The sequence below is a fragment of the Coturnix japonica genome, unplaced genomic scaffold, assembly GCF_054131305.1.
Source record: "Coturnix japonica strain WE unplaced genomic scaffold, WE-NBRP24 Scf041, whole genome shotgun sequence".
Classification (NCBI taxonomy): domain Eukaryota; kingdom Metazoa; phylum Chordata; class Aves; order Galliformes; family Phasianidae; genus Coturnix; species Coturnix japonica.
The window spans coordinates 4,014,757-4,141,364 of NW_028188944.1; the positions used below are offsets into that span (position 1 = coordinate 4,014,757).

The window sequence follows — 126,608 nt, forward strand, 5'->3', positions numbered from 1 at the left end:
TACCCCAGGAGTCACAGCAATATCAAACATGATGCACTTAGGGGTGTGGGCATCAGGGCCAAACATGAAGCCCTGAATAGAAGTTAAAAGCAAGAGATTGTCCAGTCAGGGTAAAGTGGTACCCTATAAGGATACATAACTGTAGAAGGATAGAAGACTTTCTGGAGTTTGGACTCCAATTTTGCAAAAATTTTTGATAGCAAGTGCTGTAGTTTGGTACAACACTTGAAGGCAAGTAATAGAATTGTTGAATGCATACACTCAGTGGTGGCAAATCCATGCACTTTATTAACCCAGTTAAGGAATGAATAGGTGGAGTTTACCTTCTGGATTTGAAGGATGTTTCTTCTGCCTGCTTTCTGTATCACGGCTTTACAAGTCGGTGTGCAGGTTTGGAGGAGCTATCCCCCTTGCACCCGGCGCTGCGCAACGCTGGAATAAACATACCTGCTTTACAACCCATCTCTGGATTATAGAGTTTGATTCCGCAAGTCAGCTAAACATTTGTGGTTGGTTTTTCTTTTCCCTAAACAAAGCAACCTTTTTTCTGCACTTGATGTGCCTTACGAAAATGCACAGAAATTAGGCAAGCCTGAGACTCACCAAACACCACATGTGACGTTTTGTAAAAGGTCAGTTTTGCAGCAGAGAACCACATATAATTATACCAAGTGTGCAACTACTTTTCCCATGCAGCAGCAGGCAGCAATGAGGCTGTTCTCATAATAAAAATACCATTTGAAAAGTAGTGTAATTAAGCGTATATCATGATGTACCCAGTAGCAACGAGAGCTCTATTAACAGCTTCTGGAACAAGTAGATCACTCCCATCCCCTGCAATGACTTTGCCTCCAATATCGCATGGCTGATAAATTGCAGTCTTCTGGATATGAAATATTTGCAAGTAATTTGCAAACTGCAGCTAATCAGAACCGTCTTCCATATTGTCACCAACCACTTCAGGCAGCATTGTTCCATTTTGACATCTGACTATGAGGCATTCATGCACGGCATTCACATACATAGGTCAATAAATAGGAGGGAGGGTGATTTCAAGTACTTATGCTTCCATCAGTTTATTCTGTGTACCTGTGCAGTAGCTGCCCATCTCACCTGGTAGGTACGAATGCTGTTTTCTACTCCAGGTCAATAAAAGCCTCCATGTTGACATCCACATGCAGATTTGTCCAGCTAACACCATGGAGAAAAGCTTCTAAAAGTCAGTTCAAGTTTTTAATGAGATTGCTGAGCATAAAACCACATGATTCCCATGATTTTTCACAGATTGTTTTCTGCAAACCTGGATCTCACAAGCCTACAAGCAAGGAGAAAGCTTATCGGCACAGCAGCAAATAGTACGATTGTGGGTTTTTTTAAATACAATCAGTATATTGTTCTATCACCAGCTGCTTTTAAGGCAATTCACTCCCATCAAACTCTCAAATATTCACCCAAGTCGGCTTTAATCCATGTTTTTACCTCCTGAGCAATTGAATCTATAGGAACTATTGGACTTGGAGACAACACAAGGACATACTGCCAGCTGAGAACCTTTCAGCTAATTCATCCAACAGCATCTAAAGGTTCGAAGCTCACTGAGGGGGAGAACAGTATTTGGGATATTAGAATTCCCCCAAAATGTATTGGGTTTATTTTTCTAAGTTTATTAATTTAAAGCTGAATTTGCACAAGTGAGGGAAAGCACCTTTCTTCCAAACTGAGGAATTGGCACCATCTTCTCTCCAAAGAAAATTATTTAAAAAGGCCCAAAAATTAAGTATACATAAATATTAATGTGTATTCATGCTCTTCTCTCTGCCAGAGTTCTGCTAAGTACACCAGTCATGTGAAAAAAGCAAGCCAGGCCATCCTGAACAAGTACAGTTATTACTGCACAATGGGTAAATAGCAATCAGTCCTAGAGATACTGTTCCTATACAGGGGAGGCAAGACAAAAATAAATAAACCCTTAACCACAATAAAATCCAAACCCAGTTTAAGAAAGCTTGTATTTATTTCAGCCTCAATGGAGTCAGTTTGAAACTGTCAGAGAGACACTGTACACCTATATACAAATTTAAGAACACAACGGAGTAACTGTTACTGTTTATTAACAACCAGTTTTAATAATACGATAAAAGTATGTCCTGAGAAAGGGGAACAAACATGCTTCTTCAAGGTTTTTTAGCTGTTCTGGATCTCAGCCGTCGCTTGATGATCAGATGATCACTTTCCTTCTTTTGTTCCTCAGATTCCTGAAGAAAACATTTCAAAAGTTACTCATCTTTTCACACAAGACTGACAAGCTCTTCTTGACCCACGCAAACATATTTCTTCCCCTAAATGGATTTCAGAATGGAATTTGCTTATTATATTTTACTCAGAAAACTATGGGATACCGAGATCATTTTAATGCAGCTTAATCACAAGGAACAAATATGGAGAATGTACAAAATCCTGTTTATCTTAAAAAAGCACACACATCTGAGGAAAGCCTGAAGGCAGCTTTCATTTTGAAATACTTGTTTTCAAAAGAGTATTATAATACTTGTTTTGTGAAACATGAAGCGTTCAGAAAACATTTTTAGCCTCAATCCCTGTAGCTATGACTTGCCCAGAATTTCAGTTCTCGGTTCAGTTCCATGTTCTCAGAACTACAGTGAGAGAAGAAATTGTCTCATCTTCTTCATCCTCTAACAAAAAAAAAATAACATTTTCGTTTCTGCCCCTATCATTTGTCAAATCATCAAAAAATTCAGAGGGATATTGCAGTATGGGCAAATGATCACTATGCTGAACACAAAAAGGACTCTAATATAATTAAAAGATGCAGTTCCAACAGAGCAAGAATGTTCTTAGCACAATAGCTGCCGACAGAGTCATGAAACTGGCACATCAGATCCTTTGCAAGTTGGCTTAGACAGGAGATCATAGTTTAAGCATACCTAAAAAGCTGTCTAAGTTGTGCTCTAGAAAAGCGTGTAGTAGAATAATCCCACTCCGACACATTGAAATTATCTATGATTCCAAATTAGAAGACATCTCCGTGATTGCTACATCACCTACTTAGTAAACTGTAAGCCAGCCAAACACAGAGATCTTTGAGGACAAAATAAAACAGAACAGCAGGAAGACCAACAAGAATGACTTGGTAGAATAAAGAAATACCTCAGTACTTTCAACCTCCCCCTGCAAATAGATGAAACCTCCAGTCTGTTTGGACTCCTTAGTAGTTTATTTTAAGCCAAGACTACAGTATAATCGCTTACCGAAGAAGCAGGTATATCTAGAGGGCCAGAAACGACAGTGGAATACAGCTTCCTTTTGCATCGTTTTGGCTTGGTCTCTCCTTCTTCGAGACTTTCAGGTTCGTTTGATTTAGGAGAACTTACTGCTGACATCAGCTTCTTGGCTAGAAGAAATTTGTTTTGATACATAAACCAATCAACTTACTGGTTTTGTGAGTCTTTAAATCACTGAATGCAAAAAAAGCTTCGTAACAAACTTGGTTTATAAATGACACGTAAAATTTAAGTGAAAATACTCAGAAATTGTATTTGTTCATCGAGGTTCTTTATTGCTTCTATAGCTGAAACTGTTTATAGGTTCAGGTACGGCAGCTTAAAGCATGCATTAAAATGGAGTATGAAAGACAATCATGGCTCAGAAGTCACTGGAAGTCAGAAACTTCAGCAGGAGTTAAACAACAGGCCTAACATTCATGCTGACAGAAGCACAAGACAGAACCAACTTTCTCTGTATACTTGTAGGTTTTCACAAATGTAATAATGAATCTCTGAAGAGACGAATAAATGCATTTACTTCATAAATCAAAGGACAAGACAACTTAACATGGCAGACAAGTTCTCTAAGAACACATACATTAATAGCCTACAGCAGAAACAAGCCATTCTACAATGTCTAGAAAACATGGAATAAAACTTATTCTACACCAACCTTTAGAGTGTATAATAGAAGGAGAGCTTTGAATAAAATCTCCAACTTTTTGCAGTGTTTCATCCTTCTTTTTAGTCAGTCTTGAAGCATGTACTCGCTTTCTCAGGAAGTAGTCTTTTCCAGATTTCTGTTCAACAGAGATGTGAACATGTGAAACAAGAGCATTGTTTAAACTTCATTTTAGTTCAACGTTATTTTAAGTTGACATTTTGAGCTTTACTACTGACACCTCTGTTCATTATGCTGATGATACCACAACGGCAAGTAATGTAGACAATTTTATACCCTTTAGGGAGTTGTCAAAATCTCAGCTATTTCAAGGCATACGTTTCTTACAGTTTCTTAATAAGGCAGTAGTTTCTTTAAAAGTAGCTCCCAAGCTGTGGAGTTGTTTCTTACATAAGCTGTTCTACTTACATAAAATAAACAAACATACAAAACAGAAGACAACAGATGGGAAAAATCTACTACTCATACTCTGACCATGCCAAGGATACTGCTATCACATGTGAACATCTGCTTTTAATAACTGCCATGCATATTAATGATATGAACCTTAGTTTAATACAAGGGCTTCACTTACAAAAGCACACGATAATACACTAAAGCTTCTCTTCCCAACTATTCAGTGTGCAATATCCTTCCCTCCAAATCATTACACAGTACAGCCATTACACGCTCTGGGGAAAGACTGACTTGCCCTTTGGTTAGCTTATGGAATTTAATAGGAAGAGCTCATAAGCATGTAAGATTCCCATTCAGGTATACACATAAGGATAAGACACTGCTTCTTTCGTGTGACCACACAATTACAGGAAGTCCCAAGCTAGCTTCAAAACTAGAACAAAAACCAACCATTTTCTCGTCACTTGCAGAGGGTGAATTAAAAGCCATGACAGATTTTGTATTTTTCGTGTTCTCACTTTTCACAAAATCCTGGGAAAATAAGACAAGTTTCAGCCATGATTCTTTTGGAAAGAACAATTGATGTCACAAAAGTGAACACTTTAAACACTTTTGCTAATAGTAGGGAAGTATTTGCTAGTGGTAACTATTCCACTGTAAATCAAATAATAAATAAGCATTCAATTATAAAAACAGGACATTAAGATATCAGTATTAGACATCTCATGATGTCTAAAAAGCTGATTTATGTCTACAGGTTTCAAAGAAAATACACAATGGAGTTAGGAGAAATTCCCTTCTCTTAAACCATTATCACTGAGCTTGGCTATTAGTTTTGTTCATTAAAGCAGTTCATTGATTAAATTCTTCAACTACTTTACTGAGGTAGAAATAGCATTTTTTAATGCTTGTTTTTAATGCTTTTTTTTAATTGTAGAAAGACAAAAAGTAGTCAGAGCCACTTTATCAGGCTCTGCTAAGAATCTGAATGGAGTATCACCACCCACTGTATTTCCAAGAATTAAGTTGGTTAATAAATACTTTGTTTTTAAAATATATGTAACTGCTGTTTTATGAAAGTTAGCAATTAAAAACTTATATAGGAATGATTAACATCATCTGCTAACAAAACAATATCCAGAAATCCTGCAGAGGAAGAAAATAAGTTCAATTTGCTGTGCCCGTTTCAGTGGCTCCATGAATTTTTTCCAAGTAACTTATCTAATCATGAGCCACTTCATAAGCATTAACATGAGGAGAGTTTTCAACAGCACCTGACAAAAATTCATCACACAATTGTTTCAACAGCTTTTATTCCTATCAAAGGCTATAAAAACAGGTGATCTGATCACCTTGAAAGGGATAAATAAATTAAAACTTGGGAATCGTTTAGAGAACATGAGATCTTTTTCTACTCATTCCTTATCAAAAGCAATACAATCACAACATTTTCAGATCTGAAGTTTCATACTAACCTCAGATTCATTTAATGAAGTGAGGCTCCTAGTACATGGACGTGACAAATAATTGTCTTCAGCTTTGCATCTTAATGGAATACTTTCTCCAGTTTTAGTTTTGCTTTGTTGTTTCCTAGGCTGTAAATATTTAAAAGGAGTAAAGATTAGGCTATGCATTAGCCCTCCAAAATATCTCGAGTTTTCTAAAGTTACAGTGTAAAACCTCAAGCTCAGACGCCACATGAACACGTAAGCTGAAACACAGCACAAGTGTGGGAAGGTAGTAACATCTATTCATTGTGTGATCTTCAGATACCCCCTACTGGGTCTCACTAACAGTCTCAGGCAGTATTCTGCCTCCAAAAGAGAGAAAGCGAGACATTATTTAGGGACAAAATCTGTAACGCTGGTCGTTTTGTCATCCATTCCCCCCATACTCTGCACGCTCACAGCTGCTATGTTAGAACACCAAAGGCTAAACCTCTGCCTAATCTTCAGCATCCACATACGAATACATGGAAAACTGCATGGAAAAGTTCCATAATGTACACAGAGAGATGGTGTTCTAGTAAATAAAATAGTTTTGAGAAGATGAGAACTCATGTTTGAGTGGAAGACAAAAAGAACCAACAAGTACTGATCACTGAATATGTAGTTAAAGGACTATATGCTAAGAAAAATGATTCCAGCTCCAGTATCTCCTAGGAAAACAGAAGAACAAAAAGGGGTTAACAAGATGTTAACTACTTACTTTCTATAAATATAATCATACCTTTTCGTTTACAGAGTCATTCCTTCTACTTTGTCTTTCTTCAAGTAAAGGTATTTCTGGCAAACACTGAGGGCTACTGTGGTTAATGCGTTGTTTTAATTCCTTTATAAAGTCATCTTTGTCAGCCAGTTCTTTTCTTAACTCTTCTATCACAGTTGCATTATCCTAATAAACAGTAAAAACTGCTGAGTTGTGGGATTGGCAAAAGGAATTAACACACACAAGCAGTATTGCAATTACTTAGTAGCATCAGTTTTAGAATTGCAGGCTAGAACACTTAACTATTCAAGCACATTTCACGGATTTGTACGGTCACTGTTACAAGTGCAGTAGTCACAGAATTGCCTGGGAAGTTGTAATACAATATATTTTGATTCTTCTATTTTACTTATGTGCTTCAGCCTTCATCTCTCTTAAGATATAATAACCCGAGCTTTTATTTGTTCCCAAATCCTCGGTACTGTGAGAAAGTCGGCAGTTGTAGGGGAAGTTTTGCTATGAGAACATCTTTCTTCTCAGAGAAAGTGAATCCAAACATTCTCAAAAGAGCACAACTCATTTAGTCTTCTGTTTAGCTTCTGAAATTCTATGCTACGGCTTAGATTGGCTATCCTGATTAAAAGCTGGATGTTGAAATAAGAAATGCAACTTCCAGAGATCATCCCCCCTCTGCTTTTTGATGCTTCCCTTAATCTCTCTCCACGTCCCCTTCTGTCTTTTCATGCCATTGTAGATACTACCTCAGAGAAAGCAAAGAAAGTAAGAAACCTGAGACACAACTACTGTCTGAGTATTGAACCTAGCTTGGGATCCGGAAATGCTGTGAATTATCGGAAAAAGCTACAGATGTCCAGTCTGACTGTAGGATCATAAGCATCAAACTGACATCTGCTTATCTGAACTACTGAAAAAATTGAAATTTTAGTAATTAACAGAAATTCTGTTTCTGAAGAACAAAAATAAAAGCTGGTGCTTTTTTTGGTTAGTTGCACATGATGTCAATACGACAGTGTTCAAGAACAGAAGCACACCCAGAATACAAAGAGCAGGTACAGGAGTTTTACAGAATTTATGGGTAGCTAATCAGGTAGGAGGAAAGGAGAGCTGACCTTGCTTGAATCCTTTAAGGCAGATTGTCTCAGTTCTGCTATTTCTGTCTCTTTTTGTATGGCATTAGAAGCCAAAGTTTTGAGCTGTTCTTCCAAAGCTTCTACTAACTGATCTCTCTCCTCAAGCCACTTTTGAAGATTATGGTCCTTTTCCTCCAGCTCCTATATGTCATGTTGAAAGAAAAGCATACACAGTAGAAACAAGCAGAATCTTTAAGACAGCTTAGAATTAATAAGTTTTTCATATAGCATAAATAAGGACTCAAGCTGATAAAAAGAGTTTATGGTAAGACATTTCAATTAACATATCGTGATGTCACTCAACAAGATCAGGTTACATGCATGTATTACATATGTATTTACTATGCAGATTATTGTATTTAAAGCAATCTGCCAGTGCTCTGTAGTGACTAATTATTTGAATATCTTTCATGGTCTACCACTAATTTCAGTTGGCCACTTTCATTTTGCTCCAATTTTTTTTTTTTTTTTGACCTTTTTCCTGTTGCTTGGAAAACCTGCATCATTCATTTATTAAAAATTAAGAGCAAGTAAAATACCTGTTTAAGTTGTTGGATAGTATAGTCTTTATAATCCAGCTCATCCTTAAACTGGTTATTAATCCTTTCAAGTTCATCCATCTTATTCCTGAGGGATTCCTCCACAGAACGCATCGTGGACACCTGTAATGTAAGCACAGCTCACGGTTCATTAAAAGACTTCTGTAATCCAACCTGGCCAAATATTTCTTTGTTAAATAAAGAGGAATTCACAAACAAGTGCTGAGTAGGAAAACGACAGCAAGTGCAAGGTTACCAAGGAAGACATGAATTCATTTTTAAGCTTCAATTTTCCACCCCAAGCACACCCAATAAACTTTCAGACTAAGATCCTGCAAAATGGGTTTTAAGATATCTTCTTGTTTAATAATTAAATTTTAACTATTAACATCACTGAAGCTGAAATTGAAGAAAAAAAATATACATGCTTATATTAAAGAGCCTCTGGAAATTAGTCTATTTCTCTTCAAGTAAATAGCATTCTTCTTCCCAGTTATCAGCGTTTTTTCACAAGACTTAGGTTTTAGGCTTTGGAGTTACCACGGATACCAATGGCAAGTCACCAGTAACGTAGAGATAATAACAAGTCCCCTCCAGAGGCAGATTAGCTATTCTCTTCACAAACCTTATTCCAGACTACCAACCAACTTTACTTTCCTCTGTTCACTATCTATGCGAAACCATGTTTTAACTTCTGGTCCCCTCTAGAGCTTCAATGGCAACTTTACCTAAGATTTGCTGCTAGCCACACTAGTGTGAAATTTCCAGCTTCATAGTTAAAGTTTGAGAAGTTTTAACAGCAGAAAGCCAAGCATAATCTTACAGAAAAAAATATCTCAGTTGACTACAAACCTCGCTTTGTACTTGCTGAATTTGTTTCTCGGCATCAGAATGTTTGTCTTTTAGATCTGCATACTCTTCTTCTTTCCTCTGCAAATCTTTTTTCAAATTCAGTACAAGGGCAGAACTCTCAGAAAGAATATTTTCTAGCCTTATGTTAAAAATAAAGACACAAAGAACATTACTGTTACACGTCTCATGGAAACAGCAATTACAGCTTAATCCATGCCCTGCCTGTTGGTTTCTATTTGTAAATAGACTCTTAAATCTATCTAGACCAGTGACAAGATTTAAACAATTACTTTTGAATTTCAGCTTGCTTCTCATAATCAGATGCTGAAGCAATAAATTATTCAGATGCTATTCTGAGGGATTTACAACAAAACCACCAGAAATCCCCATATTATTCTTTATTTCCTTGCACACTCCTGTTTTCCCTTGGAACTCAAGTAGCATACCAAAGCATCCTAAAGTAGTAGTTTGGCCATTGATAAGCATGCAGATGCATTAAGTCGAAGGAATGTTCCCATTAACTATTTTTAACTCTAGTTCATTCTCAAAGGGCTCTAAGTTAACTCAGTGGTTACTTACGATTCTATACGTTGCACTTTCTCCATTTCACTCTTTTCCTTTTCCCAAAGAGACTGTTTCATCTGCTCCAAGCTTTCATTTAAAGCCAAACTTTTGAGCTCTTCTTCCAAAGCTTCTACTAACTGATCTCTCTCCTCACGCCACTTGAAGATTACGGTCCTTTTCCTCCAGCTGGGCAACAAGTCTTTCCTAAAAGAAGAACAGATGAACAGTGAACATCACCTACTACACACTGAACTGTTCTAACACTTCGGTAGTTAGCACCGTTTTACAGTCTTAGTAAATGTATGATCTCTTCAAGATCCACAGGAGCTCTAGAACTAGTTGCACTACAAACTTACAGAAGCAAAACCATGCTTCTATTAGACAACCTACATTACTCTCCTTGTGAAAAAAATATTAGTATTATTTAACAACTTCAATTTGCTCATTTAATGATTACTAATGAGCTTTAGGAAAATAAAGTCACAAAGTGATAATAATACTAAGCTCCTCACATCCTTCTATGCTGCTTGCAGGTCCAGAAAGTCGGGACTAACTACTTCCAGATGTAAAAAAAGCTTTGCAGAATGTACAGATTCACGTGTTTAAGAAGTTACATGACAAGAGCCCAGCAAACAGCTCAAGTAACTCAAGTGACTTTGTTATCAGTCACTATTTGGAAAGTGATAAAGGAGCAAAACTGTGGCCGTTTGACCAAGTATTTTTATTCAGTATCTGGAGAGAAGTTTGTGGGGTTTCTTTAGAAACTCAATTGCCTTTTCTTCCTTATAAAGGCTTAAAGGCCTTCTGCTTTGCAGAAAAGAGAACAAACAAAAGCTATTGTACAAAATACTTTCTTAGCCTCATTAAATAGTGATCTATTTTTCAACTGTAATTTTCTTATTGATGTCCCACATACGTGACATTTCATTATGCACTTATGAAAGATCTTTCTTTTTGTGGCCCCCCCATTCCTTCCTTTTCCAAATCAAGCAGTTCTCATATGGGCTTTGGCGCATAAGAAAGCAAGGGGACTTGGACAAGCTGCTCTTATGCACCCTTACTGTTAATACTTGGTATGTAGTTGTCTCCAAACTACAGGCACCAGACAACTCTGCCAGGACCTCATCACTTACGATTTCTGCTTGTTGCTTTCCATAATGTTGTCGGTCCTCAGCAAATTGTTTCATTTCTTTGTTGCGAAGATTCTCAGCTTCTTTTATCTGATTTAGGAGATCTTCTTTCTCCTCCAGCCACTTTTTTCTATCAGTTTGATACTTAGTCTCACTTTCCTATTTCAAAGAAACCAAAAATGAAATAGTGAGTCATTAAGGAATAAAAGTCTTAAAAGCCAGGTCATCATTAAATAGACTTGTTTCTGCAAGATAACAGAAACATTAGCAGTTTTTACTACAGAATATTCCCAAAGGCAGGTATTGGATAATCATTAGTTCTTTTCCATTAAAAAATAATCATTTCCAGTATTTCTTATTCAGACTGGTGATCCTCCATAAAACATCTCTTTTTCTTTATAAATGTTCACACAAGCTTTACAGAACTTACACCAAAAGTCAGTATAAGAAAAACTCTTTTAACTTAAAAACTTCTAACAGTTTACGCTGCCTTGCAGCAGTTGTAGAAAAACTTGCAGCTCCTTCAGGGTTGAAAGACAAAGAAAAGCAACACAGTTTACACTGTAGGAGTAGTCTCCTTTCCTATCAAACCTACTGGCAGACATTCTCATATATAGGACAGAGCACCTAAAAAACTGCTTGGAAAAAATAAAAGTCTTTTAACCAAGGAAAATTAGTAGACCCGCAGCCCAACAAAAAAGGCTTCCTGGTGATAAAGTTAGATGATGATTTCGATAGCTTATATTAGTTGCCCAAGCAACTAACAGAAAACAGTTTTGACAAATACACCGTAAGTTACAATTTGCTTTGAGTTAGTATTCCTTTCTTGCAAACAACAATTGTATAAGTATACTCTGCTTATAGCACATTGACGTGGTATAGAATGAAGCAATGAATGTTCAACTTTCCCCTCTTCTTGAAAAAGGGAATTGGCTCTGTGCATTAAAAAAAAATATCATGAATAAGCTTACTCAAGGTGAAGGAGGAAAGAAGCTCAGAACCATTCCACTAACACAGTGGATGTAACCTATTGTATACTCACTTAGAAAACTCCCACTGCCAGCCCATTACTTTTATTTAAAAAAACAAACAAACAACAACAACAAAAAATAACATCAGATGGGATAAGACAACTAACTGTTCAGAGGCCAGCAAAAGAAGCACTGCTCATGGCAGCATAATGTAGGGAAGGCTACACTTCCTATACTATGGGGGCATCAGTGATGCCATTCTTAACGTACCACAAAAAAGCTGCACCTGGTCCCTATTGCATGTTGCACTGCAGCTTTTACAGGAAGTTTCTGTAATCAATATAACAGTTTACTTTATCAAGTTACAACTTTGAAGTTAAGTTACCTCCAGCTCTTTTTGCAGCTTTATTAATTCTGTATTGTTTTCATTCAAATTTGCCTCATCACTTTCGTTGTTCTTTTGCTGCCAGTCACCATTGCTCTGGTATTCCAGCTCACTGTATTTCTGTTTCCATGCAATCAGTTCTACTCAATACACAAAATGAGGTTAGATAGCATATCATTTCAAATATATATTTGAAATACCACACCAATGACTTTTTACTAAAGCAGCTTCGGTTTTATCTGCTACAGACATAAAGAAATAACAGAAGCCTTTAACTACAAGAGATTTGTTGTTTACTATGGAACGTCAATGCCTAAGTAATAGTCACATGAAAATGGAAGTGGCTATCACAGTACGTCTAAACCCCTTTTGCATCCCTGCTCCCTTTCCCTGGAAAGATTACCTGAAGCTAATTTTTGGTTCTCTTCTAACTGAGCTTGAAGCATTTCATCTTGTTCAAGCTGCACTTCCTCTTGTTCTTCTAATGCCATCCGCATAACTTCAATTGTTCTATCCCTTGCACACAGATCTGAAGGTTTGAAAATTTACAGATGAACTCCCTACTAGCTCCTATTATTCTCAAATCAAGATTCTCCCATGACCAAAAGCTCTTTTAAAAGAAATAGAGCATCTCCATTGAAATATTTACATACAAATACATGCAGATATGTTTTAAAATCGAAACACAGAAGACTCAAAGTCATTAGCAATGTGACAACATTTACACGGATATTCCACACACACACACACACACAAATAATGGCTGACCGACACATAGTTGGTCATAGTCTTTGGAGATATCTTCCATCCTCTCAGTTTCCACCAGCTCCTATATTTCATGTTGAAAGAAAAGCATACACAGTAAAAACAAGCAGAATCTTTAAGACAGCCTAGAATTAATAAGTTTTTCATATAGCATAAATAAGGACTCAAGCTGATAAAAAGAGTTTATGGTAAGACATTTCAATTAACATATCGTGATGTCACTCAACAAGATCAGGTTACATGCATGTATTACATATGTATTTACTATGCAGATTATTGTATTTAAAGCAATCTGCCAGTGCTCTGTAGTGACTAATTATTTGAATATCTTTCATGGTCTACCACTAGTTTCAGTTGGCCACTTTCATTTTGCTCCAATTTTTTTTTTTTTTTTTGACCTTTTTCCTGTTGCTTGGAAAACCTGCATCATTCATTTAATAAAAAATAAGAGCAAGTAAAATACCTGCTTAAGTTGTTGGATATAGAAGTCTTTATAATCCAGCTCATCCTTAAAATAGTTAATAAACCTTTCAAGTTCATACTTCTTGATCCTGAGGGATTCCTCCACAGAACGCATCGTGGACACCTGTAATGTAAGCACAGCTCACGGTTCATTAAAAGACTTCTGTAATCCAACCTGGCCAAATACTTCTTTGTTAAATAAAGAGGAATTCACAGACAAGTGCTGAGTAGGAAAATGACAGCAAGTGCAAGGTTACCAAGGAAGACATGAATTCATTTTTAAGCTTCAATTTTCCACCCCAAGCACACCCAATAAACTTTCAGACTAAGATCCTGCAAAATGGGTTTTAAGATATCTTCTTGTTTAATAATTAAATTTTAACTATTAACATCACTGAAGCTGAAATTGAAGAAAAAAAATATACATGCTTATATTAAAGAGCCTCTGGAAATTAGTCTACTTCTCTTCAAGTAAATAGCATTCTTCTTCCCAGTTATCAGCGTTTTTTCACAAGACTTAGGTTTTAGGCTTTGGAGTTACAAACCTCGCTTTGTACTTGCTGAATTTGTTTCTCGGCATCAGAATGTTTGTCTTTTAGATCTGCATACTCTTCTTCTTTCCTCTGCAAATCTTTTTTCAAATTCAGTACAAGGGCAGAACTCTCAGAAAGAATATTTTCTAGCCTTATGTTAAAAATAAAGAGACAAAGAACATTATTGTTACACATCTCATGGAAACAGCAATTACAGCTTAATCCATGCCCTGCCTGTTGGTTTCTATTTGTAAATAGACTCTTAAATCTATCTAGACCAGTGACAAGATTTAAACAATTACTTTTGAATTTCAGCTTGCTTCTCATAATCAGATGCTGAAGCAATAAATTATTCAGATGCTATTCTGAGGGATGGACAACAAAACCACCAGAAATCCCCATATTATTCTTTATTTCCTTGCACACTCCTGTTTTCCCTTGGAACTCAAGTAGCATACCAAAGCATCCTAAAGTAGTAGTTTGGCCACTGATAAGCATGCAAATGCATTAAGTCGAAGGGATGTTCCCATTAACTATTTTTAACTCTAGTTCATTCTCAAAGGGCTCTAAGTTAACTCAGTGGTTACTTACGATTCTATACGTTGCACTTTCTCCATTTCACTCTTTTCCTTTTCCCGAAGAGAGTGTTTCATCTGCTCCAAGCTGTTTTTCAGCTGCATAACTTCTTGAATCAGATTTGCTTCTTTGCTACTTAACTCTTCAAACTTTTTGTCTGCATTTGCAGACATCTCCTGCAGAGTTGCTGTAACTGTCTCCAGATTAACAATAATAGATTCTTTTTCTTTAAGTAATTCATTGAGTTTTGACACATTGTCTTCCATTGTCTTGTAAGACTCCAGGCGATATTCAAGCTCTCTTATTTTTACCTCACAGTTGGCAACTTCCTCCTGAAATTGTGCAATCACTCTCTGATCTTCTGCAGTCTTTTCTTCAAAGTCCTGAGTTTTCTTTTCTATTTGCTCATGTAACTGATTCACAAGATCATCTTCCTGACTAGTGTGAGTTGTAATCTGACATAGCTTCATTACAAGTTGACGATTATGATTTTCAGCATTATTCAGTCCCGCCTTTAGGTTTTCATTGTCTTGAAGCAGTGCTTTGATGTGCTGACATTTTTGTGAGGAAACATCAACATTACTTCTGCATACTTCCCAAATCCTTTCAAGACTATAGTTAAAGGAGAGGTCCTGCACGAGATCTGAGATGGAAGAAGTCTGTGACTGAATGCATCCAGAACTAATTTGAGATGTCCCTGTCTCATCTTTTTCAGAGTCTGAGGAATCCTTTACACTGACAAAGTCAGTACCGATGGCGTGAAACTCTAAGTGACATTTGTATAATTCATCTAATTTGGTCCACATTTCTTTTACTTGTGACACTTTATCAATTATATATTCTTTGGCAACTTCTATGTTGTTAGTTAGTTGGGCATTTTTGTTTTCAAGTGTCATATTTCTAGATTTCTGTTCATCCAGTTCAGAAGCAATTTCCCGATAGTCAGCTTGACCCTGCAGAATTTGTTCACGGAGGGCATCAGCTGTTTCTTCAGAAAAAGAAAGCTCAATACGCAGGCTTGTTACCTGCTTACTGAAATCTTCTTTTTTATTTTTTTCTCTTCTGCATTGTTCTTCAAGCACAGTTAAATGATGTTCCAAGATTTCAGTTCTTTCCCTCAGTGCTAGTACTTCCTTTCGGTACGTGGAGCACTTTTGTTTCATATGTTCAATTGTCTTTTGCTCTACAGTGTTCTTTTTCTTTCTCTCATTTACAACTACTGTAAAACAAACAAACAAACAAACAAACAAAAAAGGGAAAAGGAATGTAGCTCAGATTGATTAAAATCATTATTACATAGCAGTTCACAACACCAAGTAGCAACTTCTAAGTGAAAAACTGTCGTAATATGCAAGCCATACCCTCACATCACATAGTATTTGATACTAGTGAAGGAATTAAAGTTCTCTGGACACGTAATCAGGTGCCTCAGATTTCTATACAGAATTAACAGCAAAAGGTTTTCAGTCTGGAAGAACACTTTTACCATGGCACTACTCAAACCTTCCACTCCACACCAGTAGAAAATCTTATTAGATTTAAGAAACATGGGAACGAGATAGATAATTCACAGCTATATTCTTTCTATCTTCCGTGCTTCAGCAATCCCTATAAGGCAGCCAGGAATCACTCCATCTACATCTAAATGGTAGATAAACAGTTCTCTAAGAAATTTCATTCCAACTCACAGTCCTCTTACTTTCAAAAGAAAGATAAAACCCTGGACAAGTTGATCACTTAAGTGTTGATATCTGTCTCTCTTATTCAGTTGATCTCTAAACAAAATATGAGGATTCCTACTTCTGTCCACACTTACTCTTTTGCATATAAAGTTCACTCATAAAGTTGTAAAAATTTGCAGATTCAAGTTTCCATAAATATTCCATTAGCTTGGGGCTGTTTTTTTCTTTAACTGGTGAGCAATTAGCTAAAATCACATGCATTTTCTTTCTATCAAAAGCAACTTATGCTGTATTTCATCATTGCTTTAGAATCCAGTTATGCCCATTCCATAATATGCATACTTTAAGTATTAATAAAAATAAATATAAGTCAAGACTTACTAGGGATTAGGTCACCACAACAATATATTCAATGGTGATTCTAGTACAGTCCTTTTACTACTACAATGCAGAATTTTATAGTGCCCACGTGCAGCCTGCATTACATACAGATTCACATGTACTGCATGGAAACAGCCTCTTAACTCATCTAAGGAGTTTTATATACAGCCCTCAACTGATTTAAAAGTCATACTGAAGAAACAGCAGTGGCATATTCCACCCCAAACCAGGTTTTGGGTTTTGACTGCTCACCCAGCAACACTAGTGAGGGGAATATGATTTATAAGTAATCTAAACACTTTATGCTGAAAACAACAAGCAAGCACTAAAGCAAGATAAATAAGACTAGGGAGAAGATGTGTAATGTTCAGTCTAGAAGCTCCTTACACAGGAAGTAGGGAAAAAGAATTATTACAGAGCATAGGAAACAAGACCTAAAAGCTCAGAGAATGGTGTAAATACCCTGAACTTTAAGCTGAGATAACCTAGCATCTCCTAAAACACTTTTGCTCGTGCTACTTATATAACTAATTCTACAAAAGAACCAGCACAACATACCTGTGCTCATTGTTCTACTGTGTATATTTAACATAGCTAAAGAATATCTATTAAGAGTTTTTTGAAATTGGACGCTATTAATACTCACAAATAGAAGAAAATTTTAACATGATTGAATACTCAGTACTTCTTAACAGAAAACTTCATGCTGACATTGTGACTATCAGCTACCCATTTTAATTCCTATGTGGAGCATTGCTGTCATTAATTTTTAAATGAGAGCTTTGGTCATATGATTAGAACAAACCCACTACTATTTGGAGTATGGAGGAGTCCACATCCCTCCCTCAGTCTCTGGTAAGATGCTTATATGTGATGCCATTCAGTGGTCACATTAGGATTCAATATTTATGCCAAATAAAGGCAGCAGGGACAAATCATCCAAGAACAGCATCTCATCCAAAGAAGGCCTTGACTTTCTCCCTTGCACATATTTTGCAAGAGGAATACAAGGAAGGAAGGGACTACAGCTAAGTTTTAGATTTTCCCTTCTACATTGTATATGCCTTCCGTAATTCTAGGAACACTGATGCTCAGCTGTGCCCAGAAGTGAAGTTAAATGCATCAGAGCTTATCCAAACCATTTTGCTCAAATATTGCCCATAAGCGAGCAATTAGCAGGTCGTCAACAATTTTGATAGTTGCTTCAGGAAAAACAAAACAAACAAACAAAAAAAAGCACTTGAGCAGCTGATGCTACTCAGAAGATCAGCAACAGCAGTTGAAACAATCCTAAAGAAACTGCTTTAAAACTATTACCAAATCTGCAAGTGCATCAACAGATGAGGAAAAAGCAGCAAAAAGGAAAAAAATAGTGCAAAAAACTTTTATTCTTAAGCATTCAAAAATGAACAGCATAGGACCTTCTGAAAAAGGGATATTTACATAACAGTTACTTCTATTTACAGTTTAACACAGTGGCTTTTCTCCTTATACCTTAAGGTACGCGCTTCACAGCCCTTTGCTTCCTATCCAGAATAGGAAGCAATTTATTGTTTTGGAAGACACCCTGTTCAAGGATGGAAGAAACTGTACCTTTCTTTGGAGGTGGCTCTTCCACAGTAGGCTTATCTTCATCAGTACTGCGCTTTCTTCCCACTTCCAACTCAGTTTTCTCTTGTTTCAGTGCTTTAACTGAAAGCACTGAAAATTGGCTGCTTTCAGTTCAGTACAAGCATAGAATTAGTGTTTTCCTTTTTTTGTATAAGGATACGGAGATGTGTAAAACTCACATAATCTTTTACTTTTTCTTCTAAATGAGATTTTAAGTCTTGTAGCTCTGTAATAATGTCATCTTTCTGCACCACGATGTCCATTAGCTCTCGAATCCTTTCATTTTGTGCATTCATTTTCTTGGAAATAAAAAATAAAAAAAATTCAGTCATCAGTTTGTAATGTAGTGTTAAGTAGCTGAATTACACAATGCATTAAAGGCAAATTCAGTTAAGCTAAGCTCGGTAAGAAATCTATTAATGGAGCCTACTGGAATAGCATTTTAAGCTACCACAAGTTGGTATTAATTAATTAATTAATTAAAACAATTTTACACAACATCTTGATAAAGTTACCTCAGTTGCTTCTTTAAGTTGCTCAACAGACTCATCTAATTTAATCATCTGCATTTCAAAGTCTGTAACACACAGAAAAGGTTGTATTACATAAGTAGCCAATAGATAGTTTATTAAGTAATCAATTTTTCCAGATATTCTAATGTTTAGGTAGCTTTTGAACAGATTAATTAATTTGCATGTGGTCTTCACTTATTGGGAGTGATTCAAAAGTTTTCTATATTTCTTGGAACGAAAACATTGCATCAACAAGACATAAAGAAGAGTAGAGATTACAATATAAAAGTAAAAATCAAGATATAGACATTTAACCCCATACTTACGAAAGCGTAAAGCTGCTAGTTGCAGTTTAAAGGAGAGGGGAAAAAAAAAAAAAGAACTAACCAAAACCCGTGGAATTGCTGAACCTGAATATACACAAGGAACAAACTATCACTTATCTACAGGCTATGGTTCCAAAGGTAGAACATCTCCTCTAATTCCTACTCAAACTGGTTATTTCTCTTTTAGATTAATGAACTATTTCTGTCTTCTACCTTTCACATCGCATAACTCACCTTTGTTCTTCTGCATCAGCTCTTCTTCAGTTTTAAGTAGTTTGGTGTTTTTCTCTGTTAGCTCTTCTTTGGTCTCCATCAGTTCAAAGTTAGTTTTCTCCAGCTGCTTTTCAAACCAGCCAGTATCTTCCTTCGGGTCCTCCACGGATACAATGGAACTATGTGCTGCCTCAGCTTGCTCTTTAATATCCATGACATCATAATGCACAGAATCAAGAATGCCCTCAGGATCAACACAGGTGTCAGGCACTATGCTATGTTCTCCACCCTGAAACGTAATTTATAATCAGTTAAAACTGGTGAATAGCTGACTACATAATAGCTGTTATTTCTACACATAGTCTGGATAGCCACTATGAAGACAGCCATACAAGAAGTTTTTAATTTCAGCTTCAAAACCCACCTCACAAATTCACATACAACATGACAGTGACTCGTATGGGGGGAAGATAAGTGGCATTCTAGTAACAGCTAATATATTTTATAGTATTTGATGACCACACTCTCCCCCCCCTTTTTTTTTTTTAAATATTACCCCAGATTGATCTCCTTCAAACTTAACGTACAAGTTCGGACTCCCCTTTTCTTTGTATACAGCGTAAATTTTCATTTTGTGTTGCAGAAACAAGGAAAACGCCCAAATTCCCAAAGCTTTCTGAAACTGTTCTTAAGGCTCAGCAACTATTCCTGCTAGATGAAGAATAGATGTATCTTGCTCATCATACAGCAACACAGCATGCACTTCTTTGTAAACAGCCTTGTGTTTCTATAAGATGTGCCCATAACATTTAAAGAGTAAAAAGGAAAATATTTAAGAAAAAAAAAAGGAAAATATTTAAGAAAAAAAAAAGGAAAATATTTAGGAAAAAAAAAAGAAAAATACCAGGGTGTCATGGTTTAATAATTTTGTAATTTTGCTATCAGTATTCCACATCATAACATCATATAAAGCATGAATAATTTTACTGAATCTGCAACTTACAGAAGAAGACTACATCTCCCAGGGAACAACACGATGGGTCACGGGACCTGGACTCTATATTAACTCTGTCGCAGAACAGACTGACGTCTTTCGAGTTCTGGCGTTCAGGGGAGTGTGTGGGAGCCTTCAGCCGTTCGCCTAGATTTCACAGTAGGCCTCTCGGTTACGGGACTCATTCTCTCTCCTATTTTGCTTGATTCGTTAGCTCAATTTTCAATTATATTGTATTATATTGTGTTATCCGGTATTTCGATATAGTATTTAGTAAATAAGTGTGCCTCCTTAGATCGTTGCCGCTGTTTTCTTTTCCTAATTAACTTTTTCCTTTCGGCCTAGGGCCCCTACGGGGCCCACGGCCCCTGTCACGGATGCAGGTGGACTTTTCGTTCAAACCGTGACAGATTTTGGTGGAGAATGCGGGCAAACTGAGTTGCTGTTTTTCTGTGTTTTCTTCTGTTGCTCTTTTAGCTTTTAACAGAGCTACAAGTTTTTTTTCCTGTTAAGGAGCTATCTTAGGTTTGCGATTCTGCACCTGTGAGCTTGACCTTGAAAGTCCAGGCGGACTGCCAATACTCCAGTTTATTTTATAAACACTGCTGAGCTTTGGTTTGTTTTTTTTTTAGTTTTTTTCCCTCTATTGGAAAAAAAAAAAAAAAAAAGTTCCCTCTACTAAGTGTGCTTTATAAGGTACTGCATTTCATTAGTTCCTCTTTTACGATGCTCCAAACATATTGGACCATGTTTAAGCTAGCCTATTTTTCCTATGAAGTTATAGGAATGTATAATAGATTGAAAGCATGGTTAGCAACGCTTATTTGGTATTTGCATGCAGCTCCAGAGGGAGCAACTAATGCAAATAATGCAACCAATAGTACGGATATGGTGGTTTTTGAGCATGCTTTTCCTTTTTTCTTTGCATCTTTTAAGCAGTCTTCGACTGACCAGTTGTCCCAGTGGACCACACTGTCAATCGTATTAATCTCCCTCAATTTGCTGTTGGTTATTGTAGTGATCTCACTCGGTATCTGGATTTATAACCTCAGGAGGAAGTCTTCCCTAGAGTCAGAGAATACTGAGTGGCAGGGAGTGTGGAGAAACTTTGGAGAGACTTTTAGAGGACAGACATCTTTAGTGTCATGGAGCTTTACTCCTGAACACTTAAAGAATCCTGAGAGTTTGACTGCATATTTGAGACAGGAATGTTGTGACTCAGGCAGATCTAAGGAGGCACAAATGACTTGGGGCCTAGCTAATGCTTATCAGGCCTTATTCAATACCATTCCTGAGAGGGAAGATTTGGAGGTTGAGAGAGAGAGTCTCAGGGCCGAGAATGAGAGTATCCAATCCAAACTCGACACTCTCCAGTCCGAGCATAACGTCCTCCGGTTCGGGTACAACACTCTTCAGTCCAACTACGACAGCCTCCAGACTGAGTTGGGTGCTGTCCAGTTCGAGCGGAACGCTCTCCGAGACCAGCTATGTGCCCTCCGGGGTGAGCTGAATGTATTTAACCAACTACCAGGGTCACATGTAGTCCAATTTGACCAGCCATTGGGGGCACATGTAGCCAATTTGGCCAGCCACTGGGGGCGCATGTAGTCCAATTTGACTAGCCACCGGGGGCACATGTAGTTCAATCTGACCAGCCACCGGGGGCACATGTAGTCCAATTGGAACAACCATCGGGGACACCAGACGCAATGTTGGTTGCCCCTGTAAGAGGGCGAAAGACAAAACAAGTTTCAACTCAGTTAGAGAAAATGCAGAAGGAGTTAGAAGAGCGGAGGGAGTTAGGAGAGCAGGACTCAGGAGAGCAAGGGGACTCAGGAGAGCAGGGGGACTCAGGAGAGCAGGGGGAGTCAGAGGACCAGAAGAAGTTAGAGGAGCAGAGGATGTTAGAGCAGTATAAGAAGATGTTAGAGGAGCAGAAGAAGTTTCAGGAGCAGATGAAGTTGGAGGAGCAGAGGATGTCTGAGGGGAATAAGAAGATGTTAGAGGAGCAGAAGAAGTTAGAGGAGCAGAGGAAGTTAGGAGAGAGGAAAAAGAAGGAGGGTTACCTGGAGGAAATAACACAAGGGTCGGGGTCAGAGTCTGAAGAGGAGCCAAAAGCTAGATTTTCTTTACGAGAATTTCTCGAGTCCAAACTTAGAGATGGGGCAGCCTCACCGACACAGCTGCCACCATCAATACCCGGGACTCTTGATAGAGCAAAAGATGAGCAAAGTATTACAACCATTATTGATCGATCTTTTAAAATGAGTGAAATTCGAGATCTAAGAAAGGATTTCACATGTCAGCCAAAAGAAAATATGGTCACTTGGTTACTTCGCTGCTGGGACAATGGTGCCAACAGTGCATGGCTTGATGGCAGTGAAGCTCGCCAACTGGGTAGCATTTCCAGGGACCCACGTGTGGACAGAGGTATTGGCACATGCCAAAATCGGTCCTACACCCTCTGGAAGCGGATGTTGACAGCGGTAAGAGATAGATTCCCCTTTAAACGGGACTTGGAGCCTGAAAGAAAGAAATGGACTGATATAGAGAAAGGTATCCAATCTTTGAGTGAAAGTGCTCTGGTGGAAATGCTATACAGCCGCGAGTTCAATCGTAACGATCCAAACCAATTACATGATCCTGAAGCAGTCCGCGTTCCACGACAAATGTGGCGTGACTTTACAAAGGCAGCTCCAGAAAAGCATGCCAGTGCACTTGCATTAGTATATGGCAAAGGGGAAAGGAAACCCTTTGTGAATGAACTAATTGGCAGACTTCAGGAACTTGAATTATTTATAAGCGCTACAGAAGTTAATCTGTATACTTCAGCCATTGTCAAAATTGTGGAAAGATTAAACAAAATGGAGGGAACACAAAATGATATTATTGACAAATTGGCTAATGTGCCTGATGTAGATGAATCCACGGTGGTACAAGATGATGGAAACCAGGATTTCCACGATCGCCTATTGAGAAAGCTAAAAATGAGTTCCTCTCGACCTGTATCATCGAAAATCTCAACCATTAAAAAGAGACATCCTCGTATTCAAGCAAATGACAATGGTAAGTCACCTCGAATCAACAATGAGACTACACGTCTTGTCTTGTTGCCCTTCCTCTGTAGTCATGGGGAGGACATGAAGAAGTGGTGTAATTCATCCACTTCTGCACTTCAGGCACGAGTGGAAGAATTACAAGGTGAAACAACTACCAAGGTGAACTCTTCCAAGAAGGGGAGAGTTCCAGTTGCTGCAAGCCAACGACATAAACAATAGAGGGGCCCTGCCCCCAGCCAGGGGGGGAAAGGGACAATAGAGTATACTGGACTGTGTGGATTAAGTGGCCTGGCACATCTCAACCACAGAAATATAAAGCTTTGGTGGACACTGGTGCACAATGCACCCTAATGCCCTCAAGTCACCAAGGGACACAACCAATATATATCCATGGAGTGACTGGGGGTTCTCAAGAATTGACTATGTTGGAGGCCGAAATAAGCCTCACTGGTAAAAACTGGCAAAAACACCCTATTGTGACTGGTCCAGAGGCTCCATGTATACTGGGAATCGATTACCTTAGGATGGGATATTTTAAGGATCCCAAGGGGTATCGATGGGCCTTTGGGATAGCTGCTGTTAACACAAACGGCGTTAAGCAGTTGTCAGCTTTACCTGGACTGTCAGATGATCCTTCTGCTGTGGGGTTGCTCCAGGTAAAAGACCAAGAGGTACCAATTGCCACCAGAGTGGTTCACAGACGGCAGTACCGCACCAATAGGGACTCATTGCTTCCCACTCACAAGCTAATCTGCCAATTAGAGAAACAGGGAGCGATTAGCAAAACTCACTCGCCTTTTAACAGCCCCATATGGCCAGTGTGTAAAGCCAGTGAAGAATGGAGGTTGACGGTGGATTACCGTGGCCTAAATGAAATCACACCTCCATTGAGTTCTGCTGTACCAGACATGCTAGAACTCCAGTATGAACTGGAGTCAAAAGAAGCTAGGTGGTATGCCACCATTGATATTGCTAATGCCTTCTTTTCCATCCCATTGGCTGCAAAATGAAGGCCACAGTTTGCTTTTTCCTGGAGAGCTGTTCAGTATACCTGGAACCGTTTACCTCAAGGGTGGAAGCACAGCCCAACAATTTGCCATGGGTTGATCCAAGCTGTCTTGGAACAGGGTAATGCTCCTGAGCACTTGCAGTATATTGATGATATTGTCGTGTGGGGCCATTCAGCAGCAGAGATTTTCAAGAAAAGAAAACAGATAATCCAAATTCTTTTGCAAGCTGGTTTTGCCATTAAGAGCAGCAAGGTGAAGGGGTCTACCCAGGAAATCCTGTTCTTGGGTGTAAAATGGCAAGATGGGCATCGACACATCCCAGCAGATGTGACTGAAAAAATCACTGCTATGTCTCCTCCCACCAACAAGACAGAGACCCAATCTTTTCTGGGAATAGTGGGCTTTTGGAGAATGCATGTCCCAAACTACAGCCACATAGTGAGCCCCCTCTATCAGGTAACACGGAAGAAGAATTAATTTCTCATGGGGTCCTGAGCAGCAGCAGGCTTTTGAGCAGAGAAAACAAGAGATAGCCCGTGCCGTGGCCTTGGGTCCAGTACGGACGGGACAGGATGTAAAGAACATCCTCTACACTGCTGCTGGAGAGAAAGGCCCCACTTGGAGTTTGTGGCAAAGAGCCTCAGGAGAAACCCAAGGCCAACCCCCAGGACTTTGGAGTCAAGCATATAAAGGGTCTGAGGAGTGCTACACTCCAACTGAGAAGGAGATCTTAGCCATGTACGAGGGGGTTTGGGCTGCTTCTGAAGTAGTTGGGACAGAGGTTCAGCTCCTTCTAGCACCTCGCTTGCCTGTGGCCCCCCTGTCACGGATACGGGTAGATTTTTGTTTAAACCGTGACAACTACCCAGAATGCAGCATAAGGAAATTTTTGCCTAGAACTCTGAAGGACTATTTGTAACTCAGAAAGGTCAGAGATAGAAAGTTCACACTGATTTCTGGGTCACCAGCCTCACCGTACATCAGCATTTTTGGTTTTTAAATGATACATAAAGTTCTCAATGGCACTGCTCTAGTCGGTAGTTCTTTCCCTTTCTGTGCAGCTTGCTCTGTGCATGGCTTGTGAACCGCTATTCAGGCCAGACAGCTGCAGCCCCAAAGACCTGCCATAAATGTACAAATTCTACCAGGATAATGTCTTGGTAGTGGAGAAACAGGATGCGCAGTCATATGGCTCTCACACATACCTTGTACAACCAGCTTGGCTCTGGACTGGGCATCACCAGTGTCACAGGTGTACACGTCACTGTCACTTTTCTCCAGATTTTTTATGCTCAGCTGCAGGTCTCGTCCTTTCTGTGCCCTCTTGTATTTCCTGCCAGGCCTGAGCTCAGCAATGCCTTTCCTCCATATGACGAAGGATGCGGCTTTCTCGCTCTGACATGTAAAAATTGCATTTCCACTTTCTTCAATTTTCACATCTGAAAGTTCCTTGATAAAGTAATTAGGTTTTTCTGGAAGGAAAAAAAAAAGGACAAAGGGATTTGTTACCCTAACAAGTCCCAAGCATACAGAGGTGTCCTGAATCTCCTTTGCCCTCATTTCAGAATATCACATAGAGATGCAAAGAGTCTAAGAAGACCACAGAGTCCACCCATTTACATAGGTTTGATAATTCCAGTAGATATCTGGAAAGTTCAATACCATCATACATGCGCTGGTAGGATCTCATCTGATAAACTGCATATAGTTTTGATTACACATATTCAATATAGACTAATTCAGATTGCCATCTTTTCTTGGCTCACTAACACCCAAGATCATAGAATCATAGAATGATCACAGAATCATAGAGTGGCCTGAGTAGAAAAGGACCTCAAAGATCATCTAGTTTCAAACCCCCTCCAAGGGGTCACCAACCACCAGACCAGGCTGCCCAGATCCACATCACACTGGAGAATCATTCAGTTTCCAGATTATTTTAAGGAAAAGATTTTAATCCATCATATTTTCTGAAAACTAAGAATTGATCCTGCTCAAGGAAACAGAAGAGAAAAACATCACCTACAGGCTGCAGATATTTACCTCGACTTCTCTACATGCCATCCCCAGTGTGCTTTTCAACTCACCTTGCACAGTGACCCTGGCTTTTGTTATGGAGTCCTCTGTCTCACAGGGGTACTCCCCACTGTCCTTGGCAGTAGAGTCATGGATGATCAGAATGGCCCCAGTTCCCTCCTGCTGCAAGTCGTACTTCTGGCTTTTTCTGATTGCTTTGCCATCCTTGTACCACCTGATGTTCAAATCCGGTTTTGACAGCTCACAGCTCAGGCTGATGTCCTGCCCTGCTGCTGCTGTCTTATCCTCCAGCTGTTTTGAAACCTCAGTAGTTTTTCCTGGAAGAAAACATTGCTTTTTGAGTAACATACACTTAGGGTAGGATGCCTCTCTCAAAATACATGCATCTACATGCTGGATAATGAACATGCTTCACATAAGTTAGAGAGGCACTTGCAACAGACGCCATCCTACAGCCAGCAGTAATCTGCAAAGTACAGACAATAGAATTCCAGGCAGCATTTATTCTCTCTTAAATCTACCCAATTGAGGATGATGAACCATGTCTGAAAACTGCCTCCTTCTTCTCTCCACTCATCACACTGGGAGCCTCAGATGATGCTCTCAGATGCACATGTTCTAGATAGGAATTTGTTGTACAGCTAGATGATGTGAAGGCCATCCCTTCAGCTTATACTTAGAGGATATTTGCTCCCACAGTTCCCTCAACAGATCATTCCTGATTTACTGTTAATGGAACAAGCTGTAGTGAGATGCCCATTTCCAGCACTACCCCAGTGCTTTGGGTAGTTCTCACATTTGTGTAAAATGTTTCGTCCTTTTACCTATTTTTAAGAGAAATTCTCAGTGCTCTGAGTTTCAAGTAGAAGGTTGCTATTCACTTTAACCATATTATGAGTTAGCTCTCACGACAATCTTATCAGAAGACAGTTGAAGGAATCAGGCCCCAGAATCTCTCCCATCTCATTACCTTTCACAGACAGAGAGGCTTTGGAGGTTAGACCACGGGCAGTAAAAAACGACTTCCCCAGCGCCAGTAGGAGTCACACTTTTGATAATGAGAGTATATTTCCGACTCACGTTAGAAGCTTTAAATCGTCCACCACTTTCCACTCTGCTTCCAGTCAGTGTCCAGTTGAACTCATCAATGCTTTCATGGGACGGAATGCATTCAAAAGTACAATCTTCTCCCTCCTGGATTTCAGTGTTTTTCAGCCGTTTGGTAATGCCACTATTCAGCTCTGGAAGGTAAGAGATAGGTTAGTATGAGGTTTATATGGAGAAAAGGCATTTGTGACTGACATGAGTAGCAGTACTGGTGTTTTAACTCAGGATTTGCAGAACATGGCTGCATTCCTTACTGATGTATTCTCTAAGACCTTCTCTTTAGAGACTTCGCATTCCAATTTAATCACACCCCGCTCCTCACCAAAAACATCATCCAAGGACTTCATGAAGACAGCAGGCTTCTCTGCAATTAAACAGGCAAAACAGAACAACATGATACAGAAGATTAGACATTTCCAGTTGCTTTCAGATTTTTAAAGAGGGATAAATAAATCTTCACCACTACTGACGACACCAAGATAGAACCTAAAGCGGTTTCATGTCTGTTGACTGAATACACTTTATGGAATTCTGAACTAATCAGTAGGAGAATACAGGGAACAGGAGGGACAGCCTGCATTGCCTTGGGTGGGACTGATATCATATGAAGTAATTGGGATGCAGCTCCTCTAAAGCTGGAGAGCTGGCATTGCCCTCACATGGAGCAGAGCTCATACAGCAGGCCACAGGATTAAGAGGAACACTTTTGATTTTCCTGTATTATTGACTCCTCTTATCTGTCTTCTATTTCACACATCAGATGTTTATACTGGGGAAAAAACTTCCACCAAATGCAAAAGAAAGGAGAAAGAGGAAATCCTTCAAACTCTGAGCGCATAGAGTAAAAGAGCTTAATTGCTGGGGAGAGCAGATTAGAATCACAGTACCCTTAGAATTGGAAGAGACCCTTAAAGGCCATCTAGCCCAGCTCCCCTGCAATAAACAGGGACATTCACAGCTAGATCAGGTTGCTCACAGCCTGGTCATTAGTCATCCCAGAGGCAAAACACACACTGAATGATCTCTCCCTGCAGTCATAAATCCTTGGAGACAACAGCATTGACACTGCATGTTACTGAAGCAGTAAAAGAAATTGCTCTTGTAACTCTCCTTGTGCTAAATAAAATGATGATAAAAAGCAATGGAATGCTTTGGCAGGACACCAAAACCATCCTCCTTCGTTGATATCTGCTGCAATGGAACCTTCCACTGGAAGAAAGCCTCTGATGACTTGTCACCCCAGAGAGGTCAGCTTTAGAAGCAGGACTGCTGCACAATAGAATGAACTGGAGCTCCTTAGCATCTCTTACATCCAGGAGGGGTGTGATCAGACCCACCTATCACCTTCAGGTGCGGTTTCTGACACCTTGTCTGACTTCACTGTCACTGTGCCAGCATCCTCAGGCTTAACCTGCTTCATTGTCAGTGTGCAGCAATTGCCAACGTTCTTGATGTCATTGTAAGTGTTGGTGTAAAGGAGGTTGCCATTCAGGAACCATTCCACGTCCTCGTCATCATGGGACAGCTCGCAGGAGAAGACAGCAGAGCTCTCTTCTTCAATTTCTACATCCTGCAGGTGCTTCGTTACTTCTACATTGCGGGCTGTGGGGAAACAAGGTGAACTGTTACCACTGTTACTATAAATCATACTGGGATGTGGTAGAATGGTTGGACTAGATGATCTTTGTGTAATCTTCTCAGTGAAGATTATACATTTATAAAGTTAGCAGGAGAGAACGGCAGAAATCAACCCCAAGAAGAGAAATCTGAGGTGAAATAGGACATGTAAGAGACCACCCCCCCTGCTCTTACCTTCAGCTGTCAGCGTGGTTTCAGTCTCTGCAATTCCTGCCTTGCACTTGTACACACCAGCATCATCGGGCTTCAGCTTCAGAATCTTGAGCTCTGCTGAATGCTTATCCCTCTTGATCTTGTACTTCTCAGAGGGCTTGATGAGTGTGTGGCCCTTGAACCATTTCACAACCTTTGGAGAAGGCCTGAAGTCACAGGACAGGATGACAGAATGACGTTCCAAAACTGTCTTGTCCTCCAACTTCCTGGTGATTTGTATATGGTAATCTGCAAAGCAGGGGTGGAAGAGAAGAAAGAATGAGGACAATTGGAAGAAGAGGAAAGTCTCTTGCATGTATTCCATTCCAATTAATGTCAAGTTCACAATGGTTCTTTGAACGACTCTAAAGATAAAACAAATGATTGTCTATAGGGAATGCCATTGACTACATTTCTATAAAGTAATACTGTATATTATCTACCAAATGCAAGGTCCAGCTCTTGTTCTGTGCTTATTAAATTGCTCCCAATTGTTGAGGCTTTTATTCAAATAAGAGTGAGTTGAAAATATAACAAGTACTTTAGGATGTGAATGGAGACTCTTACGCTGGGCACAACAGCAGATAAAAAGCCTGCAAGTTTCTTTCAGATGAAATCAATGACAAACTGCATCAAATTTAGGTGCTACCAAACTTCAACTTGTCTAGTTCAGAAATACAATTAATTTCACCTGATTTGACTTCTTTGGTATAGCCAAGGACAAAACCTCAGCTCTGTAGATCTGAATAGTAAGCACATTACAAATATTCAAACAGATCTTTTACTGAGATGCAGCTGTCTCATTTAGTGTCCAACGACTTTGAACTGGAAATGGAGCAGACCCTCCAGACACACACACAATATTTCAAAGACCCCAGTGAAGGAAGACTGTACGTTAATTAATTCTTCATCTTCATGATGTAAACCAAGCCTGGATATGTTACCTCTGAAAAGCAGATTGGCTGTGGATTTTGATTTGCCAATTGAGAACTGAATGGTGCTTGTCATATCAGTGGTGGTTTTCGGTATGGTCAGCTGGTGGATGGTGCCTTCTTGCTGCATAATCAAGTTTCTGCCAGCCTGTAAGACTTCCCCACGTAGATACCACTCGGGAGGTTTCACAGAAGGAATGGATATCTCGCATTCAAATCTGGCTTCTTCAGGCTCAGTCACATAGTCATCACACAGCTCCTTTACTAGATTAATGGATTGCTCTTTAAGAAGGATGGAACAAGAGAAAGCAGAGATTTAGAAGGAATGTAAAATACCCTTACATTATCACCCTACTTACTCACGTCAGCATTACTGCACATGAACACTACACCTATCAGCTCAGAATGCCTTGAAACATCATTAAAAAATAATAGAAAGAAAAGAATGTTGTTAAGAAGTCAGACAATAAGATTGACAATCTGAAAAGAGCCCAGATCTTCTGATTCCCAGTCCAACAACTAAATCAAACCATGACCTTCCCATCCCAATATCAAACTCCTCGCATTACGAAATGGAAAAGAGGTTCAATGAAACACGGACATTGAGAATTACTTCGGTTAAATACAGCAACTTAGCTCTGAACAACAAGTTTTCACCTAGTAAAGGTCTCTGTAGCTCAAATGTAATGACTCTACTTAGGAGAAATTCATTTTCCAGGAAGTTCTTGCCCTTATAATTGTAACAGTGGCAAAGCTGGGGACTGAACTCTTGAGTAGTGTGCTAACTCAAATGTCTCCCTTTTCTTTATCACACTTAACATCATATATGTATACCCTAACATTGTATATATTAAAAAAAAAACACAAAAACCCTGTGTTCTTTTCAAACAGCAAGAGAAAATGAAGAAAAAGTCAAGCTATGTTTTTTATCCCTCAACGTTCAAACACAAATCTGAAGTCTAAAGGTAGAAAATCAACCTCCTAACAAAATAATCTGTCTTACTTAGCAAAAGTAAATTCCAAAAGAGAAGCTGGATATTTTGTGGGCAGAAAGGTAGGTAGGTAGGTAGGAGTTTTTATTTCTGTGAAAGGTCCTGGTGGTGTTTAACTTCCTTGACATTAAAGCAAAGGATGTTAGCTCGTTTATAATATAATTTAAGCAAAATCGTCATCAGAAGCATAATTACCTTTAACTGTAAGATGGGCACAAGATTCACGAGATTCTGCCTTTTCTGCTACAAGATTTTATTTCTGCTGCATCCTTGACTTGGACACGTGTGTAAGTCAGCGAGTAGCTCTTTCCTGAAGCAGAGAACCACAGAGTCACTAAGGCTGGAAAGGACCACTAAGGTCATCTAGTCCAACCGCCAGCTCATCCCTACCAAACTGTGCTCTTGAGAGCAAACCCACAACTACACTTGGCTTCCTTGAGCAAAGAGCTCTGAGGCACGTGGCCAGGCTGAGCATCATCCATCTGGTTTCACAGCATCACTGCCTGTTCTCTCATGTCAATGAAACCACCCATTCCTCCACGTCCACATCCCCACCAAAGTGTAATCTAAACATGGCTTCTACAAGGACTGACTGAATGCGGCCATCGTCACCTTCAAAGTACCTGATACAGAAGGATCACACTCACTGTCAGACAAAACCCCTTTGGAGAGGTGAACTGACTGCCCTGTTCACCCCCACTTTGGAAATAACTGCACTCATTTCCTACCTGCTCCCGGCAGTGTGGGATGGTGGGATAGCATCACACTTCCCACACTAAGCATCCCACCATGTCACTTGTTCCACCCTAACCTCAGTCCCAAAACAAAAGGGGAACTCCCTTCTGAACCCTCTTCACTTCATTTCAGATGTCTTATATGCTTGATCTCCAACCCACCCCCCACTCAGGAGAAAGATCCCCCTCTTACACCCTACCATCTTGCCGCATTCTGATGTTGTCATCAGCCTTCAGCTTGTTGTCATCTTTGTACCACTGGCTCTGAACCTCATCGTGTGAAATCTCACAGACAAAAGATGCACTCCCATATTCATTCACTTCCACATCTTCCAGTGCTTTAACAATCTTGATATCTCCAGCTGTGAAACAGTAGAGATATATTTGTCAGGATATTTCCAGAACTGAGTGCAGCATCTTTTCCTTACACATATTTGCATAGAAAATAAGTAGGATTATGTTTTATTCTAAACCATCATCCATTCCTGAGTCATTTCTCTCTTCAACACAGTCAATGCATTATTGCCCTTGAACTTAAAGATAGACTTACTAGCTACAATGGAGCTCCCTGCAAACAGTTTTCATGGAAACCAGAATCTCATTTATTCTAAAACCTTTCAAGCAAAATTAAGGGTAGAAAAAGAATAGAACTGACTGAATCTTTAAGGTCATTTAGTTCCAATGCCCCTGCTATAGGCAGGGACACCTCCCTCCACACCAACTCTTCTCCTCAGGGTCAAGGCTTCTCTCAAATCATTCTCCTCTAAGCCTGTGCCTGTGCTTGGGATTGCCCTGACCCAGGTGCAGGGCCTTGTACTTGGCCACACTCAAGTTCATGAGGCTGCCAAGGGCCCACCTCTCCAGCCTGTCCAGGTCCCTCTGGGTAGCATCCCTTCCCTCTAGCACATCAACAGCACCGCTCAGCTTGGTGTCATCTGCAAACTTGCTGAGGCTGCATTTGATTCCACTGTCCATGTTGCCTACAAAAATGTTAAATAACACCGGTCCCAACACCACCCTCCACCTGGACACTGAGCTATTGACTGCTGCTCTCTGAGTGTGACCATCCAGACAGTTCCCTATCCTGCAACTGGTCCATCCATCAAAACCATTTTTCTCCAGTTTGGTGACCAGGATGTCATGCAGGACGGGATCAAATGCTCTGCACAAGTCCAAGTAGATGATGTCAGTTGCTCTCCCATTATCCACTGATGCTGTTACTCCATCATGAAAGGCCACCAAGTTTGTCAGGCATGGCTTGACCTTGAGGAAGCCATATTGGTTACCACCAATCTCCTCATCTTTATTTTCCAAACTATGCCAAGGAGAACTAGACAGAACTCTACAATGTCGTGTCACTACAAACCTGTCTGAATCATTGGCTTCTCTGCATGCTCATCACTAGTCTCTCCTTAGCTTGTGTGCCCACAATGAACGGGGAATGTCAGCCACAAATCTTACCTAGGGGACATCTTTGCTTCAAAATCCCTTGAACATCACACAATCCTTTTTAACTGTCCAGGTCAGCACTTCTTTATGTCAGAATCAGACCATATTTCTGTGCTGCTATTTCCCTTTCCTTCTGAAGGGCCTGGATACAACTTGGATTAACCTCAGGATCAGAGTTCCTGCATAAAACAGCCTGTACTGAAACAGCAACTTAACCTGGTTGCAGACTGAGAGAGAAAATGAGAGTTCACCTCTTGTGAATAATGAGACTTCTCTTATTTCCCTGGGAAGTAATGCCCACTTTTTTACTTTGACGGAGCTCCTTCCCATCCTAGAAGGGAAAATATCAAGTCAAATCTCCATTAGTCCTTCCATCTCTGCACTGAGCAAAGGGAGCCTTCAGATCTATGCTTAATTCACCCAATTCCCTAGAATTAATGGAACTGTACTTACTGGAACATATGCTGAAGCTTAAGCACAGTGCAGTGTTTTCAACATGTAGGAATGGCTATAGAACATGCATAAATTCTGGCTGACATATGACAGCTTAAAGCACTGCAGAGGACTGTTAACAAGCCCGTTTGGACATCACCTTGAATAAATGACGTTATCCCCAAGAAAGGGAAGGAACAGCTGAGCACCGGGGAGGTACACAAAGGGCCAGAGCAAATTCCCACACTGTCAGGTGCAAAGAAAACTGAGATTTCACCCTAAAACCCAGTTCACAACAAGGCTACAAAATCCTGGCTGAGAATTTCTGAATGCTCACCAGTTGTTTCCAGCTCGAAGGTCATCTTCTGGCCAGCAGCCTCGCAGATGTATTCTCCAGCATCTTTCTTCTCCAGCTGCTCCACAACCAGATGCCGTGTTTTGCCCACAGATTCCAGTTTGAACTTTCTGGAGGAGGCAAGCAGTCTTCCATCCTTGTACCATTTTACTCCAGTTGGATCCTGTGCTACTTCACAGCTGAGGGAGGCACTTGCTGCCAGGGCAGCACTCACCTCTTTCTGCACCTGCTACTGGTTTATAAACACAGGTTTTGGCTCTGAGGGAAGAAAAGAAAAACAGAAGGACTGAAATGAGACCATCTTGCAGGTTTTTATGTACAGGTTGGAACAGGTTTAGGTTACCACTTGTGCCCAAAATAATAGCCTTCACTAGAGAATATCAGCTCTTCTGTTGAAACAAAGTGTCAAATCTAGGCAAGAAAGAACCTAGGAACTGAAGGAACCAAGAGGGTCCTTGAACACCAGTCCCATGGTTGCAAGTCACTATGCAAACATATTGAACCCAAAAGAACATCTGTCCTGCAGGCAACCAAAATTTGAGTTCCTTTTGCTTAAGACCCACTGTGAAACATCAAAACACATAAACATGTGATAGTCAAACCACTGGCTGCCTTTTCATGACCCAGAACAGTACTCCTGGCTTCCTGAACAGACTCCTCATGGCCTCTACCATTGCCACAACTGTGACTGTCAAAGGCACAAAGGAAATATGCTCACCAACGCAGTCCTTTGTTCTTTGTGTGTGATTTGCAGATATCTATCTTACTTTGAGCTCTGGGAATAGTCAGCTCTACCAGGTCTCTTACTGTGAGTAGCAGACTCACCTATCCAGATGCAGCCTCCAACATAAAGGCATAGTAAAAAGGCAGTGTACTACTAGGAGAAGTTCCTGCTTCTCCTGCCACGAAAGGCTGCACGTACAACATGCACTCCAGCCTCACTGCACATACTTATCTTAGTCAAATGTTTCGGTGAACAAGAATTACAGTTTGGGATCTCAGGCACTGGAGAGATTTGAATAATATCTTGAATATTGCTTCCACTGTACATATATCAGTAATTATTATTCTACAGACAGACTGAAACAGGTCTTTGTGCCATACTAAATCCAAATACTTGCTACAAACCCAGGCAATAAAGTATAGGGGAAAAACCTCAGCACAGACTACTGCAAATGGATCACTGTATAATGGAAAGTAGATTTTACTTTACTGTTCTCTGCTGTATTTCAGACAACACCTGTCTTACCTGTGACATCAATCTTGAAGGTGAGTTTCTGGCCAGCAGCCTCGCAGCTGTACTCCCCTGCATCTTTCTTCTCCACCTGGCTCACCACCAGCCGACGCTGTTTGCCCTCTGACTCCACCTTGAACTTCTTGCTCGAGGTGATCAGTTTCCCCTCCTTGTACCACTTCACCTCCGTCTTCTCCTGGGCCACCTCGCAGCTCAGCGTGGCATTTTCTGTTGGTGCAGCCTTCACCTCCTTCTGCACCTTCTGCTTGTTGATAAAGGCATCCTCTGCTTCTGGAACTGGAAAACACTGGGTAAAATATACATTAGATATGAGCAACTTGTGACTGGAAGACGTTAAAAGTTGCTTCTATGTTGTATTGGACCATTTCCTGGAGCAACACTGCTTCACAGTGTTTATCACACATTATAATGCATCCTCAGCACAGTCCCTATGGTCATCCCATCCCTCTGGGTAGTCTTTACTATCAGCTTGGACTCCTAATTTTCAGATTTCTTCTAATGAAGACAATGACAGATCTTCATCTGTCTGTCTTTTTGATATTGCTCCACTCTACACTGGAGATCAGCCAAGTACAGCTCAATTATGAAGTGAAGACCTCAAAATCAGGAAACCATAGAAATTTAAGAGCAGAAAACCATCTTTTGACTCTACCCTATGGTAATGATATAGCCCTTAATATGGTGAATATCTGGCCTACATTAGGTTTTGTAGCTCAGTTTTATGCATAAAGCATGGTTTTCTACTCTCAGCAACCCCTGATTCTTCAGAGAACTGGCTGAGGTCATCTCCTCTTAATACCTAACACATAAAGAAGAAAGTGTTTAAAGCCCACCTTACCCTTTGTGTCAACAAATGGAGTTAGCATCAGAGAGATAGCAAGTGTAATTAGTTAGGCATACACACTTCAGTTAAGGTGATTCAGTTAATCACTTTGCTAAGTGGGATCGATTGATACATTGAATCTTTTATTGATTACTTTAATGACTGTTTTATCTGGTTCTCCTTTTACCAACAACTGGTTGCTGAGAGCATTCATGCTAGTTCCTATTTGAGGCGTGGGAGAACAGATAAACCCTAAATAAATGGGCTTCCATTTCTATTCCATGGTTTGCCCTACAAAAGGCTGTAGAAGTGCAGAATATTTCTGACGCACTTACATCATGGACTTCTCTAGTGTTAGCCAGCTTCTAACAGCAGAGCAATTTTGAATAAGCTTCCTATGCTTGTTTGGGTCCCAGGAAAGATCCCAGGGTCCTGATGCTGATACCAAGACAGAGGCTCCAAGCATGAATGCAGGACTAGCAGGTGTGAGGGGGATTGACATTGCCTTTTATTTGCAGTGGAGACATGGAAGACCACTCATTCAGATCATTCATGCAAGCATATCCAGGCATACCCAGCTCAGGTGACCGGGAAGGCTCCTGCTCCCCAGCAGTCATGGCAAACCCTTCCAGGACCTGTCCCCTATCTCCTTCCTCCCCGCTGTCACTCTGTGAAGCCTTCTGCTGCCATCCCTTTCCCTTCCTTCATGACTTTCTCCTCTGCATGCTGTCTGAATTCTGAGTGGCAGCAGCTGCCCAGAAGGGTAAGTTCAGCTCAAGTTCCTGTGCTGCTGACCGTTGCAGTACGTGCAATCCCAGGATTCACACCACAGCTCTACCACCAGCACTGCAGTCCACTGAAGGCGAGGGAGCAGGGCAGCAAGCCAATGCAAGAATGCAGTTGACACACTCTACATTTGATCTCCCTGCTTGTATTGACTGTAGAAGCATCATTCTCTCCGCCCATCTTTAAACAGCCCCTGTTCTGACTGATGATTTTCAGGGGAGGTTCAAGTTGGATGTTAAGAAAAACTTCTTCTGAAGAGGAGTGGTGATGTGGTGGAACAGCTTTGCAGGGAGGTGGTGGGGTCACCATCCCTGGAAGTGTTCAATAACCATGGAGATGTGGCACTGAGGGACGTGGGCAGTGTGCATGGTGGGATGGGTTGAGGCTGGATGTGGGGATCTTTGTGGTCTTTTCCAAACGCAATGATTTGATGAAGATCAGAAGGCTTGCTTATTAGCAAGACAACAAACATGGCCTAGACCAACCAGGTGATGCAAAACTTCTCACAAATGCAATGGAGCTTTGGCCCACTTCAAATAAAGATTTCAGCGTGCACCACAAATACTGAGATAATGAGATGGCAGAATCAGCCCTTTTTAGTCTAGTTTTCTATAGGTTTCCAAGGTGTGCAGCACTTGTTTCTTTTAAGCAAGAAGGTCTAATCTGCATCCCATAATGCTCAACACTCAGCACCTAACATTCAACATGTCCTTAAAATGGGATTGTTCTGTGCTACCAGTGGAACCCTGGGGTAGAGGAACCCTGAAAAACTTTCTGAGTGCAATGGTAAGAGGAGAAATTAAGACTCAGAAAGCCATTGCACTTTGGGAGAAGCTAGTAAGATGAGGATTTCTGTAGTGAAAGAGCCAACCACTCCAAGAGTACTCATAATCCCTCCTGACTTTCACACCACATCATTTTGCAGTGAGGGCTGGACTTGCACATCATGTTACGGTGGTACACATGAGAAACGGTAGCTAGGCAAGCACTCTCCACGTATGGCAGTGGAGGAGGTATTACATTACCCTGTGCAGCCATGAGCTCATCCGGTCTGAAAGAGAACAGAAAACGTTTGGTTTCTGAGGCAAACAGCTAATAATAGCCCTCAGCTAGCAAAATTCAAGTGTAAAAGCACTACATTGCTGGGTTTTCTCCCTACACCTCTGCAATAAGACGTGGGCTGGCTTTGGCTGCTGAGGATTAACTTGGTTGATTCCAGCTGTTGCCATAGTCTTTCTGTCATCATTCATATTTCATTTTCTCTGACAGATACCTCCCAAATCTACCCTTTCTGTAATCCACTCTTTGCTGAAACTGCCAGTATCCTGAGCCAAAAGCATGAGCTACACAACTCACGGAACAGATCCAAAGGCCCCAGAATCACATCCATGTGGTGTGGGAACAGTAAAAGCTGATAGTTTAGAGTCTACACTGCAGGCAGCAGCAAAACTGTCTACTACAGGAGCAGAGATATATTGCACACCAGGGACTGAAGGAGCAGAATGCCCCAAGATGGAGAGAGCAAAGACTGCAACCTTTACAAGGGAACAGAATGCAAGCTATGCCCTGCAAGGACACCAGGTCTGTGTGAGCAGAAAGGCAGTAGACTCCCAGTACAGTTGCTCCTCCACATAGCTGATCAAAAGCCAAACCTTGACCAGGATTAAGCTCCAATGTGTTCACTGCCATAAGAAAGAAGAGGAGAAAACAGATTCCCTGTCCTGATCAGCTCAGAATACAAGACAAGAACTGTAAAGTTAACAGAGAACAAGTTGACTTATGAGCAAAAACCAGCAGAGTGCAGCTACAAATAAAACAGAAGACAAACCCTCGTCATCAGCCAGCTCACTAATGGTCACTCAGAATGCAGCTGATGTGCCCATGGCTATCTGGAGTCTAAGTTAAAATTTACCGGATTATGTGCAAAATATACAGACACCAGAGCAATCTCTACTGCAGCTGGAGTGAGAGATCTGCCTCTGTTCTGAACTCCCAGACTAATGAGAAACGTACAATTAGAAAGGTATCAATGGATTCATGACTGGTCATTACATTTACAGAACATGGAACGAATGGTCGTCAACGTGGGATTCAACAAGCCAAAGGCAAGTGCAATGCCTCTGACTAAAAGTTCTTAGGACACCGACAACCAAACCTTCTCGGTGCAGCCACAGTAGAGATCTGTAACTACTACTGTTGAAATATCAACTGGTAGAGCAGTGTTGCACATTGTATAAATCACAGTTGGACATCTATGGACAGCTCATTATAAAAGTAGTCGTAGGGGAAGAGCTGGATGAAACACTGTTAAAAACAAATATTCATTTTAGCTGCACGTTTCTAAGCATTTCTTTTCATCCTCCCCAAAACAGTTTCATGGCAGAATCAAGAGGACACGTTCACACAGACGTTTCCACAGCCAGACTATGGAATAATCAAAGAATATCAACCAAAATATGTTTCCTAGCAGTTACATGAATCTTGAAGGTGAGTTTCTGGCCAGCAGCCTCGCAGCTGTACTCCCCTGCATCTTTCTTCTCCACCTGGCTCACCACCAGCCGACGCTGTTTGCCCTCTGACTCCACCTTGAACTTCTTGCTCCAGGTGATCAGTTTCCCCTCTTTGCACCACTTCACCTCCGTTTCTCCTGGGCCACCTCACAGCTCAGCGTGGCATTTTGAGTCAGTACAGTGCAGCCTTCACCTCTTTTTGTACCTTGTCCTTGTTTGTAAACACGTCTTCTTTCTCTGCAGGGACATCACAACAGTCACACCGTTTTGCTGTAGTCTGCTGCAGAGCTAACTCCAGTTCCCCATTTTCACTATACTTGCCCTTCACAGGGAGCATCGTGATGCCTCATTAAGACAGGAAAATACTTTCCCCTCTATTTTGCCTTGGGAAATGATAAGCATATCATTTCATATCATATCATATCACATCATATCACAAAGCTAAACATTTCTCAGTCTGATAGCAGATTTGGACATGAGATTTAGAACACCTGCATGCACTGCTGAACCTCCTCCCTTCTCTTTTTTTCTTCTGATGTCTCTCTACATTTCCAGTAAATCAGAAGGGAACGGCCCTCTAGAACAGGTTGCCCAAGGAGACTGTGGATGCTCCATCCCTGCAGGCATTCAAGGCCAGGCTGGATGTGGTTCTGGGCAGCCTGGGCTGCTGCTTGGCAACCCTGCACATAGGAAGAAGGGGGTTGGAACTGGATGAGCGCTGTGGGCCTTTGCAACCCAGGCCATTTATGAGTCTGATTAGTGGCATTTTCCACCTAATTGTGTCACTCAAATTTTGTAACCAGATCTCTTCAAACACCTCCCCTTTTCTCACTCCTTGCATGCCTGGTGTGCTCTTGCACTGTAACCCTGCAGACACCAGATGACTACAAGAGCTGCACAAGTTACCCTCCTTGCCTATGGTTTGTTGCAGTAATTCATTCCTGGATGGAAAAGCACATGTAGAAAAGTGTAGCTATGACACTAGATGACAAAGAAAGTCCTATAGCCAAATGGTTTTGCACCAGAGAGGCTGTAAGTTGATCCTCCAAATGCAAGACACACAAAATGAAGTGTTCCTTTATCTCTGGGATTTCAAGCATTTTCTCACCTCTGACTTTCACTTGGAATGTTGCTTTGTCATCTTTTGTTTCACAGCTGTAGCTCCCTTGGTCTTTCAGGGTCACATTTTTGACCATGAGCTTGCGGTGCGTCCCCTGGGAGATGATGGTTGTCCTCTGGTCCTGCTTCACCTCTGTTTGATCTTTCTTCCATACGACAGCTCCACTTGCAGCTGACACCGCACACACCAGCTCCAGGTCTTCAGAAGGACTGACTGATATTTCTGGAGTCGTTTTGGGCTTCTTGACAAAATTAATGGCTCCATCTGAAGAAAAAAAGAGAAAGTGGTTTACATCCTGACACAGGCTTATTCAGCACAGCATGAAGATACAGTTAGAACTGATTGTAATGTCTCTGCTCATTACATTTGGGTGATCGAGTTTCACCTCTGGAGGTACTCACATACAAACGTGTGCTTGATTCTCCTGTGTAAGGAAAGAGTAAGTTCTATGCAGAGAGTTCTTATTTCTTCTAATCAATTCTGTATTCTGCACATGTTCTTCTGAAGCTAAAATGAAGGCAGCTAAGTAACGTGTTTGCAATACATGATCAAACCTATTCAACACCTTGTCTCTAAGCTAACAAGCAGCGTTTGATGAGCGCATCAGTATTTCATGCCCTTCATTCCATCCAGACAGAACCTGCCTGAGGAGCAAGCTGATGGCTGTCAGCTACAGGCAGACCTAGCTTAGTACTGCATTTCTTACAGCAACTACTGTTGCTTTCAGTCACTGAATATACCAAGGCCAATTGCTATGACAGGCATATTTATGGCATCAGTGAACAAATAATGCGTTAAAAATTGTAATAGACAGGAGCCATCTATTCTTTTAAAACTAGGTGACCAAAGAAGAACAGTCCCTCTAGAGTCAAGCTGTTAAGAACTAACAGCATCAATCAATATCACATAGATAGATTACTTCCCTGCCCTAAGACTATCTTGTGACCATTTGGTGCTTCTAATTAAGCCCTCTTGATGGCATTTTGTCTGAGCCATGTGACATTTTGTGATAGGAGTTACTGCTAGTGTTCCCTTAACCCAACACCAAAGTAGGAGGTATCCATTCTCAGGGAATCATGCAGGCTTCCTCTGTATTTGATGCTCAGAGACAGCCCCAGAACCTTTTAAATCTTAGCTTAGCTCTCATCCAATAATGTTCATCAAACAGTGCAACTTGTCCTTTGGGGATGCCTTTGTTCTGCATCAACCAGTTCCAACGGAGTCTTCTTGGCTTGTTTTAGATCAGTTTTTCAACAGATAAAGCCAGGGTCTTTGAATTACAAAGTGAAATTGCAGAATGCATGATTCTCAACCAAACAGAACGGGAGGTGGGATGCAGGGTGAATACCTGAGCCAACACCACCTGCAAGCAATCCTTCAATATCTTAGGAATGTCTAGCCATCCCAAGTCCAGTGTTGTGCTTGATCTATCATCTCTGCTGAGTTTTTAGCTAGCTGATGGTGAGCATCATGGTGGTGATGGGTGAGCAGTCGGACTAGAGGGTCTTAATCAACCTTAAGGATCCTGTGATCAGAGGAATGTGAATGTGCTGTTAGAGGTCACAAGCGCTGCGCTGCAGCATGAGCATACACAGTGAAAGGCTTTCAGTAGAGCTTCAGTTCATAAATGAGGACTGGGTTATGGAAAAGAGGCTCAAGATAGAAACCAGAAAACAGATCTTAACGCCAGGTTCTGTGAATGCAGCCAGCTGAATTTCACAGATATTGAATTTCAATGACAATTTCTTGTGTTATTTTACCCTCCAACTCCACCCTGAACATGAACATGTCAGTGACAAGCATTACTCCTCCAGGCTTGACCTGACAGTGCTTTACTTGTACTATGAGCTAATGCCAGGAAGAGCAGGAAAAGAGTTTCATCCACGTGCCTTCTCCTTCCTTAGTAAAACCAGTGTGAAACTGCAGCCACGTCAGGCTGAAGGAGACGTCTCAGATGTCCTGGCTGGATGCAGGAGGTCACGTGTCAGAGGATGTCTGGCACGTCAAGTCTCATGGCAGTGCAGTGCATGACAAACTGCAACAACACTTTCCTGTGGGCTCCTTTGGGCACGAGGCCCAGCGGGTGACACACCTCTGGCTGCAGCTCTTCAGAGCCTCCCAGCAGCCACGTGATGCCCATGGGAGAGACACAGCTGACCCGCACAGCAGATGATTTACCAGCTAGCTCTGGTTTACAGCAAGAGAAGATACAAGTGGCGATGCTGAATGGTGAAATACTGCGAGTGTGTGGCATGGGTATAAGATTGGTGAGCCTGAGGATGTTCAAAGTTAGGCTGGACAGGGCTCAGAGCACCTGATGGAGCTGCGGTGCCCCTGTTCATTGCAGGGGAGTCCAACTAGCTGACCCTTAAGGGTCTCTTCCCTATCTATGAGATACACGAAAGCTGATTCTGCAGTAACCAAGCTACCAACAGCAGTTGTTTGTCTTACAGTTTGCCAGCACAGATTTTAAAATAACAGCATTGATTACTCATTTGATAGTCACATTACAGTGCAAAGCACATGGAAAAGTCCATCAGCTAATTCAATTAATTCTGGGGGCAGACTTGCCATTATGAAATATTATGCTAACATGACTGAGAGAAGAAAAGCAAAATGAAGACTAACTGACAAGCCTTGGCAGGAAGTTCTGCTCTCCATCAATTTAGTCCCATTATTCAATTCTGTTGAGAGCTGTCTCCATGTCTCTCTGGAGTTTGTTCTTTGAGAAGAAGCAATTAAGTAAGCTCTCCAATGCCAAAGTGCATACACTACTCTAGGGCTTTGTTGTTTCTCCATGGATCAACAAGGGTGACAAGCCAGCAGAATATGAAGAAGAGCCTCATGCATACTCAGTGTAAAAAAAAAAAAGGCAATTTTTGCTGGGAAGAAGGTTCATTTGCATTTGTGTCATCTGCAGAGGGTACTGCAGAAATGGAAAGTCTTCCACTGGAGCAAACAAAGGGCTCTCATTTATTGCAATCAAGGCCCAGCGTGTGGATCTCAGAGATCAGACCTACACCCTGCAGCAAAACAGAGACCTGCGTGGGAAAGTTCAGTTTCTCTCTACATCTGTGTAAGAAAAAGCCCACCATGGAATGACAGCTAAATAAACATCCCTGTGACTCTTCACAGGTCTCTTCTACATTTGGGATCACTGCTACAAAAAGAGCTGTTTACATCATCTCTCGTGGCCACCCTGAGAGAAGAGCAGGAAGGTTGGGATGCTCTGTTTCCTATCTTTCCCTTCATTTCCTCTATATCTTAGGGACGAATCACAGGACAGAACACAGAAATCAAATGGCTCTACAAAGCAGATTGGCCAGTTCAAGTCAAAACAGCCACTGAAAACACCCCAGATGCTGTCTGACAACAGCTGAACTGTTGGGGAGTCAGGTGAATGCAGTCTGCTGGCCTTGGGCAGGAAGAGCACAGCCCAGACTGTCACATACCTTTCAGTGAAAGCTGATAGAGCATTTTATCCCCCTCACAGATGCACTGATAACTTGCAGCATCATCCATTGAGTCGTTGTTAATTTTCAGGGTGTGTTTCTTCCCCACAATGTGCAGTTCATATTTTTCTGTGGCCTTGAGCTCCTTCCCATCCTTCATCCACTCCATAGTAGCACCTGTGTCTGAAAGCTCAGCCTGCAGTTTGGCTTCCTCACGCAGCGGAGCAGAGATCTTTTCTACATCTTTGCTCTTATTGGTAAATCTCACTGCAGCACCTGTCAGGAGCAAAGGCCTTGTTATTTCAATTGATATCAGGCTAACATGGTCAATGTTTGCTGCAAGATCTCTGAAAAAGTATCACCTTCTGTTCCTGCACTCATCATTGTGTCACTGCTGAGCAATTCAAGATATTTCATTTGGTATTCTTGCCAGATTTACTAAGTAAAAATCAACCAAACATCTCCTTCTACTGATTAATAATGCTCTAAACATGCTTCTGCAGAGGTTTCCACCCAATGACAAACAAGTCCTCCCATAATGAATGTTTATTTGTAATATTTTGTCATGCAAAGCTGATTGATAAAGATATTATTGGAATGATTGCTCCCCTACTTCTAAACTATTCCAGTGCAATCAGAAAGGCTGTCTGAACCTGGAGCTGAAAGTACTGCTCTATGGTGATGCAGTGGTAAACCTGCTGACTGAATGCACTGGCCAATAGCTGTGAACTGCAGACATTCATCAGCTGGCATGAAGCAATCTGGTTCAGATACCAAGCAGCTGGGTAGATTGGCTTACCCTACACTCAGTGCTATCATGTTTAGGTCACTTACCCTGGACTAAATATCTCTGTGCATTCCAACCCCACCACAATGGCGAGTCAACAGACATGATGAACAGGGTGAAGGAAGGGCAGGAGCCACATTTCAGCCACATTTCAGCCTGCAAAGGACAGCTGCATTTTACAACATTTTTTTTTTTCCAACAGCAGCGCCAGGGCTCAGTCTGATAATTTCATTTAATCTTCTGTATAGAAAAACATCATTTATATACATGAACTTACCACTAATGTAACAACTGCTGTTTTCACCATAAAACACCCATTAAATGAAGTAAGATTTTAATCTCCAAAGCAAACACAGGAGGCCACCCTAACACTGAAAAAAAGGACTTTGCAGGGCCCATTACCCAACTGTTAGTCCTACCCTATGTCCAGAGTAAAGGGATAATGAAGACCAGGAAAGGAGATATGAGAGAAAGGGGGAACAACCCACAAGCAGCTGGGACTGCTACACTTTCACAGCTTTATCAGACTGCTACCTGACACAAAGCTGCTTCTCTGACTGCTTCAAAGTCCTCATTGGGAACATAGAACATAAGCAGACTTCAGATACAAGAAGCTCCTTCAATATCAGCCTAAAAGGAGAATGCAAAACTCTCTTGGATTGACTAAGAAGGTAAAAACTGCAGTGAAATCTATGATGTTTCCATACGAGAACGACAATTGTTCCCCTTAAACTTAAAGAAATCTTAACAAAAGGGTTTTTTTTTTCTTGCAAACTTCCAAGAAAATCTCTATTCCAAGTGAAGCTGCCAGAATGCAGAATTACTGGCGTGAAGATTTGTGGGAGGAGGGGAAGAAGCAATCTTCAAACAAAGGAAAATAACTTACAGACACAAAGACAGCCCAAATACACAGCCATTAACTCAAGCTGTTGGGTAAGAATTACTGCTGTAGGTGCATATTTCAGTCACAGTGTATCCCAAATTCCATGCCATTTTCTAAAGGTCAAACATCCAAGTTCGGAAAAAAGAGTGAATCTAAACGCTTCTAGAAGCCTAACGGAGCTGTCTTTGCTTCAGAGAAAACAGAACAGTCCCAACAAATTTTACCTAGCAGATCTGCTTCTTCATCAACATCTCCGATCACCTCGGATCCTGCTGTGGAAAGTTCATGATAGAGGGAGTCTGTGTTGGTGCCAAACGCTTTGTTCACAATCCCCTGGGTTGGGCTGTGGTTGGAAGAAAGAAAGGCAAGGATTCTTCTTACTTGGTGATGTTTAAGCCAGAACATAACTCTGAAATACTGAGCATCACAGACCAGTACAGTCAAAACTCTGAGAGTGGATTCTGCCACGGGTTGACTGAGGGAATTCAGTAAGTAAAGGAAAAAGAATGTTTTATTCCCCATACCATGTACCAATACCTACCTTGCATGACCTCAGCCTTGCCTCGCTGATGCCTTTTCAAATAGCTGATAACTACTCAAAAATTCATAGAAAACCTTCCACTGGCAGTCCTAAGGCTGTGCAGTGATGCCTACACTCCCACCAACTTCAACAGCAACCCTCACAGCAGTAAGATCAGATAAGGACTTAAATGCTGTGAACAGCCCTGGATTTCTTTTTTCCTGTCTCAGAGCAGCCTGGGCCACTCACACAGATCCTTCCATATTACTGATATGTGCCTTCCCTGGAGATCTCAAAGGCTGCCAGCACCTCATTTTTGCATTAGGCAGAATTTATGCATTTTCTGAAACAGCTGCATCTTGAGCTCTGGACCACAATATCCACCCTTCACAAAAACAAGACAGAGGGCCAAGAGCAGAAAGTCACAACCAATACCTGTTACCAGGGCGCTCCAGGCGGGGATCCTGACACATATCCAGCTCAGGAGTAGAGTCTATGATGTCCTGAACATCGGACCACTCGTCACTGCTTCCCATACCTACGTAAGACAACACATGATCTATGGCAACAGTGCTCCTTAAAGGCATTTCTGCAGCTGCAAATAGCACAGCTTGACAATGTCATGGTGCTGCATATAGTTAAAATTTCACTTTGAAACTGCACAGTTCAGTGCATGAAATCTAACCTGGTTTCTGTATAATCTGTAGCCTAAGACCAATATTTGAGGAAGAAAATAAGGGACTCCCCCTTTTGCCAACTTACATAGAAACCAACATACTTAGAAACCAAAATATTTGAAAGCTGAGGCAAGCAACATAAACACAATGTCTGTTTGCATAGAGAATTTCCGAAGGATTAAGGATGTCACCTGTGTACTACATTAGCCCCTTTAATGTGTTAGAGGTGACATTTTTGTCCTTTCCAAGCTGCCCCAGAAGTAAAATCTACAAAGCCCATGAGAACAAGAGCGTTCATTGCTTGGTTGAGGCTGGCACTGTGGGCAAGCAATAATAAAATACAGAACTGGACTCAGCTGTGAGTCTTTTTATTCAAATGCTACACTAGAGGATGTTGCACGTTGTTTTATAGTCTCAACCTGTTAGGAAACAGCTGGTGAACGTTAGCACAGGAATTTCCTCTGTATTACACAGAAAAGGTTCTGGTTCTGATGCTAACCTCAGAAACCTGTATTCATAAACATGCTCCAGCTCCCATACCTATGCTGACATTCCTCATCTCCTGCGTGACCTGGACTTCCATGTTCCGGCTGTTCCACTTTTCTCGTGTCCTCTTGTTGCTCTTGGTTGTGCCATTGTATTCGCTGATGGGTTGGATGCTCTCATTCAGGGGTGTGACAGCAGCAGAGGGCACAGATGATGTGGGAGTGTTGGACTTGGTTCCAGTGGTGCTCGGCGTGGCAGCTGCTGAGGACTGCCCAGATTCAGACATTTCATCTTGGGGACATTATGGCAATTCCAGGGTAGGGAAAGAATAAAAAGGGAAAAGCAGAGCTATATATTTCAGTTAATCTCCGGTTTGTTGGTATATGGCTGCCTTAAAGCATTAAGCAAAATGAGCCTTGCTCACTGCACTGACTAAATGCCCAGCGTTCACTGGAGACACGTGGCACTGCAACCAGAATGCAGCAGTGAGTTCCCATGCTGAACTCAGCAAGCAAATCCTACCTGTGAAAGGACTGACATCCTTCTTCTCTTACTATGAAGAGTTATCTTCACAAGCCACATCATTATGCGACCTCTTCATCATGCACCTCAAGGAAGAAGGTCTTTTCATAAGTGAAAAGCACCTCCAATTGCCACTGACTACAGCAGAAGCTGAAGGGCTTTGGCACTCGCAGTAAGCCAGGACAGCATTTCCCAAGACTGGAAGGTAACACGGACATTGCTTGGGAAAGATGCGAGCTCTTAGAGGATCCAGAAGCTGCCATTACAGTAAGCCACTGACATAACAAGAATGAGAATCCCCTGCGTTGAGAGAACAGCAGCGTATTTCTTACACCAAGCTGCAGAAGCAAAGCAGATAACAAACTGATGGTCTGATTTTGCTAGTGGGGGAAGCCCTATGTCCCCGCATGATGTTACACAGAAGCTTGCCAAGCATGGGTCTGGCTTGACAGCACAGAAGAAACAGGTGTGGTCTCCCCAAATTGATAAGGCAAGACCCAGAAACTCAAAAATAAGAAGCTGACAAATTAACGAAGGCAACAGACTTCCATTGTGAAATGTGCATGAGTGAGTCTCAGCTTTACAGACATTACAGCCCCATTTCTTGTATTAACACCTCTTGAAAAACATGGGAGACTTGTAAGGCTTTGTGAGGATTTTACACTGCAGCCCTTGTTTGTCAATTAAAGCAGCGCTGCTTCAAAGTCAGCCAATTAATGTCTTGACTGATGCAGTAATCATCCCCAGTACCAAATGAGATCTCTCCTTTCTTCACGGCAGCCCACTCTAATTGCTGCCAGTAGGGAGATGGCAAAATGAATTTGGAGAGTTCTATGTGCTGATGACTTGCAATTGGGTACAGTGACGCTCAGCAGCCGCACACCCAGACTCAGCTATAATTGTTACTGCTTGCCTCTCCCCTCCTGTGCAACTGCTGCAGAGGCTCAGACTGCTCAGCAGCTGCTTCAGGCCTCCCATCCTCGGAGCTGTGATGCTGGTTCACTAATTTCTAAGTCTTCCTCTACTGTTCTAACATTAACTGCACAACATAACAAAGCAATTCAAAATGGGATGAGAGAAATACTGAAATATATTAACCCTTTGCAGCCTTTTTTTTTTTTTTAATCTGGAATCTTATTAACACCTTCCCTTAATTAGACCGGCCACTATGCTTATCTTAAAACACCCTGCAGTGCATTGCATGGCACAAGTCAAAAGGTTCTATATTACATCTGTGCATTTATATAGAAAGGTTTATTTTTAATATTTGACCATTCAGAAAAATTGATGTCTTGTTTGGTTTCTGCACATTCAGTCCAAGCAGCCCCCACGCTCCCACATGGAAGTTCCAATGGCTTCCCTGCACATTTGCTGATTTTACAAGCAAAACTGAGATGGAAACACTTCACTGTGGCTACATGTGGAAACCACACTTCTCACCTCCACTCCAGATTCCTGTTTTGTGAGTTACTTTTCTAATAGTTTAGTTCATTTTTTGGGAACGTGATCCAATAAACCTTGTAACACTTCAGCTGCAATTTACCTGCTGTGCTTTCTGTCATACAGAGGGACAACAAAGAGTTCCAAGCATAAAGTGCAATCATAAAACCTCTTCCCCCACCCAAAAAACCACTTCTGTTGGATGAACAGATTCAGAGCTCCTTCTTGTACCCACAACCTTTAAGCATAACTGAAGTCTGTGAGAATTTCAGCCCTGCAAAAGGGATGTGCAGATGTCAATTCTTGGACTTGGGATCTAGATGTCATTTAGAAGTTCTACAGCATCTATAGAGTGATACTTGTATTGAGAATACAAGCTTCCTGCTTGTTGACATTATCCTTCTCTCACCCGGAACACATCAGGGAGTTATTACAAATGTAATTACACTCTATGATTATACACTTGTAGTTTGTAGTCATCTAGAGAGTGTCCTTTATTAAGACTACCAACCTGCCCTGGAGAAATTCCTCTCAAATGTTAACACTACCAAGGCACTTTTCTTCGCAGTCCAGAACATCTATTAAACTTCGCTGGTATCTTCCTTCTACTGTCCTTCTGATTGTTCCACTATTACTGATCCAGATATTTTACCGACTGTACAGCTCTCCTCTGCAGTCCAGGAGGCACACTGCATTGCCCAGAGCTCACCCAAAGAAAACTCCACAGCCACCACTTACCTACAGCCATACCTGTCAACCTCCTAAACATCAAATGTGCAGTAGTGACCTCCAAAATGCATTGCAAAGGCTCAACATTCATAGCAGTCATATGTCACCATGAGTAGTCACACTTGTATGGTTATAACACTGAAAGCATAGTACATAAAAACAAAAACGTTAAGGACTTTCATCTCCAAATCATTATGTAAAATAAATGTGCAACTGAATATAAAAAGAAAATAACAAAGGACAGCAACTTAAACAGAAAATAGTCATAATAAGTACACAAGTACAATTAAAACATAACTAATGTATGGCCCCGTAAGAAGGAAAACTAGCCAGAAAAGTCAAGATACACATATTGGGAAAATAAAGTCAGTTACGTGTCTGCAGTCGATGTCAGTGAAATATCAGAGCAGATGAAGAAGAAGCAAGAAGTGCATGAGCACCAGTGCTGAGATTTCAGCCATGCAGAAGAGCTGAAAAACAGCATTTTTAGTCAGAGTGCACACAAGTAGCTCGCAGGAGGAAAATTTTCCATTCCAAACTGCAAATCCAGAGTCAGATAATCAGTCCTTTTAATTATTCATATGTTTCTTCAACAGCCTTAGGAAATCCTCCCTAACACCCCAGCTATCCAAGTCTTCCATAGCCCGAGCTCTATCTGCACACTATCAGCTGACCTCCTTATTGTGTTTCCCACTTCTGAATTTTCCTAGCAAGCATCAACACAAGCCCCAGACCCACCCATCAAATACATGTAGAGCAGCACGGTACTATTTCTGCATGTTTTCTTTTTACCAGAAATGGACTTTTTGCCTGACATCACCAATAATAAATGACAAAGTCATCAAGTCAGTAACTCTCCATTACTTGAGCTTGGAAACCAAAGCTTACAATCTATGTGGATTCCCGCTGTATTCTCCTGCAATGCAGATCCTGAATTACTGCTGAGTTCCCCTCAGCTCTCACTGAAAACCTCTCAGAAGCCCCGCAATGATATCTCTGAAAGAATCATGCCTTCAGTAGTCTGGAAGGTGGATCTCACCTCAACTTTGTTCCAGCTCCTCTAAAGGCTTACACCTGCCACACATGCCTGACCAACAGAGAGCTCAAGAGCACACCCATACCACAGTGTGCAGTGCTGTTCAGAGATCCAAAGGAATACATTTTTTCCAGAAGTACAAATACGCTCTCTGTACATTTTGGCTGCCGTGTGATTGTGTGCAGCAATGTGCTGGCACACGTCAGACTATCTGAAGCTACACCTTCACATCCACATCCCACTGCACTGTGGTTTTGCTATTCCCTAACTGCAGTAAAGCTCTCCAGAAATTAGTGTAGGATCTGATTAGTGCCTTTTAAGACACCTTTAAAGCAGACCAGAAGCTCTGCAGGGAGGACACACTGCAAGCCATGCTGGGTGGATGCATCACTGGCTGTCAGGGCTGACACCAGGCACCTGGGAAACATCGTTTAAGAATCTGGTAGGATTCTGAGCAAAGACTGAGAAGTTTGCAGGCACAGAATGTGGGAAAGATGGCTCATCACGAGCGGCCTCAGCTGTTAATAAATGCACAGATCTGTCAACTAAGAGCACAATCTCTGGGTCTTTGAACTCAGACCAGTCTCCAAATGGCACAGCACCTGAAGCAAAAGGCACAACGATCCAGCTGCTCTGGTGTGGCTGCCATGCTGTGAGGCTTTTGGCAAGCCCCAGTGCAGAAGGCAGTGCACTGAATGTGACAGGCGTACTGGATATAGACAGCACAAGACTAGAGCTGCAGACCAGATGTGTGAGGAAGTGAAGAGCTTTAAAAGCACAGTGCAGGACTTGGGCAGTCAGATGTTTAGTACCCCTTTTAGCTGAAAATAGGAAGGCCAGAAGAGTGGTAAGACAAAAAGAACAACTGCTGAAGAGCAAGAGTAACTCTACTTCTAGCCCCATCTGAGGAGCAAAAGCTTTGCTCTTAGAGAGGGAAAGAGAGGAGGCAGGTTCCATCATTTCCTCTCACAAATAAGCTAAAAAAGGTAAGGATTTTATCTTCACTATATTTCTAACTGTCCTCACATATACTCTTTTCAACTTAGGGCCAGCCAAGAGATTAACACTGAGACAAGGGGGTAACAAGCATGAGGAGCCTTATAAATCCATCCCACACTGTACACCAGATCTGTGATGGGACATCCTCCCACCTCATCACAGCCACCACAAGAGTAAACTCACAGCAGGAAGAGGCTGCAAAGGGTTATGGACACAGGTTAACCTCCACCTTAATGAAAACATGGATGCTATTGACAGTGGCAGAGTGGGAAGCCCTTGCTCTGTGATGATCTGTAAAACCTTGTAGCTGGAGTTGGACTGCAGCTGCCCGAGGCCACTCAGGTGCCAGTGGTCCAGTGTTGGGACGATCTTGGCCCCTATCTGCCTACGTACCATGCCATCCGCGAGGGGGAAGACATTCAGAGAGTTAGGACGCTCCTTCCTGCTAAACAGAGAAACAGAGAGAGAGGGAAAGCCAATCTGTTAGCTGTTTACGAGCTTCATACACAAAAGAAACAGCACACTAGCTCATGCAAAATGTTAGTCATTAGAAACTGAACCGCACTCCTTGCCCCAGCTTAGCAGTTGTGTGGATTCCCAAACCCACAGCTCCATGGTGCTGTTTGTTCAGACCCAGAGTGTCTACAGGTAGAGCCAACCATCTGCCTAGAAAGTCAAAGGGGGTCAAGTGACCAGGACAGGCACAACTGACATCAGCACCCCCATGCAGTGTTTGAAGGAAAAGCAAAAGTGCAAAGAAACTGAGCAAATTCAAACCAATGTGTCCTTTGAGAAATGGGTGCACCGTGGGAAAACGCCACAGCAGACAATCCCACAACAAAATGGGCATCATTGAATGAAGAAAGAGGCTGAAGTGAGTCACCTACACGCCACTTCTGCACATTCCACCCCAAACCTGGTTTGCACCAACAGCAGAAATCAGTGGGTTTTGGATCACTTCTAATACTAAGCAAGAGAAGTAATACTTGCATTCTGTGATTCCTCCTCCATATCCAACTACAGTCTTCTCAAAATTCAGAATTTATACAAACTTATAAATAAATGCATCACTCATAAAGCCAGATGTCTGTATTACTTTTTCTTTATCACTCTCCTTTCTGGCAAGTGCAGGTGACCAGCAAGCTGTGGATTTGATTCTCAATATGGAAGCTGGCACAGATTTGGGGACCAAGTTCCAGTGGGAGAAAATGTAGAGCAAGCAGTGGAGGTGGAAACTCAAAAAAGAAAGTAGCTTGTCAGCATGAACACTCCAGAAACAGGGCAGCAGTCAACACCTCCTTGCAAGACACCGATCTGCTTCCCTGCTCCATCAGGCTCCATGCCAGCCCAGTACAGCACTGCTCCTGGACACAGCAATCATTTCACCAAGACTCAGCTCAGCTACCACCATCACACAGTGGGACCGGCAGCCTCCAGCAGTCCCTTCAACCCAACCTGTTCTGTGATCCTGTGATCTGTGACCATGGGTGAAAAACAACTGCAGCTGCATCTGAGGCTGCCCCAGGACTGACTCAAACACACTGACATGGCAGGGGCAGAAAAGAGTTCATTTACAAAGTGAAAGCAAAATGTCTAACGGAAGAGACCAATGCTCAGCCTTTCCATTCTGAGCACTGTCCAGCTGACACGGCGCACTGCACTGCACCGCTGTGCCAGCATGGCTCCTGCTTGGAATGGCTGCTTTCTGTGCCCCATCAAGGAAAAACTGCAGGAAAGATAACTTCAGTTTCACAGTCCTGATGTTGGTGTTACCAGTCCCCAGAGTAGTTCAGAATATCCTCAGGGTTGCTGTAAATTTTCAGTGCTGACTACAGCCCTTTGGAGTGACTTTCATACACCCACGTCCTTCTGGTCCAGGGGGACTCTGAGCACTTGGTTAGTTCCACCTCATGTTGTGAGGAAAACAGCAAAAGCCTCTATAAGGGCTTGCAGTAGCCAAAACCTGGATCAGAATGCTCCTCCTGTAAGACCTTAAAGCTTAGAAAATGTAACAGAACTACTAGGTTTGCCATCATTGCAAGGTGGCAACAGCCCTCTTTGTAGGCTGAGGGTGCAGAACTCACTGCCTCAGCCAAAGTCAGATGTGCATTCTGACAGTTACTGGTGACACGCATTTCCTGCCCTGCTTAGAAAAGAGGTGTATTTTGTGCTCATATAGGAAGTGCTCAAGAAACGTGTAGATGCGGTAGGCAGGGCATGGTTTAGAAGGGAAATATTGGTGGTAGGTGGACACTTGGATCATTGGGGATCTTTTCCAACCTTGGTGATTTGATGATTCTAATTTAAAGGAGAAAAGACAACTTTTTAAAGTAATCTGGAAGGTGAAGTGCAAATGTCCAATCACACAGGGATGATCCCGGTTTGGAATCCAGCCTCTGCCCCTTCTGCTTTGGGTGAATGAGCTCCTTCCTGATGTAGCAGCTTGCTGGCTCCCTCTGCACCAGCCAAGGGAAGTGTGCCATGTGAGTGAATCTAATGCAGATGTCAGTACACAAAGAGGGCAAATAGGCCAGCACAGAACCTTTCAGCATCACACCACGACCACCCAACAGCAACCTCCAGAACTATGATTAACAAATAGCAGTAGGATTTACCTTTTCCTCCATGACTGGCGATGACTGCAGCGACAAACGTAACAGCCAAAACAGAGCAGCAATTGCACAAAAAGCAAGACAAAAAAAAAAAACAACAAAAAAACACAACAACAACTATTAGAGAATGAAGGTCATGCAAACATGCAGCCCTATCAGAGACAGCGAATGCATGCACTTTTATTCATACTACTTGGAGGTGTGCACTGTACCCATTCCCCTCCTCAGATGGCAGCAGGCACACACACCCCCCAGCAGTTCTTGCACCATCTTCTCTCAAGTGACAAGGAAGCACCCTTGGTGCATTTACAGCCTTATGCAAATATGTATTTACACAGTCTACCATATAAAACACACCCAAGCACATCCACAGGTGAAGGTAACCAAATGCACTCACAAACATGTAGGAAGACATTGAGAGATTACACCCATATCCCCCCCAAAACACATCAGTGTACCAACTCACAAGTGCTGGTGTTCACCCACACGCAGCTGTGCAGACACAGGACCACACAACCCTCAAAGGCACAAACATACACAAATACAGCACACATGAACAGCCCAAAGCTTGAAATGAAGGAAAACGACCCACTTCCCAGCTGCTGTTCCTACAGATTCAGATGGAGGCCTGGCAGGGGCTGTGACAGACACAGAGAGCTGCTCTTTCTTCCCATTCTTCCAGGAACTAGCAACACGTTACATGGAATAGCATCCCTCCAACACAGAGACAATCCTCAGTGCAAGGTTTGTCCTTCATACCAGAGAACGGGGTGTGGGGGGGCAACCAGCCTATCACACTCCAACCATTACAGCTGTGATCAGGATTGGTTTGGGGCAGAGGAAAACAGAAACAACCTATTGAGGGAGCTGTCAGGAACACACACTCTCACAATCCTAACAACCTACTGGTTCTTTTCACCCCATATCTTCTCTTTCCATACCCATCATGCCTGCCTCCATTCACCTACAGAGGCCACCATCCAGCTTCTGCTCTTCTTTCCTTGTATAGATTTCTATATTTTTCCACTGGTCTGCTAGAGAAGCATCACCTTCAGATGGGAAAGGGTTACACTGTATTCTGTAATCAGTTTTATTTTTCTAAGCCACTCTCTGACATGACACCAATTTACTGCTCTGCAGAAAACACAGCACTAAGAACTTACTATATGGAAAGAACTCAGCCAGATCAGAATGTTCCTATTCCAGTTCCTTTTAGATCCGCTACAGATTTGTGCTGTCCTTCAGAGTTAGTGCAGGAGAAAGCCTAGATAAGTCTCTCTGCCTCTGGAGTTTAAGGTATAACTGCTTCAAACTGCTATATTGCTGCCCCTGAAACACTGCTGGATATTCTCCATGGCAGGAGAGATGAGCTGCTCTCTGCAGAACAAAAGAAACAGGACCACACACTGACACTTGGCTTCCTGCAATGCTGCACCCTGCCAGCTCAGCAATTCCCAGCTCCCCCTGTTCCCAGCTGAGACATGGAGATGGCAACAAGACAGAAACGCACACATCAGCACAGCTGTTCTTCCTACAAACATTCATACCTTTCAGGTAGGTGGGAGAGGTGAGTTGGACTGAACAAAGACCTAATCCACCCTGTTTCTCCTTCACCATGGGTGTGCCTAAGAGCTTGTACAGAGACATCTGACAGCAGAGGCACACAGCCCAGCAGAAGTCTCAAACATGGATGTTCTGCAGTTACAGAGCCCATTTTCCTTCAGCATCCTCCCTTCCTTCTAACACAATGTTACGTTACCAACAGCTGTGAACAAAACTCCCGTTCCCCCCAGCAGCCCTGTGTGCACACCAGTAAGGCACCAGCACAGAACCAGAGGCTGACCCCCAAACCTTCCCCTCACAGCACGATGCTCGGGCAGGAGGCCAAGCACTGGCTGGGGAAGGAACATCACGTCTGCAAGGAATCGGGGAGCAGTTTGTGTCTCTCTTGCTCTCTCCTCTGCTGTTTTACAATACACAACCAAAACCTTGATGATCTGAATTCCTTCCCAGGCACTCCAACCCAGCAAAAGGAAGCCACAGCTTCCAGAGAGCTTATATTGTTTATTTCAAGACCTGACACTTCCTTCCACTTTCTTTATCCCAAACCTAATGGACACACTAGTATTTAAATGTTACGGATCTAAACAGAAGGTACTAAAATAACCTTATGTTTAGAAAATAGGAAGAATATTTCTTCTTTTCTTCATTTGAAATTATCTTTTTATATGTGGTTTTAATATAGTGGTTTTATATACTGCACTTCATTTCCTGCTACTGCCATTCCTTTAAACAGAGGCTGGCTCTGATCACTTTGGTGCTATGAAAACAGAGGGGAAAAAAACAAAGCACTTTCATGGGCATAAGTAGATCTATTGAGTGACTGACTCAGATAAATCTTCCCTTAAGAAACTGGGGAAGAAGTTACATAAAGGCTAATGCGTTTAACTACTCCAGTTTCGCTGGCTATCACACATGCACACAGACACACACAAATGAACACTCTCTTCCATCCCCATCCATTTTATGGATCAGTCTTTTACATGATACCTGAGAACACAAACGTTGCTTTCCAGAAGACGTCCATCTGCAGCAGCACAATGAAGTCTAAGCTTTGTAACAGAACACAAAAAACTCCTCTCTGTCAAACCTTAGAGAACTTATCCACAACTCACCCTCAACCCATTACAAAAAGCTTCAGGTACAATCCATGCCCACAGGGAAAGATCCTTTGGTTTCTTTCTCTTGCAAATATGCACTCATTTGATAAGTTCCTGGATGGCAAACATTATATGGAGAGGTTATGGCCCTACCTTCTCCCAGGTACACTGCCCTCAGTTTGATTATTTCCCACAACCTGCTGCATCTTGGATCGTTCGATGTGTTCCACATAGGTCTGGATCATCTGAGAAGAGGAAAAAATACGTGAGGCAAACAGAATAAAACAAAAGACTCCATTGGACTCCATGATCATTATGGGTCCCTTCCAACTTGGGATATTCTGTGATTTCTGTTTTTTGAATATTGTTTTCCAGCATTTACTTCCAATTCCTTAAAATTTCTTTTAAAAAGTGCTATCTGATGTTCAGACAGAACCTCCCGTGTTCCGGTTTGCACCCTCTGATTCTTGTTCTGGCACTGGGCACCACTGAAAAGAGCATGGCTTCATCCTCCTTGCACCCTCCCTTCAGATAATGTTGATGCTCTCAAGTTTCTGAAGCTCTAGTCACTGTCAGGATGAAAAACCCAATTCTCCGATGTGGTTTTATGGGTAAGCTAAGAGTTTGTTTATTTGGAAGGAATCAGGCAACAGCTTACCTCTGTGTGACGCTGATGTAAAGCATTATACTCTTTCTTCATTTCTGATTCACGCTCCTCCAGCCGTGAAACTGCCAAGAAAAGATTCCACCCATCAGCTAACATACAGATCTAGACATGCTCCATGCAAGAGAAGCAATGAAACCTGCACTACACTAGTGTGGATATGTCGCACCCTGTAGATTGCTCTGATTTTTATACCAAAGAAAGGGACAGCCACAGATTTCAGGCTTTCCACAAACTACATTAAAACAAACAAGAAAAAACAGCACATGAAGAATATCTGCAAGTATATGCTCATGGAAAGCAAACTACATAATCGTATCTGGTGCACAACTTTGCTTACTCTGATCTGCATAGTTTTTGGTCTTCAGCTACAACTGTCGAGTCTGAAATTCAAGGTGTTCCACTTGGATTTGTAGCTCTTTCTTCTCCTGTTCCAGTGCATCTTCAAACTCTATGAACTTCTGTACAGGGAAAAACCAGAGAAGGAAGCAAGGATGAGGAACAGACCTAAATGTATTTGACTTTTCCTCTTCTCTCCTCCTATACTATGTGTGCGTATATATACATATATATATGTACACACACAAAAAAAGCAAGAGATAAGAATTTCTATGTGCTTTAAGTTAAAACAGCATTTACTCAAGCTAGAAATACTTATCTTCTAAAATAAAGTAAAAGATGTACTTTGTGTATCATTAAGATATAATCTGCTGGCCAATGCAAGTTATGTAAACCAACACGGTTCCATCATCTTCAACAACACCTTTATCATGCTAGGCTGAATTTGGATTCCTGTTAGTTTTATGTCAGAAAAGCCAAATTCTGTGTCTACGGTCACGCATTTAGAAGTGCCTACGTCAGAAATCTCCTTCAGACATCAGAAAGTTCCCACTATTAATGATGTTGCATCTAAATTTTGCAGGAAACATACAAGCCTTGTGGAAAACCGACCCACAACCGTCACACCTCACAGTCTCCTTTGCAATCCACTTCCCACATCTCAGACCAGAGGTTTTTTCAGGCACACATCAGAGAAGGGGTAGAGAGTTACATGGTAAAAACCAGAGCAACTTTGACAGGTGATTCTATAAGGATGGCACATTCAGCTCCAGAGCTGCTAAGAAAAACTTGAGTCTTACTTTTTCAGTTCTGTAAGTTGAGTTATGCCTCAATTGGTGCAGAATGGAAGCAGTGAGTGATGAGACCTCACAGCAAGAAAATCCCGGCCAGTCTTCTCTGGGCATCAGTAAAAAAGAAAAAGTTCTAACCAAGACAGCCACACTGAGCAACAGGCCTAAAGAAGCCATTTCACTTGGTTTGGACTGGTTGAAGCTATGCTAAGAAAAGCAGTATTTCCCTCTGCCCCCTCTCAGGGTTTGCTGGAAGCACTCCATGCTAATGCTCTGTTGACAAACTTCCAATTACAGCCCAGCGCTAAATCCCTCTCCCTTCTCACTTGCTTGGCTTTCACTCTTGTGCAGCTCTCCTGGCACAAGGTGCCCATCTCTTCCCAGCTCCCCACCCAGGCGTGTGCCACCCAGCCAGGCAGGAATTGTGCTTGGAGTAGCAATAAACTTTAACTGACTCTAAGGAAAACATTCACAGAACTCTCAACAGTAAAAGAGGAAGCAAAAGAAAGCAGGAGACCAATTTTATTCCCACTATGTAGGTCAACTTTAATAGGATTCCTGGATTTGCTACCGTTGCTTTGGTTTAGTTTAGTGAAACCGATTGGAAGATTAAACATTCCACACTAAGGCTCTTCTTAGTCCTGTCTGTCTTGCAGCCTCAAAGTACTCAAACAAACTGCAAACTAGCAATGAGCCGACCACGTGGAGAAGAAACAGAGACAGCAGCATTAAAAATTAATGCCACTCTAAGTGTTCTCAGGGAAGAAGAGCATCTCAGGTGAGTGCACTGCAGCAATATCCTGCTCCATCTCCTACGGAGATCGAACACCAGCTCTGGGCACAGGGACCCAACGGCTCCTCACTCTGTCTGGCTCCAAAACGCTTCTTGGCTGTTCCTCCATCAGAATCTCCCAGCCAGTGTCTCCCCCTGCATCAGAAAGTCAAGACAAGCAAATAAAGTGGGTGCCGTGGGAGTGGCCACCCAGCAAGCATGGGGACATGGAGGCACTGTTCTCTAAGGAACTGAGAGAGACCTGAAATCCAGCTGCCCTGGTCCTTATGGGTGACTTCAACATTGCAGATGTTAACTGACAGTAACACACAGCTATCTATTTTCCACACATATGTTTACAAACTGCACCAGAACAGAAGGAAGGGATGCCATGGAGCCTGGACAGGCTCAAGAAGTGAGGCCTCAGGAACAGGTAATTCAAATGATGTTGAAGGGAAAATCTTCCTTTCTTTTCTACCCCACTACAATGAAATCAATGGGTGAACTGGAAGAACAAAGAGCCCACTCCCACTTGTCCTGGGAGAGCAAAGCCGAGCACAGCATTACTATTTTTTCCAATCCCTTCATACTTGCTTTCAAAGGATAATTTTCCAGCAGTTATAGGAGCCAGATATATTTTAAACAGTTAGTAATGATGGAACATGACGCTGCTGTACACATACAAATTAGTCTTGCTGGAGCCTCTCCTTGGATTTCAAGCAGGATCGCTGGTCTCTAACATCTCAGGATAAGGTTACAACCAGCACCATGGTTCACACGCTCATCGTTAAATGGAAAACAACGAGCACAAAATCATCTTAAGTGAAAGAACGAGTATTCCTCTGCAAAGCAGCGGTACACTGGAGATGGCTGAGCTTCCTGCATTACTGGCTTTCAGAGGAAGAAAATGACTAAAAATAGTAGCATGCGGTCAGAAACCATCATATCATATTAACAATAAATCAGGCAGAGTGAGCTGGATGTGCATATATGCAGAAATCTTATTATAAGGTCTTAATCTGGGCTGGCTGGCAGCACGTATTACATGCTGACGGGAACAGCAGCAGCTCAGCCGTCACCTTACCCTGCGGCTGGGCAGAGAGCAGCGCTGGGATGCACTGCCCGGGAGAACAGGGAGGATGCACAGCTGGATGCACAGCTGGATACACAGCTGGACGCACAGCTGGATGCACAGCTGGACGCACAGCTGGACGCACAGCTGGACGCACAGCTGGACGCACAGCTGCCTGTGAGGAGGGGGCTGTCTGCAGGGCAGGAAGGACTCACACCGCATTCCACTCCCCACCTGCAGGAAGGCTGTCAGCCAAGGAGCCAATGCAGGCTGTGCAGCCTCCAACTCACAATTTGGGGCAGTAATTAACTGGCAATTCAGGAAGTTACGTTGACAGTATTCTGTCTTAGGAGGCCAAGACAAAGAAATAGGGCAGAACCCACTGGTGGCAGGACGCAGTACTGCCTGGTGGGCAGATGCTTTGAGCTACACCCCACGCTCAAATCTTTGCTATCCTCCCCAAAGAGAAACACTCCTCTGAAGGAACACCTCCACCTGCACAGGAGCACACAGCCTCAGTGAAATAACATCCCCTTGACAACTGCAGCCCTTAAGGGCTTTTGCTTCTCTTGCTAATTTCAAGGATTCACAAGCACATCTTTTATGTGTTAGCTACTTTATAGTTGTAGATTGGTCTTCAAATGCTTCTGTGAAATCAAATGCTGTTATTTTGGCATATATCAATAAAACCATCTCCTGGATTCCTATTCCAAGGGATCTGAGCCTTTTTTTGAAGAATGAGATGCTCTGCCCTTTAAATGCTCTCCATGAAGCAGGCCTGGTGCTATGGCAGAGCCAGGGCAGGCAGATGGGCTCTTCCCAGCCCTGACACAGCTCTGCCCCCGCACACCATGGATCGCTGTAGAGGAGCACAAAGGGAGCACGGGCAGCTAACAGAGCTCTTCAAGGCAGCCTTGTGGTAAGTGGGGCTGACAGGGCAGGAGGTGCTACTCAAGTGCAGCAGATGAGACCGGACTGGGAGATGCCACTCATGAAGAGAATCAAAACATCACACAGGAGGAACGAAGCGATGCTGATGGTCAGAGAGGAGCTGGGACTGGGCAAGGGCATGCAAACATCGTGACTGCAATGAGAAGACTTGAGAGAAGGGAGCTGAGCACAAAGCAAAGATGAGCCCCAGGTCAGCTGCAACACAGTGTGAGGAGACAGACAGACGTGCTGCCATCTCCAGCCAACAGGATGTCACACAGGTGAACATGCAGGGTGATCACACCAGATAAATCCTACCATTGTCATTTTGAACAGTGCAACACTCCAATTCATGCTGAAGCCTTCCAGGAAAGCCACCTGCTATTGCAGCCCCACACGCCCAGGGATCAAACCAGGCACAGCCAAGTGTCACCCAAACCAGCTGCACACAGATCCCTCCATGGGGCACTCCAACCTGACCCTCCTCCAGCAGGCAGCGAGCAGAGCTCGGCTCGTGCCACCAACACAATGGAGACCAAAGGCAGGACTGGTTTCTATTAATACTTCAGTGGGGCTGGAAGCTGCAGACCCAGGACAGGCAAAGCACACAGCGCCGAGTGCTGCTCAGGGACGGAGATGGGCTTCCCCTGCTACAGAAGTGCAAGGCGTGCTCTGGTGGGGGGTGCATTTCTCTGCTTACAATGAGCTGATGAACAGCAGAATTCTCTGTAGCATAAGAGATTTTCACTTCCATAACACGTAATCCACTGCACAGGAAGAGGCACACAGGAAACTGCTGCAGGTAATGGTGTGCTTTGGTCACACACAAAGGGAATGACAGCTGTATCTCACACACGTGAGCTGATAGCAGAGGCTACACAGGGGGCAAAACCCATTTGTTCTCATAGAAGCACATTATCTATTCCTTTCTGCTAACAAGGCCCTATGCAGATACTTTTTTGCCCATTCAGCTCAGATGCGCCTGAGGATGACAGAGTGCTTTTACATCTGCCAACAGCACCGTGCTGTGGGTCCGAGCGTCCCTGCAGGATGTAAATGTTGTCACCACATCTGCTTCCAGGAGCAGGCACAGCAGGAAGCAGCACCCCCTGTACCTGGTAAACTGAGAGCAGAAAGATACGAGTCCAAAGATGCAGGATCCATCCATGGGGCTGTTCCACCCCACGCCCCGAGCCCCACTCCTCCCCAGCAGCAGCACATTTCCAAGTATTTAATTCTCAGAAGCTACAAAATACCGGCTTGTGGAATGAAGTCCCACACTTGGAATTGCTTTTCAATCCCTCCCTGCCTTCATATGAATTTGAAAAGATCAGCTGTAAGTTTTATTAACACATACTTAAAACTTAAGGCTACAACCCAAATTGACCAGCATTAGTACAGGGCGATAAATGTCCTGGGCTCACGTCCTCACCATCCAGCACCCAGAGCACCTCCATTGAAATACTGCACGGCGCTTTACTCTGGAGTCATGAAGGGATTTCATTTACCACATCTAAGCAAATCAAAACCCGACTCTGAGCAAGACTCCTGGGATGGAAAAAACCCTCTACTCTCCCAGTGTTAAAACACAGCCAATACAGACGCATACATTCCTTTCCCAGCAGCTTTGCAAAGACATGCTGATGACACGGCAGCATTACACTTCTAGCGGTACCAATGTGTCCGGCACGTCACAGACCAGCCCTGCTGGAGGCCGGAGCCGCCCCGCTGCGCCTATGGCCAGAAAGATGCCGGTGGTGTCGGCGGACTCGAGCGCTCAGTGCGGAGCAGCGCGCTCAGCTCAGCTCCTTTGTCCCCGCCTGAGGCGCTGTGCCCCGATGCCGCCCGCTCCCAGCACCTGCCGCAGCCCTGGGGATCCGGGACCCGCAGCGCCCGGGGAAAGGCCGCTGAGATCAGACAGGGAACCATCTCCAGGGCAGGGGAAGTACAGGGAAGACATCAACCACCTGAGGGCCGCGTTTAAACCCGAAACCGGCAGGAATCCTCCAGTCATCCCCGTGCAGCCGGTGTTCGAGCTCGGGGCAGCGCAGCAACGCGGAGCCATTCCCAGCTATTCCCAGCCATTCCCAGCCATTCCCAGCTATTCCCAGCCATTCCCAGCCATTCCCCTTCCCCTCCGCACGGGCTGCGCGGAACGGATGGAGTGGGGCCGGGAGCGCGGCCTGCGATGCGGGTACCGCCGCAGCACATCACATCACATCGTATCACATCATCACATCGCATCGCATCATATCATCGCATCACATTGCATCACATCCCCGGCCCTTGGCGCCGCGCACAAGATGGATGCCGGGCCCCGTTGGCGCTGGGCCGCTCTCACTCACCTCCTCGGCCTGTTTGCGCAGCACCTTCTCCCACTCGTACTGTGTGAGCAGCTGCTCATTGTCCTCCTGCAGCAGCTCCAGCTCCACCTCGTGCTCCTGGTTATCGGTCAGCACCGAGTCCAGGTTCTCCAGCACCGTCACCACCAGCGGCATCAGCTCCTTCACCACCTCCTCGTTGTAGCAGTGGATGAGCCGCTCGAACTCGCGGTAGATGCTGTTGGCCAGGCCTGACACCCGCTCTGACATCACCGACCCCGAGCAATAGTCGTCGCCCGGGTACCCCCCCACGCCGCCATCATCCAGCTGGATCTCCAGCATCGTGCCAGCCCCACAGCGATGCGCTGCGCCCCGCGTCGATCCGCTCCGTTCCGTTCCGATCCGCTCCGTTCCAATCCGCCGCTGCCGAGACCTACCGCGCTCCGCCCGCCAACGGGACCCAATGAGCCGCGCGGCGCCGCCCCGACACCGAGACGCGGCGCTGAGCGGACGGAGCTGCGGCCGGGCGGGGCGGGGTGGAGCTGCGGCATCCCCGTGTGCGCCGCGCGGGCTGCGCTGCCGCCGTGTGCGTGTATGGAGCCGCCAAGGGGCGGGAGGGGGGGAGTCACAGAACGATGCGGGGCCAGAACGAGCCGAGCTGGAGAGCGGCAGGGGAACACCGGGAACACACAACATAACACAACACAACAACACAACACAACAGCACAACACAGCCCGACCCCCAGCCCCGCACGCACCACCCGATCCCGGCGGCGGGGAGCCGAGTCCCGTGAGCTCCGGCAGCGCGGGCCGATATAGGAGCGATATTTCTGGATGGGAGGAGTCAGGAGCTATAAGCTCATTTTGCAGCTCAATTAGTGATGCCCCAAACGCCTCCAGACCTGAACGTCTCTGCCCAGAGCCTGTGAAAACCAGGGCACTCCTGTGCACCTGCATGTAACAGTAGTTTCAATGTAGGTAATGATCCTTCAAGGTGAAGTGCCTGCGGGTTCTGCAGCAAAAGGGTTTGATGGCCCCATTGAGGCGGGGATGGATCCAGAGAGAAAAACAGGGAAAACTGGCTGCCTGCCGTCCACTTGGTCACCCCCATAGGACCCCACTGAGCTCCAGGCCCTTCTCAGCTCCATTGCTCCTCTCTGGACACACTCCAGGGTCTCAGAGTCCCTAATGCTCCGAAAAAACAATAAAGGAAGTTGTCCAAGGAGAGGTGAAAAGAACCTCATCACTTATTCACTGCAGGGAAACATCTTCAGTTTGGGAGGTAAACGGAAGAGAAACGGCTGCATAAAATGACAGCTTACAGACAGGAGGAGGCTGTCAGGTGTCACAGTGTTATTAAAGGCCACAAGAGCACGAAGGGAAGGAGTGCAAGAGTGGGATTAGGGCAGGGGAGCTCCTGAGGGCTGCCAGCAGATCTGCAGCCTGCGTTCGATCTGTGTGAAACCCACATGGCACAGTTTGACTTCAGCACATTGGCACATCCTGAGCACAATGGAGTTATTGGTGCGAGGGCAGTGCCTGGGGGATCCCAGCTATTCCGTGCTGTGTAACAGCAGCAGAAAACAGCTGCAGAGAAACCTCAGAGTGCTCTGTGAGATCTCAGCTGCAGCTCATCTTGGGCTGTGGAGTCTGAGCACAGGGACAGCAGAAATCCATCTCCTGTCCTGCACTGAGCTGGGCCCAGCAGGGCAGGCAAACCAGGGCCTGATCTTTGGGAAGGCTCCTGATGTGGATGTGAGTTAGAGCTCAAAGATGAGTGTGATTCCACAATCATTATTGTCATCCTACAGACTCCACGTTACACAAAGCGGAAGGCACTTAAACCTGCCCTAAAAGCATCATTGCAGTGGGAATATCACATCTCACCTGTGATTCACGGCCTTAAGCCCTGCAAACACTCCATTCTATGTGATGTCATTATACCTACCTATATTGCTAGCATGCTGTAGATTCGGTGCACGACGACTTTAAAAAGACACATTTAAGGCTTGTCTCACAGAAAGGAAGAAGTGACCATGAAATATTATTATTTCATCTGAGATGTACTTAGTTATGGAATGGAGCACTGATGAATCACGAGGCAGCTCTGCTCCGAGCATCGTGCAGAGGAGCTCATGGGCTTCTCTGGGACTGCAAACCTCCCTCTGAGGAATCTTAACTGCAAGAAACCTGGCCTGAAGGTTTGGTCCCCATTCCCAGTGTTGTGACAAGAGTCACCTCAGTTCTCTGTTACTTTACTTCAGATAACCCCACTGGGTGACCCTTGTGTTGGTCTCTTACAATTGGATCTAGGAGGTACTGGCTGCCTGTGTTTATGATGAAAGAGCAGCAGTGATGTGGGTCTGTGTGAGGTCACAGTCATTGCTGGGTTGGGAGGGTTTGGCCCCCAGCTGTCGAGCAGAGCTGGTGCTCTGGTGAGCGTGCTGCACACAGACACTGAGCTGTGAGCGTTCCTTGTTGGAGATCATCCTTTGGGAGCCCACTGCAGGCACCGCTGCGGCGTGTGTGTGAGCTGGGCACAGCCCGGACTGACCAGGCCAATAAGGTGAGCTGGGTTTGGTGCTGGGCGGCTGCTGGAAGGAGTCTGAGCAGAACAGCTGGGCTGGGGAGGAGCTCCCAGCTCAATGGAGGCCCTTCCGAGTGGCTGTTTGCAGGGGAAATTGATTCCTTGTGAGATTCTGTCACACGTTTTGGTGAGGATGATGAACTGCCATTACTGCCCTGTGTGATGCTGCAGTGCAATGGAAAGCACAGCAGTGATAACAGGGTATCAAAGTCCTGGGCTGCAGCAGGTGAGGATAAGCCCGAGTGCAGCAGCTGTGGGCACAGAAAGGAAGGAAAAAACTGCTGACCATTGGAAGGGCTCAGGCAGGCAGTGATCTCCAGTCAGACACCCTCACCTGCACTGCCAACCCTTCAGTGATGTCTGGGAGGGGTTTGCATGTGCCTGAGCTGCCCTGGGTTGGCCCTGCCATCCCACCAGGTGCTCAATCTCTGCTTCAAGCCGTGACTGAGCATCGCTGCTACAGCCCTGCAGAACTGCTGCTGGTCCCCAGCCTTTGTTTTAGACATTAGAAGGGAAGGAGAGCACAGACTTCATGGAGTGCAACTTGTGCTTTATTGACCCCCGGATCCAGCACATTTTTAACAGAACCCCCTGAAGTCCTGGTGAGATCCAGATGCTGAGCTGGGCCGTGGGCTGTGCAGTGACATCACAAGCACAGTGAGCTCACAAGTGCTGCCTGGGGCCGCGGCTGCCACCAGTGAGTGCCAGAGCAGTGAGTGCTGCGCAGAGTGTGGACACGCTGTGTCAGCCCTCGTCCCAACTGGCAGTGACGGTGGTGGTGGCTGCTGGTGCTACCTGCTCTCACTGACGGTGTTGCCCAGCCATTGCACTGGTGTGTTAGCTGGAAGGGAGGAGAACTGCAGCTGTGCCCGGGTAAGCCAGAACTGGAGGTTTCTCAAACGTGTGAGTGGTAGCACTGCATCCACTGCAGCTGCAGCAAGGGTAGATGATGGAGTCCTTCTCATGGCAGGAACACAAAATGTATGCTGCAAGGTATATAACTGCTGGTGGGATGGAGAACAGCACTTGCTGGGGAAGTCATGGCACTTAGACACACATTGGTTCCAGAGCTGGCACAGTTCTTGCAACCAGCTGCTTCCAAGGCATTGCCCTCCTCGAGAGCCCAAACTGCATCAAAAGAAAGCTGGGAAAATGCTTATTCCTCATGATTCTTCCCTTGTAGGCACTTCCTGTAGGGTTCCGGTCCGAGAGGACTCTTTGGGGATCCAAGCAGTTCGAGCACAACTGTCTCTTTGCAAGAGCAGGGAATTCCTCTGGAGATAACCCAGACGGGCTCTAAGAATTTCACCATGTCTCAGCAAAGAGGCGACTGCTACTTCTACTTCTACTCCACCTGCACTAAGGTACGGTTGACTTTCTTCTGCCTGGGTTTTCTTCCATTTCCTCATGTTGAAGAGAAAGGGGTGGAGCAGGGGAGACCTGCTGGTGATGTTACCCTCATAGCGCTGCTAACAGCCTGGGCTAATGGCATGGACACGTTTCAGGCTGTGCTCTTATTTTCCTGTGGTTTCCTTGTGCTTGCAGGGAGACAGCTGCCCCTTCCGCCACTGTGAAGCGGCTCTGGGGAGCGAACGAGTCTGCAGACTGTGGATGGAGGGCGGCTGCTCAAATAGAAACTGCAAGTTCCGTCACATGAGGATTGATGTGAGTGTTTGCCTAAAGATGTGCTTTCCAGCTTAGTCTACAACACCACTTTTCATGGCTGTGGTTGGGCTGAATGCACTTCTGCAGGCTGGATATGTTTGCTGTGAAAATCTTACTGGTTTCTGTTTCTAGAGGGGACTGGGAGGAGGTAAAGAAGGCAGAGAATTCAGTGCCTTAGGTATATCACAGCGGGAGATGTTTGCATTAGGAGCCAAAAGCATTTTCTCCCCAGATGCAAAAAGCTCGCATTGCTCAGCCTCCTAAAGCTGCTGGAGCTGGGTGGTAGGAGAGAGTGGCACTGCCCTCCTGCCAGCAGGGCTCGGTTGTGCCCTATCGGGCCTTCTCCGTCCTGGATTTCTCCAGAGCAGTTCGTTCTGGCTGCTTGGAGTAGTGAAAGGAGGGGCAGGAAATGAGGGTACAGAGCTAAGGCTCCACACAATGGTTTCTGATGGCTGTTGGAGCACGGCATCTCCCTGCAGACCTGATGTGCCTGTTTCCATGGCCCTTCCTTTCCTTCTCTCTGCAGAAGCAGCGCAGTTTGATTCCCTGCTTCTGGGAGAACCAGCCCGGAGGCTGCCAGAAACCACACTGTGCCTTTCGCCACCTGAAGGAACGCGGTGGGAACAGACCGACTGCGCCGCTGAGCCACAGTGAGTGTCCGATGGCGTGAAGCATGAAAGGCTCAATTCTGAATGTCAGTTCTGAGCGGGTGCAGGATGCATGTCACCATTCATTGGGGAGGCAGGGGAGAGTCGTGATAGTGAAATATCCGTCTGTGCTTTGGCTGTCAGAGCAGCGCTGGGCTTTTTCTGGAGTGAAGAAGATGCACTGCAGGTCTGTGCTGACTGCACAGCATTTGGGCAGCGGAAGGCAAATGTAACAAACAGTGCTTGAAAATGTGAAGCTTGTGGTTGACTGTGCTCAAACCTGCCCCCAAAGAGACGCTCATCAATCATTCCTTGTTTCTTTTCTGCCAGAAGTTGACACCAGTGGCCTTCCTCCAAAGAGCGGCCTTGCAAAAAGTCTGGGGAACCAGACAGAGGTTGACAAGGGACCAGAGAGAGGTACAGATACTCAACAGGCTCCTGGGTTTGATGCACTGTTTTTCTACTGAGATCTGACTGTTCTTTCCCGGGACTCTTTGCAGTTGACATCCCAGTTTCCTCCCATGGCACAGCTGGACTAAAACGCAAACGGTCGGAGGAGGAGAAGGGAAAAGCAGGGGAATCACCCTGCAAGAAAAGAGTTAAAGGTGAGCACGAGGAGCTCGTTACGGTGCCTCAGAAAAGCAGTGCTGTCATTTTGCATTGCTCTCTGTCAGACTTTTCCTTGCCCTGGATTATTACTGAGTGCAGCTATTGGGTTTCTTTGTTCCTTTGTATGCGTTGTTGGTACACAGAGATGACCGTGTGCAAAACATGGCTGAGAATCCCGGACAGGGCAATGCAATTCCACTGGCCAAATGTATTTAACTTTGTGGAAGGGTGGTGGGACTGATAAGAGAACTTGATCTCTCTTGAGGCGCAGCAAGACAGTACCAGCTCTCTCTTCCTTTTACTTTAGGTGGGCGCAGGGTCTCTGTGAGGCCCATTGATTGGAAAAACACCTTCCCCCCAACGCGGAGACAGAAACGAAAAGCAGCAGAAATTCATCCATCTGCTGCTGAGGACGCGGATGAGCCCCCAGCTAAAAAACTACCAATGGTAAGAGCAGTGGCAAAAGCAGTAGTGGATATGAAAGGTTTACATTGCCCTTGAAGAAAAGGAAGAAATTCCAAGTGTTCTACAGCTCTTCTGTTTCCCTTGAAGGCAGCAGATGTCTCACAAGGTACTTGTGGAAACTCTGACCTGTGCTTCATACTCTGTCTTGTTTCTTCCTAGGAGACTCTTGCTTCAGTCCCGCCCGAATACACCGTGCTCAGCACCGAAGTCATAAAGCTTCCAAGCAGGTGATGACCACAACTTGTTCTTCCTTAATGCCCTTTTCCCATCAGACAGAAGTTCTTTCACACTGGGGGAAAATGGGGTGTTTGATATGTGTCATGGCATAATGCAACAAAGGAAGAGGTCATCTGAGATCATTGAAACTGCTTTGTCAAAACCTCTGCTGAGTTCATGGGGAAAAGTACCTCAGCCAGCAAGCAGGATTTTGCAGAGGAAGATTTCTTGACATGTTTACAGACAAAGCATTGAGGGTGGCAATGTGTTTCTGCTACAAAGCCCAGCCCCTGATTGCCAGACTCAAACTGCTCTACTTGAACAGATGAAAAAGGCACCTGCTGGTTTCCTTAACTCCAAAGGCAGCCGCAGGTTAATCGAATCACCATCCCTATGTGGGTGTGAGGGGCGGGAGGGTCAACTACAGACCTCAGAGCTGAAAGCACATCTCAGAAATGTCACGTAGATTGTTCTTTTCCTTCCCACAAGTCTGGAGCTGCTCCCAGGAAGCCACGCAGACCCCATGGCACAGCCAGAGGAATCCAACACTACATCATGTTCCTCACAAGGGGCAGAAAATTAGCAGCTGAGCTGCACAGGGGCGGGGGAAGCAGCCATCACTGAAGACAACAACCTTGAGGAGCTTCTGATGGAGCTCACAGAAGAACTGGAAGGAGAAACTGATGTGACGTTGAGGATGTGGATGAGCTCCTTCTGGACCTGTCCGACATGACGGCTTAACACCATCGCCTGATTGGACAGTTTAAAACAACAACAATTAAAACCAGCCCTGTTCCTTTCCAGCCCTGCTCCTTTTTGTTGTTACTCTGTGGGTATTTCTGAGACTCTGCACAGAGTCTTAAAGCCGAGTCAAAGCAGTGACAATCAGCACTGACTGCATCCTGTTCTGATTTCCTTGTGGCTCTGAGTTCAGGTCCTGCACCCGCCGCCAGCTCTGGGTGCTGCTTCAGCATCGAGGGCACAAAGCTCCTCTGTGGGCACAGAACGGCGTCCATCCAGGGCTGAAACTTCCTCCTTCCTTCACCCTCAGCAAAACTCTGCCTTGGGCCCAATGGGAGCTCTGCTGTTCTGATTCCTTGGGCAACCCTTTGAGAAGGCAGTAACAGTGGGCTCAATAACTGAGGCTGAAGCACAGCACTCAGGGCAGGGGCTCATGGGGGAACACAACGACGGGGGATTCAGGAGCTGGGGGCAAAGCCGCTGTGCAGGGAGCGGCCCCAGCAGCCGCCGTGGCTTCGTGGTACCCCGGTGGTCGGGGCCTGGGCGGCCTCTGGCGGCGGCATTGCTGGCACAGCCCTTACGTTCCTTTCCATTCCCTCCCGTTCCCCATCCCATCCCATCCCACCCCATCCCATCCCCATCCCATCTCCATCCCATCCCATCCCATCCCCATCCCCATCCCATCCCACCCCATCCATCCCATCCCATCCCATCCCATCCCATCCCATCCCATCCCATCCCATCCCATCCCATCCCATCCCATCCCATCCCCATCCCGTCCCTTTTCGTTCCTCCCCGCCCACCCAGCGGGGAGGATGCGGGATCATCTATGAAGGTGCGGGGCCGGGCAGGGCTGCGGGGTGTCCGTGCTGCAGGTGCCATTGCCATTGCTTTGCCCCATTTTTGGCTTTAGCGTCCTTCTACTCCATCGGATCGGATCGGACCGCGCTCCGCCCGCAGCGCAGCGCACTGAACTCACCACACCAGGTCTCCGAGCCTCAGACTCACGGCCGCCATCTTACCGACACCGCGCAATGCACCACGGGACAGCACAGCACCACGAGGGGCGGGGGCGGCGGAGACGGTGATTGGATAGTAGCGGTCACGTGGGTGGGAGGGCTGTCCTTCTTACTGCATAATCAAGTTTCTGCCAGCCTGTAAGACTTCCCCACGTAGATACCACTTGGGAGGTTTCACAGAAGGAATGGATATTCGCATTAAATTTGGCTTCTTCAGGCTCAGTCACATCCTCATCACACAGCTCCTTTACTAGATTAATGGATTGCTCTTTAAGAAGGATGGAACAAGAGAAAGCAGATATTTAGAAAGAATGTAAAAAACTCTTACATTATCACCCTACTTACTCACGTCAGCATTACTGCACATGAACACTACACCTATCACCTCAAAATGCCTTAAAAATCATTAAAAAATAATAGAAAGAAAGGAATGTTGTTAAGAAGTCAGACAATAAGATTGACAGCCTGAAGAGAGCCCAGATCTTCTGATTCCCAGTTCAACATCCAAATCAAACCATGACCTTCCCATCCCGATATCAAACTCCTCGCATTACAAAATGGAAAAGAGGTTCAATGAAACACGAACACTGATAAATACTTTGGTTAAATACAGCAACTTAGCTCTGAACAACAAGTTTTCTCCTAGTAAAGGTCTCTGTAGCTCAAATGTAATGACTCTACTTAGGAGAAATTCCTTTTCCAGGATGTTCTTGCCCTTATCATTCTAACAGTGGCAAAGCTGGGGACTAAACTCTTGAGTAGTGTGCTAACTCAAATGTCTCCATTTTCTTTATCACACTTAACATCATATATATACCCTAACATTGTATATATTAAAAAAAACCCAAAACCTGTGCTCTTCTGAAACAGACAGAGAAAATGAAGAAAAAGTCAAGCTATGTTTTTATCCCTCAACGTTCAAACACAAATCTGAAGACTAAAGGTAGAAAATCAACCTCCTAAGAAAATAATCTGTTTTACTTAGCAAAAGTAAATCCCAAAAGACAAGCTGGAGATTTTCTGGGCACAAAGGTAGGTAGGTAGGAGTTTTTATTTCTGTCAAAGGTCCTGGTGGTGTTTAACTTCCTTGACATTAAAGCAAAGGATGTTAGCTGGTTTATAACATAATTTAAGCGAAATCATCATCAGAAGCATAGTTACCTTTAACTGTAAGATGGGCACGAGATTCTGCCCTTTATGCTACAAATTCGATTTCTGCTGCATCATTGACTTGGACACGTGTGTAAGTCAGCGAGTAGGTCTTTACTGAAGCAGAGAACCACAGAGTCACTAAGGCTGGAAAAGACCACTAAGGTCATCTAGTCCAACCTCCAACTCATCCCTTCCAAACTGTGCTCTTGAGAGCAAACACACAACTATACTTGGCTTCCTTGAGCAAAGAGCTCTGAGGCACGTGGCCAGGCTGAGCATCACCCATCTGGTTTCACAGCATCACTGCCTGTTCTCTCATGTCAATGAAACCACCCATTCCCCCACATCCACATCCCCACCAAAGTGGAATCTAAACATGGCTTCTACAAGGACTGACCGAATGCGGCCACCGTCACCATTAAAGTACCTGAGACAGAAGGATCACACTCATTGTCAGAAAAAACCTCTTTGGAGAGGTGAACTGACTGCCCTGGTCACCCCCACTTTGGAAAGAACTGCACTCATTTCCTACCTGCTCCTGGCAGTGTGGGATGGTGGGATAGCATCACACTTCCCACACTAAGCTTCCCACCATGTCACTTGTTCCACCCTAACCTCAGTCCCAAAACAAAAGGGGAACTCCCTTCTGAACTTTCTTCACTTCATTTCAGATGTCCTTTCTGCTTGATCTCCAACCCACAACCCACTCAGGAGAAAGATCTCCCTCTTACACCCTACCATCTTGCCACATTCTGATGTTGTCATCAGCCTTCAGCTTGTCGTCATCTTTGTACCACTGGCTCTGAACCTCATCGTGTGAAATCTCACAGACAAAAGATTCACTCCCATATTCATTCACTTCCACATCTTCCAGTGGTTTAACAATCTTGATATCTCCAGCTGTGAAACACTAGAGATATATTTGTCAGGGTATTTCCAGAACTGAGTGCAGCATCTTTTCCTTACACATATTTGCTTGGAAAATAAGTAGGATTATGTTTTATTCTAAACCATCATCCATTCCTGATTCATTTCTCTCTTCAACACGGTAAATGCATTATTGCCTTTGAACTTAAAGATAGACTTACTAGCTACAATGGAGCTCCCTGCAAACACTTTTCACGGAAACCAGAATCTCATTTATTCTAAAACTCTTCAAGCAAAATTAAGGTTAGAAAAACAATAGGATGGAATGAATCTTTAAGGTCATTTAGTTCCAATGCCCCTGCTATAGGCAGGGACACCTCCCTCCAGACCAACTCTTCTTAACAGGGTCAAGGCTTCTCTCAAATCATTCTCCTCTAAGCCTGTGCCTGTGCTTGGGATTGCCCTGACCCAGGTGCAGGGCCTTGTATTTGGCCACACTCAAGTTCATGAGGCTGCCAAGGGCCCACCTCTCCAGCCTGTCCAGGTCCCTCTGGGTAGCATCCCTTCCCTCTAGCACATCAACAGCACCGCTCAGCTTGGTGTCATCTGCAAACTTGCTGAGGCTGCATTTGATTCCACTGTCCATGTTGCCTACAAAAATGTTAAATAACACTGGTCCCAACACCACCCTCCACCTGGACACTGAGCTATTGACTGCTGCTCTCTGAGTGTGACCATCCAGACAGTTCCCTATCCTGCAACTGGTCCATCCATCAAAACCATTTTTCTCCAGTTTGGTGACCAGGATGTCATGCAGGACGGGATCAAATGCTCTGCACAAGTCCAAGTAGATGATGTCAGTTGCTCTCCCATTATCCACTGATGCTGTTACTCCATCATGAAAGGCCACCAAGTTTGTCAGGCATGGCTTGACCTCGATGAAGCCATATTGGTTACCACCAATCACCTCATCATTTTCCAAACAACAAACCTGTCTGAACCATTGGCTTCTCTGCATGCTCATCACTAGTCTCTCCTTAGCTTGTGTGCCCACAATGTATGGGGAATGTCAGCCACAAATCTTACCTAGGGGACGTCTTTGCTTCAAAATCCCTTGAACATCACACAATCCATTTTAAATCTCCAGGTCTGCACTTATTTATGTCAGAATCAGACCATATTTCTGTGCTGCTATTTCCCTTTCATTCTGAAGGGCTCGGATACAACTTGGATTAACCTCAGGAGCAGAGTTCCTGCATAAAACAGCCAGTACTGAAACAGCAACCCAACCTGGTTGCAGACTGAGAGAGAAAATGAGAGTTCACCACTTGTGAATAATGAGACTTCTGTTATTTCCCTGGGAAGTAATGCCCCCTTTTTTACTTTGATGGAGCTCTTTCCTATCCTAGAAGGGAAAATATCAAGTCAGATCTCCATGAGTCCTTCCATCTCTGCACTGAGCAAAGGCAGCCTTCAAATCTATGCTTAATTCACCCACTCCCCTAGAATTAATGGAACTGTGCTTACTGGCACATATGCTGAAGCTTAAGCACAGTGCAGTGTTTTCAACATGGAGGAATGGCTATAGAAAATTCAGAAATTCTGGCTGACCTATGACAGCTTAAAGCACTGCGGAGGACTGTTAACAAACTCGTTTGGACATCATCTTGAATAAATAACGTTATCCCCAAGTAAGGGAAGGAACAACTGAGCACCAGGGAGGTACACAAAGTGCCAGAGCAAATTCTCACACTGTCAGGTGCAAAGAAAACTGAGATTTCACCCTAAAACCCAGTTCACAACAAGGCTACAAAATCCTGGCTGACAATTTCTGTGTTAGAGTTGAAGCTCAAGACACTACTCCAACCAACAATATTTTGTACAGCAAGACCTCAGGAGTTCACAAGAAACCAAAAACAAACTTCAATTTAAACTTGATAAATGAACTCAGGACATAATAACAAAGAGTGCTGATCTGGGCAAGTAAAAGACCATAGAGAAAAGAGAGCAGTGCAAAAGCTATCAGGCAAAAGCTCAGACTCGCATCCCTTGGAAGTGAAATTAAAGGCTCTCATTCATTTCCAGAGAAGTCAGAAAGGAAAATTCCATTACATGCCATACCTTGAACCACTTGATGTCCACCTTGGGCCTGGACAGCTCACACTCAAATGTGACCTTGTCCTTCTGAGTGATGCTAATGTCTGCCAATGGTTTGCTGATTTACAAAGGCAATTCTGAGAAGTAGAAAGAAGGATGTGTATTTAGTTGGGAATGAGGTCTCTAGGAGCATCTGGCATAAAGAATAATGAAAGGCAGTGCCTACTCTCCATGCTTATTAGAGCTTGAAATTAACAACAATAAAACCTGCAGTTTTGAGCCCATTATCATTACTTGTGCTAGGGACAATCATGTTACAACAATCCTCTTCATATTGGAGGGATATTCTGGTGGCAATGGCCCAGTGCATAACATTCTTTGCAGCTGGAAGGAAAGCTGGTTCTGCTGTTCAAGTAATCTGGGACAGGAGCAGGTAATGACACCTTGCACCAACCAATACCGGTCACAGTGAGCCTCCCCGATGAATTAATGCCTTCTGCTTTAAAGGAAATGAGTCCTGCATCTTCAAGGGTCACAGAAGAAAGTGTCAAGGAATGTTTCTTCCCCTGGACACCCATCGTGATATTTGGTGCAGGCTTCAGCCGCACGCCGTCCTTCTGCCAAGTCCCTTCCACATCCTCATGGGACACCTCCACCGAAAAGGTGACAGTTCCCTTCTCAGGGAATTCCAGGGGCTGCAGACCTTTCACCAGCTTCATCTGCCACAGTGAAAGACAATGGGGACAGGTTGGAGATCTCACACCAGCAGCTGAGAAATAGAATCATCAAAGGAATCAGAGAAAGGTGTAGGTTGGAAGGGACCTTTGAGATCATCCAGATCCAACCCCCCCCTGCTGTAGGCAGGGATGCTTCCCTCTACACCAGATTGCACAAAGCCCCATCCAGCCTGGCCTTGAATGCTTGAATAGCATCAGGACTTCCAAAACAAGTTACTTCCCTCTTCCTCTCCCAGGTACAGTATCTGCTAATTAAGCAACTGTCATGGTTTAATAATTTTGTAATTTTTGCTATCAGTATTCCACATCATAACATCATTTAAAGCATGAATAATTTTACTGAATCTGCAACTTACAGAAGAAGACTACATCTCCCAGGGAACAACACGATGGGTCACGGGACCTGGACTCTATATTAACTCTGTCGCAGAACAGACTGACGTTTTTCGAGTTCTGGCGTTCAGGGGAGTGTGTGGGAGCCTTCAGCCGTTCGCCTAGATTCACAGTAGGCCTCTCGGTTACGGGACTCATTCTCTCTCCTATTTTGTCTGATTCGTTAGCTCAATTTTCAATTATATTATATTATATTTTATTATCCTGTATTTCGATATAGTATTTAGTAAATAAGTGTGCCTCCTTAGATCGTTGCCGCTGTTTTCTTTTCCTAATTTACTTTTTCCTTTCGGCCTAGGACCCTCCGGGGCCCACGGCCCCCTGTCATGGATGCAGGTGGATTTTTAGTTCAAACCGTGACAGATTTTGGTGGAGAATGCGGGCAATTTGAGTTGCTGTTTTTCTGTGTTTTCTTCTGTTGCTCTTTTAGCTTTTAACAGAGCTACAAGTTGTTTTTCTTTGTTAAGGAGCTATCTTAGGTTTGCGATTCTGCGCCTGCGAGCTTGACCTTGAAAGTCCAGGCGGACTGCCAATACTCCGGTATATTTTATAAACACTGCTGAGCTTTGTTTTCTTTTAGTTTTTTTCTCTCTATTGAAGAAAAAAGAAAAAAAAAAAAGAAAAAAAAATGTTCCCTCTAGTAAGTTTGTTCTACCAGGGACTGCATTTCATTAGTTCCTCTTTTGTGATGCTCCAAACATATTGGAGCATGTTTAAGCTAGCCACTTTTTCCTATGGAATTGTAAACATGTATAATGATTTGAAAGCATGGTTATCAACGCTTACTTGGTATCTGCATGCAGCTCCAGAGGGAGCAACTAATGCAACTAATGCAACTAATGCAACTAACAGTACAGAAATGGTGGTTTTTGAGCGTGCTCTTCCTTTTTTCTTTGCATCCTTTAAGCAGTCTTCGACTGACCAGTTGTCCCAGTGGACCACACTGTCAATCTTATTAATCTCCCTGAATTTACTGTTGGTTATTGTAGTGATCTCACTCAGTATCTGGATTTATAACCTCAGGAGGAAGTCTTCCCTAGAATTAGAGAATACTGAGTGGCAGGGAGTGTGGAGAGACTTTGGAGAGACTTTTAGAAGACAGACATCTTTAGTGTCATGGAGCTTTACTCCTGAACACTTAAAGAATCCCAAGAGTTTGACCGCATATTTGAGACAGGAATGTTGTGGCTCAGGCAGATCTCAGGAGGCACAAATGACTTGGGGCCTAGCTAATGCTTATCGGGCCTTATTTAATACCATTTGTGAGAGGGAAGTTTTTGATGCTGAGAGAGGGAGTCTCAGGGCTGAGAATGAGAGTCTCCTTGATGAGAGAAATAACCTCCTACAACAACGAGACTCATTCTGGTATGAGAAAGAGAGTCTCAGAGCTGAGAGAGAAGACCTCCTACATCAACGAGACACATATTGGTATGAGAAAGAATCCCTGCAATCCAAACTCAACACTCTTCAGTCCGAGCACAACACTCTCCAGTCCGGGCACGGCACCCTCCAGTCCGAGCACAACGCTCTCCGGTCCGAGCACGACACTCTCCAGTCCGAGCACAACGCTCTCCAGTCCGAGCACAACGCTCTCCGGTCCGAGCACGACACTCTCCAGTCCGAGCACAACGCTCTCCAGTCCGAGCACAACGCTCTCTGGTCCAAGCACAACGCTCTCCAGTCCGAGCACAACGCTCTCCGGTCCGAGCACAATGCTCTCCAGTCCGAGCTCGGCACTCTCCAGTCCGAGCACAACGCCCTCCAGACTGAGAATAGCTGCCCCCAGACTGAGCGCGACATTCTCCCGTCGGAGCGTGACACCCTCCAGACTGATTACAACACCCTCCAGTCTGAGCACAACATCCTTCAGTCCGAGTGTAACACCCTCCGATCTGAGCGAGATGTCCTCCGGTCCATGTACAGCGACCTCAAGGTTCAGTTCGATGCTATTAAGATCGATCGTAACAACCTCCAGACCATGTACGATGCCGTCCAATCTGAGCGCAACACTCTCCAGTTCAAACACGACGCGCTCGAGTCCGGGTTCGACACAATTCAGTCCAAGTACAACGCCCTCAGGGCTGAGTTCGACACCCTGGAGTTCGAGCGCGATCTCCTCCGATCCAAGCTATGCACCCTCCAGTCCAAGGGGAACATCCCCAAGTCTGAACCGTATGTACCACACCTTGACCAACTACCAGGGGCACCAGATACAATGTTGGTTGCCCCTGTAAGAGGGCAAAAAGTAAAACAATTTTCAACTCAGTTAGAGAAAATGCAGAAGGAGTTAGAAGAGCGGAGGGAGTTAGGAGAGCAGGACTCAGGAGAGCAGGGGGACTCAGGAGAGCAGGGGAAGTCAGAAGACCAGAAGAAGTTGGAGGAGCAGAGGATGTTAGAGGGGTATAAGAAGATGATAGAGGAGCAGAAGAAGTATGAGGAGCAGAGGAAGTTAGGAGAGAGGAAAAAGAAGGAGGGTTACCTGGAGGAAGTAATACAAGAGTCAGAGTCAGATGAAGAGGAGCCAAAAGTTAGATTTTCTTTACGAGAATTTCTCGAGTCCAAACTTATAGATGGGGCAGCCTCATCAACACAGTTACCACCATCAACACCTGGGACTCTTGATAGAGCAAAAGGTGAGCAAAGTATTATGACCATTATTGATAGATCTTTAAAACTGAGTGAAATTCGGGATCTAAGAAAGGATTACACACGTCAACCAAAAGAACATATGGTCACTTGGTTACTTCGATGCTGGGACAATGGTGCCAGCAGTGTGTGGCTTGATGGCAATGAAGCTCGCCAACTGGGTAGCATTTCCAGAGATGCACGTGTGGACAGAGGTATTGGCACATGCCAAGATCAGTCCTACACCCTCTGGAAGTGGATGTTGATAGCGGTAAGAGATAGATTCCCCTTTAAACGGGACTTGGAGCCTGAGAAAAGGAAATGGACTGATATAGAGAAAGGCATCCAAACTTTGAGAGAAAATGCTCTGGTGGAAATGCTATACAGCTCCCACTTCAACCGCAATGACCCGAACCAATTACATGATCCTGAGATAGTCCGTGTACCACGACAAATGTGGCGTGACTTTACAAGGGCTGCTCCAGAAAAGCATGCCAGTGCACTTGCATTAGTATATGGCCAAGGGGAAAGGAAACCCCTTGTTAATGAACTAATTGCTAAACTTCAGGAGCTTGAATTATTTATAAGCACTACAGAAGTTAATCGTTATACTTCAGCCATTGTCAAAATAGCTGAAAGGTTAAACAGAATGGAGGGAACACAAAATGATATTATTGACATGTTGACTAACATGCCTGATGTAGATGGATCCATGGTGGTACCAGATGATGGGGACCAGGATTCCCACGATCGCCTATTGAAAAAGCTAAACAACATGAGTTCCTCTCGACCCGTATCATCAAAAATCTCAACCATAAAAAAGAGAGGTCCACATATTCAAGCAAATGACAACAATAAGACACCCCGTATTCAATCAAATGACAACGATAAGACCATACGTTTTGCTTTGTTGTATTTCTTGAGTAATCATGGGGAGGATATAAAGAGGTGGTATAATTCATCCACTTCTGCACTTCAGGCACGAGTGAAAGAATTACAGTACAAAACAACCACCAAGGCGAACTCTTCCAAAAGGGGGAAAGTTCCAGTTGCTGCAAGCCACCGAGGTAAACAATAGAGGGGCCCTGCCCCCAGCCAGGGGGGGGAAAGGGACAACAGAGTATACTGGACTGTGTGGATTAAGTGGCCTGGCACATCTCAACCACAGAAATATAAAGCCTTGGTGGACACTGGTGCACAGTGCACCCTAATGCCCTCAAGTCACCAAGGGACACAACCAATATATATCCATGGAGTGACTGGGGGTTCTCAAGAATTGACTATGTTGGAGGCCGAAATAAGCCTCACTGGTAAAAACTGGCAAAAACACCCTATTGTGACTGGTCCAGAGGCTCCATGTATACTGGGAATCGATTACCTTAGGATGGGATATTTTAAGGATCCCAAGGGGTATCGATGGGCCTTTGGGATAGCTGCTGTTAACACAAACGGCGTTAAGCAGTTGTCAGCTTTACCTGGACTGTCAGATGATCCTTCTGCTGTGGGGTTGCTCCAGGTAAAAGACCAAGAGGTACCAATTGCCACCAAAGTGGTTCACAGACAGCAGTACCGCACCAATAGGGACTCATTGCTCCCCATTCACAAGCTAATTCGCCAATTAGAAAATCAGGGAGTGATAAGCAAAACTCACTCGCCTTTTAACAGCCCCATATGGCCAGTGTGTAAAACCAGTGGGGAATGGAGGCTGACGGTAGATTACCGTGGCCTGAATGAAGTCACACCTCCATTAAGTGCTGCTGTACCAGACATGCTAGAACTCCAGTATGAACTGGAGTCAAAAGAAGCTAGGTGGTATGCCACCATTGACATTGCTAATGCCTTCTTTTCCATCCCATTGGCTGCAAAATGTAGGCCACAGTTTGCTTTTACCTGGAGAGGTATTCAGTATACCTGGAACCGTTTACCTCAAGGGTGGAAGCACAGCCCAACAATTTGCCATGGATTGATCCAAGCTGTCTTGGAACAGGGTAATGCTCCTGAGCACTTGCAGTATATTGATGATATTGTAGTGTGGGGCCATACAGCAGCAGAGGTTTTCCAGAAAGGAAAACAGATAATCCAAATTCTTTTGAAAGCTGGTTTTGCCATTAAGAGCAGCAAGGTGAAGGGGCCTGCCCAGGAAATCCAGTTCTTAGGTATAAAATGGCAAGATGGACGTCGTCACATCCCAGCAGATGTGATTGACAAAATCACTGCTATGTCTCCGCCCACAAATAAAACAGAGACCCAATCTTTTCTGGGAGTAGTGGGCTTTTGGAGAATGCATGTCCCAAACTACAGCCACATAGTGAGCCCCCTCTATCAGGTAACACGGAAGAAGAATAATTTCTCATGGGGTCCTGAGCAGCAGCAGGCTTTTGAGCAGATAAAACAAGAAATAGCCCATGCCGTGGCCTTGGGGCCAGTACAGACGGGACAGGATGTGAAGAACATCCTCTACACTGCTGCTGGAGAGAAAGGTCCCACTTGGATTTTGTGGCAAAGAGCCTCAGGAGAGACCCGAGGCCGACCCCTAGGATTCTGGAGTCGAGCATATAAAGGGTCTGAGGAGCGCTACACTCCGACTGAGAAGGAGATCTTAGCCGTGTATGAGGGGGTTCGGGCTGCTTCTGAAGTAGTTGGGACAGAGGTTCAGCTTCTTCTAGCACCTTGCTTGCCAGTAATAAACTGGATGTTTAAAGGACAGGTTCCCTCCACCCATCATGCTACTGATGCCACTTGGAGTAAGTGGATTTCATTAATTACTCAACGAGCTCGAATGGGAAAACTCAGCCGTCCTGGAATTCTAGAAGTGATCATGGACTGGCCTGAGAGTAAAAAAATTGAAAAACCACCTACAGAAGAGGTATCACGTGCTAAAGAGGCACCACCATACAATGAGCTACCAGAAAACGAAAAGAAATTTGCCCTATTCACAGATGGATCATGTCGTATTGTAGGGAAGCATCGCAGATGGAAAGCTGCTGTATGGAGCCCCACACGACAAGTTGCAGAGGCCACTGAAGGTAAAGGAGAATCAAGTCAATTTGCAGAGGTAAAGGCTGTTCAGCTGGCTTTAGATGTGGCTGAACGGGAGAGGTGGCCAATGCTTCATCTTTATACTGATTCATGGATGGTGGCAAATGCCTTATGGGGGTGGTTGCAACAGTGGGAAGATGATAATTGGCAACGAAAGGGTAAACCTGTTTGGGCTGCTGAACTGTGGAAAGACATTGCTGCCCGAATAAGGAACATTGTTGTAAAGGTGCGCCATGTAGATGCTCATGTGCCTAAAAGTAAGGCTACTGAAGAACATAAAAATAACCATCACGTTGATCGAGCTGCCAAAATTGAGGTGGCTCAAATAGACTTGGACTGGCAGAACAAGGGTGAATTATTCCTAGCTCGGTGGGCCCACGAGACTTCAGGTCATCAAGGAAGGGATGCAACATACAAGTGGGCCAGAGACCGAGGGGTGGACTTAACTATGGACGCTATTGCTCAAGTTATTCATGACTGTGAAACATGCGCCATAATTAAACAAGCCAAGAGGATGAAACCTTTTTGAGGGGAAGGGCGATGGCAAAAGTATAAATATGGAGACGCATGGCAGGTTGATTATATCACCTTGCCATGATCTCGCAATGGTAAGCGTTATGTACTCACCATGGTTGAAGCAACCACTGGGTGGCTTGAAACATACGCAGTACCCCATGCTACCGCCCGAAGCACCATATTAGGGTTGGAAAAGCAAATCCTGTGGCGGCATGGCACTCCGGAAAGAATTGAATCAGATAATGGGACCCATTTTAAAAATTCTCTTGTAACCACTTGGGCCAAAAATCATGGCATTGAGTGGATTTACCATATTCCCTATCATGCACCAGCTTCTGGTAAGATTGAACGATTCAATGGGTTGTTGAAAACTGTGTTGAAAGCAATGGGTGGCGGAACATAAAGAAATTGGGAGAACCATTTAGCAGAAGCCACCTGGTTGGTCAACACTCGAGGATCTAGTAATCGTAATGGTCCTAACCAATCCAGCTCCCTACGTACTGTGGAGGGAGATAAGGTTCCTGTAGTACACATAAAGAGTGTGCTGGGAAAAACAGTTTGGGTCCTTCCAGCGTCTGGAAAGGGCAAACCTCTCCGGGGTACTGTCTTTGCCCAGGGACCTGGGTGCACATGGTGGGTGATGGACAAAAATGGGAATGTTCAATGTGTACCACAAGGGAATTTGATGTTGGGGGAGTGCAGCCAATGATTTTCCTGTAGATATATAGGTAGAGTCTCAGGAAATATTTCAATTAGGTACAGAATAGTTCAATTAGGTATAGGACTTAAGATAGAGTGGATTAATGTTAAGGAAACACTTTTTCTCTATATACCTTAATTAGGCATTCTGTAAGCATGTTTTCCATCTGGACTCTATATTGCACTGGCCATGCATGTGTAGAGCACACATGGAAAGAAGTATAAGTCAAAAGGAAATCTGCTGTGGTGGCTGGGAAAGGATGAGTGCACCTTGATGTGGGGGACGCCCTACTAGCACTGCCTTTCCCCTCTACCGCTGACGTGTTTTTTCCTTTTCTGGCAGTTTTGCCATTTTCTCAAAATTAATAAATAGTAGGTTAGGTTATAGAGTTTTGTTCTCAACTTAGGGATTTGTATGAAATAAATATAAATTGTTGAGGAAAATAAGGTTGCTGATTATTCACAATTATACATATGAGTGTGTATGTATGTATAAACATAATGTAATGATGTAGAATAAGGGGTGGAATGTCATGGTTTAATAATTTTGTAATTTTTGCTATCGGTATTCCACATCATAACATCATTTAAAGCATGAATAATTTTACTGAATCTGCAACTTACAGAAGAAGACTACATCTCCCAGGGAACAACACGATGGGTCACGGGACCTGGACTCTATATTAACTCTGTCGCAGAACAGACTGACGTTTTTCGAGTTCTGGCGTTCAGGGGAGTGTGTGGGAGCCTTCAGCCGTTCGCCTAGATTCACAGTAGGCCTCTCGGTTACGGGACTCATTCTCTCTCCTATTTTGTCTGATTCGTTAGCTCAATTTTCAATTATATTATATTATATTTTATTATCCTGTATTTCGATATAGTATTTAGTAAATAAGTGTGCCTCCTTAGATCGTTGCCGCTGTTTTCTTTTCCTAATTTACTTTTTCCTTTCGGCCTAGGACCCTCCGGGGCCCACGGCCCCCTGTCACGGACGCAGGTGGATTTTTAGTTCAAACCGTGACAGCAACAGCCTTTGCAAAGAAGAAAACTTGTTCATAACCAGGTCCATGGGTGCTCTTAAATGGATTCTTCCAGATGGAAAAAACATTTCAGGTGGCCTCCTAGATTTTACCCCTTTTTGTGTTGCACACAAGACTGAAAAGAAATTACTTTTGCAAAGTTCTTCTTGTCATAAGGAAACAAACATTTGGGGAATGGCAGAATGGGGTAAAATTTACCGTCACGTCAAGAAATTTGAAATATCACTCACATGTTCTTGGTGTGATGTTTCTGCTATAATTATTTGGACTAATTAAGCTTTTCCCTGATGAAAGCCTAGAAGTATATCACAAGAAGGACCAACTTACCCATGACCTTTTATTTGTCTTACTCAAGCATCTCCTCCTGACCAAAACTGACAATAAAATATTCAGCCAGACTACAGGTTTGAGCAGCTGGGTTGTTTCTAGGATCTCCTGCAATCTCAAGCTTGGAACACACACTTGTCTTTTGACTAAGTGTCTTTTACAGTGCAGTAAAACAACAGGTTTTCACATGGCTATTCCTCATTTACCTTGCTCTGAAATCATTCACAAACCATGCGGGATCAGTCCGGGGAGAAGGGGAGGAGAGGGGAAGGGAAAGGGGAAGTCCATGGTCCTCTAAAATCAGGCTTCTTAGCCTAAAGCTCAACAGCAAATAGCAGTCCACTTCCCCACATTGCTAGACTCCGAGCATTTAAAGAACATCAGCTGACCTCATTATGAGCTCTAACATAGCCAAAGGAATTCACATATTCAAATATTCTCTTGAGTGATGAGAAATATGGAGCATAACTTCAGACTTCTGCTGTTCAACTCTCACTTCTATCATCAACCAGGGTAACAGTTCAATGCTGTTTTAGATGGAAGACTCATACTTTAAATAACTCAGCTCATTAAGGCTTGGATTCCCTACTACAATTAGCTAAATTCCAGTTTGGATCATGCTTCACCTTGGATCACTTAGGGATTTAGCCACTTAATGGTACTAACTCAGTTTGTCTACAGAGAAGCTGTTTTCTATAGCAACAATAAGCTGTGATTGCAACTGGATGTCAGGAAAGCACAAATCCCGCAGTTATCCTGCACCAACATCCTCTCCTTCCATCAGAACAGCAAGTTTTTAAACCAGACTCATGCAAGCTTGCATGACACACCTTGTGCAAAACTGTTGGCAGCCATCAGGACAGCCAGTTGCTTCCTGTATTGACACTTTTCCATCAGTTTGGGTTTTTTGCCTCGCTAGAACAACATCCAGTGGTGAAAACTCACACAGCTGAAGCAACCACGCTGATATACCGCAGTCACTGGAGGTGCTCAAGAGCCACGGGTATGTGGCACTGGGGACGTGGTTAGTAAGTCCAGTGAGGGTGGGCTGGGTTGGGCTCAGCTATCTCAGTGGTCTTTTCCAGCCTTGGGTGCAACTTGTAAGAGGGAATGAAGCAGCAAACTGCCCAGCACTGAGCTGCATTCTTCCGACATGTGGTATCAATGAAGTGCTGTATTTCCCTATCTTCTCTGGAACTATTATTCATCTAACCTAACTGAAACAGTAAGCCTGATCCTAGATATAAATCAGGATCATAGTCACCCGTGGTTCCTTATATATTCAGAAATACACTCTAGAGGGTAATTCAGTGCATCTAGAAATTCAAGTAGTCTCTGAAGGTCTTTGTATTTTCCAATGTCTGTTGGCCGCAGAAGTATGTGAAGTGATGCACATGGCCCAACAATCAGCACTGACAATCAGCTGCAAGTTAATATCTGCGGGTTGTTTGGTTTGTTTGCTTGTCTGTTTTATTTCCTACAACCATTCAGTTTGGAGAAAAGATGAGCAACTGCCAATAGAAGTGATAAGTGCACATTTTGGGACACGGAAGCAGAATTTTGTGACAACTGTCAGCCCAGAATATGTTGATGATGAAGTTGTCCTAACAGTACATGCCAGTGATTTGACAAACCCTGCTCGGTATGACACAGTTTGTCTTCAATTTTTGGTATCTTTGATTCCCAGTTGGCTCTTAGGCAAAAAAAAAAAAAGCCACCCAAACAACCTAGTCCTCATCTCATCCTTCCCATCCAGCTGCTGCCTCACAGAAGGGGTAAAATAAAAACTCTTTTGGACTAGCAGAGAGATTTACAATGGAGTAACTTAAGTAAGGATGGGAGACTGAAGGTGTTGGGGAAGACATCCAGGCTTTAGCTACAGGGCATGCATGCAGAATCACAAAACAAAGGCCAGTCAGAGAAATCAGAGCTTCGTCAGAATTAATGGGGTTGTTTCTACATGCCCACCCTATCTGCCAGTGTAAAACCTTCCAGTGAAAAAAAAGAAAGCTACAGATGGGTGGGGAGAATTGTTGGTGAAATTATTTGTGATATTTTTTGCTAATAATATGCTTAAAGTCCTGGAGCAAGACTTAAAGTTAAGCAACTCACTCTATGTAAGTAGACTTACAGAAGGGAACCATAAAGCTTATGGAAGGGAACTGTCAAGCTAATCCACAGCTAAAACAGAGTAGAGACGAATTGCAGGAGCTTGTTTACTTTGCAGAAGTGTGAGCTTTAACCACTGCTGAGCTCCTAGTACAAAAGTCTGAACCAATGCAACAAACCAACCCGTCCATGTGGTACGAAGGAATGTACTGACACCACCAGAACACAAAATTCTATGGCTGAAAATACCCGCAAAAATCATCCAGCCCTTCTCCATTGCTCCAGGACATGCTCAGCTCTTTGTGCCCCAGATATTTCACTAACCTTTTCTGAAACCCACCGTGAAGGCTTCAAAGCCCCTCCAAATGACTTATCCAGTCATCCAACCATTAAAAAGCTTTTCTGTTGTAGAACTTGCATCTTTGTCATTGCAATTGAAGTCCCTTATTTCTGCACAGAGAACAGATTGTTTGCTTCCACTTTCTAAGAGCCTTTTATATACTCAAAGCCTGCTATCATATTATATATGAGCACCTTCAAAGAGCCAACAGAGTCAATGATTTCATTGGAAGCATCAGATTTTATGACTCGCAGGAAGTGATCACCATAACTCACACTCACATCTCCTGCGTGTAGAGGAGATCCTCCTTGCATCTACAAAGATGCAAGAAGAAAAGAGGCAAAGAAGGGGTAAAATAAATCCCATCTTACATTTGGGATGCTTAATTCCAGCCTTGAAGGCTGATTTGCCCACTTAACAGCTGTGCTCTTCAGAAGCAGTTGTTCCACAGTTATTTAGACAGAAAGACAAGTTTTGTACTTGGTTGTTAACACAAAGAACAGCATAAACACACAAATGAACTCAGCTTTGCAGTGTTGTAATGGCTGATGAGGGAAGCCAAGGATCCTTCCACACTGTCAGCCTTCATTTCCAGAGACATACCTTTGGGGGTGATGGTAATGCTGCTCTTGCCATCTCTGGACTCACAGAAGTACTCTCCCTCATCCTCAGCCCGGATCCCTGTTATTGTCAGGGTTCTTCTGACCCCTTCCTCATCAACCTGGAAACCTTTGCTTGGTTTGATCTCACAGAATCACAGAATTGTAGGGGTTTGAAGGGACATCTAGAGATCATCGAGTCCAACCCCCCTCAACTGCATTCTTGCTCCACACCACCTTCCCTTTGGCATGGCTCACTTAACAGGTTAAAGTGACTGTGCCTCCAATCTCAGCATTAACAGCTTCGAGCTTCTTAGTGAACTTTACTGCGATTTCTAAAGACGCAGAAAAAAGAAAGGAACTATGACAATGCAGAAGCTAAGAAACATGTTCTACAAAACCAAATAAAAAACCCCATGAACAGACAGACTCAGGGATCAGGGCAGGCTGAAAGAAACCCAAAAGACAGAAATCTGGAGATATTATCAGCATGGAATTATATTATCATATTTCTGCAATGTAAGAACAGTGTCTTAAAGAGGCTGAAAGACTACCTTCCAATGTCTTAGCAGAGCCAGGAAGAGCTGAGGCTCTGAACACATCCTACCAAATGCTTTAGGAAGAGATAAGATGTATTAATATGCTGAGCATGGCCTAACTAAGGCATATTTTCTATTCATTCTACTCCCGTTCTCTTGGCCTCCTCATCTTGTACAACGCTTTGCCACAGAACTGGGCAGTTCTGGGACACACAGCAGCAGAGGGGATTGTCTTAATCACCTTCCTCCCTATCTCTTTCTCTGCTCTTTAGAACGTCCCATGCCTGCTTTCAGCTACTGGTCACTGAAACAGATCAGGTGATTAGGCGTGCGAAGATGAACAAAATCACTCACCTCTTTCTGCACCTTCTCCTGGTTTATAAACACAGGTTTTGGCTCTGAGGGAAGAAAAGAAAAAGTATTGACTGAGGGACTGAAATGAGACCATCTTGCTGGTTTGTATGTACAAATTGGAACAGGTTTAGGTTACCACTTGTGCCCAAACTAATAGCCTTCACTAGAGAATATCAGCTCTTCTGTTGAAACAAAGTGTCAAATCTAGGCAAGAAAGAACCTAGGAACTGAAGGAACCAAGAGGGTCCTTGAACACCAGTCCCATGGTTGCAAGTCACTATGCAAACATATTGAACCCAAAAGAACATCTGTCCTGCAGGCAACCAAAACCTGAGTTCCTTTTACTTAAGACCCACTGTGAAATACCAAAACACATAAACGTTTGATAGTCAAACCACTGGCTGCCTTTTCATGACCCAGAACAGTACTCCTGGCTTCCTGAACAGACTCCTCATGGCCTCTACCATTGCCACAACTGTGACTGTCAAAGGCACAAAGGAAATATGCTCACCAACGCAGTTTTTTGTTCTTTGTGTGTGATTTGCAGATATCTATCTTACTTTGAGCTCTGGGAATAGTCAGCTCTACCAGGTCTCTTACTGTGAGTAGCAGACTCACCTATCCAGATGCAGCCTCCAACATAAAGGCATAGTAAAAAGGCAGTGTACTACTAGGAGAAGTTCCTGCTTCTCCTGCCACGAAAGGCTGCACGTAGAACATGCACTCCAGCCTCACTGCACATACTTATCTTAGTCAAATGTTTCGGTGAACAAGAATTACAGTTTGGGATCTCAGGCACAGGAGAGATTTGAATAATATCTTAAATATTGCTTCCACTGTACATATATTACTAATTATTGTTCTACAGACAGACTGAAACAGGTCTTTGTGTCATACTGAAACCAAATACTTTCTACAAACCCAGGCAATCAAGTCTAGGGAAAAAACCTCAGCACAGACTACTGCACTGCATTATAGAAACTAGATTTTACTTTACTGTTCTCTGCTGTATTTCAGACAACACCTGTCTTACCTGTGACATGAATCTTGAAGGTGAGTTTCTGGCCAGCAGCCTCGCAGCTGTACTCCCCTGCATCTTTCTTCTCCACCTGGCTCACCACCAGCCCACGCTGTTTGCTGCAGTAATAAAATGGTTTCCCCTATGGAATCATAGAACGGTTTGGGTATAGAAGGAAGCTTTAAAGATCATCCAGTCCAACCTCTTGCCGTGGTCAGGGACATCATTCACTAAATGAGGCTGCCCAGGGTCCCCATCCAGCCTGGCCTTGGACACTCCAATGATGAGTCACCCACAGCCTTCACTGGACAATCTGTTCCAGTGTATCACCACCCTCATCATAAAGAACTTTTCTCATGTCCAAACTGAGTCTACCCTCTTCACTTTTGAAACCATTGCCCCTTCTTATGTTGCTATAGACCCTGGTAAAAAGCCTTTTTCCACTTTCTTATCAGACTCTCCTAATAAATAGAACGCCTGTCTTCCTCCATTTCTGGAAAGAAAAGCACCAGCTTGAAGCCTTTCTATTTTTAAGCATTTCTTTTGTACCTGCTATAGAGAAGAAAACAAAAGACAATATGGGAAAACCTTTTTAGTTGCAGGTTTCTTTAATTTAATAGAAACCACCAATGCTGCCGTCTAGTATTGTGACCAAATGCTGTCTCTGAGACTATTTAGGAAGAAGCATTTGCAGGGGTGTGCTTGTGCCCTGAAGATATCTTTAATAACCTTTAATTTCCCCTGTAATTATTGACTTCTCATTTTGCTATCATTGCATCTACTTGAGATCCCCAGGGAAATTCCCAAATTATTTCCAGCCTGTCTTAAGCTGAGGCTACCCAAGTCCTAAGTGTTCATAGCTTCAGAAGTCAAACAGAAAAGCACACGAATTAAACAGAATTTAAGCACCGTCTACATCACTGAATGCTGGGGTTGAATGTGTCAAACCACTTAAATTTCCCCTCCTTCTTTGTTGGGGGGTTCAATACAGTCAAAACAATTTCTCTCACCTGTGACATGAATCTTGAAGGTGAGTTTTTGGCCAGCAGCCTCGCAGCTGTACTCCCCTGCATCTTTCTTCTCCACCTGGCTCACCACCAGCCAACGCTGTTTGCCCTCTGACTCCACCTTGAACTTCTTGCTCGAGGTGATCAGTTTCCCCTCCTTGTACCACTTCACCTCCATCTTCTCCTGGGCCACCTCGCAGCTCAGTGTGGCATTTTGAGTCAGTACAGCCTTCACCTCCTTTTGTACCTTGTCCTTGTTTGTAAACACGTCTTCTTTCCCTGCAGGGACATCACAACAGTCACACCGTTTTGCTGTACTCTGCTGCAGAGCTAACTCCAGTTCCCCATTTTCACTATACTTGCCCTTCACAGAGAGCATCGTGATGCCTCATTAAGACAGGAAAACACTTTCCCCTCTATTTTGCCTTGGGAAATGATAGGCATATCATATCATATCATATCATATATCATATCATATCATATCACATCATATCACATCATATCACAAAGCTAAACATTTTGCAGTCTGATAGCAGATTTGGACATGTGATTTAGAACACCTGCACGCACAACTGAACCTCCTCCCTTATCTTTTTTTCTTCTGATGTCTCTCTACATTTCCAGTAAATCAGAAGGGAACGGCCCTCTAGAACAGGTTGCCCAAAGAGACTGTGGATGCTCCATCCCTGCAGGCATTCAAGACCAGGCTGGATGTGGTTCTGGGCAGCCTGGGCTGCTGCTTGGCAACCCTGCACATAGGAAGAAGGGGGTTGGAACTGGATGAGCGCTGTGGGCCTTTGCAACCCAGGCCATTTATGAGTCTGATTATTGGCATTTTCCACCTCATTGTGTCATTCAAATTTTGTAACCAGATCTCTTGAAACACCTCCCCTTTTCTCACTCCTTGCATGCCTCGTGTGCTCTTGCACTGTAACCCTGCAGACACCAGCTGACTACAAGAGCTACACAAGTTACCCTCCTTGCCTATTGTTTGTTGCAGTAATTCATTCCTGGATGGAAAAGCACATGTAGAAAAGTGTAGTTATGACACTACATGACAAAGAAAGTCCTATAGCCAAAATGTTTTGCACCAGAGAGGCTGTCAGTTGATCCTCCCAATGCAAGACACACAAAATGAAGCATTCCTTTATCTCCGGGATTTCAAGCATTTTCTCACCTCTGACTTTCACTTGGAATGTTGCTTTGTCATCTTTTGTTTCACAGCTGTAGCTCCCTTGGTCTTTCAGGGTCACATTTTTGACCATCAGCTTGCGGTGCGTCCCCTGGGAGATGATGGTTGTCCTCTGGTCCTGCTTCACCTCTGTTTGATCTTTCTTCCATACGACAGCTCCGCTTGCAGCTGACACCTCACACACCAGCTCCAGGTCTTCAGAAGGACTGACTGATATTTCTGGAGTCGTTTTGGGCTTGTTGACAAAATTAATGGCTTCATCTGAACAAAAAAAGAGAAAGTGGTTTACATCCTGACTCAGGCTTACTGAGCATAGCATTAAGATACAGTTAGAGCTGATTGTAATGTCTCTGCTCATTACATCTGGGGGATCGAGTTTCACCTCTGGAGGTACTCACATACAAATGTGTGCTTGACTCTCCTGTGTAACGAAAGAGTAAGTTCTATGCAGACAGTTCTTATTTCTTTTAATCAATTCTGTATTCTGCACATGTTCTTCTGAAGCTAAAATGAAGGCAGCTAAGTAACGTGTTTGCAATACATGAACAAACCTATTCAACACCTTGTCTCTAAGCTAACAAGCAGCGTTTGATGAGCACATCAGTATTTCATGCCCTTCATTCCATCCAGACAGAACCTGCCTGAGGAGCAAGCTGATGGCTGCCAGCTACAGGCAGACCTAGCTTAGCATTGCATTTCTTAGAGCAACAACTGTTGCTTTCATTCACTGAATATACCAAGGCCAATTACTATTCCAGGCACATTTATGGCATCAGTGAACAAATAATGTGTTAAAAATTGTAATAGACAGGAGCCATCTATTCTTTTAAAACTAGGTGACCAAAGAAGAACAGTCCCTCTAGAGTCAAGCTGTTAAGAACTAATAGCATCAATCAATATCACATAGATAGATTACAGCGAAAGGCTTTCAGTAGAGCTTCAGTTCATAAATGAAAACTGGGTTATGGAAAATATGCTCAAGATAGAAACCAGAAAACAGATCTTAACACCAGGTTCTGTGAATGCAGCCAGCTGAATTTCACAGATATTGAATTTCAATGACAATTTCTTGTGTTATTTTACCCTCCAGCTCCACCCTGAACAGGAACATGTCAGTGACAAGCATTACTCCTCCAGGCTTGACCTGACAGTGTTTTACTTGTACTATGAGCTAATGGCTGTGCTTACAGCACCTCAGGGAGACACCTCAGAGATCACAATGTCCTTCGGGTACAGCAGGAGACACTCAACTCTCCAAATGTGGAGTTTAATTTGTCAAAAGAGGAGACAGGATTCCCATGCTAAGAACTTAGGAACATTTCAGTCATAGGTTTAAAGATAATGTAAGTGCTGAGGCAATTCATGAACTAGAAGAATGAAGCCCAGATGTCAGGGCTCAAGTCATGACTCCAGCCCGAGCTGGAGCTAAGGCTGTCCTGAATTCATCACAACACAGTTACATTATTTGCTCATACTGTGGATTTGCACAGGGACAACAGTAAGGTCAGAATTACTTCAATAGAGATATGCAATCTTTGTCCTAAATACTGGAAACCCACAGGGTTGGACAAATCAAATGAATTAAGTCTGAAGTGCTTTACATGGATTGTGATCCTATGTTTGCCTCACAAACTTACCTGAGACTTTCCAATCAAAAATCAGAGTGTCATCTCCAATTTTGCAGATGTATGTTCCCTCGTCTTCTTTCGTTACAGCTGAAGCCACAAGCTTATGCAGTTTCCCTTTATCTTCCATTGTGAATTTCTTACTGGTCGTTATTTCTTTGCCATTTTTGTACCACTTCACCATGACATTGGCTTCAGAGGTCTCAGAAACAAATTCAGCTTGTTTTCCAGCAACGGCCCTGATTACTCCTCCAGTTGTCTCTTTGATTACAAAGTTTGCCAGTGCTGAAACAAAATATGGACACACAAAATATGTATGATGGTAAAGAACTGCAGGGACATTTGTGACCATGAGGCATTCATTTATCATAAGATCAAACGTGCACGTTTAGTCCTAGTTCTAATTGCTAAATTCTAATTCAGAAGCTGGCAAATTGGCAGCTTTTATAAACCACGTACCAGATTACCTTATCTCCACAAGTTGAAGGACATACACTGGACAGGGGACAGAGCCAAAGGAAGAAGCCCAAGGCTTCAAGAAAATGTCTAAAATAGGAAAACTGAGGAAAGAATTGGAACAAGCAAACTAGAAGGAAATCAATGGAGGGGGTATCTATTACTGCACTGTAACCCCCTGGCAAACAAATCGAGCCTAAAAGATGGAGATATCACTTAGGACTGAAAAGAAAAACAGAATTCCTTTATGGAAATTAATTGGATCGCAAAAGTTAGATGATAAAACTGGCCCCTATTAACACACAGTGGAATAATTGACTTCAAAGATTCAAAATCTCACCACTGTCTTAGCCAAAAGTATAAGCCTAAGTCCACGGTCCTATTTTACTGAGGGTAATTGAGCTTGTTTTCCAACTTCTTGTTAACATATCATTTCAAAACAGCGCACACAACTGAGTTGGGTCTGTTGAAACAGCACAGTCAGAACTGCTAAAATCAAAGTCTGGATTATGCATGCATTTGTTCTGCAGTTCCAAGAACACGCATGTATAATACAAATTCAACAACACTCTACAGAATGCCTGTATTTAGGAGCTTGAGAGCCAGCTGATGGACACTGGGATGACTGAGATCCTGTCAATACATTTAACTCCATCCTATCATACAGTCAAATTTCATTCATTTTTTCAGGAACTGTCTCTTATCATTGTAGTCCCCTCACCACTGCTGGATGTGAGCCCAGCCACACAAACGCAGGTGCTGGTTTTCACTGCAGATACTGCAGTAAGGAGGAACAGCCTCCGGACTGGACCAGCTGAGCGTGGCCCTACCAGGATTTGCTCCAAAGGTCTTATTACCAGTAGTGCTTCCTGATGAAATACATGGGGGTCCTCCTTTGATTCCAACCCCAACCCACCCCACCATGTCCCCTGATAACATCCATTAGGGCCACATCTCCACAGTTCTGAACACCTCCAGGGATCCCACCACCTCCCTGGGCAGCCTGTGCCAGTTAATTCTGTGGGCAGACCAGCCAGTATGAAATATTATGCTAACATGACAAAGAGAGAGAAGAAAAGCAAAATTAAGACTAGCTGACAAGCCTTGGCAGGAAGTTCTGCTCTCCATCAATTTAGTCCCATTATTCAATTCTGTTGGGAGCTGTCTCCATGCCTCTCTGGAGTTTGTTCTTTGAGAAGAGGCAATTAAGTAAGCTCTCAAATGCCAAAGTGTATACACTTCACAGGTCTCTTCTACATTTGGGATCACTGCTACAAAAAGAGCTGTTGACATCATCTCTCGTGGCCACCCTGACAGAAGAGCAGGAAGGCTGGGATGCTCTTTTTCCTATCTTTCCCTTCATTTCCTCTATATCTTAGGGACAAATCACAGGACAGAGCACAGAAATCAAATGGCTCTACAAAGCAGATTGGCCAGTTCAAGTCAAAACACCCACTGAAAACACCCCAGATGCTGTCTGACAACAGCTGGACTGTCGGGGAGTCAGGTGAATGCAGTCTGCTGGCACTGGGCCGGAAGAGCACAGCCCAGACTGTCACATACCTTTCACTGAAAGCTGATAGAGCATTTTATCCCCCTCACAGATGCACTGACAACTTCCAGCATCATCCATTGAGACGCTGTGAATTTTCAGGGTGTGTTTCTTCCCCTCAATGTGCAGTTCATATTTTCCACTGGTCTTGAGCTCCTTCCCATCCTTCATCCACTCCACAGTAGCACCTGTGTCTGAAAGATCAGCCTGCAGTTTGGCTTCCTCACGCAGCCGAGCGCAGATCTTTTCTACATCTTTGCTTTTATTGGTAAATCTCACTGCAGCACCTGTCAGGAGCAAAGGCCTCGTTATTTCAATTGATATCAGGCTAACGTGGTCAATGTCTGCTGCAAGATCTCTGAAAAAGTATCACCTTCTGTTCCTGCACTCATCATTGTGTCACTGCTGAGCAATTCAAGATATTTCATTTGCTCTTCTTGCCGGATTTACTAAGTAAAAATCAACCAAACATCTCCTTCTACTGATTAATAATGCTCTAGACATGCTTCTGCAGAGGTTTCCACCCAATGACAAACAGCTCCTCCCATAATGAATGTTTATTTGTTTTACTTTGTCATGCTAAGCTGATTGATAGAGATATTATTGGAATGATTGCTCCCCTACTTCTAAACTATTCCAGTGCAATCAGAAAGGCTGTCTGAACCTGGAGCTGAAAGTACTGCTCTATGGTGATGCAGTGGTAAACCTGGTGACTGAATGCACTGGCCAATAGCTGTGAACTGCAGACATTCATCAGCTGGCATGAAGCAATCTGGTTCAGATACCAAGCAGCTGGGTAGACTGGCTTACCCTACACTCAGTGCTATCATGTTTAGGTCATTACCGGGACTCACGTCAGTCCATGGGATGCAATTTCAGGTATTTGGTACAGTCAGTGAATGCCTGCAGCCCCACTTCTAATCATCAGATCACAGCAACTATGCCTTGACTGTAAGAGGGAAGGAGAAGGATCAAAGCAAATACCTCTCACTCTCATCTCGGTGCTGACATCAACATTTTTGGCAACAAATTTCACTTCTTCTGCTCCATCATCATTCTTGATGACGTTCTTTATGATTAGGCTGTGAGTAGTTTGGGTTCTCTTGATGATGCAGGTCTCACTTTCCTGTAAGACTTTACCATTGAGGTACCAAATGCCGCAACACGTTGTTGTAAGGTCAATAGTAAACATGGCATCCCCTCCAGGTACAGCTTCACCGGTTGTTAGGGGGGATTTCACAGCCAGGACTGGGTCTGAGGAAGAACAACATGGATGTCTTAATGCTCTTTAGATGCAAGTCTGGTATCTCATTTAGAGAAGGAAGATTAAATCATAGGGACATTTCTACTTCTCCCTTTGCATGAGTGCTGGAAGAAGCACTTCTATGCTTAAGATCTGTTACAGAAAGTTCTGCCTCTTGCACATGTGAGATATCAAAAGATAAGGATATTCATCTCTCTGTCGCAGAAATATATCTTGTATCACTTTAGTGGTAGCTGGATGTTGATAGGAGATAGGAGAACTGGGAATAAAGGAAATCCTTTGGTGTGTTAATGCACTACTATCTTTACAGTCAAAGGAAACATATTAAGGGAACATACACAGCTCCTCAGCTCACACTGACCCATTTCCATTGGGGTTTTTGTGCTTACAAAGGTGCACGCTCCCTGGGAATTCCAGAGACGGGCTCTGTCCATGCGCATTGACTGCAGACACTCGGAACTGATCATCAGCCTCTTCAGACAGATTGCTCACCGTGAACTCTGGGACGGGGACATGAGACTTGTGGCACCTCACCCAGGTGAAGCCAGTTAGTTTATTGGGTTCCACAATGTAGCCATCGATTGGAATGGGGCAGTGCATCTTCGGAGGGGACCATGCCAGTGTCACTGAGCTTTCTGTTTTATTTTTCACCACGGGGTCAACTGGGGGCTGGGTGGGAGGTTTTCTGGGAGCTGAACAGAAATAAATACAGAAATATTAGCATAAGGTCATGTAGGCTGGAAAAGACCTTCAAGATCAGCAGACTCAACTTGCAGCATGACCTACTGAGTCCCACCATTAACTACTGTGCTACCTGAGGGCATACATGACAAGCTTATTCCTGCAGATATTTGCATAGAGAATATATTCACCCTCTGGTTGCTTTGGAACATTTTACAGGTTAAAATCCCATCAGACTTTTTCACTGTGTGCAGCCACTGATACAGGCAGGAGGCTGGGAATTACCTGATGGGCTCTAGTTACAGACTACTGACACAGTAAAGGATTGAGTTCATTTCATTTTGGCCATCAGAAAGTTTGGTGTCTTGTTTCAGTCACCCATCTAGACTCCAATTATAAGCATATAGAGAACAGCGCATTCAGGAGAACTCATCTCATCCTAATAAACGTGAATGAAATCACAGAATCATAGGATCACGGGAGGGCTTGTGTTGGAATAAACCTTCAAGATCATTAAGTGCTAAATGCCAAAGGTCCCACTAACATAGCATGAAGCCGAAAGCGAGACGCTGGAATCAGATCTCCTGACCTTACCATCATGTCATATTTTGCTCAGAGGTGCCTGCTTGTAGGAGGGACAGCTTCCGAGCTTTTTCTGCTCCAGGAACCAGCTCCAGCTTCAGAATTTAAACAGCAGTCAGAAATTAAACTGAGCTTTGTCACCTCCATCAGATAGAAGGAGTGGTTGGGTGGTACAGCTTTCCAAATCGCTTAGAAACTGTCACAACAATCAGATGCCTACTTTTTCTTTTTGAACTTGTTAATACATAGAGCTAAATAGCATCAGAATGCCCCAAGCACTTCAGATAACACGACAGCTGTAAACCCTTCTTTAAGGATTCCTTTGTTTAACCACTGAGTAACTGTAATTCAGTGGTGCTGGTGGGAGAAGGGAAGTCCTAATCTTCCCAGACGGTGAATAGAGTTGATGTTCACATGCAGACTGGTGCTGCAGCACAGCCAGAAACCACTCATTTGGGAAACACAGCACCAAGAAAATAATGGGAATAGCTTCATAAAATCAGGCAGCTTCACCCAAATTTCATGTCAGGTCCATTATTCTTCCTATTTTCAGGAAGAAATATTTTCCCTTTTTCTTGTAGTATCATTTTCTTTTCCTTTCCAGCAAGCAGCTTTGTAGCTTACAAATTGTTTTCTAATCACCTCCTGGTGTGGACAAATCACACAGGTTTGACTCCATGTTTTACATAGTTAGCATTTTATATTTGTTCCAGTATGGAACTGTACAGTCATAGAATGGCCTGGTTTGAAAAGGATCTCAAAGATCATCCAGTTCCAACCCCCTGCGATGTGCATGGATCTATCTTTTTCATACGTATATTCCCATAGATGTACATATATATACCACACCTACACCCCCACAATCTGCTACAACTCCATAGAATTATCAAGGTTGGAAAAGACCTATAAGATCATCCAGTCCAACCATCACCAATACTTCCCAGTTAAATCATATCCCTCAACACAACATCCAAACTTTTCTTGAACTTCCCAGGGTCGGTGACTCTCCATGAGAGAAAAGGGCACACAGATAAGGGATTCTGCATTTGCTATTAGCAGAGGTGGGATGAGACCGAGCACTGCCCCAGCTCCTGGGATAACGCAGAAGGGCTGAGACCTTCCAGCTGCTTCCACCCAGGGTCACACAGCAAAGCCGACCCTGCAGGAGTCTGCATCATTCTTTGCATGGCATTGCTAAGAGGAAGATCCCCCCCCTACCCTTGGCTCTACACTCCAGCTGCTGTCTGCCATCTGTAAAGCCACCACAGCTCTCCTACTGGAGTTCCCATCTGCACAGTGACAGCTTGGTTTCTTCTTACTGTCAAAGCAGCCACAGGCTCAGTGCTTCTAAAATCTCCCCTTTTCAGCTGATTTCCTCTTTCTAGTGGCTGGGCAATTCCTCCCTCTCACAGTCATCCCTCTGCCCCACTCTGTGCCCACAGACCCACAGAGGGCACACAGAGCCAGCCCTGTCCCAGCTGCTGCTGCTTCACATCTGACAGTCTCAGGAGCTGAGATCCAGGCCGAGACAGCAATGCACAGACATGGTTTGTAGGACGTTTGTGAGAGGAAATAGGGAGGTTTGTGATTAAACCTGCCCCCTAAGGAGGAAGGCAATGCTGCCTGCAGCCCCAGCAGGCATTACAAAACATCCCCATTTACAGGAGGGTTTTAAATAGCACAATTCAGGAACTACAACTGCACAAATTCCCGCATGCCCTGGAATAAGTTTGGGAATGGACAAGGTTCTACCACCTGTGCAATGCCATAGAAATAACAACCATCCACCTGTAAACCTCCATCCTCTCCCCTGCTGCACAAAGGGAAGCTCAACAGCAGTGCACAAATGTCCCAGCAATGTCTGAGCACTGCTCTGTGCATCCCAACCTGCTCATCCCATCCACTCCTGGCTGGGCAGCAGGATTGGGGTGGCACATTGCAATGGGCACAGAGGAACATGGAAGCCCCACACATGTGAGGAAGGGGCTGGCTGTGCTCCACACTCACGTTATCAGATGTGATTTACCCTTCTGTGGGGAGCCTCTGCTCTTTCCCAGCTCATCCTCCAGCGTCTGGGACTCCAGGATCTCATTCAGGCTATTGTTGGCTGCAGGGCAGCAGTACTCCTCCATATTCCTTCCCATATTTTCATATACGTATGAAAAAGATAGATCCATGCACATCGCAGGGGGTTGGAACTGGATGATCTTTGAGATCCTTTTCAAACCAGGCCATTCTATGACTGTACAGTTCCATACTGGAACAAATATAAAATGCTAACTATGTAAAACATGGAGTCAAACCTGTGTGATTTGTCCACACCAGGAGGTGATTAGAAAACAATTTGTAAGCTACAAAGCTGCTTGCTGGAAAGGAAAAGAAAATGATACTACAAGAAAAAGGGAAAATATTTCTTCCTGAAAATAGGAAGAATAATGGACCTGACATGAAATTTGGGTGAAGCTGCCTGATTTTATGAAGCTATTCCTGTTATTTTCTTGGTGCTGTGTTTCCCAAATGAGTGGTTTCTGGCTGTGCTGCAGCACCAGTCTGCATGTGAACATCAACTCTATTCACCGTCTGGGAAGATTAGGACTTCCCTTCTCCCACCAGCACCACTGAATTACAGTTACTCAGTGGTTAAACAAAGGAATCCTTAAAGAAGGGTTTACAGCTGTCGTGTTATCTGAAGTGCTTGGGGCATTCTGATGCTATTAAGCTCTATGTATTAACAAGTTCAAAAAGAAAAGGTAGGCATCTGATTGTTGTGCCAGTTTCTAAGTGATTTGGAAAGCTGTACCACCCAACCACTCCTTCTATTTGATGGAGGTGACAAAGCTCAGTTTAATTTCTGACTGCTGTTTAAATTCTGAAGCTGGAGCTGGTTCCTGGAGCAGAAAAAGCTCGGAAGCTGTCCCTCCTACAAGCAGGCACCTCTGAGCAAAATATGACATCTCGATTTCTGATGGTAAGGTCAGGAGATCTGATTCCAGCGTCTAGCTTTCGGCTTCATGCTGTGTTAGTGGGACCTTTGGCATCTAGCACTGACCAACAGCAACTGACAGGCTGGTAACAGTGCACCCCAAAGCAGTTATGTGTCTGTTTATGTTATGAGGGAAAATGGTATCGCATTGAGATTTCATGCTTTTACACTTTGCAGATCTAACTAGCTGCTGGAAGAATCCTGTACGCCATGTTCACACCATTTTCAATGAGCTGGATGAGTCTGTTGTTGGCATTTTAATGCCATTTACCAGGCAGGCAATATGTATGGAGTATTTGGCTCTCTCTACAGTCATGAATATTTGAGTATCTTCAACATGTGGCTCATTGCTTCCATTTCAGGCTGCCCAGAGAAGCTGTGGATGCCTGTCCTTGGTGTTGAAGGCGAGGTTGGATGGGTGATGGGCAGCCTGAGCTGGTTAGTGGGCAGCCAGCCCATGGCAGGGTGTTTAGAACTGAATGATCTTGATGTTTTCTTCCAACCCAAGCCCTCCTGTGATCCTATGATTCTGTGATTTCATTCAGGTTTATTGAGATGAGTTCTCCTAAATGCGCTGTTCTCCATATGATTATAATTGGAGTCTAGATGGGTGACTGAAACAAGACACCAAACTTTCTGATGGCCAAAATGAAATGAAATTAATCCTTTACTGTGTCAGTAGTCTGTAACTAGAGCCCATCAGGTAATTCCCAGCCTCCTGCCTGTATCAGTGGCTGCACACAGTGAAAAAGTCTGATGGGATTTTAACCTATAAAATATTCCAAAGCAACCAGAGGGTGAATATATTCACTATGCAAATACCTGCAGGAATAAGCTTGTCATGTATGTCCTCAGGTAGCACAGTAGTTAATGGTGGGACTCAGTAGGTCATGCTGCAAGTTGAGTCTGCTGATCTTGAAGGTCTTTTCCAGCCTAAATGACCTTATGCTAATATTTCTGTATTTATTTCTGTTCAGCTCCCAGAAAACCTCCCACCCAGCCCCCAGCTGACCCCATGGTGAAAAATAAAACAGAAACCTCAGTGATGCTGGCATGGACCCCTCCGAAGATGCACTGCCCCATTCCAATCAATGGCTACGTCGTGGAATGCAAGAAACTAACTGGCTTCACCTGGGTGAGGTGCCACAAGTCTCATGTCCCCGTCCCAGAGTTCACGGTGAGCAATCTGTCTGAAGAGGCTGATGATCAGTTCCGAGTGTCTGCAGTCAATGCGCATGGACAGAGCCCGTCTCTGGAATTCCCAGGGAGCGTGCACCTTTGTAAGCACAAAACCCCAATGGAAATGGGTCAGTGTGTGCTGAGCAGCTGTGTTGGTTCCCTAAAGATGCTTCCTTTGACTTTAAGGATAGTAGTGCATTAACACACCAAAGGATTTCCTTTATTCCCAGTTCTCCTATCTCCTATCAACCTCCAGATACCACTAAAGTGATACGAGTTATGTTTCTGCGACAGAGAGATGAATATCCTTATCTTTTGATATCTCACATGTGCAAGAGGCAGAACTTTCTGTAGCAGATCTTAAGCATAGAAGTGCTTCTTCCAGCACTCATGCAAAGGGAGAAGTAGAAATGTACCTATGATTTAATCTTCCATCTCTAAATGAGATACCAGACTTGCATCTAAAGAGCATTAAGACAAACGTTGTTCTTCCTCAGACCCAGTCCTGGCTGTGAAATCCCCCCTAACAACTGGTGAAGCTGTACCTGGAGTGGATGCCATGTTTACTATTGACCTTACAACAACGTGTTGCGGCACTTGATGCCTCAATGGTAAAGTCTTACAGGAAAGCGAGACCTGCATCATCAAGAGAACCCAAACAACTCACAGCCTAATCATGAAGAACGTCCCCAAGAAGGATGATGGAGCAGAAGTGAAATTTGTTGCCAAAAATGTTGATGTCAGCACCAAGATGAGAGTGAGAGGTATTTGCTTTGATCCTTCTCCTTCCCTCTTACAGTCAAGGCATAGTTGCTGTGATCTGATGATTAGAAGTGGGGCTGCAGGCATTCACTGACTGTACCAAATACCTGAAATTGCATCCCATGGACTGACGTGAGTCCTGGTAATGACCTAAACATGATAGCACTGAGTGTAGGGTAAGCCAATCTACCCAGCTGCTTGGTATCTGAACCAGATTGCTTCATGCCAGCTGATGAATGTCTGCAGTTCACAGCTACTGGCCAGTGCATTCAGTCAGCAGGTTTACCACTGCATCACCATAGAGCAGTACTTTCAGCTCCAGGTTCAGACAGCCTTTCTGATTGCGCTGGAATAGTTTAGAAGTAGGGGAGCAATCATTCCAATAATATCTCTATCAATCAGCTTAGCGTGACAAAGTAGAACAAATAAACATTCATTATGGGAGGAGCTGTTTGTCATTGGGTGGAAACCTCTGCAGAAGCATGTTTAGAGCATTCTTAATCAGTAGAAGGAGATGTTTGGTTGATTTTTACTTAGTAAATCCTGCAAGAAGACCAAATGAAATATCTTGAATTGCTCAGCACTGACACAATGATGAGTGCAGGAACAAAATGTGATACTTTTTCAAAGATGTTGCAGCAAATATTGACCACGTTAGCCTGATAATTTGAAATAACGAGGCCTTTGCTCCTGACAGGTGCTGCAGTGAGATTTACCAATAAGAGCAAAGATGTAGAAAAGATCTGCGCTCGGCTGCGTGAGGAAGCCAAACTGCAGGCTGATCTTTCAGACACAGGTGCTACTGTGGAGTGGATGAAGGATGGGAAGGAGCTCAAGACCAGTGAAAATTATGAACTGCACATTGAGCGAAAGAAACACACCCTGAAAATTCACAACGACTCAATGGATGATGCTGGAAGTTGTCAGTGCATCTGTGAGGGGGATAAAATGCTCTATCAGCTTTCACTGAAAGGTATGTGACAGTCTGGGCTGTCCTCTTCCTGCCCAGGGCCAGCAGACTGCATTCACCTGACTCCCCGACAGTCCAGCTGTTGTCAGACAGCATCTGGGGTGTTTTCAGTGGGTGTTTTGACTTGAACTGGCCAATCTGCTTTGTAGAGCCATTTGATTTCTGTGTTCTGTCCTGTGATTCGTCCCTAAGATATAGAGGAAGTCAAGGGAAAGAGAGGAAAAAGAGCATCCCAGCCTTCCTGCTCTTCTCTCAGGGTGGCCACGAGAGATGATGTAAACAGCTCTTTTTGTAGCAGTGATCCCAAATGTAGAAGAGACCTGTGAAGAGTCACAGGGATGTTTATTTAGCTGTCATTCCATGGTGGGCTTTTTCTTGCACAGATGTAGAGAGAAACTGGACTTTCCCACGCAGGTCTCTGTTTTGCTGCAGGGTGTAGGTCTGATCTCTGAGATCCACACGCTGGGCCTTGATTGCGATAAATGAGAGCCCTTTGTTTGCTCCAGTGGAAGACTTTCCATTTCTGCAGTACCCTCTGCAGATGACACAGATGCAAATGAACCTTCTTCCCAGCAACAATTGCCTTTTTTTTTTTTACACTGAGTATGCATGAGGCTCTTTATCATATTCTGCTGGCTTGTCACCCTTGTTGGTCCATGGAGAAACAACAAAGCCCTAGAGCAGTGTATGCACTTTGGCATTGGAGAGCTTACTTAATTGCTTCTTCTCAAAGAATGAACTGCAGAGAGACATGGAGACAGCTCCCAACAGAATTGAATAATGGGACTAAATTTATGGAGAAAAGAACTTCCTGCCAAGGCTTGTCAGCTAGTCTTAATTTTGCTTTTCTTCTCTCTCTTTGTCATGTTAGCATAATATTTCATACTGGCAGGTCTGCCCCCAGAATTAATTGAATTCGCTGATGGATGTTTCCATGTGCTTTGCACTGTAATGTGACTATCAAATGAGTAATCAATGCTGTTATTTTAATATATGTGCAGGCAAACTTTAAGACAAACAACTGCTGTTGGTAGCTTGGTTACTGCAGAATCAGCTTTCGTGTATCTCATAGATAGGGAAGAGACCCTTAAGGGTCAGCTAGTTGGACTCCCCTGCAATGAACAGGGGCACCGCAGCTCCATCAGGTGCTCTGAGCCCTGTCCAGCCTGACTTTGAACATCCTCAGGCTCACCAATCTTATACCCATGCCACACACTCGCAGTATTTCACCATTCAGCATCGCCACTTGTATCTTCTCTTGCTGTAAATCAGAGCTAGCTGGTAAATCATCTGCTGTGCGGGTCAGCTGTGTCTCTCCCATGGGCATCACGTGGCTGCTGGGAGGCTCTGAAGAGCTGCAGCCAGAGGTGTGTCACCCGCTGGGCCTCGTGCCCAAAGGAGCCCACAGGAAAGTGTTGTTGCAGTTTGTCATGCACTGCACTGCCATGAGACTTGACGTGCCAGACATCCTCTGACACATGACCTCCTGCATCCAGGCAGGACATCTGAGACGTCTCCTTCAGCCTGACGTGGCTGCAGTTTCACACTGGTTTTACTAAGGAAGGAGAAGGCACGTGGATGAAACTCTTTTCCTGCTCTTCCTGGCATTAGCTCATAGTACAAGTAAAGCACTGTCAGGTCAAGCCTGGAGGAGTAATGCTTGTCACTGACATGTTCATGTTCAGGGTGGAGCTGGAGGGTAAAATAACACAAGAAATTGTCATTGAAATTCAAGATCTGTGAAATTCAGCTGGCTGCATTCACAGAACCTGGCGTTAAGATCTGTTTTCTGGTTTCTATCTTGAGCCTATTTTCCATAACCCAGTCCTCATTTATGAACCGAAGCTCTACTGAAAGCCTTTCGCTGTGTATGCTCATGCTGCAGCGCAGCGCTTGTGACCTCTAACAGCACATTCACGTTCCTCTGATCACAGGATCCTTAAGGTTGATTAAGACCCTCTAGTCTGACTGCTCACCCATCACCACCATGATGCTCACCATCAGCTAGCTAAAAACTCAGCAGAGATGATAGATCAAGCACAACACTGGATTTGGGATGGCTAGAGATTCCTAAGATATTGAAGGATTGCTTGCAGGTGGTGTTGGCTCAGGTATTCACCCTGCATCCCACCTCCCGTTCTGTTTGGTTGAGAATCATGCATTCTGCGATTTCACTTTGTAATTCAAAGACCCTGGCTTTATCTGTTGAAAAACTGATCTAAAACAAGCCAAGAAGACTCCGTTGGAACTGGTTGATGCAGAACAAAGGCATCCCCAAAGGACAAGTTGCACTGTTTGATGAACATTATTGGATGAGAGCTAAGCTAAGATTTAAAAAGTTCTGGGGCTGTCTCTGAGCATCAGATACAGAGGAAGCCTGCATGATTCCCTGAGAATGGATACCTCCTACTTTGGTGTAGGGTTAAGGGAACACTAGCAGTAACTCCTATCACAAAATGTCACATGGCTCAGACAAAATGCCATCAAGAGGGCTTAATTAATAGCACCAAATGGTCACAAGATGGTCTTAGGGCAGGGAAGTAATCTATCTATGTGATATTGATTGATGCTATTAGTTCTTAACAGCTTGACTCTAGAGGGACTGTTCTTCTTTGGTCACCTAGTTTTAAAAGAATAGCTGTCTCCTGTCTATTACAATTTTTAACGAGTTATTTGTTCACTGACTCCATAAATGTGCCTGGCATAGTAATTGGCCTTGGTATATTCAGTGAATGAAAGCAACAGTTGTTGCTCTAAGAAATGCAATACTAAGCTAGGTCTGCCTGTAGCTGGCAGCCATCAGCTTGCTCCTCAGGCAGGTTCTGTCTGGATGGAATGAAGGGCATGAAATACTGATGTGCTCATCAAACGCTGCTTGTTAGCTTAGAGACAAGGTGTTGAATAGGTTTGTTCATGTACTTCAAACATGTTACTTAGCTGCCTTCATTTTAGCTTCAGAAGAACATGTGCAGAATACAGAATTGATTAAAAGAAATAAGAACTGTCTGCATAGAACTTACTCTTTCCTTACACAGGAGAATCAAGCAGATGTTTGTATGTGAGTACCTCCAGAGGTGAAACTCGATCACCCAAATGTAATGAGCAGAGACATTACAATCAGCTCTAACTGTATCTTCATGCTGCGCTGAATAAGCCTGAGTCAGGATGTAAACCACTTTCTCTTTTTTTCTTCAGATGAAGCCATTAATTCTGTCAACAAGCCCAAAACGACTCCAGAAATATCAGTCAGTCCTTCTGAAGACCTGGAGCTGGTGTGTGAGGTGTCAGCTGCAAGCGGAGCTGTCGTATGGAAGAAAGATCAAACAGAGGTGAAGCAGGACCAGAGGACAACCATCATCTCCCAGGGGACGCACCGCAAGCTCATGGTCAAAAATGTGACCCTGAAAGACCAAGGGAGCTACAGCTGTGAAACAAAAGATGACAAAGCAACATTCCAAGTGAAAGTCAGAGGTGAGAAAATGCTTGAAATCCCGGAGATAAAGGAATGCTTCATTTTGTGTGTCTTGCATTGGGAGGATCAACTGACAGCCTCTCTGGTGCAAAACATTTTGGCTATAGGACTTTCTTTGTCATGTAGTGTCATAACTACACTTTTCTACATGTGCTTTTCCATCCAGGAATGAATTACTGCAACAAACAATAGGCAAGGAGGGTAACTTGTGTAGCTCTTGTAGTCAGCTGGTGTCTGCAGGGTTACAGTGCAAGAGCACACGAGGCATGCAAGGAGTGAGAAAAGGGGAGGTGTTTCAAGAGATCTGGTTACAAAATTTGAATGACACAATGAGGTGGAAAATGCCAATAATCAGACTCATAAATGGCCTGGGTTGCAAAGGCCCACAGTGCTCATCCAGTTCCAACCCCCTTCTTCCTATGTGCAGGGTTGCCAAGCAGCAGCCCAGGCTGCCCAGAACCACATCCAGCCTGGTCTTGAATGCCTGCAGGGATGGAGCATCCACAGTCTCTTTGGGCAACCTGTTCTAGAGGGCCGTTCCCTTCTGATTTACTGGAAATGTAGAGAGACATCAGAAGAAAAAAAGATAAGGGAGGAGGTTCAGTTGTGCATGCAGGTGTTCTAAATCACATGTCCAAATCTGCTATCAGACTGCAAAATGTTTAGCTTTGTGATATGATGTGATATGATGTGATATGATATGATATATGATATGATATGATATGATATGCCTATCATTTCCCAAGGCAAAATAGAGGGGAAAGTGTTTTCCTGTCTTAATGAGGCATCACGATGCTCTCTGTGAAGGGCAAGTATAGTGAAAATGGGGAACTGGAGTTAGCTCTGCAGCAGACTACAGCAAAACGGTGTGACTGTTGTGATGTCCCTGCAGGGAAAGAAGACGTGTTTACAAACAAGGACAAGGTACAAAAGGAGGTGAAGGCTGTACTGACTCAAAATGCCACACTGAGCTGCGAGGTGGCCCAGGAGAAGATGGAGGTGAAGTGGTACAAGGAGGGGAAACTGATCACCTCGAGCAAGAAGTTCAAGGTGGAGTCAGAGGGCAAACAGCGTTGGCTGGTGGTGAGCCAGGTGGAGAAGAAAGATGCAGGGGAGTACAGCTGCGAGGCTGCTGGCCAAAAACTCACCTTCAAGATTCATGTCACAGGTGAGAGAAATTGTTTTGACTGTATTGAACCCCCCAACAAAGAAGGAGGGGAAATTTAAGTGGTTTGACACATTCAACCCCAGCATTCAGTGATGTAGACGGTGCTTAAATTCTGTTTAATTCGTGTGCTTTTCTGTTTGACTTCTGAAGCTATGAACACTTAGGACTTGGGTAGCCTCAGCTTAAGACAGGCTGGAAATAATTTGGGAATTTCCCTGGGGATCTCAAGTAGATGCAATGATAGCAAAATGAGAAGTCAATAATTACAGGGGAAATTAAAGGTTATTAAAGATATCTTCAGGGCACAAGCACACCCCTGCAAATGCTTCTTCCTAAATAGTCTCAGAGACAGCATTTGGTCACAATACTAGACGGCAGCATTGGTGGTTTCTATTAAATTAAAGAAACCTGCAACTAAAAAGGTTTTCCCATATTGTCTTTTGTTTTCTTCTCTATAGCAGGTACAAAAGAAATGCTTAAAAATAGAAAGGCTTCAAGCTGGTGCTTTTCTTTCCAGAAATGGAGGAAGACAGGCGTTCTATTTATTAGGAGAGTCTGATAAGAAAGTGGAAAAAGGCTTTTTACCAGGGTCTATAGCAACATAAGAAGGGGCAATGGTTTCAAAAGTGAAGAGGGTAGACTCAGTTTGGACATGAGAAAAGTTCTTTATGATGAGGGTGGTGATACACTGGAACAGATTGTCCAGTGAAGGCTGTGGGTGACTCATCATTGGAGTGTCCAAGGCCAGGCTGGATGGGGACCCTGGGCAGCCTCATTTAGTGAATGATGTCCCTGACCACGGCAAGAGGTTGGACTGGATGATCTTTAAAGCTTCCTTCTATACCCAAACCGTTCTATGATTCCATAGGGGAAACCATTTTATTACTGCAGCAAACAGCGTGGGCTGGTGGTGAGCCAGGTGGAGAAGAAAGATGCAGGGGAGTACAGCTGCGAGGCTGCTGGCCAGAAACTCACCTTCAAGATTCATGTCACAGGTAAGACAGGTGTTGTCTGAAATACAGCAGAGAACAGTAAAGTAAAATCTAGTTTCTATAATGCAGTGCAGTAGTCTGTGCTGAGGTTTTTTCCCTAGACTTGATTGCCTGGGTTTGTAGAAAGTATTTGGTTTCAGTATGACACAAAGACCTGTTTCAGTCTGTCTGTAGAACAATAATTAGTAATATATGTACAGTGGAAGCAATATTTAAGATATTATTCAAATCTCTCCTGTGCCTGAGATCCCAAACTGTAATTCTTGTTCACCGAAACATTTGACTAAGATAAGTATGTGCAGTGAGGCTGGAGTGCATGTTCTACGTGCAGCCTTTCGTGGCAGGAGAAGCAGGAACTTCTCCTAGTAGTACACTGCCTTTTTACTATGCCTTTATGTTGGAGGCTGCATCTGGATAGGTGAGTCTGCTACTCACAGTAAGAGACCTGGTAGAGCTGACTATTCCCAGAGCTCAAAGTAAGATAGATATCTGCAAATCACACACAAAGAACAAAAAACTGCGTTGGTGAGCATATTTCCTTTGTGCCTTTGACAGTCACAGTTGTGGCAATGGTAGAGGCCATGAGGAGTCTGTTCAGGAAGCCAGGAGTACTGTTCTGGGTCATGAAAAGGCAGCCAGTGGTTTGACTATCAAACGTTTATGTGTTTTGGTATTTCACAGTGGGTCTTAAGTAAAAGGAACTCAGGTTTTGGTTGCCTGCAGGACAGATGTTCTTTTGGGTTCAATATGTTTGCATAGTGACTTGCAACCATGGGACTGGTGTTCAAGGACCCTCTTGGTTCCTTCAGTTCCTAGGTTCTTTCTTGCCTAGATTTGACACTTTGTTTCAACAGAAGAGCTGATATTCTCTAGTGAAGGCTATTAGTTTGGGCACAAGTGGTAACCTAAACCTGTTCCAATTTGTACATACAAACCAGCAAGATGGTCTCATTTCAGTCCCTCAGTCAATACTTTTTCTTTTCTTCCCTCAGAGCCAAAACCTGTGTTTATAAACCAGGAGAAGGTGCAGAAAGAGGTGAGTGATTTTGTTCATCTTCGCACGCCTAATCACCTGATCTGTTTCAGTGACCAGTAGCTGAAAGCAGGCATGGGACGTTCTAAAGAGCAGAGAAAGAGATAGGGAGGAAGGTGATTAAGACAATCCCCTCTGCTGCTGTGTGTCCCAGAACTGCCCAGTTCTGTGGCAAAGCGTTGTACAAGATGAGGAGGCCAAGAGAACGGGAGTAGAATGAATAGAAAATATGCCTTAGTTAGGCCATGCTCAGCATATTAATACATCTTATCTCTTCCTAAAGCATTTGGTAGGATGTGTTCAGAGCCTCAGCTCTTCCTGGCTCTGCTAAGACATTGGAAGGTAGTCTTTCAGCCTCTTTAAGACACTGTTCTTACATTGCAGAAATATGATAATATAATTCCATGCTGATAATATCTCCAGATTTCTGTCTTTTGGGTTTCTTTCAGCCTGCCCTGATCCCTGAGTCTGTCTGTTCATGGGGTTTTTTATTTGGTTTTGTAGAACATGTTTCTTAGCTTCTGCATTGTCATAGTTCCTTTCTTTTTTCTGCGTCTTTAGAAATCGCAGTAAAGTTCACTAAGAAGCTCGAAGCTGTTAATGCTGAGATTGGAGGCACAGTCACTTTAACCTGTTAAGTGAGCCATGCCAAAGGGAAGGTGGTGTGGAGCAAGAATGCAGTTGAGGGGGGTTGGACTCGATGATCTCTAGATGTCCCTTCAAACCCCTACAATTCTGTGATTCTGTGAGATCAAACCAAGCAAAGGTTTCCAGGTTGATGAGGAAGGGGTCAGAAGAACCCTGACAATAACAGGGATCCGGGCTGAGGATGAGGGAGAGTACTTCTGTGAGTCCAGAGATGGCAAGAGCAGCATTACCATCACCCCCAAAGGTATGTCTCTGGAAATGAAGGCTGACAGTGTGGAAGGATCCTTGGCTTCCCTCATCAGCCATTACAACACTGCAAAGCTGAGTTCATTTGTGTGTTTATGCTGTTCTTTGTGTTAACAACCAAGTACAAAACTTGTCTTTCTGTCTAAATAACTGTGGAACAACTGCTTCTGAAGAGCACAGCTGTTAAGTGGGCAAATCAGCCTTCAAGGCTGGAATTAAGCATCCCAAATGTAAGATGGGATTTATTTTACCCCTTCTTTGCCTCTTTTCTTCTTGCATCTTTGTAGATGCAAGGAGGATCTCCTCTACACGCAGGAGATGTGAGTGTGAGTTATGGTGATCACTTCCTGCGAGTCATAAAATCTGATGCTTCCAATGAAATCATTGACTCTGTTGGCTCTTTGAAGGTGCTCATATATAATATGATAGCAGGCTTTGAGTATATAAAAGGCTCTTAGAAAGTGGAAGCAAACAATCTGTTCTCTGTGCAGAAATAAGGGACTTCAATTGCAATGACAAAGATGCAAGTTCTACAACAGAAAAGCTTTTTAATGGTTGGATGACTGGATAAGTCATTTGGAGGGGCTTTGAAGCCTTCACGGTGGGTTTCAGAAAAGGTTAGTGAAATATCTGGGGCACAAAGAGCTGAGCATGTCCTGGAGCAATGGAGAAGGGCTGGATGATTTTTGCGGGTATTTTCAGCCATAGAATTTTGTGTTCTGGTGGTGTCAGTACATTCCTTCGTACCACATGGACGGGTTGGTTTGTTGCATTGGTTCAGACTTTTGTACTAGGAGCTCAGCAGTGGTTAAAGCTCACACTTCTGCAAAGTAAACAAGCTCCTGCAATTCGTCTCTACTCTGTTTTAGCTGTGGATTAGCTTGACAGTTCCCTTCCATAAGCTTTATGGTTCCCTTCTGTAAGTCTACTTACATAGAGTGAGTTGCTTAACTTTAAGTCTTGCTCCAGGACTTTAAGCATATTATTAGCAAAAAATATCACAAATAATTTCACCAACAATTCTCCCCACCCATCTGTAGCTTTCTTTTTTTTCACTGGAAGGTTTTACACTGGCAGATAGGGTGGGCATGTAGAAACAACCCCATTAATTCTGACGAAGCTCTGATTTCTCTGACTGGCCTTTGTTTTGTGATTCTGCATGCATGCCCTGTAGCTAAAGCCTGGATGTCTTCCCCAACACCTTCAGTCTCCCATCCTTACTTAAGTTACTCCATTGTAAATCTCTCTGCTAGTCCAAAAGAGTTTTTATTTTACCCCTTCTGTGAGGCAGCAGCTGGATGGGAAGGATGAGATGAGGACTAGGTTGTTTGGGTGGCTTTTTTTTTTTTTGCCTAAGAGCCAACTGGGAATCAAAGATACCAAAAATTGAAGACAAACTGTGTCATACCGAGCAGGGTTTGTCAAATCACTGGCATGTACTGTTAGGACAACTTCATCATCAACATATTCTGGGCTGACAGTTGTCACAAAATTCTGCTTCCGTGTCCCAAAATGTGCACTTATCACTTCTATTGGCAGTTGCTCATCTTTTCTCCAAACTGAATGGTTGTAGGAAATAAAACAGACAAGCAAACAAACCAAACAACCCGCAGATATTAACTTGCAGCTGATTGTCAGTGCTGATCGTTGGGCCATGTGCATCACTTCACATACTTCTGCGGCCAACAGACATTGGAAAATACAAAGACCTTCAGAGACTACTTGAATTTCTAGATGCACTGAATTACCCTCTAGAGTGTATTTCTGAATATATAAGGAACCACGGGTGACTATGATCCTGATTTATATCTAGGATCAGGCTTACTGTTTCAGTTAGGTTAGATGAATAATAGTTCCAGAGAAGATAGGGAAATACAGCACTTCATTGATACCACATGTCGGAAGAATGCAGCTCAGTGCTGGGCAGTTTGCTGCTTCATTCCCTCTTACAAGTTGCACCCAAGGCTGGAAAAGACCACTGAGATAGCTGAGCCCAACCCAGCCCACCCTCACTGGACTTACTAACCACGTCCCCAGTGCCACATACCCGTGGCTCTTGAGCACCTCCAGTGACTGCGGTATATCAGCGTGGTTGCTTCAGCTGTGTGAGTTTTCACCACTGGATGTTGTTCTAGCGAGGCAAAAAACCCAAACTGATGGAAAAGTGTCAATACAGGAAGCAACTGGCTGTCCTGATGGCTGCCAACAGTTTTGCACAAGGTGTGTCATGCAAGCTTGCATGAGTCTGGTTTAAAAACTTGCTGTTCTGATGGAAGGAGAGGATGTTGGTGCAGGATAACTGCGGGATTTGTGCTTTCCTGACATCCAGTTGCAATCACAGCTTATTGTTGCTATAGAAAACAGCTTCTCTGTAGACAAACTGAGTTAGTACCATTAAGTGGCTAAATCCCTAAGTGATCCAAGGTGAAGCATGATCCAAACTGGAATTTAGCTAATTGTAGTAGGGAATCCAAGCCTTAATGAGCTGAGTTATTTAAAGTATGAGTCTTCCATCTAAAACAGCATTGAACTGTTACCCTGGTTGATGATAGAAGTGAGAGTTGAACAGCAGAAGTCTGAAGTTATGCTCCATATTTCTCATCACTCAAGAGAATATTTGAATATGTGAATTCCTTTGGCTATGTTAGAGCTCATAATGAGGTCAGCTGATGTTCTTTAAATGCTCGGAGTCTAGCAATGTGGGGAAGTGGACTGCTATTTGCTGTTGAGCTTTAGGCTAAGAAGCCTGATTTTAGAGGACCATGGACTTCCCCTTTCCCTTCCCCTCTCCTCCCCTTCTCCCCGGACTGATCCCGCATGGTTTGTGAATGATTTCAGAGCAAGGTAAATGAGGAATAGCCATGTGAAAACCTGTTGTTTTACTGCACTGTAAAAGACACTTAGTCAAAAGACAAGTGTGTGTTCCAAGCTTGAGATTGCAGGAGATCCTAGAAACAACCCAGCTGCTCAAACCTGTAGTCTGGCTGAATATTTTATTGTCAGTTTTGGTCAGGAGGAGATGCTTGAGTAAGACAAATAAAAGGTCATGGGTAAGTTGGTCCTTCTTGTGATATACTTCTAGGCTTTCATCAGGGAAAAGCTTAATTAGTCCAAATAATTATAGCAGAAACATCACACCAAGAACATGTGAGTGATATTTCAAATTTCTTGACGTGACGGTAAATTTTACCCCATTCTGCCATTCCCCAAATGTTTGTTTCCTTATGACAAGAAGAACTTTGCAAAAGTAATTTCTTTTCAGTCTTGTGTGCAACACAAAAAGGGGTAAAATCTAGGAGGCCACCTGAAATGTTTTTTCCATCTGGAAGAATCCATTTAAGAGCACCCATGGACCTGGTTATGAACAAGTTTTCTTCTTTGCAAAGGCTGTTGCTGTCACGGTTTGAACTAAAAATCCACCTGCGTCCGTGACAGGGGGCCGTGGGCCCCGGAGGGTCCTAGGCCGAAAGGAAAAAGTAAATTAGGAAAAGAAAACAGCGGCAACGATCTAAGGAGGCACACTTATTTACTAAATACTATATCGAAATACAGGATAATAAAATATAATATAATATAATTGAAAATTGAGCTAACGAATCAGACAAAATAGGAGAGAGAATGAGTCCCGTAACCGAGAGGCCTACTGTGAATCTAGGCGAACGGCTGAAGGCTCCCACACACTCCCCTGAACGCCAGAACTCGAAAAACGTCAGTCTGTTCTGCGACAGAGTTAATATAGAGTCCAGGTCCCGTGACCCATCGTGTTGTTCCCTGGGAGATGTAGTCTTCTTCTGTAAGTTGCAGATTCAGTAAAATTATTCATGCTTTAAATGATGTTATGATGTGGAATACCGATAGCAAAAATTACAAAATTATTAAACCATGACATTCCACCCCTTATTCTACATCATTACATTATGTTTATACATACATACACACTCATATGTATAATTGTGAATAATCAGCAACCTTATTTTCCTCAACAATTTATATTTATTTCATACAAATCCCTAAGTTGAGAACAAAACTCTATAACCTAACCTACTATTTATTAATTTTGAGAAAATGGCAAAACTGCCAGAAAAGGAAAAAACACGTCAGCGGTAGAGGGGAAAGGCAGTGCTAGTAGGGCGTCCCCCACATCAAGGTGCACTCATCCTTTCCCAGCCACCACAGCAGATTTCCTTTTGACTTATACTTCTTTCCATGTGTGCTCTACACATGCATGGCCAGTGCAATATAGAGTCCAGATGGAAAACATGCTTACAGAATGCCTAATTAAGGTATATAGAGAAAAAGTGTTTCCTTAACATTAATCCACTCTATCTTAAGTCCTATACCTAATTGAACTATTCTGTACCTAATTGAAATATTTCCTGAGACTCTACCTATATATCTACAGGAAAATCATTGGCTGCACTCCCCCAACATCAAATTCCCTTGTGGTACACATTGAACATTCCCATTTTTGTCCATCACCCACCATGTGCACCCAGGTCCCTGGGCAAAGACAGTACCCCGGAGAGGTTTGCCCTTTCCAGACGCTGGAAGGACCCAAACTGTTTTTCCCAGCACACTCTTTATGTGTACTACAGGAACCTTATCTCCCTCCACAGTACGTAGGGAGCTGGATTGGTTAGGACCATTACGATTACTAGATCCTCGAGTGTTGACCAACCAGGTGGCTTCTGCTAAATGGTTCTCCCAATTTCTTTATGTTCCGCCACCCATTGCTTTCAACACAGTTTTCAACAACCCATTGAATCGTTCAATCTTACCAGAAGCTGGTGCATGATAGGGAATATGGTAAATCCACTCAATGCCATGATTTTTGGCCCAAGTGGTTACAAGAGAATTTTTAAAATGGGTCCCATTATCTGATTCAATTCTTTCCGGAGTGCCATGCCGCCACAGGATTTGCTTTTCCAACCCTAATATGGTGCTTCGGGCGGTAGCATGGGGTACTGCGTATGTTTCAAGCCACCCAGTGGTTGCTTCAACCATGGTGAGTACATAACGCTTACCATTGCGAGATCATGGCAAGGTGATATAATCAACCTGCCATGCGTCTCCATATTTATACTTTTGCCATCGCCCTTCCCCTCAAAAAGGTTTCATCCTCTTGGCTTGTTTAATTATGGCGCATGTTTCACAGTCATGAATAACTTGAGCAATAGCGTCCATAGTTAAGTCCACCCCTCGGTCTCTGGCCCACTTGTATGTTGCATCCCTTCCTTGATGACCTGAAGTCTCGTGGGCCCACCGAGCTAGGAATAATTCACCCTTGTTCTGCCAGTCCAAGTCTATTTGAGCCACCTCAATTTTGGCAGCTCGATCAACGTGATGGTTATTTTTATGTTCTTCAGTAGCCTTACTTTTAGGCACATGAGCATCTACATGGCGCACCTTTACAACAATGTTCCTTATTCGGGCAGCAATGTCTTTCCACAGTTCAGCAGCCCAAACAGGTTTACCCTTTCGTTGCCAATTATCATCTTCCCACTGTTGCAACCACCCCCATAAGGCATTTGCCACCATCCATGAATCAGTAAAAGATGAAGCATTGGCCACCTCTCCCGTTCAGCCACATCTAAAGCCAGCTGAACAGCCTTTACCTCTGCAAATTGACTTGATTCTCCTTTACCTTCAGTGGCCTCTGCAACTTGTCGTGTGGGGCTCCATACAGCAGCTTTCCATCTGCGATGCTTCCCTACAATACGACATGATCCATCTGTGAATAGGGCAAATTTCTTTTCGTTTTCTGGTAGCTCATTGTATGGTGGTGCCTCTTTAGCACGTGATACCTCTTCTGTAGGTGGTGTTTCAATTTTTTTACTCTCAGGCCAGTCCATGATCACTTCTAGAATTCCAGGACGGCTGAGTTTTCCCATTCGAGCTCGTTGAGTAATTAATGAAATCCACTTACTCCAAGTGGCATCAGTAGCATGATGGGTGGAGGGAACCTGTCCTTTAAACATCCAGTTTATTACTGGCAAGCGAGGTGCTAGAAGAAGCTGAACCTCTGTCCCAACTACTTCAGAAGCAGCCCGAACCCCCTCATACACGGCTAAGATCTCCTTCTCAGTCGGAGTGTAGCGCTCCTCAGACCCTTTATATGCTCGACTCCAGAATCCTAGGGGTCGGCCTCGGGTCTCTCCTGAGGCTCTTTGCCACAAAATCCAAGTGGGACCTTTCTCTCCAGCAGCAGTGTAGAGGATGTTCTTCACATCCTGTCCCGTCTGTACTGGCCCCAAGGCCACGGCATGGGCTATTTCTTGTTTTATCTGCTCAAAAGCCTGCTGCTGCTCAGGACCCCATGAGAAATTATTCTTCTTCCGTGTTACCTGATAGAGGGGGCTCACTATGTGGCTGTAGTTTGGGACATGCATTCTCCAAAAGCCCACTACTCCCAGAAAAGATTGGGTCTCTGTTTTATTTGTGGGCGGAGACATAGCAGTGATTTTGTCAATCACATCTGCTGGGATGTGACGACGTCCATCTTGCCATTTTATACCTAAGAACTGGATTTCCTGGGCAGGCCCCTTCACCTTGCTGCTCTTAATGGCAAAACCAGCTTTCAAAAGAATTTGGATTATCTGTTTTCCTTTCTGGAAAACCTCTGCTGCTGTATGGCCCCACACTACAATATCATCAATATACTGCAAGTGCTCAGGAGCATTACCCTGTTCCAAGACAGCTTGGATCAATCCATGGCAAATTGTTGGGCTGTGCTTCCACCCTTGAGGTAAACGGTTCCAGGTATACTGAATACCTCTCCAGGTAAAAGCAAACTGTGGCCTACATTTTGCAGCCAATGGGATGGAAAAGAAGGCATTAGCAATGTCAATGGTGGCATACCACCTAGCTTCTTTTGACTCCAGTTCATACTGGAGTTCTAGCATGTCTGGTACAGCAGCACTTAATGGAGGTGTGACTTCATTCAGGCCACGGTAATCTACCGTCAGCCTCCATTCCCCACTGGTTTTACACACTGGCCATATGGGGCTGTTAAAAGGCGAGTGAGTTTTGCTTATCACTCCCTGATTTTCTAATTGGCGAATTAGCTTGTGAATGGGGAGCAATGAGTCCCTATTGGTGCGGTACTGCTGTCTGTGAACCACTTTGGTGGCAATTGGTACCTCTTGGTCTTTTACCTGGAGCAACCCCACAGCAGAAGGATCATCTGACAGTCCAGGTAAAGCTGACAACTGCTTAACGCCGTTTGTGTTAACAGCAGCTATCCCAAAGGCCCATCGATACCCCTTGGGATCCTTAAAATATCCCATCCTAAGGTAATCGATTCCCAGTATACATGGAGCCTCTGGACCAGTCACAATAGGGTGTTTTTGCCAGTTTTTACCAGTGAGGCTTATTTCGGCCTCCAACATAGTCAATTCTTGAGAACCCCCAGTCACTCCATGGATATATATTGGTTGTGTCCCTTGGTGACTTGAGGGCATTAGGGTGCACTGTGCACCAGTGTCCACCAAGGCTTTATATTTCTGTGGTTGAGATGTGCCAGGCCACTTAATCCACACAGTCCAGTATACTCTGTTGTCCCTTTCCCCCCCCTGGCTGGGGGCAGGGCCCCTCTATTGTTTACCTCGGTGGCTTGCAGCAACTGGAACTTTCCCCCTTTTGGAAGAGTTCGCCTTGGTGGTTGTTTTGTACTGTAATTCTTTCACTCGTGCCTGAAGTGCAGAAGTGGATGAATTATACCACCTCTTTATATCCTCCCCATGATTACTCAAGAAATACAACAAAGCAAAACGTATGGTCTTATCGTTGTCATTTGATTGAATACGGGGTGTCTTATTGTTGTCATTTGCTTGAATATGTGGACCTCTCTTTTTTATGGTTGAGATTTTTGATGATACGGGTCGAGAGGAACTCATGTTGTTTAGCTTTTTCAATAGGCGATCGTGGGAATCCTGGTCCCCATCATCTGGTACCACCATGGATCCATCTACATCAGGCATGTTAGTCAACATGTCAATAATATCATTTTGTGTTCCCTCCATTCTGTTTAACCTTTCAGCTATTTTGACAATGGCTGAAGTATAACGATTAACTTCTGTAGTGCTTATAAATAATTCAAGCTCCTGAAGTTTAGCAATTAGTTCATTAACAAGGGGTTTCCTTTCCCCTTGGCCATATACTAATGCAAGTGCACTGGCATGCTTTTCTGGAGCAGCCCTTGTAAAGTCACGCCACATTTGTCGTGGTACACGGACTATCTCAGGATCATGTAATTGGTTCGGGTCATTGCGGTTGAAGTGGGAGCTGTATAGCATTTCCACCAGAGCATTTTCTCTCAAAGTTTGGATGCCTTTCTCTATATCAGTCCATTTCCTTTTCTCAGGCTCCAAGTCCCGTTTAAAGGGGAATCTATCTCTTACCGCTATCAACATCCACTTCCAGAGGGTGTAGGACTGATCTTGGCATGTGCCAATACCTCTGTCCACACGTGCATCTCTGGAAATGCTACCCAGTTGGCGAGCTTCATTGCCATCAAGCCACACACTGCTGGCACCATTGTCCCAGCATCGAAGTAACCAAGTGACCATATGTTCTTTTGGTTGACGTGTGTAATCCTTTCTTAGATCCCGAATTTCACTCAGTTTTAAAGATCTATCAATAATGGTCATAATACTTTGCTCACCTTTTGCTCTATCAAGAGTCCCAGGTGTTGATGGTGGTAACTGTGTTGATGAGGCTGCCCCATCTATAAGTTTGGACTCGAGAAATTCTCGTAAAGAAAATCTAACTTTTGGCTCCTCTTCATCTGACTCTGACTCTTGTATTACTTCCTCCAGGTAACCCTCCTTCTTTTTCCTCTCTCCTAACTTCCTCTGCTCCTCATACTTCTTCTGCTCCTCTATCATCTTCTTATACCCCTCTAACATCCTCTGCTCCTCCAACTTCTTCTGGTCTTCTGACTTCCCCTGCTCTCCTGAGTCCCCCTGCTCTCCTGAGTCCTGCTCTCCTAACTCCCTCCGCTCTTCTAACTCCTTCTGCATTTTCTCTAACTGAGTTGAAAATTGTTTTACTTTTTGCCCTCTTACAGGGGCAACCAACATTGTATCTGGTGCCCCTGGTAGTTGGTCAAGGTGTGGTACATACGGTTCAGACTTGGGGATGTTCCCCTTGGACTGGAGGGTGCATAGCTTGGATCGGAGGAGATCGCGCTCGAACTCCAGGGTGTCGAACTCAGCCCTGAGGGCGTTGTACTTGGACTGAATTGTGTCGAACCCGGACTCGAGCGCGTCGTGTTTGAACTGGAGAGTGTTGCGCTCAGATTGGACGGCATCGTACATGGTCTGGAGGTTGTTACGATCGATCTTAATAGCATCGAACTGAACCTTGAGGTCGCTGTACATGGACCGGAGGACATCTCGCTCAGATCGGAGGGTGTTACACTCGGACTGAAGGATGTTGTGCTCAGACTGGAGGGTGTTGTAATCAGTCTGGAGGGTGTCACGCTCCGACGGGAGAATGTCGCGCTCAGTCTGGGGGCAGCTATTCTCAGTCTGGAGGGCGTTGTGCTCGGACTGGAGAGTGCCGAGCTCGGACTGGAGAGCATTGTGCTCGGACCGGAGAGCGTTGTGCTCGGACTGGAGAGCGTTGTGCTTGGACCAGAGAGCGTTGTGCTCGGACTGGAGAGCGTTGTGCTCGGACTGGAGAGTGTCGTGCTCGGACCGGAGAGCGTTGTGCTCGGACTGGAGAGCGTTGTGCTCGGACTGGAGAGTGTCGTGCTCGGACCGGAGAGCGTTGTGCTCGGACTGGAGGGTGCCGTGCCCGGACTGGAGAGTGTTGTGCTCGGACTGAAGAGTGTTGAGTTTGGATTGCAGGGATTCTTTCTCATACCAATATGTGTCTCGTTGATGTAGGAGGTCTTCTCTCTCAGCTCTGAGACTCTCTTTCTCATACCAGAATGAGTCTCGTTGTTGTAGGAGGTTATTTCTCTCATCAAGGAGACTCTCATTCTCAGCCCTGAGACTCCCTCTCTCAGCATCAAAAACTTCCCTCTCACAAATGGTATTAAATAAGGCCCGATAAGCATTAGCTAGGCCCCAAGTCATTTGTGCCTCCTGAGATCTGCCTGAGCCACAACATTCCTGTCTCAAATATGCGGTCAAACTCTTGGGATTCTTTAAGTGTTCAGGAGTAAAGCTCCATGACACTAAAGATGTCTGTCTTCTAAAAGTCTCTCCAAAGTCTCTCCACACTCCCTGCCACTCAGTATTCTCTAATTCTAGGGAAGACTTCCTCCTGAGGTTATAAATCCAGATACTGAGTGAGATCACTACAATAACCAACAGTAAATTCAGGGAGATTAATAAGATTGACAGTGTGGTCCACTGGGACAACTGGTCAGTCGAAGACTGCTTAAAGGATGCAAAGAAAAAAGGAAGAGCACGCTCAAAAACCACCATTTCTGTACTGTTAGTTGCATTAGTTGCATTAGTTGCATTAGTTGCTCCCTCTGGAGCTGCATGCAGATACCAAGTAAGCGTTGATAACCATGCTTTCAAATCATTATACATGTTTACAATTCCATAGGAAAAAGTGGCTAGCTTAAACATGCTCCAATATGTTTGGAGCATCACAAAAGAGGAACTAATGAAATGCAGTCCCTGGTAGAACAAACTTACTAGAGGGAACATTTTTTTTTCTTTTTTTTTTTTCTTTTTTCTTCAATAGAGAGAAAAAAACTAAAAGAAAACAAAGCTCAGCAGTGTTTATAAAATATACCGGAGTATTGGCAGTCCGCCTGGACTTTCAAGGTCAAGCTCGCAGGCGCAGAATCGCAAACCTAAGATAGCTCCTTAACAAAGAAAAACAACTTGTAGCTCTGTTAAAAGCTAAAAGAGCAACAGAAGAAAACACAGAAAAACAGCAACTCAAATTGCCCGCATTCTCCACCAAAATCTGTCACGGTTTGAACTAAAAATCCACCTGCATCCATGACAGGGGGCCGTGGGCCCCGGAGGGTCCTAGGCCGAAAGGAAAAAGTAAATTAGGAAAAGAAAACAGCGGCAACGATCTAAGGAGGCACACTTATTTACTAAATACTATATCGAAATACAGGATAATAAAATATAATATAATATAATTGAAAATTGAGCTAACGAATCAGACAAAATAGGAGAGAGAATGAGTCCCGTAACCGAGAGGCCTACTGTGAATCTAGGCGAACGGCTGAAGGCTCCCACACACTCCCCTGAACGCCAGAACTCGAAAAACGTCAGTCTGTTCTGCGACAGAGTTAATATAGAGTCCAGGTCCCGTGACCCATCGTGTTGTTCCCTGGGAGATGTAGTCTTCTTCTGTAAGTTGCAGATTCAGTAAAATTATTCATGCTTTAAATGATGTTATGATGTGGAATACTGATAGCAAAAATTACAAAATTATTAAACCATGACAGTTGCTTAATTAGCAGATACTGTACCTGGGAGAGGAAGAGGGAAGTAACTTGTTTTGGAAGTCCTGATGCTATTCAAGCATTCAAGGCCAGGCTGGATGGGGCTTTGTGCAATCTGGTGTAGAGGGAAGCATCCCTGCCTACAGCAGGGGGGGGTTGGATCTGGATGATCTCAAAGGTCCCTTCCAACCTACACCTTTCTCTGATTCCTTTGATGATTCTATTTCTCAGCTGCTGGTGTGAGATCTCCAACCTGTCCCCATTGTCTTTCAGTGTGGCAGATGAAGCTGGTGAAAGGTCTGCAGCCCCTGGAATTCCCTGAGAAGGGAACTGTCACCTTTTCGGTGGAGGTGTCCCATGAGGATGTGGAAGGGACTTGGCAGAAGGACGGCGTGCGGCTGAAGCCTGCACCAAATATCACGATGGGTGTCCAGGGGAAGAAACATTCCTTGACACTTTCTTCTGTGACCCTTGAAGATGCAGGACTCATTTCCTTTAAAGCAGAAGGCATTAATTCATCGGGGAGGCTCACTGTGACCGGTATTGGTTGGTGCAAGGTGTCATTACCTGCTCCTGTCCCAGATTACTTGAACAGCAGAACCAGCTTTCCTTCCAGCTGCAAAGAATGTTATGCACTGGGCCATTGCCACCAGAATATCCCTCCAATATGAAGAGGATTGTTGTAACATGATTGTCCCTAGCACAAGTAATGATAATGGGCTCAAAACTGCAGGTTTTATTGTTGTTAATTTCAAGCTCTAATAAGCATGGAGAGTAGGCACTGCCTTTCATTATTCTTTATGCCAGATGCTCCTAGAGACCTCATTCCCAACTAAATACACATCCTTCTTTCTACTTCTCAGAATTGCCTTTGTAAATCAGCAAACCATTGGCAGACATTAGCATCACTCAGAAGGACAAGGTCACATTTGAGTGTGAGCTGTCCAGGCCCAAGGTGGACATCAAGTGGTTCAAGGTATGGCATGTAATGGAATTTTCCTTTCTGACTTCTCTGGAAATGAATGAGAGCCTTTAATTTCACTTCCAAGGGATGCGAGTCTGAGCTTTTGCCTGATAGCTTTTGCACTGCTCTCTTTTCTCTATGGTCTTTTACTTGCCCAGATCAGCACTCTTTGTTATTATGTCCTGAGTTCATTTATCAAGTTTAAATTGAAGTTTGTTTTTGGTTTCTTGTGAACTCCTGAGGTCTTGCTGTACAAAATATTGTTGGTTGGAGTAGTGTCTTGAGCTTCAACTCTAACACAGAAATTGTCAGCCAGGATTTTGTAGCCTTGTTGTGAACTGGGTTTTAGGGTGAAATCTCAGTTTTCTTTGCACCTGACAGTGTGAGAATTTGCTCTGGCACTTTGTGTACCTCCCTGGTGCTCAGTTGTTCCTTCCCTTACTTGGGGATAACGTTATTTATTCAAGATGATGTCCAAACGAGTTTGTTAACAGTCCTCCGCAGTGCTTTAAGCTGTCATAGGTCAGCCAGAATTTCTGAATTTTCTATAGCCATTCCTCCATGTTGAAAACACTGCACTGTGCTTAAGCTTCAGCATATGTGCCAGTAAGCACAGTTCCATTAATTCTAGGGGAGTGGGTGAATTAAGCATAGATTTGAAGGCTGCCTTTGCTCAGTGCAGAGATGGAAGGACTCATGGAGATCTGACTTGATATTTTCCCTTCTAGGATAGGAAAGAGCTCCATCAAAGTAAAAAAGGGGGCATTACTTCCCAGGGAAATAACAGAAGTCTCATTATTCACAAGTGGTGAACTCTCATTTTCTCTCTCAGTCTGCAACCAGGTTGGGTTGCTGTTTCAGTACTGGCTGTTTTATGCAGGAACTCTGCTCCTGAGGTTAATCCAAGTTGTATCCGAGCCCTTCAGAATGAAAGGGAAATAGCAGCACAGAAATATGGTCTGATTCTGACATAAATAAGTGCAGACCTGGAGATTTAAAATGGATTGTGTGATGTTCAAGGGATTTTGAAGCAAAGACGTCCCCTAGGTAAGATTTGTGGCTGACATTCCCCATACATTGTGGGCACACAAGCTAAGGAGAGACTAGTGATGAGCATGCAGAGAAGCCAATGGTTCAGACAGGTTTGTTGTTTGGAAAATGATGAGGTGATTGGTGGTAACCAATATGGCTTCATCGAGGTCAAGCCATGCCTGACAAACTTGGTGGCCTTTCATGATGGAGTAACAGCATCAGTGGATAATGGGAGAGCAACTGACATCATCTACTTGGACTTGTGCAGAGCATTTGATCCCGTCCTGCATGACATCCTGGTCACCAAACTGGAGAAAAATGGTTTTGATGGATGGACCAGTTGCAGGATAGGGAACTGTCTGGATGGTCACACTCAGAGAGCAGCAGTCAATAGCTCAGTGTCCAGGTGGAGGGTGGTGTTGGGACCAGTGTTATTTAACATTTTTGTAGGCAACATGGACAGTGGAATCAAATGCAGCCTCAGCAAGTTTGCAGATGACACCAAGCTGAGCGGTGCTGTTGATGTGCTAGAGGGAAGGGATGCTACCCAGAGGGACCTGGACAGGCTGGAGAGGTGGGCCCTTGGCAGCCTCATGAACTTGAGTGTGGCCAAATACAAGGCCCTGCACCTGGGT

The 126,608-nt window shown here is 43.9% G+C and overlaps 5 protein-coding genes, 1 long non-coding RNA gene and 1 pseudogene across 9 annotated transcripts; 2 read left to right on the top strand and 5 right to left on the bottom strand.

Moving 5' to 3' along the window:
* Window positions 1-1,995: 1,995 nt before the first annotated feature.
* Window positions 1,996-4,889, bottom strand: LOC146752841 (kinesin-like protein KIF20B). Its single transcript, XM_085531351.1, has 4 exons — window positions 4,813-4,889; window positions 3,958-4,084; window positions 3,270-3,412; window positions 1,996-2,255 (listed from the first exon to the last, which is right to left on the bottom strand). The coding sequence occupies exons 1-4, from the start codon at window positions 4,849-4,851 to the stop codon at window positions 2,175-2,177; spliced, it is 390 nt and encodes a 129-aa protein (XP_085387477.1). The 5' UTR covers window positions 4,852-4,889; the 3' UTR covers window positions 1,996-2,174.
* Window positions 4,890-5,687: 798 nt separating this feature from the next.
* On the bottom strand, window positions 5,688-10,913 carry LOC146752842 (uncharacterized). 2 transcript variants are annotated; one of them, XM_085531342.1, is made up of 7 exons: window positions 10,810-10,913; window positions 9,692-9,880; window positions 9,113-9,251; window positions 8,261-8,383; window positions 7,701-7,862; window positions 6,592-6,756; window positions 5,688-5,957 (listed from the first exon to the last, which is right to left on the bottom strand). In XM_085531342.1, exons 1-7 carry the CDS (start codon window positions 10,830-10,832, stop codon window positions 5,814-5,816), a joined length of 945 nt encoding a protein of 314 aa, XP_085387468.1. In that variant the 5' UTR covers window positions 10,833-10,913; the 3' UTR covers window positions 5,688-5,813. The 2 variants fall into 2 exon arrangements, with proteins under 2 accessions (XP_085387468.1, XP_085387469.1); XM_085531343.1 differs by lacking the exon at window positions 6,592-6,756 and having other exon boundaries at window positions 5,695-5,957.
* Window positions 10,910-25,697, bottom strand: LOC146752843 (uncharacterized). Of its 2 annotated transcripts, XM_085531349.1 has the most exons (7): window positions 25,492-25,697; window positions 19,245-19,512; window positions 18,688-18,749; window positions 18,155-18,471; window positions 14,514-15,717; window positions 12,566-12,691; window positions 10,910-10,965 (listed from the first exon to the last, which is right to left on the bottom strand). In XM_085531349.1, the coding sequence occupies exons 1-4, from the start codon at window positions 25,522-25,524 to the stop codon at window positions 18,280-18,282; spliced, it is 555 nt and encodes a 184-aa protein (XP_085387475.1). In that variant the 5' UTR covers window positions 25,525-25,697; the 3' UTR covers window positions 10,910-10,965; window positions 12,566-12,691; window positions 14,514-15,717; window positions 18,155-18,279. The 2 variants fall into 2 exon arrangements, with proteins under 2 accessions (XP_085387475.1, XP_085387476.1); XM_085531350.1 differs by lacking the exons at window positions 14,514-15,717; window positions 18,155-18,471; window positions 18,688-18,749; window positions 19,245-19,512; window positions 25,492-25,697 and adding exons at window positions 12,931-12,991; window positions 13,391-13,509.
* A 20,010-nt stretch (window positions 25,698-45,707) lies between these two features.
* On the bottom strand, window positions 45,708-48,341 carry LOC146752844 (C-Jun-amino-terminal kinase-interacting protein 3-like). Its single transcript, XM_085531298.1, has 4 exons — window positions 47,508-48,341; window positions 46,726-46,828; window positions 45,995-46,113; window positions 45,708-45,748 (listed from the first exon to the last, which is right to left on the bottom strand). Exons 1-4 carry the CDS (start codon window positions 47,737-47,739, stop codon window positions 45,708-45,710), a joined length of 495 nt encoding a protein of 164 aa, XP_085387424.1. The 5' UTR covers window positions 47,740-48,341.
* A 1,718-nt stretch (window positions 48,342-50,059) lies between these two features.
* Window positions 50,060-64,682, bottom strand: LOC146752845 (C-Jun-amino-terminal kinase-interacting protein 3-like; annotated as a pseudogene).
* A 1,373-nt stretch (window positions 64,683-66,055) lies between these two features.
* Window positions 66,056-69,524, top strand: LOC146752846 (zinc finger CCCH domain-containing protein 11A-like). 2 transcript variants are annotated; one of them, XM_085531354.1, is made up of 4 exons: window positions 66,056-66,906; window positions 68,111-68,291; window positions 68,473-68,592; window positions 69,119-69,524. In XM_085531354.1, the coding sequence occupies exons 2-4, from the start codon at window positions 68,238-68,240 to the stop codon at window positions 69,260-69,262; spliced, it is 318 nt and encodes a 105-aa protein (XP_085387480.1). In that variant the 5' UTR covers window positions 66,056-66,906; window positions 68,111-68,237; the 3' UTR covers window positions 69,263-69,524. The 2 variants fall into 2 exon arrangements, with proteins under 2 accessions (XP_085387480.1, XP_085387479.1); XM_085531353.1 differs by lacking the exon at window positions 66,056-66,906 and adding an exon at window positions 67,694-67,800.
* Window positions 69,525-69,539: 15 nt separating this feature from the next.
* Window positions 69,540-71,106, top strand: LOC146752847 (uncharacterized). Its single transcript, XR_014940414.1, has 4 exons — window positions 69,540-69,844; window positions 70,156-70,295; window positions 70,473-70,540; window positions 71,019-71,106. It is a non-coding gene; the product is annotated as an uncharacterized LOC146752847 (long non-coding RNA).
* The last annotated feature ends 55,502 nt before the right edge of the window (window positions 71,107-126,608 follow it).

Excerpts from the sequence above, each read along its gene's own strand:
- LOC146752841 (XM_085531351.1), bottom strand. The coding sequence starts at position 4,851 with ATGGCTTTTAATTCACCCTCTGCAAGTGACGAGAAAATG. Across the intron at positions 4,085-4,812 it reads CTGCAAGTGACGAGAAAATG|AAATCTGGAAAAGACTACTT; the intron begins GTTGGTTTTTGT and ends TCTGTTGAACAG. Across the intron at positions 2,256-3,269 it reads TAGATATACCTGCTTCTTCG|GAATCTGAGGAACAAAAGAA; the intron begins GTAAGCGATTAT and ends TGTTTTCTTCAG.
- LOC146752842 (XM_085531342.1), bottom strand. The coding sequence starts at position 10,832 with ATGGAAAGCAACAAGCAGAAATC. Across the intron at positions 8,384-9,112 it reads TTCAGCAAGTACAAAGCGAG|GTGTCCACGATGCGTTCTGT; the intron begins GTTTGTAGTCAA and ends CTTACATTACAG. Across the intron at positions 5,958-6,591 it reads ATGACTCTGTAAACGAAAAG|CCTAGGAAACAACAAAGCAA; the intron begins GTATGATTATAT and ends AAATATTTACAG.
- LOC146752843 (XM_085531349.1), bottom strand. The coding sequence starts at position 25,524 with ATGCCCAGTCCAGAGCCAAGCTGGTTGTACAAG. Across the intron at positions 18,750-19,244 it reads GCTGATGCAGAAGAACAAAG|ACTTTGAAATGCAGATGATT; the intron begins GTGAGTTATGCG and ends TGTGTGTTACAG. Across the intron at positions 18,472-18,687 it reads AACTTAAAGAAGCAACTGAG|AAAATGAATGCACAAAATGA; the intron begins GTAACTTTATCA and ends TTTATTTCCAAG.
- LOC146752844 (XM_085531298.1), bottom strand. The coding sequence starts at position 47,739 with ATGTCTGAATCTGGGCAGTCCTCAGCAGCTGCCACGCCGAGCACCACT. Across the intron at positions 46,114-46,725 it reads CTGGAGCGCCCTGGTAACAG|CCCAACCCAGGGGATTGTGA; the intron begins GTATTGGTTGTG and ends TTCCAACCACAG. Across the intron at positions 45,749-45,994 it reads TGAAGAAGCAGATCTGCTAG|ATTGCTTCTTCCCCTCCTCC; the intron begins GTAAAATTTGTT and ends CTTTGTTTGAAG.
- LOC146752846 (XM_085531354.1), top strand. The coding sequence starts at position 68,238 with ATGTCTCAGCAAAGAGGCGACTGCTACTTCTACTTCTACTCCACCTGC. Across the intron at positions 68,292-68,472 it reads TCTACTCCACCTGCACTAAG|GGAGACAGCTGCCCCTTCCG; the intron begins GTACGGTTGACT and ends TTGTGCTTGCAG. Across the intron at positions 68,593-69,118 it reads TCCGTCACATGAGGATTGAT|AAGCAGCGCAGTTTGATTCC; the intron begins GTGAGTGTTTGC and ends TTCTCTCTGCAG.